Source organism: Phyllobates terribilis, unplaced genomic scaffold (assembly GCF_046119375.1).
Source record: "Phyllobates terribilis strain yellow unplaced genomic scaffold, ASM4611937v1 Scaffold_4__5_contigs__length_816908805, whole genome shotgun sequence".
NCBI lineage: Eukaryota > Metazoa > Chordata > Amphibia > Anura > Dendrobatidae > Phyllobates > Phyllobates terribilis.
The window spans coordinates 400,114,508-400,237,377 of NW_027362764.1; the positions used below are offsets into that span (position 1 = coordinate 400,114,508).

At 43.8% G+C, this 122,870-nt stretch overlaps 1 protein-coding gene across 1 annotated transcript; it reads right to left on the minus strand.

Annotated features, from left to right (window-relative positions):
• Window positions 1-8,765: 8,765 nt before the first annotated feature.
• Window positions 8,766-105,068, minus strand: LOC141264352 (polypeptide N-acetylgalactosaminyltransferase 12-like). Its single transcript, XM_073676636.1, has 10 exons — window positions 104,659-105,068; window positions 89,647-89,816; window positions 89,057-89,246; window positions 81,439-81,624; window positions 72,774-72,891; window positions 60,114-60,290; window positions 43,898-44,029; window positions 24,621-24,734; window positions 22,431-22,586; window positions 8,766-9,226 (listed from the first exon to the last, which is right to left on the minus strand). Exons 1-10 carry the CDS (start codon window positions 105,054-105,056, stop codon window positions 9,074-9,076), a joined length of 1,794 nt encoding a protein of 597 aa, XP_073532737.1. The 5' UTR covers window positions 105,057-105,068; the 3' UTR covers window positions 8,766-9,073.
• Window positions 105,069-122,870: the final 17,802 nt, after the last annotated feature.

Here is a 122,870-nt window from a genome sequence, read left to right on the forward strand (position 1 = left end):
AGCAAAAAGTGAGCATCCTGGTGGCCCAACTAACCGGGGCAGCCAAAAGGGAAGTAAAATCCTGGCCACCTGGGAGGAAGACTGTCGCAGGGATACTAACCCGGCTGAAGGACACCTTTGATACCCGCACCTCAGCCGAGATTAAGCTTAGATTCTACGGGTGCAAGCAGCGAGCGCATGAGAGTATAAGGGACTATGCACTAAACCTACAAGAGGCCCTGAGGGCCATAAAGCAGACCGACCCTGATGGGGTGGGAAACGAGGACAGGCTGTTGACTGAACAATTTATAGAGGGACTATATTGCAATGCCCACCGAACCCAGTTGCGGGCAATGGCCTTACAGGATCCCCATCTGGACTTTGCACAGTTCAAGGACAGAGCCATCCGGGTGCTCCGAGAACCGGCACCAGGTGGCGTTGTGACCCACAGACGCCCCACTACCACTTACTACCAGGAGGCGGCGCCCTTGTCAGCAGGGCCTGTGGGAGCTGATGCGCAGGCTTTGGACAATGACCCGGCTCCAGACCTACACCATCAGGTCCAAGAGCTAGCTAAGAGCGTTGCTGCGCTAACCCGAACTGTGCAGTCTTTACAGGTTTCCACCCCAGGGAAGATCCAGCTGGCATCCGGACCGGAGGACATCCCGTGGCGTCGACCAAGGAGGACCCCACCGGCCAGAGGAAGACCCAGTGACCGGTACAGCGAGGACGGACGACCCATCTGCCGCCGCTGCAATCAACCCGGACATATGGAAAGGTACTGTTCTTTAAACGGGCACAACCTGGGGTAGAGGGCCAACCCCCAGGAAAAAGATCACCAGGCCCATCGAACTGGCGCGACAGATATGTGGGAGGACGTCCAGTCTTGCCTGTGGTACTGGATGGCATTCCCATGAGTGCCCTACTGGATACCGGGTCACAGGTCACCACCATCCCGTACGTGCTCTTCAAGCAGTACTGGAATGACTCGGATATTACCCACTACCCTGACGACGACTTGAGTATCATCGCCAGCAATGGCCAGCCCGTGCCACAGATCGGATTTAAGGAGGTGGCCCTCAAAATCGGTAGAGTCGAACTGGCCGCACAGGGACTGATCATTGTAGATATTGATAAACATGAGAGTCACCCAAAAATAACTCTAGGAACTAACGTAATTGAAAATTGTCTTGCAGAGGTGATTTTCCTTTTACAGCAGGTTGCCAAGAACGCCAGCTCCGGCGAGCAGCGGGTGCTCCAGAAAGAGATCCGGGCACTGATGCAACGGCAACAAGTGGAACTCTCCGGCGGTGAGATTGGTAGCGTAAGAATGTGTGACCCTTTTCCTATTGCCATGCCCCCAAAAAGTGAAATGATGATTTGGTGCCGGGCAGCTATTGGTCTGAGAGGAAGAGATTACCAGGCAATGGTAGAACCAGTTTACTCAGACAGTAGGCCCACCATTTTGACAGCACGGGGGGTGGTCAATGTACGCCATGGGAGGGTGCCCATTCGCATAATAAATATCGGGGAGAGGGAAGTGTACCTGCCCCGGTATGCCACGCTAGCCAAATTATATACCACTAATCAAAATTCTATACAATCTGTGGAACCCTTGCCTCCATCTCACCCGGAGGAAGGTAACGGCTCTAAGAAAGACATGGAGGACTGGTGTCAGCAACTACATTTGGGTACTGATTCCACTCCCTCACATCAGAAACAAGGAGTCTATCGGGTGGTTCAAGAGTATGAGAGAGTGTTTAGTAAACACCCGTTAGACTTCGGGCGAGTCAAGGGGGTAGAACACCGCATCCCCACGGGAGATCATCCTCCCATAAAAGAGAGGTATCGACCCGTACCCCCTGCACATTACCAACACGCCAAGGGGATGCTTAGAGACATGAAGGAGGCTGGGGTAATCCGGGATAGCTGTAGCCCCTGGGCAGCCCCACTAGTTTTAGTCAAAAAGAAAGACAACACCATGAGGATGTGTGTAGATTACCGGAAAATCAACCGTATCACACACAAGGATGCGTACCCCTTACCAAGGATAGAGGAGTCATTGGCTGCTTTAAGATCTGCTAACTTCTTCTCTACCTTGGATCTCACTAGCGGGTACTGGCAGGTTCCTGTAGCAGAGGCGGACCGGGAGAAGACCGCATTCACCACCCCGATGGGACTTAGTGAGTTCACCTGCATGCCGTTCGGACTCTGCAACGCCCCAGGAACCTTCCAACGATTAATGGAGTGCTGTCTGGGCCACAGAAACTTCGAGACGGTCCTGTTGTACCTGGACGATGTCATCGTATACTCCAAAACTTATGAGGACCACCTGAAACACCTGGCGGAGGTGTTCGAAGCTCTGGCGAGTTACGGCCTAAAGGTGAAACCCTCCAAGTGTCACCTCCTGAAACCAAAGGTGCAATACCTGGGACACGTGGTGAGCGCTGACGGAGTGGCTCCCGACCCCGATAAGATCACCGCAATTAAGGGATGGCCAAGCCCCTCCAGCGTAAAAGAAGTGCGGCAGTTCCTAGGGTTGGTAGGCTACTACCGAAGGTTTATTCCCGGTTTCACCAAAAAGGCAGCGCCTATGCAGGACCTCCTGATAGGCCAGTCCCGGAAGGCCAAGAACCAGAAGCCGCCCTTCAAATGGGAAGAGCTAGAAGAAGAGTCCTTCCGCCAGCTGAAGATGGCCCTCACGGGGGATGAAATCTTGGCGTACCCAGACTATAGCCAGCCCTTCATCCTCTACACCGACGCCAGTAACATCGGGCTAGGAGCCGTACTATCCCAGATTCAGCAGGGGAGAGAACGAGTGATCTCCTATGCCAGCCGAAAACTGCGACCCACCGAAAGGAACCCCGAGAATTACAGCTCATTTAAGCTAGAGTTCCTGGCCGTGGTATGGGCAGTCACCGAGCGCTTTAGGCATTACCTCGCTTCTTCCCGGTTCACCGTATACACGGATAACAACCCGTTGATACACCTGGACACGGCAAGACTCGGTGCCCTGGAGCAGAGGTGGATGGCCCGTCTGTCCAACTACGAGTTCACAATCAAATATCGGGCAGGACGCTCCAATACTAACGCGGATGCCCTGTCCAGGATGCCCAACCTGCCGGACGAAGGAGAAGATCCGGAGGGACTGGAAGAAGTTGAACTCCCTGCGTTCCACCGTCATGGGACTATCCAGTATTCCCACCGGGTAAGGGGTAAACAGGCTGCTACGTTGAACCCCTTACCCCACTACAACTGGGCGGAAACGCAAGACAGCGACCCTGCCGTCCGACTGGTGAAGGAGATGCTGACTCGGCCGGAGGCTCGACTTGAACCAGACGCTCCGGAGGAGGCCAAACAACTATGGGCGGAGAAGAGTCGACTATTCCTTTACAAGGGGAAGTTGTGCCGCAGAATGGTCAACTCCCGGACGCATGAACTACTCTGGCAAGTAGTGGTGCCACGAAGAGACGCATCCATGGTGATGGAGGCATACCACGACGGAGCTGGACACTTCGGGTGGAAAAAGCTGGAGTTCCTGCTGCGCGAGCGGTTCCACTGGGTAGGCATGAGGGGAACCATCGAGAAGTGGTGCAGAGACTGTGGCCCGTGCAATCTGAGAAGGAAGGACCGGGCCAGCCAGAAGACTCCCCTGCAGTCCATCGTCACCCGGCAACCGTTGGAACTGGTAGCCTTGGATCATGTAAAACTGACCCCAAGCAGAAGTGGCTACGTCTACGCGTTAACCATCGTGGATCATTACTCCCGGTTCTTGGTTGTCGTCCCCGTCAAGGACTTAATGGCTCAAACAGCAGCTAGAGCCTTCCAGCAGCACTTCTGCCGTCCACACGGGTACCCGGACCAAGTGCTGACGGACCAGGGACCTGCCTTTGAAGCGGAGGTCTTCCAGGAATTCTGCAATCTGTATGGCTGCCGGAAGATAAGGACGACACCCTACCATCCGCAAACTAATGGACTTTGTGAAAAAATGAACCAGGTGGTAATGGATCTGCTAAAAACATTGCCCCTGGAAGAACGCAGTCTGTGGCCTGAGAAGTTGCCCGATCTGGTGGACCTATACAACCACATCCCGGTAGGTTCCACCAACTGTACCCCGGCTTACCTAATGAGGGCGAGACCTGGTAAGTTACCTGTTGACCTGGAAATGGGAGTCCTGACACCTGAGGACACTTCACCAGAAACAGACTGGGACACAGAGAGGCAGCAGCAGTACCGGAGAGTACAAGAGAGCGTGGAGCGAAGTCTCTGTCAGGCTAGGGAAAGACAAGAGAAGACTTACAACCAGTATGCTCCCGCTGTTCCCCTGGTACCCGGAGAGCAGGTCTTGAAGAGGAAAAGACGGCTCCACAAGTTGGATGACCAGTGGGAGGAGGACCCGTACACCGTACTGCCCTCAAGCCACGAGAACCCGAAGGTCTGTACCATCAGTAAAGACGGAGGGGAAACCACAGCCATTGTATCCCGGGACCACCTGAAGAAGTGTCCCGAACAACTGAGGAACCCTGAAGAGGAACAAGAAGACCATCGACCCGTGGAAGAAAGGGAAGATATGGTTAGTACCGTGCTCGGGGACTTCCCTCAGTCTTGGACTCAAGTCAATGGTGCAGTTGTGGTACCCGTACTCACCTTCCTCCAACCATCATCCCAAGAACCTACGGAGCAACGGGTAGAGCTGGAAGAACAGCCGGTCCAGGAGGCAGAAGACTCCACACAAGCAGAACAGGAGAATCAACCCTCTGCTTATAGTGAGCCTGCCGTACCCCTAGTGAGACAAAGAGCCGGTAGACAGTTGCCCAGTTTACCCTTGACAGCTCCTACACCCTGTAGTTCAGGGCCAGACAGTCAGCTCCGTAGGTCCACTCGGGCCACTAGAGGCCAGTTACCCGCACGCTGGAGAATTTAAAGTGTATAAATTGTTTTATTTATGTTTTTCTGTGTATTGTTGCTTGTGAATAATTTTGTGTTTCCAGTTGTTTTTAGGAAACCTTGGTGGATTTACCGGGAATCCTTGTATATAGTTGGAGCGTAACCCAGGATGGACTAGAGACTGTTAAGGACTCGGGGTAGGACAGACCCCTACCTGGTTACGTCTCCCTGTGTTGGTGAAATGGACACCTTTGCTTTTCTTCAAAGACTGCACCCGGTTGCGGACACGCCGCAACCATCTTATGTGTTTTTCTTATTGTGTTGTTATTGTTATACTTTGTTATGTTTTTCTAAATGTGTTTAGTCCCGGAGTACTAAATTTCACTAGGGGGGAATGTGGCACCCCAGGGGTCTGGTTTTCCACAGTAATGTAATGTTATGTCTGAGAGCAGGTGGGAGGTCCTTTGGTCAGGGATCCTGTGCATGCCACACCTCCTGCCCAGTCTTGGGAGGGGAAGAACTTCCCCTGTAAAAACCCGGGGCTGAGGCAGGGTGAGTCAGACAAGGAGAGTGGAGACAAGAAGCAGCATAGGAAACAGGAGAGTTCCAAGGAGTCAGGGGCTGGCAGCTGCAGCGCTCGCCCTGACTAAGAAGATTCTTTACCGGACCCGGAGTCCGAGGCTGTGGGGACTAACTTCTACCCAGCAGCAGAATCCGTCAGGCAGGGGATTTCAGGTCCTCTGTCCCAGAAGCCCGAAGGCACGGTCACACGCGTGGGACCAGTACCGCCATCGTGGAGCGGAAGCCATTAGAAGGCCCCGAGTCACCGGCCATACGGGTGAGCACCACACGGTACACTCAGGGACGTGGGCTACTTACATCAGCTTCTAGCAAGGTAGCCAGAAGAGTACAGTCAGTTTGTGAGGCCTACAACTACGCCTGGCCAGGGGAGATCCCATCTGCTCAAAGACTGACCAGGCCCCGTTTGCTAGCAAGTACTCCGGGAGGGTCTATCGTTGTTACCAGTAAAGACCCTGAACTACACCGTACCGTCTCTGAGTGGTTCCTGCTACCCCCATCATCCACGTCGGCTGCCCTGAGGCCATACCCCTCCCGTTGGGGGTTATACTATCACGCTGCACAATCCTACCACCGGCCTCAGCGGTCTGCCCTGCAGCAGCAGCTCCTTAGCTGTACTCAACGGGTGGCGTAGTCATCAACTATTTACTACTAATAGACTGCCGTCTAGTTTGACTCCCTGGGCACGGACCGGGTCACCGCCACGAGACTACAACCCTCCACTGATCCGGCTCCGGGTAGGCTCCCGCATGCGCAACGCAGCGCGACACAGGCCCAGGGGCGCGTCAGAAACACAGTTTGAGAGAATAGTCTGAAGAGGGGGCACAGTATGGAAAGGAGGGGCAGTGTGGGAGGCATGAACCATAAGAGGGACAGTGTGGCATCATATTTTGTGCTGGGAGCACAGTGAGAGGCAATTATTTATTCAGGGACACAGCGTAGGGTAGATATTTTTATTCAGGAGCATTATTATCACGCTGCTAATTTTAAGGGCAATGGGTTGAGATGTGCTGCAGAAAACCAGAGAAGATGGAAGTCTGCACAGACGAGCTGTGGATGTGAAAATCATCATGGCGTCTGGACAAGATGAAGAAAAAAAGAAAGAGAACATCTCCAATCAAAGACAACGTCGTCTATAAGGTACCTGGATGTAAATGTTTATTTGTGATACTGTCTGCATCTCATGAGTACTGTGGTTCCTGTATGGTCTGCAGTCTGATGGTTGTTAACAACAACTCCCTGTACCACCTTACCATTATTAAGGACATACTGGAAGTTATAGGTTCATGTGATACATTTGTTTAGGGGGCTGACCTGACTTTACAATTGATTGCTGTACCAAGCTAGGTGATGTATTCATGTACTAATGGTGGTTCTGTTGTTATATTTCTGTACTGATGGTGGTTCGGATGACATATTTCTGTACTGATGGTGCTTCTGTTGATGTATTTCTGTATTGATGGTGTTTCTGGTGATGTATTTCTGTACTGCTGGTGGTTCTGACGTGCTTATAACATTAAGCACTGCAGCATACCCAATCCTAACAGTGTATAATATACTATCAGGACTCAGTTCTGCTTCCTGGTTCCAGCGGTCATCACATGATCAATCATATGTGATTTTCATACGTACATTCACATGACAACTAGCTTCTCTGACTGCTTCCCCTGAAGCAGGGGCAGTAGCATTTCACTGAACATTAAGAGAATCAGGAAAAGCAGCTAGTCGGCATATAAGTGGTCACAGTGATAACTACTCAAACGGATTGAGCCGTAGGGGTCCCAAACTGAATTCTTGCCCCCGTGTAACATGCCAAATTAACCCATGTCCAGATTAAATATATAGGCCAGAGTATACCCGGGGAATAAACTGTCCTAGGCCAAACTATACCCGGGGTTGTAAAATAGCCTAGGCCAAACTACACCCCTCCAGTCTACAATATAACCCTCTATTTTATGAGCTCTTGTAAATGAGAAAGATTTTAGATGCCATTTTTTTAATAACTTAAAACTGACTTACACGTAAGGGGAAAGTATTTGCGTTGTTAATCACATGATGAAGATTGATTTTACAGTAGTAGTACAATTTAAGGCCATAATATACCCGGAGTATAATCAAGCCTAGACCGCTTTAACCCTAGGTATAGTCTGGACTCAGGGTATACTATGACCATTTACACCAGTGTCAGAAAACCTAGATACACCTCTGACACTGACAATTCTTTTATACTGGAAGTAGAAGCAGGATCCTCTTGTAACCCCATGCAAATGACGTATGGTGGTATTTACGTCACAATTTAAATCACAATTACTTTAGTAACAAATATTAAATATCAACAGTCAGCAATAATGTTATTGTTTATTGTTAATCTTTTCCTTCATTAACACTCTCCAACTATTATTACTGATCATTCAGAAATGATTTTTGAAAATAATTGATCACGGTAAGTGGCCTTTAATGGAGGTGTATTCAGGCTTCAAACCTGGGGCAGTGGGAGGCTCTTGTTTATAATAAAGCTTCGATAGTTTAATGGTATATGAAATGTAATGTATAATTCATGCTCCTGGTACAAACATTCACTGGCATACCTACTAAGTGACATAGCCAGCAGCCATGAAACCAAAATTATTGCAAACAAATAGAAACTATGTAGGGGAATTTATCAAGTCCGCTGAAAGCACCAAATTGATTGAGGGAAAGGGCACAAATTCAAATAATTTTGTCTCAAATACCCATTTGCTAAAAATTCTGTGAATTTTTGACACTAGAAAACTAATGTTGAGGAAGCATACCATAGAAGTATCATTTTACTCCCTATCATTCCAGCAGTATGAACTTGTAACTGCCTACTGGTCTTAAGTTTATATTGATTGCAGCGGTGATGTTTCAAATAACCCACGTGATGGCCGAGGTCAATGATTGGCTGCAGCACATTGGCTGCAGTACATGGGGTAAGCAGGACATGACATCTGCAACCACTGTAAACAGGGCAGCACTGGAAAGTGGTGCTGATGGAATGGCAAGGAGTAAAATGGTAAGTATTTATTATTTTTATTTATTTTATATGCATTGCCTCCCAAGTGCAGCTTTTTTATTTTCTCAGACTAACCCCTTTAAAGAGATTTTTTACATGAGTGTTTAGATTTCCAATAGTTGACCTTTAGTATCACTCTGTATAGCGAGCCAAACATAATTATGTATGATAAATAACTATCTGACATCTGTGCATGATTGCAACCTTGAAGTGTCACATAGCGTTTAGCAAAGTGCTTCTTCTTTCTAGATATTCTCTATATGAAGTAATTCTATTTTGAGGGATGACAAGCTCTTTCGATCTTTAGACTCACAGCCTGAACATTGGATTAGGTTGAAATATCGGACCCTGTATGAACTGCTTTATTTTGAACTGTTGCTAATTTCCAGAAAACACAGTATACAATAATGCCATTTACTAAAGGAAATATAACTGCTTTATAATATTTGAAATCAATGTAAAATGCACAGAAAAAATGGGAACTCCCCATTTTACATGGACTAGCAAAAGAATGTCAACTGCATAGACTTGTGTCAGGCGTTTTCTAGGAAGCTGATGAATGCAGGCAAGCAAATCAGAAATAGCTGTACCAGTCTACAATGGATTTAATAATCTGCTCTCCCGGAAAAACCATTTCTGAAGGTCGGAGTTTGAGCATGATCTTAATACAGGTGCAATGTTTCTCATACTAGTAGTTCTCTCGGCTTGAACACACTTTTGCGTTTGCTGGTGCAGCAGAGTACCGTCCTGTAAATAACAATAAAGTACATTAGTTACCATTAACTCTTGAGTCTGTGTTGATTTCCTAACCAATAATATTCAGAAGGATGAACCGTTACCTCATTATTAGAGACCTTTGTGTCACCTTTTATTTAGAAATATACACTGCTCAAAAAAAAGGGAACACTTAAACAACAGAATATGACTCCAAGTAAATCAAACTTCTGTGAAATAAAACTGTCCACTTAGAAAGCAACACTGTTGACAATTAATTTCACATGCCGTTGTGCAAATGGAATAGACAATAGATGGAAATTATTGGCAATTATCAAGACACCCTCAATAAAGGAGTGGTTCTGCAGGTGTGGACCACAGACCACATCTCAGTACCAATGCTTTCTGGCTGATGTTTTGGTCACTTTTGAATGTTGGTTGTGCTTTCACACTCGTGGTAGCATGAGACGGACTCTACAACCCACAGAAGTTGCTCAGGTAGTGCAGCTCATCCAGAATGGCATATCAATGCGAGCTGTGGCAAGAAGGTTTGCTGTGTCTGTCAGCGTAGTGTCCAGAGGCTGGAGACGCTACCAGGAGACAGGCCAGGAGACGTGGAGGGGGCCATAGGAGGGCAACAGCCCAGCAGCAAGACCGCTACCTCCGCCTTTGTGCAAGGAGGAACAGGAGGAGCACTGCCAGAGCCCTGCAAAATGACCTCCAGCAGGTCACAAATGTGCATGTGTCTGCACAAACGGTTAGAATCCAACTCCATGAGGGTGGTATGAGGGCCCGATGTCCACAGATGGGGGTTGTGCTCACAGCCCAACATCGTGCAGGATGCTTTGCATTTGCCGCAGAACACCAGGAGTGGCAAAGTCGCCACTGGCGCCCTGTGCTCTTCACAGATGAAAGCAGTTTCACACTGAGCACATGTGACAGACGTGACAGAGTCTGGAGACGCCGTGGAGAGTGATCTGCTGCCTGCAACATCCTTCAGCATGACCGGTTTGGCAGTGGGTCAGTAATGGTGTGGGGTGGCATTTCTTTGGAGGGCTGCACAGACCTCCATGTGCTCGTCAGAGGTAGCCTGACTGCCATTAGGTACAGAGATGAGATCCTCAGACCCCTTGTGAGACCATATGCTGGTGTGGTTGGCCCTGGGTTCCTCCTAATGCAGGACAATGCCAGACCTCATGTGGCTGGAGTGTGTCAGCAGTTCCTGCAAGATGAAGACATTGAAGCTATGGACTGGCACGCCCGTTTCCCAGACCTGAATCTGATTGAGCACATCTGAGACATCATGTCTCGCTCCATCCACCAACGTCATGTTGCACCACAGACTGTCCAGGAGTTGGCGGATGCTTTAGTCCACGTCTGGGAGGAGATCCTACAGAAGACCATTCGCAACCTCATCAGGAGCATGCCCAGGCATTGTAGGGAGGTTATACAGGCACGTGGAGGCCACACACAATACTGAGCCTCATTTTGACTTGTTTTAAGGACATTACATCAAAGTTGGATCAGCCTGTAGTGTGCTTTTCCACTTTAATTTTGGGGGTGACTCCATCCAAATCCAGGCCTCCATTGGTTAATAAATTTGATTTCCATTGATGATTTTTGTGTGATTTTGTTGTCGGCACATTCAACTTTGTACAGAACAAAGTATTCAATGAGAATATTTCATTCATTCAGATCTAGGATGTGTTATTTGAATGTTCCCTTTATTTTTTTTGAGCAGTGTATATTTTTCCTGTACCTTTTTTGTAGAAATATATATTTTTCCTGTACCTTTTATTTAAAAACTGTCTCACCTCAATACGCATCCCTGGATTGTGACACGTTAGCACAATATAAATATACATACAAATACAAAACTGTACAAAACTGTCAATAATCTGTGCAATATATATATTTTTTCCAAAATGTTGAATTTCTCAAGACTGTAATAACAAATGTTTTGAAGCAAGCACAACTACAGTGCATATAATGCCTATTTAGTGCAGTTGTAATACCTGCATAACAGGTTCTCTGTTTGGTTCTCACTCTGCTGAGCATACAATAGTCATCAGTTTTCTGTTTTCAGGGACTTCACTATTTTAACAAAACAAGCTATTATGAATAAATTTAAAATACAGTTTGATGAAGTTGTATGAGTGCTTAATCTCATTTTTTTGGATACCATTTTTGGGGTGCATATGACTGCTGTTTTTTTAAATCCTTTTTTTTGTGGGAGGTGGGATGACAGAAAAAAAAACTGAATTTTGATTTATTTTTTTTTATGGGGGATCATTTAAATGAACTTGTAGGTTTTTTACATTTATTTTTTTTTAGTTTTTATTTTTTTTATGTTCTTTTAGCCCCACGGAGATGGTATGAACTTTAGTATAATATTATGAAAATTGTTGCTTGAAAATTATCTCTGCTGTTATGGACAAATACATCAATAAAGAAAATGCTAGAATGCATTTTTTATCCATTTTACATTATACAGCTCCTGGCAAGCCAACACGTTCCTCTGCACTTGAATTAATATAGATATTAATAAAGAGGAGTGCGGTATAAGATGGTCAAAAAGCGTGAGATAAGCTCCCATTTTATACCTTTACTAGCCTGTGGATGACCTTCATGGGAGTACGAATGTGATAGCCATAGAATCCTTCAGAAGTCCTCCAGTAATTGCACCACCTTCTCCCTCTCAGATTCTTAGTGAGCTCCATACACACACTAGGCACATATGATGTATATGTACATTATATTGTCACAAAGGGGTTAAAGCGAGTTAGCCAGCTTCTTTATACCATTGAACCAATAGAAGTGCTGTGTATGGTGCTCAAACACAAGTCTAAACTAATTCTACTTCAAAATAACAATAGTGTTAGCATGATACAAAGACAACCGCAACGTGCTGATTTATAGTGAGATGGTAGGCTCCTCAAGGAGCCAAAAATTGTAACCAAATGTAAAAAAAGAAAAAACAGAAAGTGATTTTAATGTACATATAAAAGTTGTGTTTTTTGTTCTAAAGTACTATTTTTATTACTTCAAAAATATCCATAATATGCTTTCTTCATAATTATGGTTCCAAAGTGTAACCAATAGATTAGGGTAATAAGAAAAAAGGGACCCAAAAATTTGTGGTGCAATTTCTCCACTACACCATTTGTAGTAGAAAACTACTGTTTTGGCGTACAGCAGGTCTCGGAATGGAAGAAGCACCATTTGACTTTTGGAGCGCAAAATGGAATGGCTGGAATAGATAGCAGACATCTTGTCGCATTTCCAGAGTCACTGATGTGCCTAAATAGTGGAAACCCCCCATAAGTGGCCATATTTTGAAAACTACACCCCTCAAGGAATACATCTAGAGGTGTGGTGATCACCTTGAACCTACAGTTGCTTCACATAATTGTAAATGTTGATCCATGAAAATAAAATTCTAATTTGTTTCCACAAAAATGTTGCTTTAGTCCCAAATTTTTCATTTTTACAAGGATAACAAGAGAAAAAGGACCTTACAATTTGTTGTGCAATTTCTTCTGAGTACACAAATACCACATATATGGTGAAAAACTACTGTTTGGGCACACAGCACTATTTGGAAGGAACTTATGGTACGCAAATTTGGTTGGACTAGATAGCAGACTCCATGTTGCGTTTGCAGATCCCCTAATGTGCCTAAATAGTAGAAACCCCACACCATTGACCCCATATTACAAACTATACCCCTCAATGAATTAATCTAGGGGTGCAGTGAGCATATTAACACCAGAGGTGTGCCACATAATTTTATACAATTGGGCGGTGAATAAAGAATAATTACATTTTTACCTCTAAAATGTTAATTTAGTCCCAAGTTTTTAATTTTTATAAGGGCTAATTGGAAAAAAATGGACCACACAGTTTGTTGTGCAATTTCTCCTGAGTGTGCCAATACCCAAGATGAAATCAGAAACTACTTTTCAGGGACAGTGGAAAGCTAAGCTCAAAGAGGAGAGAGCTCCATATTATGGTCCAGATTTTGCTGGAATGGTTTGTGGGTGCCATATAACATTGGCTGAGACCCTGAGGTGTCCGGGTCCCGCCGCAGCCTAGCACCGCTGAACACCCCCACCTCCCAGTCTGAGGCCCGCAGCATCGCCCCACTCCTGCCACCTCCTCCAGCTTCCTGCAGCAGCAACCCTGCCTCCTGGGACCTTGCTCCACGGCAGCCACCCCTTACCCAGTAAGCTACCGTAAAAGCAGACTATAAGAAGCACCATCATTTTATTAAAAAACATAATTTCCTATTTTCCTCCCAAAAATTTGGGGTTCTGCTTTTACACAATAAAAACAATTTTATAAAAAAAAAAGTATTGCTTTTTTCCGCTTATTGAGCTGTATGGCATGTTTTTTGTGTGACAAGTTGATGTTTTGAGCTATATCATTTTTATTTCCATATGACTTTTTGATTGTGCTTTATTCCACTGTTTTTCAGCGGTATGATGAAAAATATTTTTTGGCATGTTTTTTATTTTATTTTTTTACAATTTTCACTGAAGGAGTGTTACAGTTTTAGAGATCAGGTCGTTCTTTTTTTGTTTATTTTTGTTTTTACATAAATATAAGTATTGTAAGGTGGCTGACGGACAGGTCGTGGACGGGAGGTATGTGTCCCCAAAGTGCCAAGCTTCGGTGATGTAGGACCTGGAGAAGCAGGCTCCAGCACACATAGTGCTGAGAGGAATTTTGTTGGTATATGCAACAGTTGTGGACTTCTTTGTTGGTGTGAAGGAGGACTTTATGTTGATCTGACAGTAGATAGTGATGTTGTGTAAAGTTTCCTTGTTTACTGTATTATAAAAAGAAAAAAAGTCTCTCTTGTATTTTTCTGTTTTTGTTCTTACTTCCTGGTGCAGTACTGTGTGGCTGTGCATTTTTTCCTTTACCTCATGTTCTGAGAAATAAAAGCTTGCTATCCCATGTAATCTGCTCTGTGAAGTTTCTACTGCAACTGTGGGGATCCAGAAGCTGTGCAACAAATTTAATGGGCCCGGATTACAAGGCCGGGTTTTACGAGCAGCTGAAAGAGCTGTGGGGGAACAGCTGCTCACTTACCTCCAGTCCAGGTCTTGGAAGGCTGATTTAAGACCGCTGCGCCTGTCTCAGTCTGTCTGTGTGAGTTGGGCAAGGTGAGCAGACCTTGCATGTGCTGCTTAGACTCTGCAGGAGGCAGAGGAAGGCACATTGTTTAAAAGGCTGAGGCCGTGCTGCATGGACTTGTTATTTTGAGCTTTGTTCTGTTATTCCTTTTTTGTGCCAGGAAAAGGCTGTTAGTTTTGTTTCCTCACTGGTGTATGGACACTAAATAAACCACCAGTTTGTTTGAACCCACGGACTGCATCACTGTGTGAACCTTTGTCTACCTCCAACGCGGCTCAGTGAGTATAAATCCCTACAGTGTATATTGGTATAATTTTTTTATATACTGTATATATTTAAAAAAAAATGTTTTACTTTTTTATTTAGTCCCTCTTGGGGACTTTAACTTTTATTACTCTGATCACTGGTATAATGCATTGCGATGCACATTATAAGGATTCACGCTCTAAAGTAGGCATTAGGTAGCGTTCACATTGGCAATGACATTTGGTCCACACGTGCAGTTTTATTACTTTCATAAAACTCCAAAGGATTCAATACTAAAACAGCCTCTTCTGGTCACAAAAGAAAGATAGAGAGACAAGGGGCGCTCTGGGTGAAACCTGGGGATTAAGAACAGGGATGGGGCGAGAAAACTGCTCACCTGACGGGGTTTTGCACCCCTGCACAACCCCGGGAATAGCCTGGAGAGCAGAGGTCCACAGTGCCGTGGTGCTGCTGCAGCCTGGACGGTCACGTGACCAGCAAAGATGTCACGGCATGTCCTCCTGAGCCACAGGTCCTCAAGCAAAATCGACTCCCAAGGGAAAGGCAGAGCAAATAATAAAAACCACCTTTTATTAGGTCAATAAAACATTTTATTGACCTAATAAATGTGGTTTTATTATTTCCTCTTCACCATCCATTCTTTGGCGCTCCATAGACCGCGGCTTTGTCCTTCATCTGCTCTTCTGGTCACAAAGGTATAGCAAAAAATAAACAATTCATTCACCAGGCACATATATGTCAGTGAGGGCTCACCTGAACAGATTACAGGTTTTTTTCTCTTATTAAATGTTATACACAGAAGAGGTACGGTGCTACCAGTCTTGGCTTCCTCTTCAGCCTGAGATCCAGCAGCTTACAGCACCAGAAGTGTTCATATTCATGCACAGTTCATGGTGAACAGACTGCAACTACCACACATTACTCTGCAGCTCCAACACACAGACTGCTCAGCCTTCCTGTCTGACCCATGCAGTCTCTATTCAGAGAGAGACCCTGGCTTGTCTCTCTCCTAGCTACATCTCCCATTTTGCTGGTTACTCACCAGCTTCAACACACTCGACTCTGCTCAACATCCAGCAGACTTACACAAGGTGAACGTCTTTCCTGGTTCTTAGTCAAAGCTAGCTATGTGCATCTAATTAAGACCTGCAGGACTAGGATTTAACCCAGTCCTATCTGGCTTTGCTACAGCGTGCATTGCAAGGCATTACATGTCAGTGTTACACTGACAAAACACTTTTTAGACCATTCTACTGGCATGGTCTAACAGGCCACATTATCTGGCAGACCAGGAGGTCATTATTTAACTTCCTGCTGCCATGGCAACCATTGGACCTCCATGATCATGTCGTGGAGGTGCCGATTTGATAGGAGAGGGAGTTCTAAATCCTGTTATTGATTGCGGCATTTAGAGCGTTAAACAGCCAGGGTCAGTGTGGGCACCGCCCCTGGCTGTACAGTTGAACACACCTGTCGAAAAATGTAATAAGAGGTGATCAAAAAATTGTATGGCACCATTAAAAATCACAGCTTGGAACACAAAATAAAACCCACATGCAGGTCCATTGATGGAAAAATTATTAAAATTATTTATTTTTTTTACAAAGTTCTAAAAAATTGTAAGCCACTAAAATAATGATGATAATTATAATATAGAAAAAAATATATATATAAGTTTGATATCATCATGCTGAGCTGGAGAATTAGGTTGGTTGGTGATATTTACCTTACAATGAATGCTTTAAAAGCAAAATGTAAAAGACAATTACATTAAAATATTTTTCCTGATTTTAAGTACGTTATATAGTAAAATATTTATTAATTAATTAATAATTAATTTTATGCCACCCTTGTCCATGTATTATGGCTGGTATTGCAAGTTAGCCCCATTAAAGTGCATAGAGATGGGCAGCAGTACCATGTCTAACACATGGTCAGGCATGACATTGTTTCTGAAAGAAAGCTGCCATGTTTTTCTAATTTAGAACAACTTTTTTAAGGGTCTTTTTAGTGACTAAGGTCTCTGTTAAATAACAGGTGATAACAGACCTTTGGTATCTAAATATAGCCATTGTAGAAAAAAAAGTTCAGAGCGGAAACTATCATTTTGGTCTAACCTCAGGGAGATGGGATAGTTTTCCTATACCTAAAAGGCATATATCTTCAAATCCCTATTGCAACAGCTCATCAAAAGTTTCTGAGGATAGCAGTCTTTCTACAGGGTTGCGTAAAACCCCTCCAATTTGCAGCCCTCCCATTTGGGATTATCTTCACTTCATTTTTTTAACAATGGTAGAATCCTCAGTCTTCGCTGCGTTAAGAGAAAGCGGTATTTCCATTATTTCATATTGGAGTGATTGGCTCCTCCTAGCGGAGTCAGATGTCATTTTTCAAGACAGTCTTCATCAGACTTTCTCTATTCTGCAAATTAGGATGGATGATCAACTAGGAAAGGTCAGATTACTCCCTAGACAGAAAGAACTTAGAATCTCCCTTCTGCAGATGCGTCTGGCTTCAGGTAGCCACGTTTCTGTTGACAATAAAATGTCCTCTCGGATCAATGTGCCACAATTTAGTTTTTAGGAGTTCTTTAGTCGAGGCCAGATATTGGGACAGAAGTCATTTAAGAACTCTTGCACTGGACTTCTTAACTGATAAGGGCCTCAACAACATCAAAACTGTTTGTATTGTCTATCTTGGTTCGCAAAATGAGTACAATGGAACTAGGAAAAAATATCTGTAACTAGATTAATAACTGGCTTAGCGATAGGAAACAGAGGGTGAACACACTCTGGCTCACAGTTAACAGTGGAATAATACAGGGGGTCGGTATTGGGCCCTCTTTTAAAATATTTATTATTGAATTAATTGAGGGCATACTGAATGTAACTTTACAGATTATTCTAAAATCTGCAAGGTAATAAACACAGACAAGGATAGTTTAATACAAGAGATTAATTTGGGGAAGTTGGGAACCTTAGCTGAGAAATGGCAATTGAGGTTTACCTTGGGTAAAATGTTAAGGTCATATATTTTGGCACAAAAAAATAAAATGCACAATTATGCACTAAATGGTAAAATGCTGGGTAAATCAGTCACTGAAAGAGAATTTGATGTATTGGTGGATAGCAAACTCAAATTTGGTGACCAGTTTCAGGCAGCTGCTGCCAAGGCAAATAAACTCATGTGACGTATCTGGAGAGGCATAGTTGTTCATGACAAGAATATAGTTCTAAACCTGTTCTAAGCTATTTTGGGAGCATTTTATTTTTACGACCTAATGAAAAATATCTGATAATGTTCCCTTGGATCTTAACACATAAACCTAAACTTTACAAATTAATATCTCCGCAATGGAGAGGTGAAGCTAAAAAGTACAAAGTATGGTTTACTCAGCTCTGCAGCCTTTATTCCATTATGTGGTCAGTTTACCATGCTCAAACTGGTGAAAGGTCCTCTTCAAGGAAATGTGTGAACTGTAGTACAAAGACAGGTTATCAAATATGGGGTTATTCAATTTGGAAAAACTAAGGATTAGGGACGACCTTATTACAATGTACAGATATATCAATGGACAGTACAAATCTTTCAAATGATCTTTTTGTAACTAGACCTGAATGATAACAAGGGGTATAATATGTAAAGGGAGGAAAAAAGGATAACCTATCATCACAGATGGTAATTCTTTAACTTAAAAACAGTGAGACTATGGAACTCTCATCCACATGATGATGTAATAGCTGATTCACTAAAAAAAGTTCAAAAGGGGCCTGGATGCCTTTCTTGAAAAATATGATAAGAAGGACATGGGTACTGGAGTTTAAAGTGTAACGTCCCTGGCATGGCTTACCATCTCCCACCATGCAAGACCGCCAACTTACCTATCAGTCCAGGCTGCACACTTTGCTCCATTACTTGCTGTGTGCATGTCTCTTGTCTGATTGCTTAGGGCGGCGGCACTGTTACTTCCTGATTCTTAAAGTTACAGTGTGCGCAGTCCTAATGCATCCCCAGCCTATTGCTGTGGGTCACTGGATACTTAAACCCCCTCCACCCAGTAGGAGGTGCCTGAGCAACACTTTCTTTCAGCGTGTTCTGCACAACTGAGTTGCCAGGTCCTGTCCCGTATCTAGTCTGTTTCCGTCACCCTGGGGGCTGTATACCCAGGCCAGTTACCTGTATCTGTGACTTCTAGTCTGTTCCGCCACCCTGGGGGCTGTATACCCAGGACCATTACCTGTATCTGTGACTTCTAGTCTGTTTCCGCCACCCTGGTGGCTGAGTACCGAGGCTCGTTCCTGTATCTTGTTCCAAGTTCAGCTCCAGTCTGAACTGTGTCCTAGCCTGTTACCTGTTTGTCTCTATGTCCGATCCTTTCCTTTTCCTGCAGTGTCTAAACCTGCACCTAACTCCAACTCGTTGTCTCTGTACTTCTGTTTGTGACTTTTGTGTCCACTCGCTACTTCATTGTAAGTACCTTGTGTGTATCTGGTTCTGCTTGTCCCGTTTCCCTGCCCCCGTATCTACCTCCTGTGTTCTAGCTATCATCCTGTGTTTCCCAGTCTGTTCCATGTGAACAGAGCCCTGTCCTGTCTGCCTGCACCTGCTGCTCTGCTCCGCTCTGCTCTGCTCCTCTTTGCCCTCTGCACCTGCAGCTTAACTCTGCTCTGCTTGTCCTCCGCACCTGCGGTTCCACTCTGCTCTGCTCCGCTTTTCCTCTGCGCCTGCGGTTCTGCTCTGCTCTGCTCTGCTCCACTTGTTCTCTGCACCTGCAGCTCTGCTCCGCTCTGCTCTGCTCTTCTTGCCCTCTGCACCTGCAGGTTAACTCTGCTCTGCTCCACTTGTTCTCCGCAGCTGCTGTTCCGCTCTGCTCCGCTTGTTCTCCGTGCCTGCGGTTCCGCTCTGCTCTGCTTGTCCTGCGCGTCTGCGGTTCTGCTCTGCTTGTCCTCCGCGTCTGCGGTTCTGCTCTGCTCTGCTCCGCTTGTCCTCCGCATCTGCGGTTCTGCTCTGCTCCTCTTGTCCTCTGCAGTTCTGCTGTGCTCTGCTCCGCTTGTCCTCCACGTCTGCAGTTCTGCTCTGCTCTGCTCCGCTTGTCATCCGCGTCTGTGGTTCTGCTCTGCTCTGCTCCGCTTGTCATCCGCGCCTGCGGTTCTGCTCTCCTCCGCTTGTCCTCCGCGCCTGCGGCTCTGCTCTGCTTGTCCACTGCACCTGCCAGTAACCGCCTGTCTGCATTATCAGCCTGTCTGCATACCAGTCATGCCTGCCAGTACCCGCCTGCCTGCATACCAGCCGTGCCTGCCGGTACCAGCCTGCCTGCATACCAGCCGTGGCTGCCGGTACCCGCCTGCCTGCATACCAGCCGTGCCTGCCAGTACCCACCTGCCTGAATACCAGTCGTGCCTGCCAGCACCCGCCTGTCTGCATACCAGCCAAACCTGCCCGTTCCTGCACTTCCCGGTGTGGGTCAACAGCTGTGACCGGGGTCTGACCTGGAGTAGCCCCTGGGCCACCTCCCATGTCCCTCCGCAAAGTATTCTTGGACTGAACAGGATTCTATAGCTTATGTTGTGTGACGTCACATGACCTTTCTTAGGTTTTAAACACATGGTTACTGTCACGCTGGTGGGTGTGGACCCACTGCGCCAAAAACCAGGCTTACCTCACAGGGGCATAATTGTCATGCTAGGTATGGAAAGGACAAGGGGAAAAGGAGGGGAAGCGCAGTAACTGTGGAAAGGGAGAGTGGAGACCCCTAGGTAGATCTTACAATACCCTGTCTCCTCTATCATCCCTAAATAGGTTCCTAACCGATTGCCGAGCAGGATACCTTAGCCCTGGCTGACCCTGGAGCTAGGACCTAGGTTAGGAGGGGGAGGGGTGAGCACTATTTAGCCCCACTGCAACTAAAGACAAGCAAGGTAAATAGACAAGGGGATACACTTAGCTTTGCGAAGACACCAGAGTGATCGCAACAACGATCACAAAGGAACTCCAAGAAGAACTCCAGGCCTGAACAGAGGAATATACATCTATTACTAGCAATTCTCTGGAGAGACTGGCTGTTATTTAAAGGTCCAGCAAGGGTGTGTTAATAAGCAGCAGAAAGTGGAGCTCACTACCGGGTCCTAGAGAGGGAAGGAGGCTGAAAGGATCAAGGACAAGCTCAGCGACCTTCTACAGCCGGATCCAGAATGACTGTCTGTCACATCTGACACACCCGTGACAATAACCACTTCACTAGAGCCTCTGATGGTGAGGTTAGGCTTGAGCTGCAGGTAGCCACAGGTACAGCTCCAGGGAAGGCCCCGGTACTGCAGCAGCAGATCCTAAGGGTCAGGAATGCAGGTACGGACTCAGAGAAGCAGGCAGGACAGGATCCGGATCACAGGCAGAATGTATAGCGAAGCGGATTCAGATGGGAGAGGCTTAGGATCAGGTTTCAAGATCGGACAGAACAGCTCATTCAGACAAGGTGGTTACAGGGACACAAGACACATTCTGGTACAGGGTAGCAAGACGAGTACAGAGTAGCAGGATAGGTACAGGAACACAGGACAGACTCTGATACAGGGTCACAGAACGGTTTAAGTAACAGGGACCCAACAACGGACTAGTAGGCTAACACTCAGTGAACAATAAAGTTGCTCACGCACCACCCTACATGGGAGGGTGCCTTAAATACCTAATGCCTCCCAGTTATAGGCTGGGGGCATTTCTGGAGTGCATTCTGCCCCTTTAAGAAGCAGGGAGCACGAGCACCCCAAGCGTGTTTCCAGGATACCTCGGCGAGCCCTGAAACCGGAAAGCTGCAGTGGAAGTCGGGGCAGGAGACGTTGCCAAGCGGCCGTGGCGGTGAGCATGTTGGCTTCTTTGCTGGGAGGAGTGAGAGGGACTATGCAGGGATGCCGGCGTTAGTTACTACGGGCTGGGCTGCATCACAACATGTTAAGAGGGCTCTATACTTGCATATACACCTACGTTCACTCCACATTGTGAGTGACCATTACTGAATATGCTCATTCAGTACAGGCACACAATATCACATCAATTATTATGTGACATTATTTTATTTATATGATTTACACATACTGTAGGTATTTTGTTTAGTTATGTGATTTTCCAGATACAATTCTCATTAGCGCATGTGAGTGCTTTGCTATTTTTCATATATATCTATATCTTGAGGGGATTAATATGAGTCATTAGTAATCCAGTGGAGAGGGTAATATCAATGTTATTAATGCATCACAGTGGTTGTTATTTAATTATTATATTTATTTAATAGTACACGTTGATGGGTTATGTGTTTTAACTATCTGCAGCAGAAATGACTTTGAGTTGGCTCGAATGAATGCATTTATAGTGTGAGCGTAAGTTCTTTTAGGGTATGTTCACATTAGGTCTTTTTCCAGTGGTCAATCACATGTTTCAAGTAGAAGATGCTTCGGGAATCACTCCTTCTCTCTGGACTTTTGTAAGCCTGAAGTGTCTTTTTTACCATTGTCTGCTAATTTCCTGAGCGCTTTTTCAATGTTATTTTTCCGCCAATTTTTTTATTGAACATTTTTTTTCATTATATTTTTTGTTCAATCCATTAAACAATGTATACAAAAAGATATTGTTTTTTAAGCAAAACACTCAGAAAGATGCCTGGGTATATATTTTTTTTCTTATGATATTATCTTTTTTTAGCATTTTTTATTACATATTTTAACCTAAATTATTAGCTTGTTGTTAAACTGCTATTTATCTATTATCTAACTGCTAAACTGTTCCTGAAGTTTTCTTAAAATATAAGTATCTTTATCATAAATATTAGGTACGATACCTCTCTCAAAAGAAACTTTTGGTTTTCAGGCACATTGTGCCCATTTTCTTGACATAAGGATATTGTGAGGATTTCAGAGGTCTGATCTGCTGCTACACAGCCATCAGGCTGACGTGTATTGTATCTGATCTCATTATCAGAGGTATATTCAAAGAACTGAAAACATATAAAATATATTGTTTCTTTACACAACAAAAAATTTTTTACTACAAGTAAATGGGAAGTTTATCTCTTTATGCTTTTACCATATGGTCAGAAGTAAGCTTTCTCATCTTGATACATGTAGGTATGATTACTTTCTACACAGGGAATATAATTAAAACGCCTACACATCATTGCATTCCTTGTGTCACAATGCAATTAAGAAAAGTAGTGGTATCCAAGATAAACCAGGTAATTTACCTTTAGACATAGGTAAAGAACATCTAAGGCTGAAATTTTACCTTAATTATAGGAGACCGATACACAATAATTAACAAATACAGTAATGATGTAAAAGTGTTGGCACCCTTGTAATTGTTCCAGAAAATTAACTATTTTTCCAAGAAAATTATTGCAATTACACACGTTTATTTCCTTTGTGTGTATTGGAACAACACAAAAAAACAGAGAAAGAAAGGAAAATTGGAAATAATTTCACACAAAATCCCAAAAATGGGCCAGACAAAATTGTTGGCACCTTTCCAAAATTGTGTGTAAACAACTTTCTTTCAAGCATGTGATGCTCATTCAAACTCACCTGTGGCAAGTAACAGGTGTTGGCAATATCAAAAGCACACCTGAAACCAGATGAAAAGGGGAGGAATTGACTCAATCTTTGCATTGTGTGTCTGTGTGTGCCACACTAAGCATGGAGAACAGAAAGAGGAAAAGGAAACTGAGGAATTGAGAGCCAAAATTGTTGATCAATATCAACAATCTCAAAGTTACACGTCCATCTCCAGAGATCTTGATGTTCCTTTGTCTATGGTGTGCAAGATAATCAAGAAGTTTACAACCCATGGCATTGTAGCTAATCTCCTTGGACAGCAGAGAAAAGTTGATGAAAAGTTGGAACACAGGATAGTCTGTATGGTGGATAAGCAAAACCAATCAAGTTCCAAAGAAATGCAAGCTGTCCTGCAGGCTCAGGGTGCACCAGTGTCAGTGCGAACTGTCCGTCAACATTTGAATTAAATTAAACGCTATGGTAGGAGATCCAAGAGGACCCCACTGCTGATACAGAGACATAAAAAATCTAGACTGCAGTTTGTCAAAATGTACGTGAGTAAGCCAAAATCCTTCTGGAAAAGCATCTTGTGGACAGATGAGATCAAGATACAGCTTTTTCATAAAACACAAAGAAAAGAACACAGTACCTACAATCAAATATGGTGGAGGTTCAAAGATGTTTTGGGGTCATTTTGCTATCTCTGGCACTGGGTGCCTTGACTGTGTTCAAGGTATCATGAAATCTGAAGATCACCAAAGGATTTTTGGGCCGTAATTAAGTGCCCAGTGTCAGAAATCTGGGTTTGCACCCTAGGTCTTCAAGCAGGACAATGATCACAAACATACTTCAAGAAGCAACCATAAGTGGATGGAAACAAAGCGCTGGAGAGTTCTGAAGGGGACCTAATTTTGGCTGTATGTGTGTAACCCCTTGATTTATGCTGCTTTCAATAAAATGTTTGATACCTTCTTTGGCATTCCCTTATTACTGAAATGTATCATCCAGCACTTGAATTATGAATTTTGGTTATTGATACATATAGCCAGACACTTTAGAGCATTTCCCATTTTTTATGTATGTGTTGTGTTTGTCTTTAGCACATGAGCACTGGGCACTTTAGCTATTTTTATTGATATTTATTAAAGGTTACATTTTAATTTAATCTGTGCTGTGGCAAAAAAAAACAATGAAATATTAAGTTGAGGGTGTCAACAATTTTGTCTGGTCCATTTTGGGGGTTTTGTGTGAAGTTATGTCCAATTTGCTTTTTTTTTCTCTGTAATAAACATGTAGAACAAAACATGTGTAATTGGAAAAATGTTCTGGGAGAAATATTTCAGTTTCTGGAACAATTTCAAGGGTGCCAACACTTTCGGCCATGATTGTAACTATGCAATGATAAACTATGAAATTAAGCATGAAAATAAACCAAAAAATAACAGTAATAAGATTACCACAATCTAATATTCTTGTTATACCTGACTTCGTCCCAGTCCATGGCAGTGGTACAAAATAATATTTTTTCCGGTTATTAGTAAATCACTTGAATGATTATAGTCAAAGCAGTAGTTGACCATTCCTTTATTTTGTAGCTGCAGAATGAAAAATGTAGCATTTTCATCATGATGGAGTATAAGAGTTTAAGCAGATACTAGAAAAGATCCATGTCAGTCCTCGTTCAGATCTAGAAGGGGTTAACAATTTTTTTTACATTTAACAGCTTATCTTTTAAGACAGAAGTGGAGAACCTATGGTCCTCATCCTGCATCATATAGTCCTGTCCTCGGGTAACTTTCTGATAGACCGTAGTGCTTGGGCCGCCGGCCCTTTAATTTTTCCCTAGAGTGTTGGCACCAGGGTTGCCAACCGTCCAGAAATTCCAGGACAGCCATATAAATAAGGCATCCATACAAAAAAAATTAAGTGTTATGTGAATTTTTTTGAAGCACAAGAAATTTATACAAATTATTTTGACTGTAATTATCATTATTTTTGTTTCCAGTGAATGCAGCTAATGTCTTCATATCAGACTTATGGGCTGTAAACATGGATCACCTATAATCATAATTTATTATTGTTTTCCAATGTATACATAAAAAATATTGTCTCTCCGTGATTTTTTGATAAGCTGTCCAGAAAACGTAAAAAGTTAAGTTTGCAACCCTGATGGGCATGCACACGTAGTATTCCCTCATGAACAGCGCGGTGAACGCAATGCTAGATTATGTCTTAACGCTGGATAGTTCCAGCATCACAGCATTTTTTGTAAGCAGAGTTAGCGCACTCTGCACACCTGTCCTTCTTCTGTGGATGTATGTATACCAGCCTCAGTATCTCCTATGATGTATTTACACCAGCCCTAGTGTTTCCTATGTGATACATGTATTCACCAGCCCCAGTTTCTCTAATGTGGTGAATACACATGAGCAACCCCAGCATCTGCTATGTGATGAATACCACCCCTAGAGTCTCGTATGTGATGTATGTATACTAGCCCCAGTGTCTCCCATGGGATGTATGTACCTCAGCCTCAGTGTCTCCTATGTGATGCATACACCAGCCCCAGTGTCTCCTATGTGATGTGTATACACCAGCCCCATGTATCCTATGTTATGTATGTATACCAGCTCCAGTGTCTCCTATATGAAGTATTCACCAACCCCAGTGTCTCCTATGCGATGTACACACCAGTCCCCATGTATCCTATGTTATATATGTATACCAGCCCCAGTGTCTCCTATGTGGTGTATATACACCAGCCTCAGCATCTCCTATGTGATGTATATACACCTGCATCAGTGTATCCTATGTGATGTGTATCCAAGAGTCTCAGTGCCTCAATGTGTGATGTACTGTATATACATCAGTCCCAGTGTCTCCTATGTGATATATGTACATCAGCCACAGTGTAGAGTCGACTGCACTCCAGACTGACCATAGCAAACCTGGAAAAGTAGTTGTTAGTAAAATCACCAATACCACCTAACATCACACATCTCACCAAAAAGAAGCAGTTCCAGCCTTCACATTAGAGGCAAGTTAATTAAATCTTTGACCAAAAGTAGCAGGCTAGTTTTTAAGCTGATGATTTTGTATGGCCAGCAAATGATGGTAGGGGGAAGAAAAAGGATTTCTTACCCCTGTTTTAGGGGGATGTTAAATTGTAATAAATCCTATGGTTTCAAACAGTGAAAGGTTAAAAAATTAGGACAAACCAAAAGCAACATTAAAAAATAGCACCTTAACCTACCAACAGCATGAATTTCAGTTCAGCAATATTATCACTGCATCCATCATTTTATACAGTAGTATGTCAGTCACTTGTTACCCAACCACTCCACTGAACATTCACTCTTTAAAACGGTTTACATCTGTCTACATTTCTGTCTTTAGTGAAGGAAGAAATTAACCCTATAGCCTATAAAATTCTATGGTGGGGGGGAGCTAAAGGAGACAGAAGCAGAGAGAAAAGGGAAAATGGTGAAGCTTCTAGTACAGAGTGATAACTGCTAAAAATGCAGTATGTAAATTGTAAAATGACCATAAATTACTGTTTTTTGTGCAAATCAGTAGTAAAATGAAATTGAAAATGAAAGTCTAACCTTAGTTTGCATATACATACCTCAACATTGAAATGGCAACAACAAGAAGGACATTTGGATGATTAATGAAATCAAAGGATAGATAGAGAAGTAAATGATATGCAAATGCTGAAAAAATTGAAAACTAAATTTTCAAAGCATCTTGATTTATTCAGTATTGAGTGTTAGCTCCCTTTGCAATTGCTTACTAGTAACATTCCAGTGGGACACCTATCATTCATTATTTGGATGATGTTTTGTGTTTTGACCCAAACGATTCCCCGTTGTGTGAATCCACATTGCGTAACATGGAATGGGTTGCAGAGCTTTCAGAGTTATGCTGGCTTCTGAAAATACGGAGGGCCCAGCCTCCTGTATTTGTTTTTTGGGTATTGTCATTGATTCTAAAAATTGGGAGTTTTGGCTACCTGAAGAAGTTTTGGCTTTGAAGGCGGAGGTTGCTAGGGTGTTGAGTGATGCCTATGGTGCGTGTTTTCTTTCGTAGGTTGGCCAGTTCAACAGCTGGGGTGAAGGCCCCTCATCATTATGTTCAATTAACAAACGAACATAAAGAGGATTTGGCAGTATGGGCAAGTTTTTTGGAATGTCACAAGGTTGTTCTCTGTTGATGGATGAGGTTGTGGATAATTTTGATTTAGAATAGTTTACAGATGCGGCTGGTAGTACAAGAATTGGCTCTTATTTTCAGGGGGGGTGGTGTGCTAGTAGATGGTCTGATAGTTGGCGATTTGCAGGGCTGGTAAAAAATGTTCCCAATACTGGTGGCTGTGATGTTGTGGGGATGACATTTTCTCAAAAAATGAATTTGTTTTCATTGTAACAATATGAGCGTTGTATTAGCAATCAATAGTGTAACTGCATCTTCACCATCGGTGATTTGTGTGTCACGGCGTCTTGTTTTGGAATGTTTAATGCTGAACGCTTGTGTTACAGCATCACATGTGCCTGATGTTCAGAATTCGGTCGCTGATGCCGTCTCTCGTTTCCAGTGGGATCGCTTCCGGTCACTGCTTTCAGACGCAGTGGAGAAAGGGCTGGATTTCCCTCACCATTTATGGAACTTGGTTTTCGAGCAGCCCAACCCTTGATTAAGTCATCGCTGTTGGTCAGCACGTGGATGGCATATCAAGCAGTGTGGGAGTTGTGGGAAAACCGTTTAGGCGTTATCGAGCAAGTTTTGTCTGAAGATGGTCAGGTAGGATTGTTTTTGAGGTTAAGCGAGAAAGTTTTAGAACACTGGTCGGTGTCTAAGGTAAATTGTTTAATTTCAGGCTTGGGTTTCAGTTTTAAATCAAGGGGTTATGAGGATTTAACAAAAAAAAAATTGTCACGGCAAGCCATTAAGGGTTTTCGTAGGGGCAAAGCTTGGAGGGATGGCTGGTGCCCGGTTTAGTTTGATTTGTTAGAATGCTTGTTTAGGGAATTAAAGGAAGTTTGTCGCTCTGAATACAAGGTGGGCTGTTTCAGTTGGCTTTTTCCTAGGCATTCTTTGGGGCATTAAGGGATAGCGAGTTAGTGGCTCCCTCTAAGAAAAAAATTGGGGTGCTTTTAGCTAGAGATGTATTTGCTACATGAAGAGGTTTGGAATTTTGGTTAAAATATTCAAAGATTGATCAGATGGGTAAGGGTAAAAGGGTATGGTTGGGGGCATTTCAATAAAGACCAGATCACAAGATTCTTTGTAGCTTCAAGGACCTTAGCACGTTTTAAAAGCATTGTTAAACATTGTAATGTTATAATAAAAGGCCAATATTATCCAGTCTATCTTGTTTGTCGTTTTTTTATAGGTATAATAAGATTTGGGCTGGGTAGGTGGATAATTTAATAAGGGGTATAATGGTGATGACAACCACCGGGGAATCGACAATACCAACATCAAGGAGAGGCTGGAGGACTGGACTAGGACAGTGGGCGGAAGCCGGGATGACGGGGGTTTGGAGTAGGTGGGGACATGGGCTATTGGGGAGGGTTAAAGGGGATGGGTCATTTATAAGGGGACTCTTATGAGGGGTTCTGGTCACTTTCCTGCTCCCAGGGCACAGAGCGAGTCCCACATGCCCTCCCTTTATGGGGGTATGTTTATATATATGTATATATATATTTTTGTATATATGCTTAGATATATATATTTATTATAGGGATAAAAAAATTTGGTAGGGATGCACGAAATTTGGGAAAATTACATTCCAGATCATAGTGGCTTGGGACGTGTATCAGGGCCATAGTGCACCATTATGGGGGGGGGGGGTCTGCTGCTGACTCTGTTATGGGGGTAATGTCCTGCAATTCTGTACTAATGTCCCCCATTCTGGGTCCCTTCCTGGTATATATGTCCCCCATCCTGATATATATGTGGCCCCCTGGCCCATCCTGGTGTATGTGTCCTCCATCGTAGTATATGTCCATCACCCTGGTATGTATGTTCCCCATCCTGGTATATATGTCCCCCATTCTGGTATATATCATCAAAAAGTTAATTTATTTCAGTTCTTCCAATACAAAAAGTGAAACTCATATATTATATAGAGTCATTACAAACAGTGTGATCTATTTCAAGTGTTTATTTCTGTTAATGTTGATGATTATCGATTACATCAAAGGAAAACACAAAAGTCATTATCTCAGAAAATTAAAATAATTAACAAAAACACCTGCAAAGGCTTCCTGAGCGTTTAAAAAGGTCCCTTAGTCTGTTTCAGTAGCCTCCACAATCATGGGGAAGACTGCTGACTTGTCATATGTCCAGAAGGCAGTCATTGACACACTCCACAAGGTCCCAGAGTTCCAATTTTCATTTGGAAATCAAGGTCTCAGAGTCTAGAGGAAGAGTGGAGAGGCACACAATCCAAGCTGCTTGAGGTCTAGTGTGAAGTTCCACAATCAGTGATGTTTGGGGAGCCATGTCATCTGCTGGTGAAGGTCCACTCTGTTTTATCAAGACCAAAGTCAGCACAGCCATCTACCAGTAAATTTAAGAGCATTTCATGCTTCCCTTTGCTGATAAGCTTTTTGGAGATGGGAATTTCATTCTCCAGCAGGACTTGGCACCTGTCCACACTGCCAAAAGTACCAGTACCTGGTTTAAAAACAACAGTATCACTGTGCTTGTGACGCACCCCCAGGGCAGTGGGGTACTCGGTGTCCGGGCCTATGGATGCTGGGGGGGAATATGTCACAGTGGCTGGCCCGGTCTGTGGCCCAGGGCGGTCAACAAAAAGGGGATAGTTTATATGGGATTTGTAGTTTGATCGTGACGCCACCTGTGGTTTCTGGTAATTTGTACCAGCGCTGCTGCAGACCTCTGAGGCAGTTGATAGGCAGCTAGGATGGAACAGCTCCCCACAGTTGGAGTGGGCCTCTTGGCAGTGTAGAGTTTGACGGTGGGTGGTGATGCTGGGGCTTGTAGTGCAGTCGGGATGGCGCAGTAGGAGTAACTGACAGAGAAAGGGGATTCGCTTCAATACCTTTACTGGTGCGAATGTCAGGTACGGTCCAGGGTACTTGGTAGGAAGGGTGCACTTCAGGACTTCTCCCCAGTGAGCGGGTATAGGGCCTCCTGGTCGGTGTCTCCCTCTCTCTAAGCTCCTGGCCAGCCTGCAACTGGGCCTGGCTTCTGTGTTGTGCTGTTCCTTCACCTGTCGCTTGGTAGTAGGACCTTCCGCTGGCAACCACTATGCCTGGGCACCGGGGCCTTCGTGGTTCCTGATCCTGTAATGGGTTTAGCTTCAGGTCAACTTGTAGTCCTCCTGGTATGCCGATGATCCCTACTGGGTATAAAGGGACCCTGTAGGCGCGGACCCGGTGTCCGGTTTGTATACTCGGGGGTGAGCCTATGATGCTCCTCTGCCCCCTCAACTCCTCTTTCCTCTCCTCTTTGCCTTCGGCCACACTTGGGGCCCTCAATTCAGCAGCAGACGTGCTGCGTCTTTGCTGCTCTCAGCGTCAGCACGCTCTCAGGCTCTCAGACTCTCTGACTCTGTCTGACTGACTGAACTGCCTGACTCCACCCTCCATATATATCCCTAACGGGCTCCCTCTGGTGGTATGAGGTGGAAGGGTGGAGGTGTTTGTTTGTAATGAGGGCCTATTGTGGAGAAGTCCATCCATGCACCCTTTTGGGTCCTATGGTACCTGTGAACAGCAGGGTGCCACACTTGATTGGACAGCAAATTCGCCTGACCTTAACACCATAGAGAATCTATGGGGTATTGTCAAGAGGAAGATGAGAGACACCAGACCCAACAATGCCGATGAGCTAAAGGCTGCTATGAAAGCAACCTGGGCTTCAATAACACCTCAGCCGTGCCACAGGCTGATCGCCTTCATGCCACGCTGTATTGATGCAGTAATTGATGCAAAATGAGCCCCGACCAAGTATTGAGTGTATTTACTGAACATACATTCCAGTAGGCCAACATTTTGGATTTTAAAAACATTTTTCAAGCTGTTGTTATAAAGTATTCTAATTTACTGAGATAATGACTTTCGTGTTTTCATTGGCTGTAAGCCATAATCATCAACATTAACAGAAATAAACAATTGAAATAGATCACTCTGTTTGCAATGACTCTATATAATATGAGTTTCACTTTTTTCACTGAATTTATTTCAGTTTTTCAATAAACATTTTGATGATATTCTAATTTAGTGAGATGACTGAGATGTACCTGTATGTCCCTCATCCTGGTATATACGTTCCCCATCATAGGCTCATCCTGGTATATATGTCCCTCATCCTGGTATATTTATTCCCCATCCAGGGCCCCTGACTGGTATATATGTCCCTCATCCTGGTATATACAGTGCCTACAAGTAGTATTCAACCCCCTGCAGATTTAGCTGGTTGACACATGCGGAATTAACTTGGCATTGTGACATTTGTACTGTAGATCAGCCTGGAAGTGGGAAATGCACTGCAGCAAATTTTGTTTTTGTGTTTTTTTTTTTTTTTTTTTTAAAACGTTAAAAGTTAATTCAGAGTGTCATTTATTATTCAACCCCTCAAACCACAAGAATTCTGTTTGGTCCCCCTAAAGTATTAAGAAGTAGTTCAGGCACCAAGAATAATGAGCTTCACATGTGTGGATTAAAGATCTCTTTTGACAGCCTTTTCTGACTATTTAAGACCCTCCCCAAACTTGTGAACAGCACTCAGACATGGTCAACATGGGAAAGACAAAGGAGCATTCCAAGGCCATCAGAGACAAGATCGTGGAGGGTCACAAGGCTGGCAAGGGGTACAAAACCCTTTCCAAGGAGTTGGGCCTACCTGTCTCCACTGTTGGGAGCATCATCCGTAAGTGGAAGGCTTATGGAACTACTGTTAGCCTTCCACGGCCTGGACAGCCTTTGAAAGTGTCCTCCCGTGCCGAGGCCAGGCTTGTCCGAAGAGTCAAGGCTAACCCAAGGACAACAAGGAAGGAGCTCCGGGAAGATCTCATGGCAGTGGGGACATTGGTTTCAGTCAATACCATAAGTAACGTACTCCACCGCAATGGTCTCCGTTCCAGACGAGCCCGTAAGGTTCCTTTACTTTCAAAGCGTCATGTCAAGGCTCGTCTACAGTTTGCTCATGATCACTTGGAGGACTCTGAGACAGACTGGTTCAAGGTTCTATGGTCTGATGAGACCAAGATCGAGATCTTTGGTGCCAACCACACACGTGACGTTTGGAGACTGGATGGCACTGCATACGACCCCAAGAATACCATCCCTACAGTCAAGCATGGTGGTGGCAGCATCATGCTGTGGGGCTGTTTCTCAGCCAAGGGGCCTGGCCATCTGGTCCGCATCCATGGGAAGATGGATAGCACGGCCTACCTGGAGATTTTGGCCAAGAACCGCCGCTCCTCCATCAAGGATCTTAAGATGGGTCGTAATTTCATCTTCCAACAAGACAACGACCCAAAGCACACAGCCAAGAAAACCAAGGCCTGGTTCAAGAGGGAAAAAGTCAAGGTGTTGGAGTGGCTTAGTCAGTCTCCTGACCTTAATCCAATTGAAAACTTGTGGAAGGAGCTCAAGAATAAAGTCCACATGAGACACCCAAAGAACCTAGATAACTTGGAGAAGATCTGCATGGAGGAGTGGGCCAAGATAACTCCACAGACCTGTGCCGGCCTGATCAGGTCTTATAAAAGACGATTATTAGCTGTAATTGCAAACAAGGGTTATTCCACAAAATATTAAACATAGGGGTTGAATAATAATTGACCCACACTTTTATGTTTAAAATTTAATAAAATTCAACTGAGCAACATAACTTTTTGGTTTGTAAGATTTATGCTTCTGTTCATAAAACCTACTCTCGTTTGCAGTTTGAAGGCTCTAACTTATTTGCATCTTATCAAACCAGCTAAATCTGCAGGGGGTTGAATACTACTTGTAGGCACTGTATGTTCCCCATCATTTGCCCTTCACCATATACACTGCTCAAATAAATAAAGGGAACACTCAAATAACACATCCTAGATCTGAATGAAATATTCTCATTAAATACTTTGTTCTGTACAAAGTTGAATGTGCTGACAACAAAATCAGACAAAAATCATCAATGGAAATCAAATTTATTAACCAATGGAGGCCTGGATTTGGAGTCACCCCCAAAATGAAAGTGGAAAAACATACACTACAGGCTGATCCAACTTTGATGTAATGTCCTTAAAACCGGTCAAAATGAGGCTCAGTATTGTGTGTGGCCTCCACGTGCCTGTATGACCTCCCTATAACGCCTGGGCATGCTCCTGATGAGGTTGCGGATGGTCTCCTGTGGGATCTCATCCCAGACCTGGACTAAAGCATCCGCCAACTCCTGGACAGTCTGTGGTACAACTTGAAGTTGGTGGATGGAGCGAGACATGATGTCCCAGATGTGCTCAATCGGATTCAGGTCTGGGGAACGGGCGGGCCAGTCCATAGCTTCAATGCCTTCATCTTGCAGGAACTGCTGACACACTCCAGCCACATGAGGTCTGGCATTGTCCTGCATTGGGAGGAACCCAGGGCCAACCGCACCAGCATATGGTCTCACAAGGGGTCTGAGGATCTCACCTCTGTACCTAATGGCAGTCAGGCTACCTCCGGCGAGCACATGGAGGTCTGTGCGGACCTCCAAAGAAATGCCAACCTACACCATTACTGACCCACTGCCAAACCGGTCATGTTGAAGGATGTTGCAGGCAGCAGATCGCACTCCACGGCTTCTCCAGACTCTGTTACGTCTGTCACATGTGCTCAGTGTGAACCTGATTTCATCTGTGAAGAGCCAATCCTGGTGTTCTGTGGCAAATGCCAAGCGTCCTGCACGGTGTTGGGCTGTGAGCACAACCCCCATCTGTGGACGTCGGGCTGTGCACATTTGTGGCCTGCTGGAGGTCCTTTTGCAGGGCTCTGGCAGTGCTCCTCCTGTTCCTCCTTGCACAAAGGCGGAGGTAGCGGTCCTGCTGCTGGGTTGTTGCCCTCCTACGGCCCCCTCCACGTCTCCTGGTGTACTGGCCTGTCTCCTGGTAGCGCCTCCAGCCTCTGGACACTACGCTGACAGACACAGAAAACTTTCTTGCTACAGCTCGTATTGATGTGCCATCCTGGATGAGCTGCACTACTTGAGCAACTTCTGTGGGTTGTAGAGTTCGTCTCATGCCACCACGAGGGTGAAAGCACAACCAACATTCAAAAGTGACCAAAACATCAGCCAGAAAGCATTGGTACTGAGATGTAGTCTGTGGTCCCCACCTGCAGAACCACTCCTTTATTGAGGGTGTCTTGATAATTGCCAATAATTTCCATCTATTGTCTATTCCATTTGCACAACAGCATGTGAAATTGATTGTCAATCAGTGCTGCTTCCTAAGTGGACAGTTTGATTTCACAGAAGTTTGATTTACTTGGAGTTATATTCTGTTGTTTAAGTGTTCCCTTTATTTTTTTGAGCAGTGTATATATGTCCCCCATCACGTGCCCATCCTGGTATATATGCCTCCCATTATGCCATAAACATTAAAAAAATAAACAATTCTACTCACCTTTTCTCCACACCCCAGGTGCACATCATCGTCTTCTAATGCCGGCAACTTACAGCAGGAAGACAGGAGCAGAGTCGTTGCTGCAGGAAGCTGGCGGCAGGAGCAATTAATATTAATTTCACCATTAAAGGGAAATTAATATTCACTGCTCCCCTCACCCATAATCGCACCCAATTCTAGGCACCGAAGTCAGTGATAGTAAAAATCTTCACAGTCATTTACTATCTCTGACTTCGGTGCCTAGAATTGGGTGGGATTATGGGTGAGGGGAGCAGTGAATATACATTTTCTTTAATAGCAGACACACATGATCACCCCAGCGGCTGGCTTTTTGAAGCGACGACCCTGCTCCTGCCTCCTGTGACCCTGACCCCTCTACAGTGAGTCATTTATATTCGGACTATAAGACGCATCCCCATTTTCTACCCAAATCTGGGAGGGGGGGGGAGTGCATTTTATACTCCAAAAAATATAGCATTTATTCCAAAGGGTGTGCAACCAAATATTAAGTTAAGCGTGCCAACAATTTTGTGCGGCACATTTTTGGGGTTGTGTGTGAAATTATGTCCAATTTGCCGTTTTTTTCATATTGTTCAAGTATACACAAAGAAAATAGACGTGTATAACAAAACATGTATAATTGCAATAATTTTCTGGAAAAAGTACTTCATTTTCTGGAACAATTTCAAGGCTGCCAGCACTTTCTGCCATGACTGTATGTGTTACCCACCCATCCCTATTATGTAGTAATGTCTCCTATCCTGGGCCCATCCCAGTATATATGTCTGATATCCTGGGTCCCTTCATGTTAAAATCTCCCCCATCCTGGTATATATGTCCCCCATCCTGGGCCCCTTCCTGGTATAAGTGTCCCCAATGCTGGTACAGTATATATGTTCCCCATCCTGGTCTATATGTTCCTCATCCTGGGCCCATCCTGGTATATATGACACCTATCCTTGTACATATGTCCCTCATCCTGGTATATATGTTCCCCATCCTGGTATATACAGTGCTGCTCACCCTTATTTGCACCCCTTTATTTTTTTTATAGACTGTAGAGTATCAGAAATAAATGGAAATGTACCAAAGTAATATCCTCAGGATTTTTTAATTAGTGGTCCAAAGTAATACAACAATAAAACATTGTTTTTCAACTTTCATCTTGCAATTTCAAAGAAAAAACAGAATAAACAACATGTGCAGCAATAAAGGCACCCCTAATTAATACTTGGTTGCACACCCTTTGGTATTGATGGCAGCCTCCAAACATTTCTTGTAGCCATCTATAAGCTTCTTGCACTTCTCAGCTGTAATTTTCTCCAACTCTTCCTTTGCAGCTTGTTCAAGCTCTTGAATGTTTTCAAGGTTCTTTTTCCCAATGGCAGATTTCAGGTCACCCCAAAGATTTTCAATGGGATTGAGATCAGAACTCATTCCTGACCATTTTAAAACAGTCCATTCTTTCTTTTTCAACTATTCCTTTGTACTTTTGGATGTGTGCTTTGGCTCATTGTCTTGCTGGAGGAACCATGATTTTCGACTCAAACCAAGTTTTCTTACACTGGGTAGGACATTTCGCTCTAAAATCTCTTGATAATTCTCTGATTTCATGATTCCTGTGATACGGTCAAGGCCTCTAGTACCAGATGCAGCCAGATTCTCCACCATGCTTAACTGTTGGTAAGGTGTTCTTTTCCTTATAAGCTTAATTGCTCCGTCTGTAAACAAACTGTTGCTTTGCATTGCCAAAAAAACTCTATTTTTGTTTCATCTGTCCACAGAACATTTTCTCAGAAGGATTGTGGTTTGTCAAGGTACTCTTTGGCAAAAATCAGTTGTTCCTTTTTATGTGTTATCTTCAACAATGGTTTCTTCCTTGGCCTTCACCCATAAAGCTCTGCTTGGTTTAGTGTGCGACATATGGTACATATTGAAGCCATGACTCCAAACTGTTCCAGGTTGGCCTTCAGGTCTTTGGATGTTTGACATGGTGTTTTTTCCACCATTCGCACCAACCTTGAAAGACATCTCTTGTCAATTTTCCTCTTTCCCCCATGTCCAGTGAGGTTCTTGACGGTTCTATGCTTCGCAAACTTTTTAATAACATTGCGCACTGTTGAAACTAGGATACCAAGGTCTTTGGAGATGGCCTTATACCCTTTGTAAGTCTTGTATTTGCTAATAATAGCAGTTCTGATGTTGTCAGACAGTTCCTTTGTCTTCACCATTGTGACAAAGGAACAGGGCCTACCATGTGGCTTTTTAAAACACTGAAGTCATCATTCATTGGCTAATTCATGTCACATGGGCACCGACAATTAATCACAGGTGAATCTCTTTTGTGATTTACCACAGGTGAGTCAAAATGTGTTTCCATAATAAATTAATGTAAAGGGTGCCAATATCAGTGTCACAGCAAGCTTTAGGTTTTTCTATTTTTCCTTCCCAATGTTTTTTGTTTTAAATTTTTGTTTATCATTTGCTCTTTTGTATATAACACAAGTGCTCTATACAAAAAAACAATTTCACTTCATTCATTTTTTTCAGGAGATATTCCACATTATGTACTTAAACTTCATGGGTGCCAATAACGATGAGCAGGACTGTATGTTCCTCATCCTGGGCCCATCCTGGTATTTATGACCCCCATCCTGGTATATATGATGCCCATCCTGGTACATATGTCCCTCATCCTGGTATATATGTTCCCCATCCTGGTAAGTATGACCCCCATCCTGGTATATATGTTCCCCATCCTGGTAAGTATGACCCCCATCCTGGTATATATGTTCCTCATCCTGGGGCCATCCTGGCAAATATGACCCCCATGCTAGTACGTATGTTCCCCATCCTGGACTCATCATGGTATATATGTTCCTCATACTTGGCTCATCCTGGTATATACCGTATTTTTCGGACCATAAGACGCACTTTTTTCCCCAAAATTTGGAAGGAAAATGGGGGGTGAGTCTTATGGTCCAAACGTTACTTTACCGGTGGTGGTGGAGCGGGGATCGCAGGGTCCTCCGGCGGCGGCAGAGGTGAGATGTGGCTGGAGCCGGGGCCTGTACCTGTGCTGGAGTGGCTGGTGTCGGGTGGTGAACCAAAGGAGCCGGGGCCTGCGCGGGGCTGTGAGTGGTGTCCGGCGGTGAAGCAGAGAAGCCGGGGCCTCTGCCGGGCTGTGAGCGGTGTTCGGCGGTGCGGCAGAGCAGCTTCCTGAGGCCATGATCCACAGGAAAATGGCCGCCTGAGCCGGCACATGCGCCGACCGGGAGCTCCAGTGGCCATTTTCCTGTAGATCACGGCCTCAGGAAGATGGCCACAGCAACCGGAAGCCGCACACACTGCTTTGCCACATCGTCGGACGCCGCTCACAGCCCGGCACAGGCCCCGGCTCCTCTGCTTCACTGCCGGACCCTGCTCACAGGTCCAGGCCCCAGCAAGTGCACAGGCCCTAGGCAGGTGCACAGGTCCCAGGCCCCAGCAGGTCCGCAGACCTCAGGCCCCAACAGGTCCACAGGCCCCAGGCAGACCCCAGGCTCCAGCAAGTCCACAGGCCCCAGGCAGACCCCAGGCCCCAGCAAGTCCACAGGTCCCAGGATCCAGCAAGTCCCCAGGCCCCAGCCGATCCACAGGCCCCAGCCACACACCGGCATCTCACCTCTTCTGCTGCCGCCGGGTTCCTGAGGCAGGGAACGGAGGGACCTGCGACCCTACTCCACCATCACTGCAACTCACAGCTGCTGGAGCACCGGCATCATGTATCCAGGGTGCGCAGCATTCCTCCACTTCCGCTGGTTTCCTGAAGGACCCTGCCTCCTGCTCCACCACCCCCCAGGTAAGATACCTAATCAGACTATAAGACGGACCCCATCTTATAAAAAAAATTTTTTTTCCTATTTTCCACCCCAAAATTTGGGGTGCGTCTTATTGTCCTGTGCGTCTTATAGTCCGAAAAATACGGTATGTCCCCCATCCTGATATATATGTCCCTCATCTTGGTACATATGTCACCCATCCTGGTATATATGTCTCCATCCTGGTATCACTGTTCCTCATCCTGGACCCATCCTTGTATATATGACCCCCATCCTGGAATATATGTCCCCCAATCTGTTATATATGTTCCCGATCCTGGGCACATCCTAATATATATGTCCCCTATCCTGGGCCCATCTTGGTATATGTGTCCTTCATCCTGGGTCCCTTCATGGTAAAATGTCCCCCATCCTGGGCCCCTTCCTGGTATAAATGTCCCCCATGCTGGTATATATGAACCCCATGCTGGTATATATGTTCCCCATCCTGGTATCAATGCTCCTCATCCTGGACCTATCCCTGTATATATGACCCCCATCCTGCAATATATGTCTCCCAATCTGTTATATATGTTCTCGATCCTGGGCACATCCTAATATATATGTCCCCTATCCTGGGCCCATCTTGGTATATGTGTCCTTCATCCTGGTATATACAGTATGTCTCCCATCCTGGAATATATGTTCCCCATTCTGGGCATATCCTGGTATATATTTTCTTCATCCTGGGCCCATCCTGGTATATATGTCCCCCATCCTGGTACAGTATATATGTATATGTATCGTCTACCGAGCCCGGTCGCACTCTCTGCGACCGCTAAAGTTACGTCCCTGGATGTAGGAAAATGTTTCTTCTCTTACATTTTAAGAATACAGCCAAAATGTTAGGAGTGTATCCAAAAACCACTGATGTGATTGTTTCTACTAATAACCAACAAAACTGTAAATGCAACCTGAAAATATAATACAGAATATGCTGTGTGCACAATTATTAGGCAATTTGTATTTTTGATGATTAATTTTTATTATTGATTGACTGTAGTTGTTCAATCTAGAAGGTTAATAAAACTGAACCCTGAATATTTAAGAAAGTAAAAATTAGATATTCCCCTATGACAAAACTTATGTGTGCATAATTATTGGGCAACTATTAGTGTGCAGAATTATTATATGACTACATGAAAACTTAAATTTTCCCATCTCAATTGATTATTTTCATCTATTAAAGTGAGAATAATAATCAAACAACTCTAAAATGTACAAAAATAAATTTCTGAAATTGAAAAAATATATATAAGTGGCCAATGTAGCCACCATTCTTTTCAATAACATCCTTGGCATCTGTCAGTTTCTTAATCTAGCAAAAAAGAAGCAAGACAAAAATATATCTCATACCCTACCATAATTATATATAAATGTAAAGCAAAATTGCATAATAAATATAGGGTACTTAGTGAACTATTTTTGATCAAAAAAAGTATACAAGCCGTCCCACCAGCGGCAAGGTGACCCTAAATTGGGACGGTACCTATACTGCCTATATTAAAAACCTTACTGTATATCAAAGTTGAAGTAATGCATATAAAAGGGTAGACAAATAGGACCGGGTCCCAACTCCAGACCACCTAGGCCCGTGGTAAGCTACATATATACCAATCAGCTCAACAAAGGGCATGCCACACCCTTAAATTGCACAGAATGCAAACAAGTCAAAAAACCAGACAATGTGAACTGAGGTCTAAGATGGCAGACATACTAGAAACAGAGGCATGTTCACACTAGCAAAAAAGAAGCAAGACAAAAATATATCTCATACCCTACCATAATTATATATAAATGTAAAGCAAAATTGCATAATAAATATAGGGTACTTAGTGAACTATTTTTGATCAAAAAAAGTATACAAGCCGTCCCACCAGCGGCAAGGTGACCCTAAATTGGGACGGTACCTATACTGCCTATATTAAAAACCTTACTGTATATCAAAGTTGAAGTAATGCATATAAAAGGGTAGACAAATAGGACCGGGTCCCAACTCCAGACCACCTAGGCCCGTGGTAAGCTACATATATACCAATCAGCTCAACAAAGGGCATGCCACACCCTTAAATTGCACAGAATGCAAACAAGTCAAAAAACCAGACAATGTGAACTGAGGTCTAAGATGGCAGACATACTAGAAACAGAGGCATGTTCACACTAGCAAAAAAGAAGCAAGACAAAAATATATCTCATACCCTACCATAATTATATATAAATGTAAAGCAAAATTGCATAATAAATATAGGGTACTTAGTGAACTATTTTTGATCAAAAAAAGTATACAAGCCGTCCCACCAGCGGCAAGGTGACCCTAAATTGGGACGGTACCTATACTGCCTATATTAAAAACCTTACTGTATATCAAAGTTGAAGTAATGCATATAAAAGGGTAGACAAATAGGACCGGGTCCCAACTCCAGACCACCTAGGCCCGTGGTAAGCTACATATATACCAATCAGCTCAACAAAGGGCATGCCACACCCTTAAATTGCACAGAATGCAAACAAGTCAAAAAACCAGACAATGTGAACTGAGGTCTAAGATGGCAGACATACTAGAAACAGAGGCATGTTCACACTAGCAAAAAAGAAGCAAGACAAAAATATATCTCATACCCTACCATAATTATATATAAATGTAAAGCAAAATTGCATAATAAATATAGGGTACTTAGTGAACTATTTTTGATCAAAAAAAGTATACAAGCCGTCCCACCAGCGGCAAGGTGACCCTAAATTGGGACGGTACCTATACTGCCTATATTAAAAACCTTACTGTATATCAAAGTTGAAGTAATGCATATAAAAGGGTAGACAAATAGGACCGGGTCCCAACTCCAGACCACCTAGGCCCGTGGTAAGCTACATATATACCAATCAGCTCAACAAAGGGCATGCCACACCCTTAAATTGCACAGAATGCAAACAAGTCAAAAAAACAGACAATGTGAACTGAGGTCTAAGATGGCAGACATACTAGAAACAGAGGCATGTTCACACTAGCAAAAAAGAAGCAAGACAAAAATATATCTCATACCCTACCATAATTATATATAAATGTAAAGCAAAATTGCATAATAAATATAAAAACCTTACTGTATATCAAAGTTGAAGTAATGCATATAAAAGGGTAGACAAATAGGACCGGGTCCCAGAGTATGTCTGCCATCTTAGACCTCAGTTCACATTGTCTGGTTTTTTGACTTGTTTGCATTCTGTGCAATTTAAGGGTGTGGCATGCCCTTTGTTGAGCTGATTGGTATATATGTAGCTTACCACGGGCCTAGGTGGTCTGGAGTTGGGACCCGGTCCTATTTGTCTACCCTTTTATATGCATTACTTCAACTTTGATATACAGTAAGGTTTTTAATATAGGCAGTATAGGTACCGTCCCAATTTAGGGTCACCTTGCCGCTGGTGGGACGGCTTGTATACTTTTTTTGATCAAAAATAGTTCACTAAGTAACCTATATTTATTATGCAATTTTGCTTTACATTTATATATAATTATGGTAGGGTATGAGATATATTTTTGTCTTGCTTCTTTTTTGCTAGTGTGAACATGCCTCTGTTTCTAGTATGTCTGCCATCTTAGACCTCAGTTCACATTGTCTGGTTTTTTGACTTGTTTGCATTCTGTGCAATTTAAGGGTGTGGCATGCCCTTTGTTGAGCTGATTGGTATATATGTAGCTTACCACGGGCCTAGGTGGTCTGGAGTTGGGACCCGGTCCTATTTGTCTACCCTTTTATATGCATTACTTCAACTTTGATATACAGTAAGGTTTTTAATATAGGCAGTATAGGTACCGTCCCAATTTAGGGTCACCTTGCCGCTGGTGGGACGGCTTGTATACTTTTTTTGATCAAAAATAGTTCACTAAGTACCCTATATTTATTATGCAATTTTGCTTTACATTTATATATAATTATGGTAGGGTATGAGATATATTTTTGTCTTGCTTCTTTTTTGCTAGTGTGAACATGCCTCTGTTTCTAGTATGTCTGCCATCTTAGACCTCAGTTCACATTGTCCAGTTTCTTAATCTGTTGATGATCAACTTTTTGAGCACTACCAACCACAGCCTCCCAGACACTATTCAGAGAGGTGTACGATTTTACTTCACCGTAAATCTCCCATTTAAGAAGGGCTAACAAGTTCTATAGGATTTAGGTCAGGTGAGGAAAGGGGCCATGTCATTATTCTTTCATGTTTAAGGCTTTTACTGGCTAGCCAAACAGTGGAGTACATTGATGCATGTGATGAAGCCTTGTCCTGCATAAAAATCATGATTTTCTTGAATGATGCAGACCTTTTCCCATATCACTGCTTGAAGAAAGTGTGTTCCAAAAACTGACGGTAGGTTTGGAAGTTGATTTTGAGTCCATCTTCATCATGAAAAGGTCCAACTAGCTCATCTTTAATAATACCAGCCCATAGCAGTATCCCACATCCATCTTGCTGGTGTCTGAGTGAAAGTGAAGGCCTGTGTCTGTCACTATTCCAGCAAAGGGCCCATCCATTTGGTCCGTCAAGAGTCACTCTCATCTCATCAGTCCATAAAACTTTTGAAAAATCTGCCTTCAAATATTTCTTGGCCCAGTCTTGCCATTTTAACTTCTGTGTCTTGTTCAGTGGTGGTCGTGTTTGAGCCTCCGTTACCTTGACCATGTCTCTGAGCACTGAACACCTTGTACTTCTGGAGGTTGTAGTTCTGGAATATGACAGCACTGGAGGATAATGGGTTCCCGGTGACTTCATGTTTGATTCTTTTCAAATCTTTGGCAGTTAATGTGTGTCTTTTTTTCTCAACACGTTTTTTTACGACCCTGTTGATTATTTCCAACAAAATTTCTGATGATTCTGTGATCACACCACAATATTTTAGTAATTTGTAGAGTGCTGCATCCCTCTGTAAGACTTAACAATTTTTTACTTTTCAGAGTCAGTTAATTCCCTTTTTGGACCATTTTGCCTGAAGAAAATAAGTTGCCGAATAATTCTGCACACCTTGATTTTTTGATTGGCCTCACCCACCCCCATTACACAAATACACATCACCTGATCCTTTCCATCCAGTAAGCGATCAAGGTTGAACACATCTTGGAGCATAAAAATGATGATATGGGCAAAATGCTCACTTGTCTAATAATTGTGCACACAGTGTAGAAAGGATAAATAAAGTAATTCAGCATTTATTGAAGAATATGCCTTTAAATAAGCCGTGAAGTGGTTGAAAGATGGTCCTAGAAAATGTCTATGAACCTACCATCCCAAAATTGCCAGCATTGTCTTCAGGAACATGGAGCTCGGGGTAAACATTCTGCAAATACCACTTGAAAGATTTACACTGCAGTTTCTCTCTTAGCTGCTTTCTCTCTGTCACATCTCCATAAGGCTCCTGAAAAAGACACCTAAAAATGTTTAGATTTTACTTTAAGGATAGATTTCCTAAATACCTCAAAATAATAGAGCATTTCTCAGAATCAGCATATTAATGTGGTTTTACATGATTTTAGAAAATTTGCCCTAGGGTGAGAAGTAGTAGAAGGCCATGTTCACACCTTCAGTATTTGGTCAGTATTTTCCATCAGTATTTGTAAGTCAAAACCAGGAGTGGAACCATCAAAGGAAAAGTATAATAGAAACACGTAACCATTTCTGCATTTTTCACCCACTCCTGGTTTTCGGCTTATAAATACTGATGGAAAATACTGACCTAATACTGAACATATGAACCTGGCTTAAAAAGAGAAACATTACTTATTAAATTCCCAAACGCTTCAATGTCACTGTTTTGGTCATCCCCAGCAGTACTGGAAGTGAAGACATTCCCTTTCCCTTCGACAGTCACCTGACTGTCCAGCCAGTCTCCTTGGAGGTTATGTGCACATGCATAGCACTTGACCCCTCAGGACAGTTAATGCTCAGATGACTGATGGATGGGATATGATCACTTCCAGTGCCAGCAGAGATGACTAGAGATGTGGGAGATTACAGAGGCAATGTTTGCTGTGGTTTTTTTATTAAAAAATTGTAACCTATTTTCTACCTCAGTGCAGATTTTCTAAAATCATGTTAACCCCTTTAATGCCAAAATATTCTATTTAGGAGTCTGAACAATGACAAAATACATTGGAAGGTCCTATTGTAAAATGACACTGATTTTGCTTCATTTATTTTTAACCACTTAATTACCACAATATATATATTTACATTCTAGTTCAATATCCATTTGTTATGACGAGGGTATGTTGGATTTATACTTTAAATTCAAAAGGTCTGAATTTAGACAATTTCAGTGTTTTTTATAACATCTTGATGCCTTGAATGAAGTATTGGAGATGACCATTAATTGGCTTTTAATATATTTAAATTTGAGGAACCAGGAATATATAAACTAATGAATACCTAATAAATATAGATTTAAGAAATTCGCCAAATAGAGAGTAAAGTTGCATGTAAAAGTTTGGGCATTCCTGGTCAAAATTACTGTTATTGTGAACAGTCAGACAAGTTGAAGATAAAACTATCTCTAAAAGGCCTAACGTTAAAGATGACACATTTCCTTTGGATTTTAGGCAAAAAAAACCCTATATACAGTACAGACCAAAAGTTTGGACACACCTTCTCATTTAAAGATTTTTCTGTATTTTACTGACTTTGAAAATTGTACATTCACACTGAAGGCATCAGAACTATGAATTAACACATGTGGAATTATATACTTAACAAAAAAGTGTGAAACAACTGAAAATATGTCTTATATTCTAGATTCTTCAAAGTAGCCACCTTTTGCTTTGATGACTGCTTTGCACACTCTTGGCATTCTCTTGATGAGCTTCAAGAGGTAGTGACCGGAAATAGTCTTCCAACAATCTTGAAGGAGTTCCCAGAGATGCTTAGCACTTGTTGGCCCTTTTGCCTTCACTCTGCGGTCCAGCTCACCACAAACCATCTCGATTGGGTTCAGGTCTGGTGAATGTGGAGGCCAGGTCATCTGGCGTAGCACCCCATCACTCTCCTTGGTCAAATAGCCCTTACACAGCCTGGAGGTGTGTTTGGGGTCATTGTCCTGTTGAAAAATAAATGATGGTCCAACTAACCGGATGGAATAGCATGCTGCTGCAAGATGCTGTGGTAGCCATGCTGGTTCAGTATGCCTTCAATTTTGAATAAATCCCCAACAGTGTCACCAGCAAAGCACCCCCACACCATCACACATCCTCCTCCATGCTTCACGGTGGGAACCAGGCATGTAGAGTCCATCCGTTCAACTTTTCTGCGTCGCACAAAGACACAGTGGTTGGAACCAAAAATCTAAAATTTGGACTTATCAGACCAAAGCACAGATTTCCACTGGTCTAATGTCCATTCCTTGTGTTCTTTAGCCCAAACAAGTCTCTTCTGCTTGTAGCCTGTCCTTAGCAGTGGTTTCCTAGCAGCTATTTTACCATGAAGGCCTGCTGCACAAAGTCTCCTCTTAACAGTTGTTGAAGAGATGTGTCTGCTGCTAGAACTCTGTGTGGCATTGACCTGGTCTCTAATCTGAGCTGCTGTTAACCTGCGATTTCTGAGGCTGGTGACTCGGATAAACTTATCCTCAGAAGCAGAGGTGACTCTTGGTCTTCCTTTCCTGGGGCGATCCTCATGTGAGCCAGTTTCTTTGTAGCGCTTGATGGTTTTTGCAACTGCATTTGGGGACACTTTCAAAGTTTTCCCAATTTTTCGCACTGACTGACCTTCATTTCTTAAAGTAATGTTGGCCACTCGTTTTTCTTTACTTAGCTGCTTTTTTTTTGCCATAATACAAACTCTAACAGTCTATTCAGTAGGACTATCAGCTGTGTATCCACCAGACTTCTGCACAACACAACTGATGGTCCCAACCCCATTTATAAGGCAAGAAATCCCACTTATTAAACCTGACAGGGCACACCTGTGAAGTGAAAACCATTTCCGGTGACTACCTCTTGAAGCTCATCAAGAGAATGCCAAGAGTGTGCAAAGCAGTCATCAAAGCAAAAGTTGGCTACTTTGAAGAACCTAGAATATAAGACATATTTTCAGTTGTTTCACACTTTTTTGTTAAGTTTATAATTCCACATGTGTTAATTCATAGTTTTGATGCCTTCAGTGTGAATGTACAATTTTCATAGTCAAGAAAATACAGAAAAATCTTTAAATGAGAAGGTATGTCCAAACTTTTGGTCTGTACTGTATAAAAACTATTTATATACATTTTGTAATTTTTAAAATGTATAATATATAGTTATATTTTACATTTTAAAAATTACAAAAAGGAAAATGGGCTGATGCAAAAGTTTGTGCACCCTTGGAGATTTGTGTGCTCAGATAAGTTTGCCCAAGGTTTCAGACCTTAATTAGCTTGTTAGGGTTATAGGCTTACTATCATCATTAGGAAAGGCCAGGTGATGCAAATTTCCCAGCATTATAAAAACCCAGACTCCTCTAAACTTGTGCAAAAAAAACAGCAGCCATGGGTTCTTATAAACAGCTGCCTAGCACTTTGAAACTTGAAAACGCAAAGCGTTTTCAAGTTGCCCTTTCCTCAGTTCAAAATGTAATTTAAAAATGGCAGCTAAAAGGAACAGTTGAGATCAAGATAAGATCTGGAAGACCAAACAAAATTTCAATGAGAGATGCTCGTAGCATTGCTAGAGAGGCAAATCAGAACCCCCGCTTGACTGCAAAACACCTTCAGAAAGATTTAGCAAACTCAGGAGTTGTGGTACATTGTTCTACTGTTCAGAGACACCTGCACAAATATGGCCTTAATGCAAGAGTCATCAGAAGAAAACCTCTCCTACGTCTTCACCATAAAGCTTAGCGTCAGAAGTATGCAAAAGAACATCTAAACAAGCCTGATGCATTATGGAAACAAGTCCTGTGGACCAATATGGTTAAAATAGAAGTCTTAGGCTATGTGCCCACGATGCAGAAATTAAGCAGAAAATTTCTGCAGCATTTCTGCATCTCCCTGGCAGAAAAAACACATGCAGATTGTGCATGCGTTTTTCCTGCCAAATACATGCGGATTTGAAGCGTTATTCACATGCGTTTCCGCATGCGGATTGACAAGCGCTTTCCAGGCGATTTTAGCATCACTTGTAAAGTGCTTGACAACTAGGTCACACTATATAAATCCATGTTGTTTGCATGGATTTATATAGTGTGACCGAAAGATTGTTTAAAAATAAAAAAATAAACCTATACTTACCTTCCGATGGCCCGGGGTGTGCTGCTGCGCTCCTTCCTGGCTGCCGGGATATCGCGGGACACTGCACTGAAAGACCTGCCGTCACATGACTGTGATGTCACCGAAGGTCCTTCAGTCCTGCCCGCAAGCACAGAAGAAGAGACCCGGGGCCGTCGGAAGGTGAATATAATCCTCTCCTCCAGAACTGGGTACCATCCGCACATTGAAACGCATATAATCCGTGAGTACAAATGTACTGACACGGATTATATGCGTCTCAATTCAAGTCAATGGCGGCGATTACGCTGCGCTTCCACAAAATTAATGGACATGCTGCGGATTTTTGAGCCCAGCATAAACGCTGTGGAAAAATCTGCAGCATGGGCATTGACAGTGCGGCTTGTCATTTAGGACCATGGGGGGCGGATTACCAAGCGTTTTTGAAGCGTTTACACTGCGGAAATTCCGCAGCATAAACGCTTGAAAAACGCTACGTGGGCACATACCCTTTGGCTACAATGATCAAAGGTATGTGTGGAGAAAAAAGGGCACAGAATTTCAGGAAAAGAACATCTCCCCAACCATTAAGCATGGGGGTGGATCAATCATACTTTGGGGTTGTGTTGCAGCCAATGGCACAGGGAACATTTCAAGGGTAGAGGAAAGAGTGGATTCAATGAAATTTCAACAAATTCTTGATGCATTGCAAGCCTAACACCATCTGTAAAAAAGCTGAAGTTGAAAAGAGGATGGCTTCTACAAGTGGATAATAATCGTAAACACAAGTCAAACTCTACAATAGACTACCTGAAAAGGTGCAAGCTGAAGGTTTTATAATGGCCCGCACTGTCCCCTGATCTGAACATCACTGAAAATTTGTGGTTAGACGTCAAAATATTAGTGCATGCAAGACGACACAGGAATCTTACAGAACTGGAAGAATTTTCCAAGGAAGAATGGATGAAAATCCCTCAAAAAAGAACTGACAGACACTTGTCTGGCTACCAAAAGCATTTACAAGCTGTGATACTTTCAAAAGAAGGTACTACTAGGTACTAACCATGCAGGGTGCCCAAACTTTTGCATCGGCCCATATTCCTTTTAGTAATTTTTAGAATGAAAGAAAAAGAAAAAAAAAAATATATATATATATATATATATATATATTGTGTGCCAAAAATACAAAGGAAATGTGTAATCTTTAACTATAGGCCTTTTAGAGATCATTTCATCTTCAACTTACTTAACTGTTCACAATAACAGTAATTTTGACCAGGGGTGCCCAAACTTTCACATGCCACTGTATGTCCGTCTGTGTGGGTGGCTGTGGAGGACCACTGAGTAAGACCAAAGGATGAAAGAGCGACAGGCGTTTGGAGGCTGCAGACTGGCAGCTGTCAATAGGGATGTTGAAGTCACCATGATGATGGTAGGAATGTCAACAGAGGAAAAGTATAGAAGCCAGGTGGAGAAGTGTTCAATAAAGGCAGAGGCCTAGCCCAGAGGTCGGTCTATGACCTATCACCATAACACAACGAAGCAGGTGAGGCCGTGTCAGAAGGTGTCAGCCATCTATCGGTGAGGGCCAGGAAGAATAGATTGTGAGAGGTAAAGAGGTTGTGGATGATGTGGAGTTTATTGCGGACAGTATGGGAATTCCAAAGTGCTCCAGAAAAAGGGAGTAGTGGAGCGGGGGTCAAAAGAACGGGTTTTATGTTGCAGATATTACGGTAGTTTCTACTAGGTCGGGAGCGATAGGAGGGAGAATTAATGAGGGATATCAGCTGTGTAGGTCCAGATTTGGGAGATATATCACCAGTAGTGAGGAGAAGCAGAGAGAGGGAGAGGAAGTGAGAAAAGGAGAGTATCTGGCTAGTTTTCTGTTTTAGTAGGAGGGATGTGAGATTGAGAAGCAGGTCTGCAGATATGATTAGGTCGGAAGGTAAGAGGTAAGGTGATATAATGATTTGTTTGGAGAGCGCTTAAGTTTGGGGGTAGCAAAGGAGAGTAAGGATTGGTGGAGCAAAAACTGTGAGGGTATATGTACGCATGGTGAAAGAGTAAGAGTGGCAAAATAAGAAAGTAATCACATTTAATAAACAGAGGTAGCTCTTACCTTCTGGTCACTTCAGGCAGGGCAGGGCAGAACATACAACATAAGGCCGTGTCGTCGCATGTGCAGCTATGTTTTATGCCTGCAGTAGCGCATAGCAAAGTATGGTTACACGAGCCGACGATGTCCCTGAGCAGGTGCAATATTTCGTTCGGCTATGTGGATGATGCAGGATATGTCATCCACATCAAAGTCGGAGTATGTCTATTGGCAAAGGAGAGGAGGGACAGACACTACAGCAATGATGCCCATAGGACCAGATTGTCTGGATTTGTATACAGAACTGCAGCAATTTAAAAGTTTTTTTTGGAGGGTATACAGGGGGTGTCAGGGGATAAAATAAAACTTTGTGAAATGCAGCACAGGCACTGATGAAGGTGATGGTATTTGTTCATATACGAAAAAACTTGTGACAGGTTTACTATAATACCCTCCATAACCTCTATAAACCGCATAATGCCCCATATACATAGTATAATTCTCCTATGTATACAGTACAATGCCCCCTATACACAGTATAATGCCCACACAGCCCTGCTATGAATAGTATTATGCCCCCAAAGCTCCTTTTTTTCTGTCGCCCATGACGGCACAACGAGAGAGGGGATCCGCCCTTCACGAAAGGAAACCTTCAAGATAAAAAGGGCAGCACCTCTCTCCGCATCAGTGGTTTCCTGTCCTTGATGGGGGACCTTCCTTCTCGTTGGCGGTGACAGCAGTAAGTTCATCTTACCTGGGCCGGGGCCGGTCGGTGGTGGTCGGGCACAATCTCTGCTGCGGCCGGTCCCGTGGTTCCTGGAAGCGCCATGGGTTGGTGCTGACATGTGGTCTCCCCGCGTGCGGGCGGGGATTTGCGGCACCTACACAGCATGGTAGCCGGCAAACCCCGCATCCCGGATGTGACGTCACGGGGCGCGACCGGAAGTGACGAAACCGGAAGTCGCGCCCCGATGACGCACGCCGGGACCTCTGACCCCAGATGTAATTTTCGGGGGAGATACCGGAAGCTGCGGGGACGACAGCTGGTGATCTCCCTGGCACAATAAGGGTACTTAAGGGTAGATCACTGGCCAGGCAGGGGCACAGTGCACCGTAATGGCCTCACAGCAGCCCTCCCCACTGCATCAGCAGCAAGAGCAGCAGTCCATGCTGCAGCTGCAGCAGCCCGAGGAGATGGATCAGCCGCGGCAGCCTCGGCGCCGGAAGCGCACCCAGGAGCAGCGTCCACCGCAGAGCAAGAGCAGTGGGCGTTCTGCGACTTTCAGCACCAGGGATTCAAGATCCAGCCGGCATAGCTCCTGCAGGATCGATGATTCCGTGGTCTCCCGAGGAGAAGTATCGGATACCGTCCTGCCTCCCGTTCCGGTACCCTGTTTTTATCTACTGGTTGATGAGTGAGCTACGTGAAAGTCGACGTATTAATGTAGACTTTTTTCTGTTTTGTTTCTCTCTCTCCCTCTCCTTCCTCCCTTATATGGTCAGGATGTCCCTAAAAGATGTACGGAGAAATCCAAGTACAGAGTATGTGCCCTGTGTGAACGGGGTCTGACTAAAGACTGGCCCAAAAGATCATGCCAGCCATGTATTGAGGAAACAATTTCGGAGGGAACCCCGGATTTTTCTTCAAACCTAAAAACCCTTATTAGGTCTGAGGTAGAAAATCATTTAAGTCGTTTTCCAAAGCATACCAGGCCCATAGGGCAAAAACCCCACCCACCCTTTCAGACTCTGAATACGACAAGGGAATGCTGGATGACTCCACTGACTCTTCCTCTTCGGATAGCGAGGCAGGCACAGGTCATTGTTTTCCCCTGGAAAGTGTGGATAGCTTAGTAAAAGCCGTCAGTTCCACAATGGGGTTGGTTGACCAGAAGTCAAAAAAATCGGTACAGGATATTCTGTTCGGCACCTTGGATCGGAAAAAACATAGCGTTTTCCCGATTAATGATAAGGTGCAGGGACTTATCAAGAAGGAGTGGGAGAGGCCGGAGAAAAAGGGTCCCCTTCCATCCTCCTTCAAGAGGAAATATCCCTTTAATGAGGAAGATACCGCTTCCTGGAATAAAGCCCCGAAGCTGGATGTTGCGGTATCCAAAGCTTCTAGATCTTCTCTCCCTTTTGAAGACACAGGGATTCTGAAGGACCCACTGGACCGAAAGGTAGATACCTTCCTTAAGGGTACTTGGGAGTCATCAGCAGGGGCATTGAAACCAGCCATAGCAGCAACCTGTACCGCAAGATCCCTTCTGGTTTGGTTAGACAGGTTAGAAGACCAGGTTAAGAACAACAAGTCACAGGACTCCATTCTGGCCTCTCTACCTGTATTGAAAGGAGCAGCGGCCTTCTTATCAGATGCCTCTGCGGATTCTGCCAGATTAGCAGCAAGATCTGCGGCCCTGTCTAATGCTGGCCGTAGAGCAGTCTGGCTGAAATGTTGCCCAGGGGACATACAAACGAAGGGAAAGCTATGTTCTCTTCCGTGTGAAGGAGATTTTCTTTTCGGTGCCTCTCTTGACACAATTCTGGAGAAGCAGTCCTTTCGGAGGAAGAAATTTGGCCGCAGAAGGACGTCCACAGAACAATCTAGATGGGAGGATCATTCTAGGAAAGGGAAAGGGTTTTTGTTCAGCGGGCCCTCCCAGGATAGTCGCAAACTGCCAAAATGACACTCTATCCCAGGTGGGAGGGAGGCTCTCTCTCTTCCTTCCAGCCTGGGAAAAGATCTCTTCCAGCAAATGGATCCTCAATTTAGTAAAATCAGGTTTAAAACTGGAATTTCTGAGGAACCCACCAGAGAAATTTATCCCGACTGCCTTAAGATCCTCTCTACCAGAACAGCGGGCACTGGAGGAAGAGATTTCAGGTCTCCTGCAAAAGAATGTCTTGCTGGAGGTATCACCACAAGAAGAAAGAAGAGGGTTCTATTCGCCCTTGTTCCTTATAAAGAAGCCAGACAATTCATACAGAGTCATCCTCAACTTGAAAGGCCTAAACAAATTCTTGAACATTCCATCATTCAAGATGGAAACGATAAAATCAAGGATAAGCCTTCTATTCCCTGGCTGCTACATGGCACTTTCAAAAATACCTCAGAGTAGCCGTAACTGTACAGAGAGTCGTCAAGCACTTCCAGTACAGAGCTCTTCTCTTCGGCCTAGCAGTAGCGCCCCGCATATTCACAAAACTTATAGCGGAGGTTACGGCTCATCTCAGGGAGGAGAACAGATTGATCATTCCGTACCTGGACGACTTCCTAATAGTGGGCAAAACTTACGATCACTGCCTGGCCAAGTGGATCAGGTGTGCACCATCTTAAAAAACTTAGGATGGTGTTTAAACCTAGAAAAATGAAAACTGATCCCGCATACAACTCAGATCTTTTTAGGCCTTACTGTGGATTCGGTTCGACAGGAATGCCGTCTGCCCGAGCAGAAAAGAGAGAAAATAAAAAATGTAGTCTCGACAGCCATAACAGACCTAGTAATGACTCTCAGGGGGGCCATGTCTCTGTTGGGGTCCCTCACCTCCTGCATCCCAGCGGCATGCTGGGCCCAATTTCATTCAAGAGAATTGCAATGGGACGTCCTAAAGAACGAAATCATCCTCAGGGGACTTCTGGAGGGCAGGTTAACACTCCCACAAATAATTCAGTCTCTGTATTGGTGGTTAGAGAGAAACACATTCCAGACAGGCGTCCCCTGGGTTCCCCAATGTACCAGAGTGATTACTACGGACGCCAGCCCCAGAGGGTGGGGGGCGCACCTAGACAACTGCCCGATACAGGGGACTTGGTCAGAGGAGGAGAGTCTGGAGTCTTCCAACATGTGGGAGCTACGAGCAGTAGAGAAGGCACTAATCAGCTTCTTACCCCTTCTACGAGGGCATCACATAAAAATTCTGTCCGACAACCAGGTCATGGTGGCATATGTAAACCACCAGGGGGGAACTCGCTCAAAATCACTAATGCAGATTGAGGGGAGGATATTTTCTCTAGTGGAAGGAAAAGTTCTCTTTAAAGGCCCTTCATGTCAGAGGAGAGGACAACACGAAGGCAGACTTTCTAAGTCGCAGGCCATTATTGCAGGGAAAATGGACTCTAAATTACTCAGTCTTCCGCCAGATAGTGGTTATGTGGGGGTCTCCAGAGGTTGATCTGTTTGCAACCCGTCAGAACAGCAAGTTAAAAAAGTTCTGCCCCCTGAATCCCACGGAAAACCCTTTAGTAGTAGATGCCCTCCAGTGCAGATGGGATTTCAGTCTGGCCTATGCCTTTCCCCCAACGTGCTTAATTCCAGCAGTGTTGAGGAAGATCCAGGAGGATCAGGCTCGAATGGTCCTCATAGCCTCCTTCTGGCCCAAGAGACCATGGTTCTTTTGGCTAAAGAGCATGTCAGTCACGAACCCCTGGATTCTTCCAGAGATTCCCGACCTTCTTGCTCAAGGTCCTATATTCCATCCTCAGGTGAAAGGATTGCACTTAGCGGCCTGGAACTTGAGAGGTCGTTGCTAGAGGGTCGGGGTTTCTCATCGAATCTAGTTACTACTCTTCTAGGTAGTAGGAAACCAATCACTACTAAAATTTACAGTAGAGTCTGGAAGAAGTTCTTGTCATCTCAGGGATTCTCCCTGGGGGGGGGGGGGTTCCCATAATGGCCATTTTGGAATTTCTTCAAAAAGGGCTGGAGAAAGGCCTAGCGGTTAGCACCTTAAAAGTCCAAATCTCTGCCTTAGGGGCCTTGTATAATTATAATCTGGCCAGTAACAAATGGGTTTCCAGGTTCATGAGGGCATGCAGTAGAGCCAATCCAGCCCCTATAATAAGGGTCCCTTCTTGGGATTTAAACTTAGTGCTAAACGCGTTAACAGGTTCTCCCTTTGAGCCCCTTAGCTCAGGGTCCATAAAATTACTCACCCTAAAAACAATACTTCTGGTGGCCTTAACATCAGCATGGAGGGTTAGTGAGTTACCGGCTTTGTCTGCAGATCCACCTTTTACCTTAGTGCTAGACGATAGGGTAGTTTTGAGACGAGACCCTGCTTTCCTTCCTAAAATTGTTTCTAAATTTTATATGTCTCAGGAGATAGCCCTACCTTCCTTCTGTCCTGAACCAAAAAATAGCAAGGAGGAAAGATTTCATACCTTGGATGTCAGGAGATGCCTTATACATTATTTAGCATCCACAAGCTCATGGAGGAAGGATAGGGCTCTATTTGTCTCCTTTCAGGGCTCCCGAAAGGGATCAAAGGTCTCAAAAGGCACCGTATCAAGGTGGATCCGGGAAGCCATCACGATGGCCTATACGGGATCAGGCAGAGATCCTCCTAACAATCTGAAGGCCCACTCTACACGGGGCATGGCTGCTTCCTGGGCAGAAAGAGCGGACGTGCCCATTGAGCAAATATGTAAGGTGGCCACGTGGTCATCTCCGTCCACTTTCTATAATCACCATAGATTTGACCTTTCTGCCTCCTCTGATCTCACATTTGGGAGAAGGGTTCTGCAGGCTGTGGTCCCACCCTTACATACCTAGTTCTCCGTAATTCTCTCGTTGTGCCATCATGGGTGACAGAAAAAACACAATACCGGTAAGTAATATACATGTATACTGTACATAGTATAATGCTCCCTATAGTTTCCTATACACAATATAATGCCCTCAATAGCTTTCCTATAAACAGTAGTATGGCTCTCATAGCTCTCCCATACACCATATTATGCCCCCTATAGTCTCTGTATACACAGTATTATGCTTCCATCTTCCTTTATACAGAGTATAATGCCCCCCATAACCAGCCACACAGCACTTACCACCTCTGTTGCTCGACTCCTGTCCAGCCTCGATCTTTGGAGCTCCTCCCCGGCAGGTACAGGCAGCACAAGATACGCTGTGTGATTTCATTTAGCAATTCTGGCCACGCACAGCTTGCTGCTTAGCCACATCTACTATTTTGTGAAGAGGCGATGCCAGCATGCCAAAACATTAAAAGACTCAGTGCTGGCCCAGCTGCTAAGCTGCTAAGTGGCTGGGCAGTTCTAAATAGTTGTTACATGGCTTGTCATCCCAGTATATACAGTGGGGAAAATAGGTATTTGATACACTGACGATTTTGCAAGTTTTCTCACTTACAAACAATGGTGAGGTATGTAATTTTTATCGTAGGCACACTTCATCTGTGAGAGACAGAATCTTAAAAAAAAATCCAGAAAATCACATGATATAATTTTTACATAATTAATTTGCATTTTATTGCATGAAATAAGTATTTGATACAATAGAAAAACAGAACTTAACATTTGGTACAGAATCCTTTGTTTGCAATTACAGAGGTCAGACGTTTCCTGTAGTTCTTGACCAAGTTTGCACACTCTACAGCAGGGATTTTGGCCCATTCCTCTATACAGATCTTCTATAGATCTTTCAGGTTTTGGGGCTGTCGCTGGGCAACATTGAGTTTCAGCTCCCTCCAAAGATTTTCTATTGGGTTCAGGACTGGAGACTGGCTAGGCCACTCCAGGACCTTGAAATGCTTACAGAGCCACTCCTTAGTTGCCCTGGCTGAGTGTTTTGGGTCATTGTCATGCTGAAAGACCCAGCAACAACCCATCTTCAATGCTCTTACTGAGGGAAGGAGGTTGTTGGACAAAATCTCACTATACATGACCCCATCCATCCTCCCTTCAATACGGTGCAGTTGTCCTATCCGCTTTGCAGAAAACCACCCCCCAAAGTATGATGTTTCCCCCACCATGCTTCATGGTTTGGATGGTGTTCTTGGGGTTGTAAGCAGGAGGACCTTGCGTGTCCTGCAGGATTTTTACCATGATGGCGTAGTGTGTTACTAACGGTAATGTTTGAGACTGTGGTCCCAGCTCTCTTCTGGTCATTGACCAGGTCCTCCCATGTAGTTCGAGGCTGATTCCTGACCTTTCTCAAAATCATCCTTACCCCACTAGGCGAGATCTTGCATGGAGCCCCAGACCGAGGAAGATTGACAGTCATCTTGTGTTGCTTCCATTTTCTAATAATTGTGCTAACAACAGTTGTTGCCTTCTCACAAGGCTGCTTGCCTATTGTCCTGTAGCCCATCCCAGCCTTGTGAAGGTCTACAATTTTGTCCCTGGTGTCCTTAGATAGCTCTTTGGTCGTGGCCATGGTGGAGAGGTTGGAATGTGATTGATTGAGTATGTGGACAGGTGTCTTTTACAGATAACGAGTTCAAACAGGTGCAATTAATACAGGCAATGGGTGCAGAGTAGGAGGGCTTCTTAAAGAAAAACTAACAGGTGTGTGAGAGCCAGAATTCTTCCTGGTTGGTAGGTGATCAAATACTTATTTCATTCAATTAAATGCAATTTAATTATTTAAAAATAATACAAAGTGATTTTCTGTTTTTTTTTTTCTTTTTAGATTCGGAAGTGGAAGTATACCTAAGATAAAAATGATAGACCTCTCCATTATTTGTAGGTGAGAAAACTTGCAAAATCGGCAGTGTATCAAATACTTATTTTCCCCACTGTAAATACAGGTGCATCTCACTAAATTAGAATATCATCAAAAAGTTAATTTATTTCAGTTCTTCAATGCAAAAAGTGAAACTCATATATTATATAGAGTCATTACAAACAGAGTGATCTATTTCAAGTGTTTATTTCTGTTAATGTTGATGATTATGGCTTACAGCCAATGAAAACACTAAAGTCATTATCTCAATAAATTAGAATACTTTATAACAACAGCTTGAAAAATGTTTTTAAAATCCGAAATGTTGTCCTACTGAAATGTCTGTTCAGTAAATGCACTCAATACTTAGTCGGGGCTCCTTTTGCATCAATTACTGCATCAACGCGGCATGGCATGGAGACGATCAGCCTGTGGCACTGCTGAGGTGTTATGGAAGCCCAGGTTGCTTTGATAGCAGCCTTCAGCTTGTCTGCATTGTTGGGTCTGGTGTCTCTCATCTTACTCTTGACAATACTGTGAGGAGCTGCCCATTTTCTAAAGACTATGATACTTTTCCAAGCAACGGACCACCATTTTTGTTAATATTATTATTGTGTTTTATTAGTGATTTACTTGTCATGTTTTATATAGTTCTGCTAACTTGTCAGTGTGTACACTAGATTCACTTGTAAATTGTCCAGCATTCCACTAATCTGTATCTCAGGACATCTTTATCTCAGGAGTCCATTGTTTCGACAGCCAATGGTCTCATTAGGTGAGTTTGGATTGAGACACAGTGGAGCCGTCATCACAGGGGGTCTTACATCCTTTCTCAAATGAAGGCTTCTAGAATATTCTTCATTGTTTTTGGCTTACAGTGAATGCTTGAGTGGGAGGGTGATCACTTCTGTGCTGGGAGGGGGCTGACCCCAGAGATGTAGAGGAAAGACATGTTTTAGTGGGGGAAGTTGATGGAAGGACACTGGAGAGATAGGACCTATGGCTGTGGGAGAAGAGATGATGGATGGATGGCTTATGGAGTGTTGGAGCTCAGTTATCAACTGATCCCAGGTTGAGAACTTAAGGACTGAGAGAACTGTATTTTGGCCATTTACTTGGAATTGCTGCATTACCATGGATGTGATTAATAAAATATTGTTGCATCGATAACCTGCCTAGGTGATTACTTACAACCCACAACCGCACATCTTTACAAATACCCCATAGATTCTCTATGGGGTTAAGGTCAGGCGAGTTTGCTGACCAATCAAGCACAATGATAGTGTTGTTATTAAACCAGGTATTGGTACTTTTGGCAGTGTGGACAGGTGCAAAGTCCTGTTGGAGAATGAAATTCCCATCTCCAAAAAGCTTGTCGGCACAGGGAAGCATGAAATGCTCTAAAATTTCCTGGTAGACGACTGCGCTGACTTTGGTCTTGATAAAACACAGTGGACCTATACCAGCAGATGACATGGCTCCCCAAACCATCACTGATTGCGGAAACTTCTCACTAGAACTCAAGCAGCTTGGATTGTGTGCCTCTCCACTCTTCCTCCAGACTCTGGGACCTTGATCTCCAAATGAAAATTGGAACTCTGGGACCTCCTGGAGTGTGTTAATGACTGCCTTCTGGACATCTGACAAGTCACCAGTCTTCCCCATGATTGTGGAGCCTACTGAAACAGACTAAGGGACCTTTTTAAAAGCTCAGGAAGCCTTTGCAGGTGTTTTTTGTTAATTATTTTAATTTACTGAGATAATAACTTTTGTGTTTTCATTGGGTATAAGCCATAATCATCAACATTAACAGAAATAAACACTTGAAATAGATCACTCTGTTTGTAATTACTCTATGAGTTTCACTTTTTGGATTGAAGAACTGAAATAAATTAACTTTTTGATGATATTCTAATTTTGTGAGAAGCACCTGTATATTCAGCTTTAGAAATTTTTAAACATTAAAATGAAAAAATACTCTAGGGATTTTTCCAACTTTCTATCTCTTTCTAATATAACACTTATGGCCCAATTCATTCATATTTTGTGTTTTTTTAAGTCACTTTTCTTTTTTTTACCTTGTGGTATTTGTTGACCAAATTCTTCAAATGAAACACCTTGTTCATGAATTTTTCACAAAATAAAAAAAAAATGTTTTTGTTTTTTTCTGTGCCTTTTTAGAACAAAGAGTCACATGTTTCAACAAAATGTTAGTAAAATTACAGGCAGACATAACCATACTCCAGGGAAGGAGGACTGTAGGAAATCTGTGCAAAAATTTTGTGACATTTAAAAAATTTGGAATTGATTAATGGGCTGCATGCATTTGTAAAACAAGAACACATACACATTAGCGAACATAAAGGCGAATACATATAAAATGGTATTTGCACTCTGATGGTAATAATATGCAAAAATAAGATTTATAGAGTGTTTATGATGTCTAATATTCATTCTGTCAATATGGGTGCTCTAGTAATAAATAATTTTAAGATTAAATATAGCAGAAAAGAAATACAGGTCTGACTTTTCACTTTCAATTACAACAAGTTAACTAAAAACTATGTAAAGAAGAAGATTTCTCTATAGTCAAGATAATTAAGGAGAGAATATTGTGACTCCTCATATCATAAAGGATATATGTCAAAATTCACACTATCGTGCCCTTTACAGAAATTATATATCACCTCCATAAAAAATGGAATTTTACCATTAGGGCCTGTGGATTTCGGTGATAATAAAGATCTTTAAATTCATCCATCCAAACTTCTGCCACTCGCACACAGTTGGCCACTGCTTTACTACGAGAGTATGGCGGTAATCGAGGATAGACATGTCCTACATGGGAACATGGATGGACTTCCAGTGTCCCACCACACTGCCAGACCTATAACAAAGTATAACTGTTACACTAGGAGACGGGTTCCACTTCTTTTTCTTGTTATTAAACAGTTAAATGTTTTTTCATATTATGCATCATTTTCTAGTTCCCTAATTAGAGGCCAGCAATATTTACAAAAGGCATTTTCCATTCATTTGTATGGAGAGAGTCGGAGATGCACAGACTATGTCACTACAATGAACAGTTGTTTTTTCCCTGGCTTTCTTCAGAGCAGTGCACAATGGAGAAAAAGGTTTCATTACAAAGGGACTTTGTTTAATCATTCCAAGACACGCATTCAATAACAGAGCCCCAATCTATAAATGCAGTATTGTTTTCTATTTTAAATTAAATAAAATATATATTTCCTGACAATGTTAACTATTTCAGTACCAGAGAATTTACTCCCCCAAGCCAATTTTGGAGGATAGTCTTTGTTTTTGCAATGGCGCATTAGGAGAATCAGGAGGAGCTTTAGGCAGGTGAGAAAAAAACTGATGGAAAGTAAAAATACTTTCAAAAATAGTATTAATAATTTAAATTTATCAATTAATAAACTGCAAAGTGAATGAACAGAAGAAAAATCTAAATCAAATCAATATTTGGTGTGGACACTGGATTTGAGCTGATTGTTTGAAATTTGGATTTACAGAATTTTCCAAATAAATTTACCAAGAATCGGAATACTGCAAAGCCTCCAATTGCCCAGAAAATATGTGGATAACACTTTAAGGTCTTATGTGTGTGTATTGAACCTGTTTTGAGTTCTGTAATGAAAACACAGCCTTATTAAAATCCAATACCTCAAACTATCGGGCTAGGAGAGGTGGGGAGCTGGGATAACTAGCAGCCTATTAACCACACACTGCAGTTTCAGACATTGTAGGCTACTTAAATTGTATAAAAGGTGCAAAAATGTATTTTGGGGGCAGATGCCTGCTTTGCTGGTGTTTATACAAAGGTGGTGCAAACAGAAAAAGCTATTGCTTTTTCACACAGGGAGTGCAAAAATGATCTCTTTGGAGAGTTTCAAGAACTTTGTTCTTAGCTAAATTAAGTAGAGTTAGCTTTTTCACAAGCTGTCCAAAAATTATCCCTTTATTAAGGCAGACTAAACAAGCTTAGAATGTGAAGAAGTAATAGCATCTTAACTAGGAATGAAAAAAGTATTTATTTTTTTAGATCGGCCACAGGTTTGCAATTCACAAATTGATTAAATAATTACAAAGGCTTTTAATCAAGACGTCCTAAAATTATCTCTTTTTTTAGGGAGCAGGAACAGGCTAGCTGTTTTCAGAGTGAAAAATCAATGACTTATCACCAAATCATTTAAAAAAGTAGCCCTATTTTGGAAGCTTTATCATGTTTGCTTACTCTCCAGAGAATATGTTGCGCATCAGCAGTATGGTCTAATACTATAAAAACAGTGCGCAGGTAACCAGTAGATGTGTGACTGGCATGGTTGTGCAATGGCAGAGGCTGTGACAGAATTCACATGGTAGAGAATTAGGATGGGGCAGGCAAGGAGATTTCTGTCAGTCTAGGGTCAGCAATGGTGGGAACATAGTCTAGCATTATAAAATACAGTGGGAAGCCAGGAGATATGTGGCTGACAAGACTGTGCAGTGGCAGTTGCAAAAGCATGGAAAATATAGATGCGATTTGCATCACTGTGGTCACAAGTCGACTAAACGGCAAGTGCATTGAGCAAGGCCGGATACAGTCTAATCAGAATGTACCGGAAGTATGCAAATTGCATACTTGCGGTCACATGACTGTCCGCTTCAGGTACCGGAGAATCCTGAATGTGCACACTGTGAGGATTCGCAAGTCTGCAGTCACATAGAGTGAGCGCAAGCTTGTACCTCAAAGCTGGACAACTCCTTTAATCTGAGAGAGCATCAGTCTCCCCCGATGAAGCAGTAGCCATGTCTATTAATGAGAACCTGTCAGCTGATTCATGCTGCCCATGCCACAGCGGAGGACGGCGCTGGGCTAGTCTCGTGTTTCCCTAATGTCTCCTGCGGGATCTTCTAACTATACTAACAGATAAGATATACCTGGCTGCAATCGCGGCTATGACAAGTTTTTTTGGTTATCCCCTACCCATAGTGTAGAGGATAATTTCCAGATGGGGCCCCCGGTGATCCCAAGAATGAAGGGAGTGGAGGTTGAGCATGAACATCTCTCCTGTGTTCATTATCAACGGGAGTGATGGAAATAGCAAAGCCCTTCATCTAATTAATCTTTTTTTTCTTTAAGTTATCTATTGCTGAGTAATTACCAAATAAATCAGTATTTACCCCAACGAGCATAGTACAGGAGGAAATTGTATGTGAACTGTTGTGGGTTTGTATGCCAGGGCTGCTTTATAGTCCCAGTCTGGCCCTGAACTGTATAGATACGTATATGTGTGTCTGTGTGTGTATGTAAGGCATCCACTCAGATGTCCGTGTTTGTTCTGTGTTTTTTAAGAGGTACACCTGTACTCATTATAGTCTATGGGGCTGTTTACATGGCTATTTTTTTTCATGAGCTTTGTGTCCATGCACTACTCATAGAAATATGTGTGTTTTTCCAGCAGCATAGATAGAAAGTGGCAATACAAGTCAATAGGTCCTTGAAAAAAACATTCAACACATGGATGGAATCAGTGTACAGTACGTGTGCTGCCCTTGTTTAAAGAAGAAGTCCCTGCAGCCAATCAGCGCTGGCTTGACTCTCCACTCCTTTGGACAAATCCAGATACACATAAGGGAGGGCTAGCGCCAGTGGTGTAACTAGAGTCTGATGGGCTCCAGTGCAAGATTTGGACCAGGCCCCCCCCGATTCTGAATAGATTGTATCTACACTGCTCAAAAAAATAAAGGGAACACTTAAACAACAGAATATAACTCCAAGTAAATCAAACTTCTGTGAAATCAAACTGTCCACTTAGGAAGCAACACTGATTGACAATCAATTTCACATGCTGTTGTGCAAATGGAATAGACAATAGATGAAAATTATTGGCAATTATCAAGACACACTCAATAAAGGAGTGGTTCTGCAGATGGGAACCACAGACCACATCTCAGTACCAATGCTTTCTGGCTGATGTTTGGTCACTTTTGAATGTTGGTTGTGCTTTAACACTCGTGGTAGCATGAGACGGACTCTACAACCCACAGAAGTTGCTCAGGTAGTGCAGCTCATCCAGGATGGTACATCAATGCGAGCAGTGGCAAGAATGTTTGCTGTGTCTGTCAGCGTAGTGTCCAAAGGCTGGAGGCGCTACCAGGAGACAGGCCAGTACACCAGGAGACGTAGAGGGGGCCGAAGGAGGGCAACAACCCAGCAGCAGGACTGTTACCTCCGCCTTTGTGCAAGGAGGAACAGGAGGAGCACTGTCAGAGCCCTGCAAAATGACCTCCAGCAGGCCACAAATGTGCATGTGTCTGCACAAACGGTTAGAAACCGACTCCATGAGGGTGGTATGAGGGCCCGACGTCCACAGATGGGGGTTGTGCTCACAGCCCAACAACGTGCAGGACGCTTGGCATTTGAAACAGAACGCTAGGATTGTCAAAGTCGCCACTGGCGCCCTGTGCTCTTCACAGAAGAAAGCATGTTCACACTGAGCACATGTGAAAGACGTGACAGAGTCTGGAGACGCCGTGGAGAGCCATCTGCTGCTTGCAACATCCTTCAGCAAGACCGGCTAGGCAGTGGGTCAGTAATGGTGTGGGTTGGCATTTCTTTGGAGGGCCGCACAGCCCTCCATGTGCTCGCCAGAGGTAGCCTGACTGCCATTAGGTACCGAGAAGAGATCCTCAGACCCCTTGTGAGACCATATGCTGGTGTGGTTGGCCCTGGGTTCCTCCCAATGCAGGACAATGCCAGACCTCATGTGGCTGGAGTGTGTCAGCAGTTCCTGCAAGATGAAGGCATTGAAGCTATGGACTGGCCCGCCCGTTCCCCAGACCTGAATCTGATAGAGCGAGACATGATGTCCCAGATGTGCTCAATCTACCAACGTCACCTTGCACCACAGACTGCCCAGGAGTTGGCAGATGCTTTAGTCCAGGTCTGGGAGGAGATCCCACAGGAGACCATTTGCAGCCTCATCAGAAGCATGCCCAGGCGTTGTAGGGAGGTCATACAGGCACGTGGAGGCCACACATAATACTGAACCTCATTTTGACTTGTTTTAAGGACATAACATCAAAGTTGGATCAGCCTGTAGTGTGTCTTTCCACTTTAATTTTGGGGGTGACTCCAAATCCAGGCCTCCATTGGTTAATAAATTTTATTTCCAGTGATGATTTTTGTGTGATTTTGTTGTCAGCACATTCAACTTTGTACAGAACAAAGTATTCAATGAGAATATTTCATTCATTCAGATCTAGGATGTGTTATTTGAGTGTTCCCTTTATTTTTTCGAGCAGTGTATATATATATATATACAGTACAGACCAAAAGTTTGGACACACCTTCTCATTTAAAGATTTTTCTGTATTTTCATGACTATGAAAATTGTACATTCACACTGAAGGCATCAAGACTATGAATTAACACATGTGGAATTATATACTTAACAAAAAAGTGTGAAACAACTGAAAATATGTCTCATATTCTAGGTTCTTCAAAGTAGCCACCTTTTGCTTTGAGGACTGCTTTGCACACTCTTGGTATTCTCTTGATGAGCTTCAAGAGGTAGTCACCGGAAATGGTCTTCCAACAATCTTGAAGGAGTTCCCAGAGATGCTTAGCACTTGTTGGCCCTTTTGCCTTCACTCTGCGGTCCAGCTCACCCCAAACCATCTCGATTGGGTTCAGGTCTGGTGACTGTGGAGGCCAGGTCATCTGGCATAGCACCCCATCACTCTCCTTCTTGGTCAAATAGCCGTTACACAGCCTGGAGGTGTGTTTGGGGTCATTGTCCTGTTGAAAAATAAATGATGGTCCAACTAAACGCAAACCGGATGGAATAGCATGCCACTGCAAGATGCTGTGGTAGCCATGCTGGTTCAGTATGCCTTCAATTTTGAATAAATCCCCAACAGTGTCACCAACAAAGCACCCCCACACCATCACACCTCCTCCACCATGCTTCACGGTGGGAACCAGGCATATAGAGTCCATCCGTTCACCTTTTCTGCGTCGCACAAAGACATGGTGGCTGGAACCAAAGACCTCAAATTTGGACTCATCAGACCAAAGCACAAATTTCCACTGGTCTAATGTCCATTCCTTGTGTTCTTTAGCCCAAACAAGTCTCTTCTGCTTGTTGCCTGTCCTTAGCAGTGGTTTCCTAGCAGATATTTTACCATGAAGGCCTGCTGCACAAAGTCTCCTCTTAACAGTTGTTGAAAAGATGTGTCTGCTGCTAGAACTCTGTGTGGCATTGACCTGGTCTCTAATCTGAGCTGCCGTTAACCTGCGGTTTCTGAGGCTGGTGACTCGGATAAACTTATCCTCAGAAGCAGAGGTGATTCTTGGTCTTCCTTTCCTGGGGCGGTCCTCATGTGAGCCAGTTTCTTTGTAGCGCTTGATGTTTTTTGCAGCTGCACTTGGGGACACTTTCAAAGTTTGCCCAATTTTTCGGACGGACTGACTTCATTTCTTAAAGTAATGATGGCCACTCGTTTTTCTTTACTTAGCTGCTTTTTTCTTGCCATAATACAAATTCTAACAATCTATTCAGTTGGATTATCAGCTCTGTATCCACCTGACTTCTGCACAACACAACTGATGGTCCCAACCCCATTTATAAGGCAAGAAATCCCACTTATTAAACCTGACAGGGCACACCTCTGAAGTGAAAACCATTTCCGGTGACTACCTCTTGAAGCTCATCAAGAGAACGCTAAGAGTGTGCAAAGCAGTCATCAAAGCAAAAGGTGGCTACTTTGAAGAACCTAGAATGTAAGTCATTTTTTCAGTTGTTTCACACTTTTTTGTTAAGCATATAATTCCACATGTGTTAATTCATAGTTTTGATGCCTTCAGTGTGAATGTACAATTTTCATAGTCATGACAATACAGAAAAATCTTTAAATGAGAAGGTGTGTCCAAACTTTTGGTCTGTACTGTACATACAGTGGCTTGCGAGAGTATTCACCACCCTCCCTGGCTTTTTCTCTAATCCTATTTGTGTGTGTAGCATCAGCACTAGTGATGAGCGAGCATGCTCGCTACTGCTCGGTACCCGCCTGAGCATCTCACTGCTCGAAATGCTCGGCGAGTACTTCCGGGATGCTCAGGCGAGAGCTAGAATCCCAGCCCCGCATGTGTGGCGCTGTTTAGACAATGAATAAACATGCAGGGATTCCTGCCACTAACTGTAATGCCGCAGCCATGTTGGTTGTGGCATCTCGTCACAGTCTACCCTTCAGACAGGCAGAGTAGGGAGAGGTGCTGCTGAGCTAGGGAGAGAATTGGCAGTTTATTAGGTATTCAAGAGCAATATACATCTGACCTAACTCCTTCTAGGGATTAATCCAGCTGCATATATTATTCCTGGTGATAGCAGGAGTTAGGCAGGCAGAGTTTGTGGAGAGTGTATAGAGCAGAATAGGGTCCAGTTGATGTTCTGTCTGCTGCTATTACTGATATCCATAGCCCTAGATATCAGGGCTAATTTTTTTTTTGCTCTTAATACTGATTATTTGCTTAAAAAGCAATATAATACACAATTTTTACTGCTCCATTTGCTTGTTAACAGTTTACAGCCAGATTTGATTGATGTATTGTATTGTGGAAGCAGAGAAACTCCATCATCACACGCGATCCGATATTACTGCGGTAATAATCGTGACATTTTTTGGAGCATGCCAAATATCACACTCCAGTTAAAGTCTGCCAGTTGTGTGTTGTTCAACCTATTGACACTTGGTCGCTGACCAATACCATATCCATAAGGCCACTGCCTAAAACCGTAGTCATCAGATGTAATCCGATATTACTGCTGTAATAATTGTGACATTTTTTGGAGCATGCCAAATATTACTCTCCAGTTAAAGTCTGCAAGTTGTGTGTTGTTCAACCTATTCACAATTGGCCGCTGACCAATACCATATATATAAAGGTCACTGCCCAAAACCGTGGTCATCAGACGTGATCCGATATTACTGCGGTAATAATCGTCACATTTTTTGGAGTGTGCCAAATATTACACTTCAATTAAAGTCTGCCAGTTGTGTGTTGTTCAACCTATTCACACTTGGTCGCTGACCAATACCATATCTATAAGGCCACTGCCTTAAACCATGGTCATTAGATGTAATCCGATATTACTACTGTAATAATCGTGACATTTTTTGGAGCATGCCAAATATTACACTCCATTTAAACTGGGCAAGGCACGTTGCAAAGGACGGGCAAGTGGACATGATGCTGATGGTGCACGCAGAGGCCAAGGCCATGGGCAAGATGAAACTGCCTGCTAAGGGACCACAACCAACACCCACATGATGTTGTACTACCTTCCTGTCCCAATTTCTAGAGGGTCTGTGGGGTGGCCACAGACACAAGGCGGGCAATTGCTCCCCGGAACACCAACACGAGGGAAGTTGCCAGTCCAACTTTTAGGTCTTCCAGAGTCTGGCTATTTTTTAAAGACTGTACAGATAACCCTAAAAAGGCCATTTGCAAAACCTGCTATGCCAGCATCAGCAGGGGCAGCAAAAGTACCAGCCTGACCACTACCAGCATGCTCAGGCACATGACAGCAAAGCACCCAACTAGTTGGTTCGAATGTCAGGGTCCAGAAACAGAGTCTGCGGGTGACACCACTGCCTGCTCCGCTGCTGCGCGTGCACCCCAATCCCCTGTCCATGGCGAAGGCGAAGATGCCTTCCACCCCGCACCTGTCGTTGCACACTTGCAACCACCACCATCAGCAACCTCGTCCACATCATTGTCCCAGCGAAGCGTTCAGTTATCCCAACCCCAGTCCTTTGAACGTAAGCACAAATACGCAGCCAACGCCCCACCGGCAACAGCACTAAACTGCCACATTTCTCGACTGCTTGCACTTGAAATGTTGACTTTTATGCTCGTGGAATCTTTCCACAACTTCATGGCTGCAGCTGTTCCTCGGTATTCGGTCCCCAGCTGCCACTATTTCTCCCGGTGTGCAGTACCCACCTTACACAAGCAGGTGTCCCAGAACAATACCCGTGCCCTCAACAATGAAGTTACTGAGAAGGTCCACCTAACCACGGACACATGTACAAGTGCTCGTGGCCAAGGACGGTACATCTCGCTGATGGCACACTAGGTTAATATAGTGGAAGCCGGGACCCAGTCGGGCCCTGGGATGGAACACGTCCTCCTGATGCCGAGGATTGCAGGAACTGGATCAATCAGGGCTGATTTCACATTCTACAGGTCCTGCACATCCTCCTCCTCCTCCTCCTCTTCAGCCTCCATTTCCGAAATTACCACATCAATCGGAAGCTGGAAGCACTGCAGCACTGCCTTGGCGAAGCGGCAACAGGCTGTGCTGAAGCTAATATGCTTAGGGGACAAACCACACACTGCTGCAGAGTTGTTGACAGCTGTAACAGAGCAGACAAATCTGTGGCTGTCACCACTGAACCTACAGCCAGGCATGGTCATATGTAACAATAGCCGGAACCTGGTGGCGGCTCTGAAGCTAGGCAAGCTTGCACATGTACCATACTTGGCCCATGTGCTCAACCTAGTGGTTAAGCGGTTTCTCAAAACCTACCCGCATCTACCGGATCTATTTGTGGAAGTACCCCACTGTGTCCTAATTTCCGAAAGTCACCTACAGCTTCCACCGCCCTCGTCAACTCACGACTGGTGTGGGATGTCACCACATGTTGGAACTCAATGTTGCATATGTTGAGAAGGATTTGTGAGCAGCAGAGGGCCATTGTTGAGTACCAGCTTCAACACGCCTGTCGGTATTCAAGTCAGCATCCGCACATAAGAGCTGATGAGTGTGCATAGATGTCTGACATCTGTGCTGTCCTCCAAAACTTTGAGGACTCCACCAAGTTGGTGAACGGCGATGATGCCATAATTAGCGTCACCATCCCGCTTCTCTGTCTACTTAAACGCTTGCTGCTCAGATTTAAAGAGGAGGCATTGCAGGCGGAGCACGATGAGATGGGGCAAGGAACCATACAGGGTGATGCCACACAGCCCAGCCTCCTCTCATCTCAATGCAGATTGGGTGATAATGAGGAGGAGGAGGAACAGGAGCTGTTTTCCTGCACTACAGACTGTACTACCCACGCAACAGCCATACCATCTGTTCAGCGTGGATGGCCTGAGAAGAGGGAGAATGAATAGGAGGACCAGGAGGAGGATGAAGAGGAGGAAAGCATGGAGAGTTGTCCTCTTGGTCAGGACAGGGAAGTCTTGGCTGTTGGCAGTCTGGCACACATGGCTGACTTTATGCTCTGCTGCCTTTCCCGTGACCCTCGCGTTGTATACATTTTGGACGACAGTAATTACTGGTTGGTCACACTTCTACACCCATGCTACGAGAACTTTCTAGCTCTCCTTCCCGTGGCAGAGATCTAATAAAATGTTGCAGTACCAGAAGGAGCTTGTTGTAGAATTATTTAAAAAATTCCCACCTGAAAACACTGGTGGCAGAGGTCACAGTTCCTTGGACAACAAAGGAGTACAGGTGAGGGAGACACAAATACAATGCAGCAGAGGCAGGGGAAGACTGTTAAAGGTCTGGGAAAGTTTTCTCTGCCCCTCCCTGGCCCTGATGCGCTGGGTAAATTGACAAGGAGGGAAAAGTTTTGGAAGATCTGAAGGAGTACCTTGCCGACCGTACCAACGTACTCCGTGATTCATCTGTGTCTTATAACTATTGAGTATCCAAGCTGGAAACGTGGCATGAACGGGCTCTCTTCACCTTGGAGGTCCTGCCCTGCTGCTAGCATTTTGCCAGAGGGGGTTTTTACTGCTGTCGGGGGTATTATAACTGATAGGCACATCCGCCTGTCAACTGAAAATGCTGACAGGCTGACTCTTATCAAAACGAACAAGGGATGGTTTGGGCTAAACTTCTCAACACCACACGATGATAAAAGCGGAAGATAGTCAAATCCAGTGGGGTTTTTTTTGGGGGGGGTCTATTCCCATGCACCTCTTCACACCCAGACATGGGTATACACTTCCTGATTTTGTCTATTTTCTGTTTTCCTCCTTCTCCTCATCCTCCACCATCATATCACCAGGGTGACCGTGATGCAACACCCACATAATTTTTTTTAGAGGCCTACCTCTAACATTCTGTATGTTATACAGTATGTTCGTGTATAACCGCCCAGGGGTAAATGTTTTTCAGCCCACTTAGAGCATGGGCATTACCAGTATAGGAGACCCACTCCTTAATAATGAAAAAAAAATTTTAATGAGGCCCTCCTCTACGTCTCTTCAAAGGGGTTTTGTAGTGCATCCTAATTTTTGACAGCCACTCCTTAATAATTGGAACAACAAAGCATAGCCGGCTGATGGCCCTCTAACAATAGTGAGGGACGACTGTTGGCCCTCTAAAAATAGTAAGGGCCGCCTGATGGCCTTGTAAAAATGGGCTTTGTGACTTTCAGAGTCCCTCCTTCATAAATGAAGAAGAATGTGTCTGATCATGTTTCACACAACACATGGGCAGATAAGGCAATAAAATGTCTCTTGGCTGTCTTAGTCTGCGGGCTGGACTTGATTAGCCAGAGGACCGGATGTGGCCCGTGGACCGCACTTTGCTCAGGTCTGCTCCAAGGTGTTTGGGACAACCTCCCTGCTGAGTTCCTTCAAATACTGTGTACAATTGTACCTAGAAGAATTTATGCTTTGATGCTCTTCTGAAGGCAAAAGGTGGTCACACCAAATACTAATTTTATTTAGAATTCTCTTTTGTTCATTCACTTTGTATTTTGTTAATTGATAAAAATAAATTATTAAAGGGCAGCTGTCATGTCCCCAATTGCTATTAACCTGCAGATATGGAGATACTCTGCAGGTTAATAGCATTCTAAAGCCGTTTCCTGATATGCTGCAAAGATGACTTTCAATCAATGTGTCAATGTATGCTTACAGACGCCACTCACTGTATACTAGCAGCAACTGAAGTGGCATCTCCAGGCTTCTTTGACTGGAGACTGACTGGCAGATGTAAATCCGTGCGGCGGCCGGACAGCTTTAGAACGCTAGTAACCTGTAGATTAACCACATATCTGTAGGTTAATAGCATTTGCAGACATGACAGGTTCCCTTTAACACTTCTATTTTTAAAACATTCTAAGACCTCATCCAGACGTCTATTTTTCTCATGTATGAGAAGAACAGACTGATTTTCGTAAGACTTTCATTAGAGTGTCGTCCGAGTGTCATCAGTTTTTTCCGTATGTGGAAAAAAAAAAGTTTCTCCACCTTCTCCTTTCTGACAGTCCATGAAAATAAGAGTGTGGTCCAATTCTTTCACAGACCTATAGACTTGCATTGCCAACTTTGATCCAACTCCCAGATCAAAGTCGGTCATGTCTCTCAGATTTTCCGGGGACCGCTCTGTCTGTGAAAAAACACAGACATGTGAATGGCCCCATAGACTATCACAGTGAAAACCATGGATAACACTCATACACGAAAAACACATCTGAATGAGTCCTTACACTGCAGCGTTTTTTCTGCAGCAGCCTAAAACTTTTTGCACAATACATTTTTACTGCAAAAAAATATTGCATTTTTAATGTGTATTATGTACACCTTTATTCACTTTAATTTTAGTCTCAATAGGCAACTTCATAATGCAATTTTGTAATCATACATTTGATATTTTGGTATACTTCGTTTACTAAAATATTATTGCTGGTCGGCGTAAAATTAACAGGTGCCTTTGTTAGACCCCAGGTGGCCTTGACAACCACTCCAAGCGAATAAACTGATAAACTGAAGAGATAACAGGTCAAAACCAACTAAACAATCAATTATCCTCTTCCTGCACCTCACTGTACATTAGAGTAGATGTACCAAAGATTGGGTCTAATTTTTTTTTTTTCAATATAGCACTGACAGGTAAGATACATTGAAATTTAGGCGTATGGCAATTTTTTAAGTGATTTAAAGAAAAATAATCACCCTCTTCCCCAAAGAAGAGCCTTTTAGACTTTTGGCACTTTAACACAGGTTTTTCCCTGATCCACCAAAATGGGCAGAGCCGGGGTGGGACGCCACAGATTGTCTAATTTATGTTGAGCTATGGTATTCCTTATATGGCATTACTTACTCCAGTCATGGGCTGGAATAAGATTTCTGGCATTGTACGCCACTCGTTATATGCCTCTTAATGAACTAGGAACGTCTGATTCCAACAATCCCCCTGATGAAGACTGGTGAGAAAATCGCCAGTCTTGATGAATCAGGGCCATAGGATGTTGCTGAAATGTAATGTTAACTGTTATATTTAAAAAAAAAATCCACTAAAAACACAATATTTCAGCTGTTGAGAAACTTACGCACTTTAAATGAGATTTCCAGGTTTTCTCCTCCCCACACATCCATTCCTTGATCATAAGTTCCTAAGTATTCAAAATATTTCTTACTCATAGAGAAGAGTCCACCTGCCATGACTGGAGTCCTAGAAGTCATGAAATTTTAAAAACAAGTTATCCGAAAGATCTAAACACATAGGGCCAGAAATGTTTATTTATTTTTAAATATTTTTTTCTTCCTCAACATATTAATACATTACTTGCTTTAACCACTTACAGAGATTTTGTGACCATTATAAATGCTCGATTAAAATGTTTTAGCCCTCAAAGTAGACCAATATTTAAAATTCAATGAAATTCAACACCCCTTCAAAAAACTATACAAAACCCTTCAAAGGGCACTTAACATATCAAATAAATGTTTGTAATATAACACTATCGTACATTTATATAACAACTAATGGCTTTGTACTACATCGGGCACTGTGTAAGAGCCCTAAAGCCAATTTCTGCTGCATCTAAAGCCAATCTAGTATGAGAAGTGGAAGCTGTTGCAAGTATGTAGTAACCAGTCCTGATATATAAAGAAAACCACCAGCACCCTAAGGGGAAGCACACATGGAATACTGTCTCATGGGAAATCATTGGTGCAATTAAGCTGCACATTTCACCCATTGCATCACAGCATAAATCATCATGCTGAATCAATTTTATTTTCTTTAACCGCTTCCCATCATTATATCTCCTTTTCACATCCTAATAGAACGTGTTACTTTCAACTAGGACATGACAACGCAGTGAATCCTAACCTTGGGATTGTGATCCCATGGGTCCCTCTAACAGCTTTCAATCCCCGCTGCTAGCACAGACACAGCAGCAGGGAATGAGTGCTGTCAATGTTTGTATAAACTCCTTCAACCCCTTACATGCCACGCAATCAAGAGAGACCATGATCACGATCACTCCATTGACTACCTGCAATGCAATGGCAGGTAGCCAATGGTTGATATGGCAACAGAAAGCCTAACAATGATGTCAGGATCTACCATAGAGTAAAGTAATCTATTAGGCTGCCTTTCAGTATAAGGCCGGGTTAACACGAGCATATAAAGAAATTTCCAGATTTTCACCCAGAAAACAATTTTTTTCTCTCTTGTTATCCATGTGCAATCTTTATGTAATTTATTTTTTATAGCAGCACCTATTAATCATTTACAAGACCATTCATAGTTTCCTATGTTAAAGAATTGCAATGTATCCATAACAAATGGATGCTATACTGATGTTCGGTATGAAATCCATTTTTTTTCTGCACAATCATAGACTTGAATGGCTGAGTCTGACCTGACATACTGAAGAGATTAGTGGATGCTATTATTTTTTTAACATGTAGATTCAGTTAGTGAAAAAAACACTCATCTGAACAGCCCAGTTGAATTGCATTGGTCCTAGTGCTGTCCGTGTGTTGCCTATATTTTCACGGACTGTGGACAGCAAAGATAGAAAATATGCTTGTGTGAACCTACCCTAACACTGACAGGCTGGATAATGCACTGCAGTAGAGTTAGTAGGCCAGTATAATATCTATGCAATTAAAGGATTGCATGTCCAAGTCCCTTTGTGGGTCTAATAAGTATTGTAAAAAAAATAATATATTTAACAATATTTCTAAGTATCAAAAAATGTTATTTAAATAATCCTATTATAAGTGAACAAAAAGACATTTGACTAATAAATAACAAAAGCCCCCCAAAGAAGAAATATATCTGGTATTACTATAACAATAACGACTAGTACAATGAAACTGTATAATTACAGTGGGGAAAAAAAGTATTTAGTCAGCCACCAATTGTGCAAGTTCTCCCACTTAAAAAGATGAGAGAGGCCTGTAATTGACATCATAGTTAGACCTCAACTATGAGATACAAAATGAGAAAACAAATCCTGAAAATCACATTGTCTGATTTGGAAAGAACTTGTTTTCAAATTTTGGTGAAAAATAAGTATTTGGTCAATTACAAAAGTTCATCTCAATACTTTGTTATATATCCTTTGGCAATGACAGAGGTCAAACGTTTTCTGTAAGTCTTCACAAGGTTGGCACACACTGCTGCCTGGGAAGTTACATGGGAACGTGGATGCCCTCTCTAGAATTCCCTGCCTGGTATTGGAAGGTGCCCAAACCCCCGGCTTTGGGCAGAGGGGGGGGAATATATGACAGAGTCACTGGCGTGATATACGAGGGGAGGTATGTGTCACTCAGGTTGCTCTCCTGTGTGAACCGAAACCTACTAAATTTCTGCCAGCATGTTATATGCTGGGGGTTAACTCTCTTAAAGGTTGTGGTTTTATGGGAATGGCAAAGAGGGTGGGAAGCCATTCCCTACCTCCCCTCAGGGTGTGGCGGAGCAAGGTTGAAATGCTCAGTCATTTTTATTTCCTGGCTGTAGTGTGTGATCTGGAGAGGGAAGTCTTCGGGCTGTGTTGGGCTGAAGCCAGAGAGCAACACCGGAGGACTGGTGTTGCTGAGACTTCACTGGGCTACCTGTAGCGGGCAGAGCCTCGCTGGCTAAAGGACTTTGTTATACTTTATCTTTTGTTTTCCCGTCAACCCCGAGAGGGACTGTTTATTTTTATGGGACACTGTTGGAGTTTATGCCGCACAATAAACCCGCAGGAAGTTTACCCAAATGGTGTGTCCTGTGTCTGCCTCTAGAGAGCCGAGCAAGTCACTTTACCACAATATATGTATGTTTTTTATATGTGTATTTAGTGTAGTGTGAGTGTTTTAATATACTAACTTACCACTGCCCTCTCCAGTATCCAGCGCTGTTCTTCTTCCATTCTCAGTGGCATCACCGCACTTCAAACTCTCAGGGTCACACTGCGCTCTCGGTAACCCAGAAGTGGCTTTAACAATGTAAGCCTACAGAGTGTCAGAACGAGGTTCTATAGACTTATATTGTAAAAGAAAATTACGACTTATGCATAGAGCAAAGAGTGAGCCAGCTAGTCTAAAGAGTGATGATGTCACTGAGAAGAGAAGAACGGCGCTGGATACCGAAGGAGGAAGTAGGTGAGTATATGAACACACACACACTACACTACATGCACATATGCAGAGATGTAGTTAAAAAAAATATTAATGGCCGTGCTACTTTAATGAAAGTTTGTTATTAGTTGTGGTTGTAAGCACTCCAAAATGGTGTCACTGAGATGTACATCTTTTCCCACTAAAAAACAAGGCCTCAGGTAGCTACACTCCTTCTCAGGTGTCCTCCGAGTTGCAACAGTTTTTTTTCTTGTCCCTTTTTTTTCACTGAATTTTTTTTATCCATTGACTCTGAACAACTTATCAATTAAAAATGGATGAAACTAGGATGGAATTCTGAAGTACAAAGAATGTCTTCCTAGTGTCATCCATCTCTCACATATCTACATAGTCTGATCCGCAAAACTGATGCAAATGGGACATGGTCTGAGTCTAACGGACCGGAGACATGAACCTGTTTTTAAAACTGATGTGTGTATGAATCAATGAAAATCTATTGGTCAGAAATCTATGTCCGAGAAAATAACAGAGAGCACTAGGACATGTCACATGGGTGTGTAGGCTAATTCATGCCCTTTAAACCTATGGGCCAATTCAACAAGACTGGCATTTTTTGTACGACAGTCTGGATGAAGTGTGCGCTAGAGTTAGGTGTGGCAAATTCATCAGGAGAGATGCGCCTCTTAATGAAATTGGAGCATTTTCAGCTGTTGTGTGCCCCAGTAAGAAATATGCTCCAGTCCCGAGTGGAGTATATTTATGTCAGAATTTACACCACTCAACAACGCCCGCTCACAACTGGCTTTACAAGCGTTTTAAAAATTTGTCTTGGAATGGCATAAAAATGCCAAACGTTGCAACATTTTTATGTAACCATGAGTTTTGCAAAAATTTTGCAACAATTCAATCAGTTTTGCACCAGAATACTGGCATAAACTGCTTGTTGAATCAGCCCCTTGTTTCTTCTTAAAATGTACCTTACTATTACATAAAATGCACTACTGTATATCCAAAGTAAAACATATCTTTTTCTTAAACTGTGCATTTTTTACTAGAGTTACATAATGGATAAATGTTTTACATTTGCATAGAAATTAGCGTTTCTATTACCCAGCTGTCAGGGGTGTATAAAAGGGAGCAGATTAACAATTTAAACCACCCTCTTTGTAGAGGGCAACCAGAGAGCAGTGAACACCGTTATTTACTTAAAGGGACTTTGTCAGGTGTGTCATGTTGCCCAAACCTCTGCAGCATGAATCAGAGCCTGGCTGCATGTTTGGAGCCAGGTATTATTCTCTGAATTGCTCTGGCTTACACCAATGAAATTGGAGCCAGATATGGTTTTCTCTCAGATGCTGAAACATTTACAGATCCGACCAGGGATCATAGATAGAGATGAGACTAGTCCAGATCTGACCTCCCCGCGCCCCCTTCCACCTTTTGCCCACAGTGGTCCGGATAATTGACAGGTCCCACTCATGTGTACGTATGGAGAGACCTGTCAATCACCTGCAGCAGGGCAGTGAGATGCCTACTGGGGGTGTTGTCAGACTAGTCAGGTCTCTCCCTATGGTTCTTAGATGGATCTTTAAACTATGTTTGCTCTGAAATAACACAGAGATAAACATACCTGTCAGCAATTGTGCAGCCAGACTCTGATTCATACCGCCCATAGTTTGGGCAGCATGAATCAACTGCAAGGTTCCCTTTAAAAAGGTTTCTTATATAATTCCATCAGGAGAAGTTACAACTCTTAGCAGGTTTTGAAGATCAACAGCTGTCAGGGCATGCTGAGAGTTGTAATTCTCCATGGAGGTTAAATGAGTTAAATGGATGACAGGAATGTGAAAATGAGGGAACCGCTTTGGATCTGTAATCTATGATCCCACAGCAATGCTGACTTCCAGGATGGCCACATGCAATAGCAAGAAGCTGTAAGATGATCAATGGGGTCCCAAGGCAGGAGGATAATGGCCAGCCTACCGCTGCACCTTGACATCAGCTCAGCCTGCATAGGCATCTGTATAATTAATTAGCTTGCTAAATAAACTAATGAATGTATTAATGGATGAATAGACTGGCAGAGATGCTGTAAGCTACATATGTAAGTGAAATGCAAGGCTGCCATCAAAAATCCCCTGGACCATTCTCAAGTATCCCTGTGATTCTTAACCCGATCACATGTTCCAAGCATAATATTATAGAGCCCATTTGGGTGGAAGATGGTTGTTGCTCTCTTATGTATGTTCTCTTCTACATTCCCACTATGTACTAACTATGGAAGTCTGGGAGTCCAATCTCTATTTCTTCATGTCACACAATGCAGCACAGGAAATGGAAAGTCTAGGCTTATGGAATATACAGAGAAAATGTAGAAATTGTGGATATTAATGAGCTCTGCATTCATTTCTTACTAAAGAGGATGGTAGAAATTATATGTTCTTATGTGAGGATAAACCTCATATACATTATTCAACATTTGGCCACCCCCTCCCTCAATATAAACCCAAGGTATAGTACCCAGTATGTGTACATACCCAGTATGTGGGCACCAACAGAGAGAAATCTATGAACAGGTAAGGAGAAATCCAGCTTTGTTTAGTTAAAACTTCCAAGTCTTTATTAGATCCATTAAAATGTAACAGTGGTGTAGACCAGCTGTAGCGTGCACTGGGTGAAAAAGGGAGTGCGGTAAGGAACAACTGAATGCGTTTTGAACGGTATTCCCGTTCTTAGACTCAGTTTGAACTGACGGAAAAGGATAGGGAGGGTTATATATATGCACATAAATATGCACAATTACGAGAAACATTTAAATCCATAATTGCGTCTGTAACAGCAGTAGAATGGTACACAAAATTAAATGCAATAAGGGTATGTGCACACGATGCAGAAATGAAGCAGAAAATTTCTGCATCATTTCTGCATCTCCCTGGCAGAAAAAACGCATGCAGATTGTGCATGCGTTTTTCCTGCAGAATACATGCGGATCCACATGCAGATTGACATGCGTTTCCGCATGCAGATTGACAAGCGCTTTCCAGGCGATTTTAGCATCACTTGGAAAGTGCTAGACAACTAGGTCACACTATATAAATCCATGCAAACAGCATGGATTTATATAGTGTGACCCGAGAGAGTGTATATACTTACCTCTGATGGCCCGCGCTGTCCTGCTTTACAAAGTTCCCGGCTGCCGGCAACTTTGAATTAAAAGACCTGCCGACGTCAGCGTCACGTGACCCGTCACATGACTCTGACGTCACCGCAGGTCCTACAACTCACTGCAAGTGCCGGGAACCAAGCGGGAGCGCTGCGCGGGCCGACAGATGGTAAGAATACATTTATTTTTTATTTTATTCTTTTTTTACAGCTTTTTTAATGGTACCTGGGTGTGGATGAGACTCTCCTCTCCTCCACACCCGGGTACCATCCGCATATTAGAACGCGCCAATAACGCAAGTACAAATGCAGTCTTGCGGAATTGGCGCGTTCTAATGCAAGTCAATGGCGGCGAAATCGCCGCGTTTCCGCAAAATTAATTGACATGCTGCGGATTTTTGACCGCAGCGTTAACGCTGCGGAAAAATCCGCATCATGGGCACAGCACATGCGGATTTCCATTGGGGAACATTGCTTCCCTTCTACCATGCGTTTTTCATGCGTTTCCGCAACTGCAAAAACGCCGCGGAAACGCATGAAATACGCATCGTGTGAACTCAGCCTAAAAGAGTAGTAGTATTTATGACAGCAGGAAAAAAGGTACACAAATAGAATATGTAGCAATGATGAATAACACAAGATATAAAATCAACAAAATAACCCCTAAAAAAAAATATATGCTAAGAAAAAAGGATGATATGATAATAAATGGCGCCAAAACCGGAATATATATAATAGAATTCTAGAAACTGATGTTAATAGTGGAACATTATTTCTTTTTTTAAATTTAACCCTAAAGGAACACGTGTATTTAAAGAAGTTGTCCGGTACTTTTTTTTTTTAATTGCCCAATGTATTCAGCATGTGGGCATAAGTATATTTGTAATTACCTTGTGTTGCAGATAATGCCTGTGAGCAGAGCTATCGGTGGCCGCTCACAGGCACCACGTGACCCCGCGCTGACGTCACGACAAGTGAGGCGTCTCAGCGCTGGGGTCCCCGCGGTGGCTGCTGGGTTGTGGGCGGGGTTATTCCACCGCGTGGTTTCCCAATGAATGGGGAGAGGGAGAGCGCGCATTGGATGCCAGGTGTGACGCAGGGGAATAACCCCGCCCACAACCCAGCAGCCACCGGTGGTACGCGGAAGAGGGACCCTCAGCTGCAGCCTGGACTTGTCGTGACGTCAGCGGATGTCAGCGCCGGCTGCAGCCGGGGTTCACGTGATGCCTGTGAGCGGCCAGTGATAGCACCGCTCACAGGCATTATCTGCAACACAAGGTATTTACAGAGATACTTATGCCCACATGCTGAATACATTGGGCAACTTAAAAAAGTACCGGACAATCCCTTTAATACATAAAGCCAATAGGCTTCTCTATCTCGTAGAAGTTTTTCCCTATTGCCACCTCTGATGTTTTTAGGAATGTGTTCTATTGCATATACTTTGCAATGAGTGGTTTGTCGTTCATGTACATTAATAAAGTGTTTAGAGAGATTAGAAATATTTTGATTGCAGGGTTGAATTATATCATGTAGATGCTCCCTAATACGAGTTTTTAACTTTCTAATTGTGGAGCCAACATATTTGAGATGGCACATATTACTTTCGATGATATAAACCACCGTATCTGAGTTGCAATTTAAGAAATTCTGGATTTCATATGTATTGGTTCCATCAGAAGAGGAAAACGCAGCAGTTTTGAGTGAGTGTATACAAGTTGTACAATGAGACTGACCACATTTAAAAGAAAAACTGACAGTGATAACCAGTGTTGGGGCGCTGTTTTTGGAATTGTAAAATTATGTCAACTCGGAGATAATGAATTACCAATTGCAGGCGCTCGTCTGGAAACAATTCTAATACCTTCACTAAGAATCTCATCCATGGTGGCATCGTTTCTAAGAATATGAATATTGCGATGTATAATATTAGAAATTTGTTTGTAATATGAACTATATGTAAGGAGAAGCATGGGTTTTGAAGATGACTCAGACTGGTGTGTTGGATGATATTGACTCAAAAGGTCATCCCTAGATTTAGAATTTATTATATGGGATGCAAGTCCAATCCGGATAACCTCTATTCTTAAGGCAATGTTTAATGATATGTTTTTCTTGGTTAAATGCTGCGACATCACTAGAGTTTCGTTTAGCTCTGGTAAGTTCTCCTACCGGTATGGACTTGAAATCTATACCTCGGCAATATTGTGGATCCATGACAGCATGCACATTGCATGATGTCATGATTCAACAGTCTCCAGTCACATAGAGTAACTGCAGACTTTTATTCCTAACCTGGACAAAACCCCTTTCACTCCTTGCCTCTGTGGCCAAGTTTTGTTTTCATGGTTTGCATTTTTCTTCCAAAAGCCATAACGCCTTGTAGCATTGAATGGCACAATCTATTTTTGTGTATATTTTGCATTTTGAAAATCATCAAATACCCTATGTATGATATCCATTTATATAATAGTCAGACCTGATAACATCAATGGGAGAATGTCTGAGTTGTTGCTCTCTTTTTGGAATTATAAACCAAGTAAAGAGGAGAAGCCAGTCAAAACCTCCAATCTGCGGATCTTCAGCATGGCCCAAATACTCAAATGTATACCAATCAATTCCATCGATAACAGGGCAAACCACTGCAGTTTCCTTTTCTTGAATCCTACAGAAAAACATTAAGTTAATTATAAAGCCATACACAATCCTTATAGGATTGGCATTAATCCTATCTCCTAAATCTATAAAACCAAAGCACATTATGAGTTCAATATGAGTTACTAAGCAGAAAATCTACAGGATAACTCTACTATAACTTTTTCATCTGTATTATGTTATGAACACCTTTCTGGATCAACAGCACTCAAAAACCTATTCTTGAAGCTAAATATAAGCACCAGTAGAAGTGGTCAGTAGAGTTATTAGAGTTATAGCATTGATAGGATTCGATTTTTAGATTGTAAAATGGTTGGTGTCCTTTGTGTGATTTTAAAGGTGTAGCGGTTGTTTTGATATCTATTAGCAGTGTGAATACAATAACCCATGGTGACAATATTTCTGCACTCAGGGATGATATAAGAAATACAGGGACACGACAAGCTTGCAGGTCCTCCATAAGCTTCTTGGGGCAACAGGTTTTAACAGAAGTAAAAATTTGTTATATGCACTTATGCAACATGAAAGATGGATGAATGAGGGTGCACAACCCAAGAGAGGACAACACACCCAATACAGACTCCCCCCCCCAAAAAAAACAATAAAAATGGCCCACACACCTTTAGTATTAAATTAATATGCAGGTGCACAAATACGCTATGCGCAGGGGCAGACATATCGCCGGTGCGGCTGCACTGGGCTCCGGAGGTGGAGGGGACCCTTGCAGGGCGGTTAATACTAAGAGCAATCTGGCCTGTTTCTCGGAGCCCGAGGCTCCGGGGGGGGAACATGGCTAGATTGCCCTCATCAATGCGGCGGGCAGGGAGCGATCCCTACAGCTCCTCTGCCTACAGGAGAAAATGGAAGCGGAGTTGCAGGAATCCGTTCTCTGCTTCCTCCCTGGCGCTTTTCTGGCGCGCATGGCTTGATGACGTCAGAATGCAGCTCCTGTGACAGAGAGAAAATTGCCGGCGACGACGATGTTGCGGGGGAACGGATGGAGAAGTGAGGGTTTTGGGATTTTTTAACCAATACACTGCGGAGAGGATATTGAGGGGTGATGGGGGAGAACAATGATGGTGGTGGTGGAGAGGATACTGAGGTGTGGTGGGAGAGAGCAATGATGGTGATGGTGGAGAGGACACTGAGGTGTGTTGTGGGGAGAAGAATGATGGGGGTGGGGGAGAGGACAATGATATGTGGTGGGGGAGAACAATGATGAGGGTGGTGGAGATTATACTGAGGTGTGGTGGGAGAGAGCAATGATGGGGTGGTGCAGAGGACACTGAGGTGTGGGGAGAACAATGATGGGGGTGGTGGAGAGGACACTGAGGTGTAGTGGGGGAGAGGGCAATGATATGTGGTGGGGGAGAACAATGATGAGTGGTGGAGATGACACTGAGGTGTGGTGGGCGAGAACATTGGTGGGGTGGTGGAGAGGACAATGATGGATGTGGGGAGAGGACAAGGATGAATGTGGGGGAGAGGACAAGGATGAATGTCGGGGAGAGGACAAGGATGAAGATGGGTGAGAGGACAATGAGGGGGATGTGGGAGAGGGCAATAATGGGGTGGGAGAGAGGACAATGATTGATGTGGGTGGAGGACAAAAATGGGGTTGGGGGAGATGACAATGAGAGGGTGGGGGAAAGGAAAAGGATGGAGGTGGGGGAGGGGACAATGAAGGGGATGTGGGGGAAAGGACAATGGGACGGGAGTAAGGGGGACTTATAATGGACTTATGAACAGGAGGAGGAGGATGCTAAGCCCCTGATAGTGTCATAATGAATTATAAGATGGGGGAGGACACTATCAGGGACTTAAAATTTATTGGGAAGTAGGAGAGTAAGGGGTAAGGTGCATAGGACATTTTATAATGAATTAAAAGGTGGGAGAAGATGCTGTCAGGGACTTGTAATGAATTGGGATGTGGCGGAGGATATTAAGTACCTGATAATGTCTTCTCCCACCCCCAAATTCATTATGATGCTATCAAGTACTTATAATGAATGGTGGGGGGGACAAACAGGACAGGGACTAAGGCTACAGTTATGCTCAAAAGTTTACATACCCCAGCAGAATTTTTCCTTTCTTGGCCTTGTTTCAGAGAATATGAATGATAACAAAAAAACTTTTTCTCAACTCATGGCTATTGGTTGGGTGAAGCCATTTATTGTCAAACTACTGTGTTTTCTCTTTTTAATTCTTAATGCCAACCAAAAACATCCAAATGACCCTGATCAAAAGTTCACATACCCCAGTTCTTAATACCGTGTATTGCCCCCTCTAACATCAATGACAGCTTGAAGTCTTTTGTGGTAGTTGTGGATGAGGTTCTTTAATTTCTCAGATGGTAAAGCTGCCCATTCTTCTTGGCAAAAAGCCTCCAGTTCCTGTGAATTCCTGGGCTGTCTAGCATGAACTGCGCGCTTGAGATCTCCCCAGAGTGGCTCAATGATATTGAGTTCAGGAGACGGAGATGGTCACTCCAGAACCTTCACTTTGTTCTGCTGTAGCCAATGACAGGTCGACTTGGCCTTGTGTTTTGGATCGTTGTCATGTTGGAACATCCAAGTATGTCCCATGCACAGTTTCCGGGCTGATGAGTACAAATTTGCCTCCAGTATTTGCTGATAACGTGCTGCATTCATCTTTCCTTCAACTTCTGCCAAGTTTCCTGTGCCTTTGTAGCTAACACATCCCCAAATCATCAGCGATCCACCTCCGTGCTTTACTGTAGAAATGGTGTTCCTTTCATCATAGGCCTTGTTGACCTCTCTCCAAATGTAACGTTTATGGTTGTGGCCAAAAAGTTAAATTTTGGTCTCATCACACCAAATTACCTTGTTACAGAAGTTTTGAGGCTTGTCTCTGTGCTGTTTGGTGTATTGTAAGAGAGATACTTTGTGCCATTTGCGCAGTAATGGCTTTCTTCTGGCGACTCAACCATGCAGCCCATTTTTCTTCAAGTGCCTCCTTATTGTGCATCTTGAAACAGCCACACTGCTAGTTTTCAGAGAGTCCTGAATTTCAGTTCATGTTATTTGTGGGTTTTTCTTTGCATCCCGAACAATTTTCCTGGCAGTTGTGGCCGAAATTTTTGTTGGTCTACCTGACCGTGGTTTGGTTTTAACAGAGCCCCTTATTTTCCATTTCTTAATCACAGTTTGAACGCTGCTGACTGGCATTATCAATTCCTTGGATATTTTTTTGTATCCCTTTCCTGTGTTATACAGCTCAACTATTTTTTCCTGTAGATCCATTGACAATTCTTTTGCTTTCCCCAAGACTCACAATCCAGAAACGTCAGTGGCTGGATGAAAGATGCTCGAGTCTGTCTGGATCCCTGAAACTCGCTCAGCTTTTGCGCACACACACACACAATTACAAGCAAACAGGTCACAGGTGAGGATGTTACCTTTAGTAGCCATTCAAACCCATTTGTGTCAAATTCTGTGCATGTTATCAGGCCAAAATCACCAGGATATGTGAACTTTTGATCAGGGTCATTTGGATGGTTTTGGTTATCATTAAGATTTAAAAAGAGAAAACACAGTAGTTTGACAATAAATGGCTTCACCCAACCAATAACCATGAGTGGAGAAAAAGTTTTTTGTTAGTATTCATATTCTCTGAAACAATGCCAAGAAAGGAAAAATTCTGTCAGGGTATGAAAACTTTTGAGAACAACTGTATGTGCACACGTTCAGGATTTGCAGAAGAAAATTCTGCTGCATGTCCTAATGTGTTGGCAGGAAGAACGCTGCATAAAATACATTTTTTGCCATATTTTTGACATGCTTTTGTTGCGTATTTTCCCCACTCATTAGTACGGGTGAAATACGCTGCAAGAATTTACATTATGTAGATTTTAATCTGCTGCAAACCTGCAAGGAAAAAATAAGCAACATGTGCATGAGATTTCAGGGATCTCATTCACTTTGTTTGTACTGTGTGGCTTGATGACATCAGCATGCAGCGCGTGCCTGTTTCAGAGAGAAAGTTGCCTGAGACGACGATGCTGTGGGGAAACGGACGGAGAGGTGAGTGTTTTGGTTTTTTTTAACCAATACACCGGGGAGAGGACACTGAGGAGTGATGGGGGAGAACAATGATGGGGGTGTTGGAGAGGACACTGAAGTGTGGTGGGGAGAACAATGATGAGGGTGGTGGAGAGGACAATGATAGGTGTGGGGGAGAGGACAGTGATGGATTTGAGGGAGAGGACAAGGATGAATGTGGGGGAGAGGACAATGAGGGGTGTGTGGAAGAGGGCAATGATGGGGTGGGGGAGGGGACAATGATTGATGTGGGGGAGAGAACAATGATGGGGTGGAGGAGAGGACAATGATGGGGGTGGGGGAAAGGAAAAGGATGGGGGTGGGGGAGAAAACAATGAGGGGGATGTGGGGGAGAGGACAATGAGGGGGGTGGGGGATTTGGACGGGAGTAAGGGGACTTATAATGGACTTATGAACAGGGGGAGGAGGACATAAGGTATGGATGTAAAATGAATTAGGTGGTGGAGGAGGGTGCTAAGCCCCTGATAGTGTCATAATGAATTGTAAGATGAAGGAAGACGGTATCAGGGACTTAAAATTTATTGCGGAGTGGGAGAGGAGGGGGTAAGGTGCATAGGACACTTTATAATGGACTAAAAGGTGGGAGAAGATTATGTCAGGGACTTGTAATGAATTGGGAGGTGGCAGAGGATATTAAGTACCTGATAATGTCTTCTCCCACCTCCCAATTCATTATGATGCTATTAAATACTTATAATGAATGGTGGGGGGGGACACACAGGACAGAGACTAAGGCTATGTGCACATGTTCAGGATTTGCAGAAGAAAATTCTGCTGCATGTCCTAATGGCAGGAAGAACGCAGTGTAAAATTCATTTTTTTTCCATATTTTTTACATACTTTTGTTGCGTATTCTCCCCACTCATTAGTACGGGTGAAATATGCTGCAAGGATTGATATTATGCAGATTTTAATCTGCTGCAAATCTGCAAGAAAAAAATAAGCAACATGTGAATGAGACTTCAAGGGGTTTTCCCACGAATGAAAGTTCATTTTAGTCAATAGATTTTGGAATAGTAATAACTTATACAATTGGATGTGTTTAAATAAAATGTTCCTGTGCTGAGATAATCTTATAAATGTTCCCTTGTCGAATGGCAGTGTCTAACCGTGCAGGAACATGGTCTGATCATACCACATCTCCTGGGCAGGGGAGAAAGGAAAAGAGTATACAGATATTACATCATGGGATCACAGCTGATTATTTTTGTGAGGTAAAATATTTCCCTGTCTGTTCTTAAACAATGTTTTACTTCAAAGAAAGAATCAGCTGCGATCCCCTCCTGTCCTGTCTGCATACTCTTTTGTGTCCTTCCCTGCCCAGGAGCTGTGGTATGATCAGATCATGTTCCTGCACGGTCAGACACAGCCATTACACAGCACACAGCAGGGGCACATTTATAAGATTATCTCAGCACAGGAACATTTTATTTAAACACATCCAACTGTGGAAGTTATTCTCATTACAAGATCTATTGATTAAAATGAACTTTTATTCGTGGGAAACCCCCTTTAAGGTATCTCATTCCCTTTTGTTTGTACTGTAAAACCTTGCATATTTTCTGTGTGCACATAGCCTTACAGTTAAATGGGAAAAATCACAAGACTGAATAATTTATGTTTATTGGGCAGCGGAGATTATAGTTAATGGGAAGAACAGTGCCACTTATCACTTTAGCAGTCATCAAAGCAAAAGGTGGCTACTTTGAAGAACCTAGAATATAAGACATATTTTCAGTTGTTTCACACTTTTTTGATAAGTATATAATTCCACATGTGTTAATTCATAGTTTTGATGCCTTCAGTGTGAATGTACAATTTTCATAGTCATGAAAATACAGAAAAATCTTTAAATGAGAAGGTGTGTCCAAACTTTTGGTCTGTACTGTATATATATTTGTTGCTTTGTCGCCATAAAAAGAGGGGGGCCCAGACACATTTCTTGCATAGGGGGCCCAAGCTGACAGTGTCTGCCCCTGGCTGTGGTCAATATACACGCATAAACTATGCATCAGCACAGTGCAGTTGATTGATACATCTATAGGAGATACACCTCATTGTGGCTGGATAGTTTTTAATTTTTTTTTCCCACTATGTAATAGTGGAATTAATGTATTCATTAATCGTTGTGTACCGACACACACTGTATGTATATGACGCGCCCCTGGGCCTGTGTCGCGCTGCGTTGCGCACGCGGGAGCTTACCCGGAGCCGGATCTCTTGAGGGTTGTAGTCTCGTGGCGGTGATCCGGTCCGTGCCCAGGGAGTCAGACTAAGTGGCGCTGTATCAGTGGTAGATGATGGACGACTACGCCACCCGTTGAATGCAGCTATGGAGCCGCCGCTGCAGGGCAGACCGCCGAGGCCGGTGGAAGGATGGTGCAGCGTGGATGGTATAACCCCCAACGGGAGGGGTTTGGCCTCAGGGCAGCCGACGTGGATGATGGGGGTAGCAGGAACCACTCAGAGACGATGCGGTGTAGTTCAGGGTCTTTACTGGTGACAAAGATAGACCCTCCCGGAGTACTGGCTAGCGGTTGGGGCCTGGTCAGTCCTTGAGCAGATGGGATCTCCCCTGGCCAGGCGGAGTTGTAGGCCTCCCAAACTAACGATACTCTTCTGGCTACCTTGCTAGAAGCGAGTATAAGTAGCCCACGTCCCTGAGTGTACCGTGTGGTGCTCACCCGTATGGCCGGTGACTCGGGGCCTTCTAGTAGCTTCCGCTCCACGACGGCGGTGCTGGTCCCATGCGTGTGACCGTGCCTTCGGGTTTCTTGGCCAGAGGACCTGAAATCCCCTGCCTGACGGATTCTGCTGCTGGGTAGGAGTTAGTCCCCACAGCCTCGGACTCCGGGTCCGGTAAGAAATCTTCTCAGTCAGGGCGAGCTCTGCAGCTGCCAGCCCCTGACTCTTTGTAACACTGCTCCCACAGAGCTCCTGTTGTTTCTTCCTATGCTGCTTCTCTTCTCTACTTCTGGCATGGCCCAGGAGCTGGGCCCAGCCGGAGCCACAGCTCCCTGTCAGCCCTCCTGGCTGAACTCTCCCTCTCAACTCTCTAACCCTGCCTCAGCCCCAGGTTTATACAGGGGAAGTTCTTCCCCTCCCAGGACTGGGCAGGAGGTGTGGCATGCATAGGATTCCTGACCAAGAGACCTCCCACCTGCTCTCAGACATAACATTGCCGTTACTGTGGAAACCAGACCCCTGGGGTGCCACATATATGTTTGTATAATGGCCACATAGAGTATTTGTTCACTTGCATATTAATTTTATACTGCAGATATGCGGGCCCTATTTTTTTTTAAAAAATAGCTTTGTTATGTAAAAAAAATCTGAAGATAACTCATAGCATTAACATACCTTTGCAATAATGGCTCCAACCATCCATCATGACATTCACAGTGACCATCAAGAAAGGTCAGAACTTCTCCATTTGCTTGTGATGCTCCAATGAGACGTGCCCGTATTAGACCTTCTCTTTTCTTTGCACGGATTAGCCGCACTTTCTTCAGTGCAGAAATATGGTTTGCCAATGGTTCCTTTAGGTGTTCTACAAATACATTGCAAGTACAATGGTATACCTGTCTACATCATGTGACCACTGAAACCAATCACTCAGCTCAGAAGTTACACTAAAGTAGAGGGTACGAGACCACTGTCCAGTGACTGGCTGCAGCAGTTACATGCTGTATATATGACTTCACCGCTGCAGCAGTGTCAAGGCCAGAGTGGAGCTGTGACGTGGGAGCGGCATGGGTAAGTATTGATGATTTTGTTATTTTCAAACAGATCAAGCCTTTGAGGTATTTCAGTTTGAAAGAGTTAACATCTTTTAAAAAACTGAGCAGCAGATTTAGGGCCAATACAACTTTTTTTTATAACTTTTTATCATAAGTTTGGTAAAAAAATTTATATCTGAATTTCGATTTCAGTAGCAATTTGTTACTTACCTTTGTCACTGTAGTCATCAACAAGAATAATTTCCTCAAGGAGGGTGTCTGGAGTAGTTTCCAGGACACTGTGCACTGTCCGTAGAAGTATTGACCATGCTTCATTGTAAAAGACAATGATGACAGATGTTCTGGGTAACTTACTGTAGTTGTATTTCATAGTTCTACACCTGTAATTGGAAAATACGTTTAGAGGATTGTTGTTAGACTTCGTGATGATTGAAGCAGCTTTGTGAATTTTCATAATGAATTGTCAAAGCTATGGAAATGCGTCATTGACAGTGAGGGTGACTTCTGCTGTCCTTCAACTAGAACTGGGCAATAAATACTATCCTAACTGTGAAACAGTGAGGGGAATCATATGCGAGGGCCGTTATGTGCCCCCCAGGATGCGCATAGAGGCATATTGAACCAGCTGGAGCACATTGTGATTATAGAAACACCTGTGGTTGCAGTTCAAAATAAAAGTGTGGACTTGATTTAAGAAAACCTGACATGGGCTTTTATTTTTGGAGAGGTCTATAGGATTGATAGTGGGATGGACCTCTCCCTCCACTCCGGGTTTTGGGAGTAACCCATGTCCACGAAACCCATTTAAACCTTTAGTTGAGCTTTGGGTGTGTTGGTTTGCAAGCTTGAGCGCAGGAGCTCTCTGCAGTACCGGTCTGTGTGAGGCTGAACACATGCCAGTAGAAGCAAAGCCACTGACGCACCCTTGAGTCTTACGGTGGTGCAGTCGCCCATGGCAACATAGTGTTAAGGACTGTTTGGACAATCCAGCTGCGATCCGGAGGATAACATTTGCCTTTTTGTTGTGAGGTACCAAAATAAAGACTTAAAGGGATCTCCAAAATCTTATCCCAATATGTAGTAGGTGTAATAATAATAACATTAGCATATACCTCCAATTAGAGATGTAGTATAGTATTTTTGATTTGCTATGTCTCTTTCCTCATATGCTGGCACTGCAGGACCTTAGGTATCCATGGTTATGACCACAAGCAGCTAGCTAACTGTCAGTGGATGTAACCATGGATACCTAAGGTCCTGCAATGCCTGCACATGAGGAAAGAGACATATCGAATCAAAAATACTATACTACATTTCTAATTATAGATATTTGCCATTATTATTATTACACCTACTACACATTGGGATAGGATCTTGGAGATCGGAATACCCCTTTAAGTTGTACTTAGCTGAGTCACTGCCTCTTACCGCACTGAACACCGCTGCATTACATTACATACTCTTAAATAAAACTCAAAATGTGCTTTAAGCCAAATTCAGATACCCACGTAGCATGGACCGAGTTCAGGCTGGTCATGGTCCTGAGCTGATCTTGACAGTCTCATATATGCATATGTAGCTGTCAACTTCAGATCAAAAGACCCAGTGCCAGTCTGTGCATCATGGCCCTTACTTCGACTATGATACACTGATGTCTGAATTCAGCCCTAGAGGCATTATGCGGACCTAAAGAAGTTGTCCGACCAAAAAATCCCAACATTTTTTTTAAACTAATCTGTGCTGTATTGTAATACACAACACCCCTATATATTTAGTTTTTTTGTTTCTGCCTTTCGCTTCTCCTGAATTTCACTTCATTCACTGCACCCACTTTGTTTAGCTGTGGCACTACCAAACTTGACAACTCCCTGTGCGGTACTATCTAACCTCCCAGCCAGAGTTGGCACCGCCCAGCATCAGTGTTCAGCACCGCCCTCTGCCCATCCACTGCACACTCATTGGCTGTCAAGTAATCTGCCCTAGCACTAACCTCTGTCATCACTCCAGTACTGAAAATAACAGAGCAGTGTCCACATCTAGGGAAAATAGCACAATCACTGCACTCCACACGACAGTGGTGATAGAGCATCACATGTCTCCACATCACATCCACAGTGGTGATAGAGCATTCATAGCTCTCAACAGTCCCGTTTTTGGCCGGACTGTCCCTCTTTGAGGGCTCATTCCCATGACCCATCACTTCTCAGCTGTTCTCCCGGCTGTGGAGGGTGGTGGGGCAGGCTGCGGCAGTGGAGCAGCGGGTACAGGTAGTAGCCGGCTGCCGCAGCTACCATGTGTGCCCGCTGCTAAAGAAAACTAATATTCACTCTTCTCCATGCCTATGGGAGTGGAGAGGAGTGAATATTCATTCTCCTTAATAGTGCACACTGTCAATGGCAGCCGCCCGCTATTAGAGATAATGAATATTCTCTCTTCTCCACTCCCATTGGCGTGGAGAAGAGTGAATATTCCCTCTCTTTAGTAGAAGGCACAGAGGAGCGCTGAGCCACAGCAGGAAAGAGGCCGCTGCTGTGTGTGCTATTAAGGAGAATGACTATTCACTCCTCTCCACGCCCATAGTCCCGGCATGGAGAGGAGTGAATATCCCCGCAGCTCACCTCGGCATCTGAGGGTGCATGGCAGTGATGTCATGCGCTGCTCAGATGCTGACATGAGCTATTGGCAGACAGAACACAGCGCTCGAGCAGAAGGGAGGAAGGTGAGTAGAAGTGTTTATTTTTTTCATGTGTGCAGTGATGGGGGCCATGCATACCAGGATTGGGTCTGAGGGGGTCATGCATACCAGAATTGGGTCTGAGGGGGCCATGCATACCAGGATTGGGTCTGAGGGGGCCATGCATACCAGGAATTGGGATGAGGGGGCCATGCATACCAGGAATGGGGATGAGGGGGCCAAGCATACCAGAAATGTGGATGAGGGAGCCATGCATACCAGGAACGGGGATGAGGAGGCCCTGCATACCAGGATTGTGGATGAGGGGGCCCTGCATACCAGGATTGTGGATGAGGGGGTCATGCATACCAGGAATGGGGATGAGGGCCTGTCTGCTGAATGCCCCTCATTACCAGTGCTTCTCTGACAAGTCCTCCTGCCTGGGGAGAAAAACTGTAAATGGGCATGGATTGGGGTGTGGCCAGGGGTGTTGCCAAAATTTGTCGTGGCGCACTAAGCGCGCCACATGATCTATCCCTCTTTCTCTTCACAGTGGTGATAGAGCGTCACATCTCCGAATCACGTCCACAGTGGTGATAGAGCATCACATGTCTCCACATCAAATCCACAGTTTTGATAGAGCGTTACATGTTTCCACACCACATCCACAGTGGTGATAGAGCATTACGTGTCTCCACATCACATCCACAGTGGTGATAGAGCTTCACATATCTGCACACCACATCCACAGTGGTGATAGAGCGTTACATGTCCCCACATCACATCCACAGTGGTGATAGAGGATCACATGTCCCCACATCACATCCAGAGTGCTGATAGAGCATCACATGTCCCCACATCAAATCCATACCTCCCAACTTTCAAAGAACAAAAAGAGGAACAAATAATGTGGTGCGCGTAGCGCGCCATGGCAAATTTTTGCCACGGCCCTGGCCACACCCCAATCCACGCCTATTTACCATTATCTTTTCCCCCTGCAGGAAGAGTTGTCAGAGGGGCGCTGGGAGTGATTAAAATTCAGCAGACGCTTGAGACTGCAGGGTGTAGACCCAAATCCAGGACTGTCCACTGTATCCGGGACAGTTGGGACTAGAGATAAGCAGATGGATTCCTGGGTCTCTGGTCCAGCATCCAGGTCAGTGCCACCTGGTGGGTGGATGAGAGGCCATGAATCTTTTATCTTCCAGGGCAGTGCGACGTCATCTATGTGTCCTGCAGACGTCCGCACCAAACTACACAAGAACAATTTTCTTCCCCTTATTTGATGCGTTTTGGTGCAGATGTGAAGCTGCGTTTTTAAGGTGCTTTCTATAGGACAGAAAAGCTTTGATTTTGCACTTAATGAAGTATCTGCATTTTTTAGGCTCCACATAGAAGCGTCTGAAGAGTGAGATGAGCGAGCGTGTATTGTTAATCCTTTCGGCAAGCACGCTCGGCATTTATGTTAGTGCCGCCACACACATGCAGCCGCTGCGGCTCAAACGAAGATGCCAAACACGCTGAAAATACTCGGCGAGCACCAGAGCATGCTCGTCGAAAGGGTTAACAATACACGCTCGCTCATCACTACTCTGCGGTTTTGGAGCATTTCTCTCTATAGGCTTCCTATGAAAAGAACGAATGAAGAAAAAAAACTCCGCTGCATTTTTAAGCGCAGAATCAAAGTTTTTCTGTACTGTTAAAAAGCGTTAAAAACTCTGCTTCATATCTGCCCCAAAATCGCATCAAATAAGCGCATAAAAGAAATGCAGCAAACACACAATAGACAGAGAAGATTGTTATTGCGCCGTGTGGTGCGAATGTGTCACCCTGGCCTGGATGCCATAAATATAATAAAGCTGTGTCTGAGAGCAAGGGGGAAGTTCTCTGGTCAGGGGAACATTAGCATGCAATACCTCCTGTCACAGGCCAGTCGGGCGAGAAGGCTGCCCCTATAAAAGCTGGAACTGGGGGCAGGGTTAGAGAGAACTGGACGACCTGTCTCTGGATTGAGAGGTGTCCCAGAGCAGTGAGGGACAGTTGTATTGTGCCCTAAGAGGACGTGTGGCGGTGAGAGAGCCACAAGCCAGGGACAAGAGGTGAAGTACGCCTGTCCTGGCAGATAAAGAACCAAATTTACCAGACTTTGGTGTCTGGAGCTGTGAGGATTCCACGTCCTACAGCAGATAACCAGTCCGCAGGGGACTGTACGTTCCTTGGCCTAAGAAGCCCGGAGGCTCCGCCACAGCAGAAGGGACCAGCAGAGCCGTACCAGGCCGGGAGTAGAAAGGAACTCACGTTGCAAACCATACGGGCGAGAAGACACGGTGAGCTCGGGACCGTGGGCTGTTACCCTACCAGGAGGAGATAGCCAGAAGGAGCGCAGAGAGCACGGTAGGCCTACACCCTCACCCTGACCAGGGCCAATTTCCCAATTGCTCTCAGACATCTAGGTCCCCCCCAGCCGGGACTGTTTGTGGGTCAGTTCACCTGTTCTAGTAAAGACCCTGGACTGCAACCTGTTGTCTGTGTGCTCCTTGCTCCTCCAACGCTAACGGTACTGGGACGCCCTACACCAACACCCCCCATCTTCCATTATACTGCCCTGGGGCCGCACTCTTCCCGTGGGGAGTCACACTATCCCAGCTGCATACATCATCAGCCCCAGCGGTCTACCTGGCAGCGGCGGTCTGCACTGACCGCAATCCACGGGTGGCGTAGTCGGACACACCAACAGCGCGACGCAGACTACCACTGGTCTGACCACCCTGAGCCATGGAACCGGGTAGCCACTACTACCCCCATCGTTCCCCTATTGCCCGGATCCGAGTGCCCCACGGCCCAGGGGGCGAGTCACGAACACCTGCAGAAAAAAAAGCAGCAAAAAGAACGCAGCATTTACGCTACATGTGAACATGGCCTCAGCATTACAGTTTTATTACATTTTTTATGGGTTTAATATAGAAAAAATATAAATTACGGCATTTTTTTTACGCCATTTGCCGATCCCCATAAATAATCTGATCGCTGTGTTCTGCAGGTCATTACGATTACAGGGGCACCAAATATGCCAATGTTATGTACTGATTTGTGATGTTCATTATTTTTTACAAAACTCTTTAAAAATACAATATTTATTTCATTATTAAGTGTTTTTCTTTATTATTTTTTAGCAATTTTATAGGATGAAAAAAAATCTCTTATTCTGCTGTGTACAATGTATGTATAAAAATACATTCATGATACACAGTAGTGTATTTCTAGGCAGATTCTGCAGTACAGATGAATGAGACAAAATTCTATCACTAATCTCAGAAATGCTGGTGGCTCAGCAGGATAAGTGTCTGTGTCAGTAACGTTTTGAAGTTGTGGATTCAAGACCAGGGATGAAAAGATAAAAATATTTTTATAATTGCTCATAAATTTACTACTTTTATTTATAGGACCAAAAATAATCATTTTCTTCTGCTCAGTATACAGGCACCATAGAAATACATTGTTATACACAATGTATTTCTATGGACTTGTATGAGCTGCTTCTGGATGCATTGACTGCATTGTAGAGTCAAGTTAACTAAATCCTCCTATGTTCGCCATTGAGAGCTGTAGTTCAATGATTAGCGCTTCAGCCTCCAGATGCTGAGTTCCTGGTTCGTGTCCCGGGCAGGTGCGATCACAGGAGAACGAAGAGGTGAGCAATATAATTTAATTTATTCACTGACCAGTGAGTGGCCCCGCCCCCGAGGAGGAGGAGCTACACCCCAACAACAGAGAGCTTCTATAAATACACAGGATGGTTGGGAGCTATGTCAAATCCACAGTGGTGACAGAACATCACCCCTGATACATACATACCTCCCAACTTTTTAAGAACAGAAAGAGGGACACATCATGCTACGAGTGCCGGGGCAAATTTTGGCCACGCGCCTGGCCACACCCCAATCCACACCCATTTACCATTTCTTTATCAGAGGGGCGCTGGTAATAAGGGGCATTCAGCAGACACCTGAGTATGCAGGGCGTAGACCCAAATCCATGACTATCGGTTGTATCCGAGACAGTTAGGACTAGGCATGAGCGGATGGATTCCCGGGTCTCTGGTCCAGCGTCCAGGGCAGCGGTACCTGGCAGATGGATAGGAGACCATAAATCTATAACCATCCGGTGTCTCCAGCAACTTTTGATCATCCAGGGCAGCGGTACCTGGCGGATGGATAGGAGACCATAAATCTATAACCATCTGGTGTCTCCGGCAACTTTTGATCATCCAGGGCAGCGCAACGTCATCTATGCATCCTGCTCATCTCTAGTTGTGGATTATTTTTTGTTCCCTCATTCACAGTTGGAGCCACCAGAACTTTCTCATCTTTATGTAGCTTCACTATACGACATCCGGCTTTCTTGTATCTGTAAGGCCGTGTTCACACGTTGCAGAAATACTATGTTTTTTGTTTTCTGCAGGATCCGCACCAAACTCCACAATAAGAATCAAAGCTTTTCTGTACTGTTAACAAGAGTTAAAAACTCTACTTCTTATCTTCCCCAAAATCGCCTCAAACAAAGAGGAAAACGCATAAAAGAAATGCAGCAAAGACGCCATAATCAGAAGATTGTTACTGTGTCGTGTGGTGCGGACACCTGCAGAAAAAAACAACAGAAAGAACGCAGCATTTACCCTACGTGTGAACACGGCCTCAGCATTACTGTTTTATTACATTTTTATGGATTTAATCAAGAAAAATATAAATGATGCCATTTTTTTTACATCCTTTACCGATCCCCGTAAATAATCTGATCGCTGCGTTGCGCAGGTCATTACGATTACAGGAACACCAAATATGTCCTCGTTTTTTGCTGATTTGTGATGTTTATTATTTAAAAATAAATGCATTAAAAATAACTTTTTTTTTCATTATAAAGTGTATTTCATTATTATTTTTATAGTAATTTTATATGATGAAAAATCTATTAGGGTATGTGAACACGATTCGGAGCTGCTGCGGGTTTGATGCTGCGTGTTTATGCACCATCAAACCCGCAGCGGCCAGATGTTACAGCATAGTGGATTTCTAGAAATCCCATGCCCACTATGCGTCTCCGTGCACCCGTGGAAATTGACATGTGGCGTGTCTTTCCAAACCACAGCATGTCAATGTCTTTTACGGATCCGCATGCGGGCTTTCTCCATAGACCTAACATCTATGACTAAAGTCCGCAGGTGAAAAAAAAAAGACGGGCCGGAGGTGCAGTTACAGATGCTGCTCTCTAAACTCAGAGCGATGACTGAACCCAGAACGCTGCGGGGAAAATAAAGTAAATTTTCTACCCACAGTGTTCGGCTATGGTCAGGCGCCGGGCAGCATAATAATGATGTTAACCTGCAGATTAGCCGCATATCTGCAGGTTAATAGGAGATAGGCTCCTTTTAAAAGATGTGCAAATTTAATAATAGATAGATAGATAGATTGATAGATAGATAGTGCCTCGCATGTGGAGCTTATTGTCCAGCTTTTTATTAACCAAATAAATAAGTAGAAAAAATGGCATAGGATCCCCCCTATTTCTGATGACCAGCCAAGGTAAAGCAGACAGCTGTGAGCTGATATTATCTGGCTGGGAAGGTCCCTGGTTATTGGACCCTCCCCAGCCTACAAATACCAGCACGCAGCCACCCCAGAATTGGCACATCATAGAATCATAGAATCATAGAATCATAGAATCATAGAATGGTAGAGTTGGAAGGGACCTCCTGGGTCATCTGGTCCAACCCCCTGCTCAAAGCAGGATTCACTAAATCATCTCAGACAGATGTCTGTCCAGCCTCTGTTTGAAGACGTCCATTGAAGGGGAACTCACCACCTCTCGTGGCAGCCTGTTCCACTCATTAATCACCCTAACTGTCAAAAAGTTTTTTCTAATATCTAATCTGTGTCTCCTCCCATTTAGTTTCATCCCATTGCGTCTAGTCTTTCCTTGTGCAAATGAGAATAAAGATGATCCTTCTACAATGTGACAGCCCTTGACATATTTGTAGACAGCTATTAAGTCTCCTCTCAGTCTTCTTTTTTGCAAGCTAAACATTCCCAAATCCTGCAACCGTTCCTCATAGGACATAGTTTGCAGACCAGTCACCATTCTGGTCGCTCTTCTCTGAACTTGCTCCAGTTTGTCTATGTCTTTTTTAAAATGTGGTGCCCAAAACTGTACACAGTATTCCAGATGAGGTCTGACCAAAGAGGAGTAAAGACCGATAATGACTTCACGTGATCTAGACTGTATGCTTCTGTTAATACATCCCAGAATTGTATTTGCCTTTTTTGCTGCTGCATCACACTGTTGACTCATGTTCAGTCTATGATCTATTAGTATACCTAAGTCTTTTTCACATGTACTGTTGCTTAGCTCTATTCCTCCCATTCTGTATATGCTTTTTTCATTTTTATTGCCCAGATGTAGTACTTTGCATTTTTCCCTGTTAAAAATCATTCTGTTGTTTGCTGCCCACTGCTCCAGTTTATTTAGGTCTTTTTGAATCCTCTCTCTCTCTTCTCTAGTATTAGCTATCCCTCCTAGCTTTGTGTCATCAGCAAATTTAATCAGTTTACCCTCAATTCCTTCATCTAAATCATTGATAAAGATGTTGAACAATACAGGTCCCAGGACGGAGCCCTGTGGTACCCCACTTGAGACATTCATCCAGCTGGATGTGAAGCCATTTACAACCACCCTTTGAGTCCGATCACTAAGCCAGTTATGAATCCACCTAACAGTTGCCTGGTCCATTGCATACTTGGTCATTTTTTCAATAAGGATGGTGTGAGATACTTTGTCAAATGCTTTGCTGAAGTCAAGATATACTATATCTACAGCATTTCCCTGATCCACCCAGTCAGTGATTCTGTCATAGAAGGAAATTAAGTTAGTCTGACATGACTTGTTAGTTACAAACCCATGCTGACTCTGGTTAATCACTTCATTCTTATCCATGTACTTACATACATGTTGTTTAATAATTTGTTCAAAGATCTTTCCTGGTATAGAAGTCAGACTCACCGGCCTATAGTTCCCTGGGTCCACCTTCTTCCCCTTTTTGAAGATAGGAACAACATTTGCTCTTCTCCAGTCTTCGGGGACTTCTCCTGTTCTCCAAGAATTTTCAAAGATTATGGAGAGTGGTTCTAAAATTTCTTCTACGATCTCCTTCAGTACTCTGGGGTGTAATTCATCTGGACCTGGAGACTTGAACTCATTTATGTTAGCTAAATATTCCCTCACAATCTTTCTGTTTACAGATAACTTGGATTCTTCTATTCCTTTGAAAGGACAGTGAGGATCAGTTGATGTTACATTTTCTTTCTGAGAGAAAACAGCTGCAAAATAGGAATTAAAAAGTTCGGCCTTCTCAACATCCTCTCTTACCATTTCTCCATTTTCATCCTGTAAAAATCCTATAGCATCTTTGACTTTTCTTTTACTTTTGACATACCCCCAAAATTCTTTTTTATTGCTTTTGACATCTCTTGCAAGCCTTAATTCATTGTCAGCTTTAGCTAACCTGATACGTGGCCTGCAGGATCTGCAGACTGCATTATAATCTTCTTTAGATATGCCTCCCTCTTTCCATTTAATAAACATTTCCTTCTTTCTTTTTAGCATGTGTTTAAGTTCTGTGTTCATCCATCCTGGTTTCCTTAAATGCTTCCCATTCTTCCTACTTTTCGGGATTGTTGACGATTGTGCTTTGAGAATCTCATTTTTAAAAATTTCCCATCCTTCCTGGACATTTTTGTCCTTAAGGACATCCAGCCATTGGATCCCTCCTATTCTCTTTCTGAGTCTCTTAAAATCTGCCTTTCTAAAATCTAACCTTGAAGTTTGAGTCTTTACATGTCTTCCTCCTCTAGTTATCCAAAATTCTATAATAGCATGATCGCTGCCTCCTAGGGTCCCAGCCACCTTTACCTCCTCAACCATTTCCTCCCTGTTTATAAGGATTAGATCCAAAGTAGCAGATCCCCTTGTTTTCTCCCCTACCTTTTGGAAGATAAAGTTGTCAGCAAGAGAGGATAAGAATTTTCTTGACCTGTTAGTTTTACTTGAGAGAGATTCCCAACAAATGTCTGGATAGTTGAAATCTCCCATGACCACTACGTCATATTTTTTGGAGAACTTGGTCATTTGATACATAAAGAGTTCATCCATATCTTCAGCTTGCCCAGGTGGCCTGTAGTAAATGCCTACAATGGTGTCCTTTCCGTTGTTCTCTCCTTGTATTCTTACCCAAACAGTTTCCACAGAACTCCCAGTCTCTGAAGCTTCAATCTCTGTGCAGATATACGCTTTTCTAACATACAATGCGACACCTCCTCCTCGTTTATCAAGTCTGTTTCTTGCAAATAAGTTGTATCCTTTTAGCCTTTTATTCCAATCATGTGTATCGTCCCGCCAAGTTTCAGTGATTCCAATGACATCATATTTCTTTTCCTGCATTAGTATTTCCAATTCTCCTTGTTTGTTGCCCATGCTTTGTGCATTTGTATAAAAACATTTTAGTTTGTGATTGGTTTCTCTTCCTCCCATATTTTTATTCTTTAAATTGTTTTGTCTTTGTTCTTCCTTTCCACTTCCAGTAGCAGAGATCTCAATAGTATTTGTCAGCTGTATGGCTTTTTCTGGCCTTTTGCTTCCCTTCCCACATTGTTCTAGTTTAAAGCTCTTCTGATGAGTGTAGCAAGGCGACTTCCAAATACATGTTTTCCAGTCTTCGTAAGGTGCACCCCATCTCTAGCAAGTAGTCCTTCGTATAGGTAATTCAATCCGTGATCCAGAAATCCAAATCCTTGTTGACGGCACCATCGACGTAGCCAGTTGTTCACCTCTAGAATCTTATTCCACCTCATTGTTCCATGGCCATCCACTGGGAGGATGGATAAGAAGACCACCTGCGCTCCCAATTCTTTCACTTTCTTGCCTAAGTCTTCAAAGTCACTGCAGATGGTTTCCAGGTCCTTTCTTGCGGTGTCATTTGTCCCCACATGTATTAGCAGGAATGGGTAGTGATCTGTAGGTCTGAAGAGTCTTGATATCCTGTCAGACACATCTTTAATTTTTGCTCCTGGAAGACATGAGATGCACCAACTCTGGAGATTTAACCGGCTCTTCCCACTTGCCCTGGTGCTTTGGCAATCGGGGTAATACTTTTTGGGGTTAATGTCAGCTGTGTAATGTCAGCTGGCATCAAGCCCTGGGGTTTGTAATGGAGAAGTGTCTATCAGACACCTCCATTACTAACCCCGTAATAAAAAGGAAAAGGAAAACCACACACAAAAATACTTTATTGAAATAAACACTTCCCCACACTATCACTTGTTCACTACTTTATTTAAAAAAAAGAAAAAATTCCACGTAGGTTAGATGTAGCCCACCTAATATGACGTAGTCTAGCGAATCTGCCAAAAAGTCTATGGAGCCTCATTCTGACACTCCACAGGCTTTGCCAACAGCCACTTCAGGGGCACGCTGCTCTGCGCATGACTAGGCAACTCTACACTAGATAGATAGATAATAGATGGATAAATAAATAAATAGATGGATAGATAGATAATAGATAGATGGGTGGATAGCGCGTGAGTGACTATAGACTTGTACTTTAAAATAGGACAAACCCTTTAAGGGGCTTTTCTAGTTTTCTCAAAAAGTAATGGTTGACTAAAATTATTTTGTAATATACTGAGTACATTTTTTAAAGTTTTCATTCAAACTGACAGATAATTGCTTATTCAATAGTACTTGAAAGGGACTGTTATGAGGGGAGGTCTGCTGCTGACACTGTTATAGGGGTAATGTCCCCCAATTCTATACTAATATCCTCCATCCTGGTATATATATACAGTATATATATATCCATCCTGGTATATATGCCCCCCCATCCTGATATATACATGTCCCCGTCCAGGTATACATGTCCCCCAATCCAAGTATATATGGCCCCAATCCTACTCCTGGTATGCATGGCCCCCTCATTCCCATCCTGGTATACATGGCCCCCATCCTAAACCTGGTATGCATAGCCCCCATCCCTATCCTGGTATATATGGCTCCCTCATCCACATTCTGGTATGCATAGTCCCCTCATCCCCATCCTGGTATGCATGGTTTTCTCCTCCCAATCCTGATATATAAGGCTCCCATTCATCCCCATCCTGGAATGCATGACCCCTTCACCTCCATCCTGGTATATATGGCCCCCTCCTCCCCATCCTAGTATGCATGGCCCACTCATCCCCATCCTGGGATCCATGGCCCCCATCCTGGTAAGCATTTTCCCCAATCCCCATCCAGAACGCACCCCCTACTCTCCTCCAAAATTTTGGAGGAAAAAGTGCGCCTTATAGTCCGAAAAATACGGTACATATCCCATGTATAAAGATAATTATAACATACAGGGGAACACAACGTAAAACGTATTTTAGTGGCACAGTTATTCTAAAAAAAAAACACTTGAAAACAGATATGTATGTAATAGTTGTTTTTTTATCAATTAAAAAAATGAAGTGAATAAACAAAAGAAAAATATAAATTAAATCAGTATTTGGTGTGACCACTCTGATTATAGTTAGGTGTATGAGTAACCAATTATACCAAATAGGTGATATGAAGGTTGAAACACAGTTATTGACTGAAACAGAAACCGCTGTGAATGCAGATTAAAACTGGGTGAGGAACAGCCAAACACTGCTACAAAGGTGAGGTTGTGGAAGACACTAGAGTTCCTGTTTTTTTTCCTTTCTGAAGAGGCTAATTGCAACTTTAAATTCCCAGGGAAAAAATTGCATGGCCTATAAGTTTCCTTATGTCATCTTGTCCCCCTCTGCAAGGAGAAACTTACCCCTGACACCCTCTGTCAGAGGCACAGGAAATTCTGGTTTATAGACTCACAGTGAGTCGTGTGGCAGGTCCCTTTAAAAGATTGATATGAACTTTTAGGATTATCACATGAGACGTTCCTGCCCTCTTCCTTTCTGAAGAGGCTATTTGCACAATTAAATTATAAGGGGAGCATTGCATGGACTATACCTCTCCCTATGCTATATTGGTGCTGTCCAAAATGAAAAACATTAGCACCTAGACTCTATTAGCAAGACACAACATGTTACAAATGAATAACTGTACAAACAAATGAGATGAGGAACATTCATGAGCAATGGAAAAAACTACAATTTGGGAATTGAGATATGCTTTAAAGACCTCTACATTTCATTTAGTGACAGGGAATCTATCACCAGTTTTTTTCTCCATAATCTGAGATCCACATAATGCAGAGGCACAGACCTGGTTCTAGCGAGGTACCACTTACCGGGACCACTTGCTGTAGTTTTGATAAAATCATTAGAGGACAAGTAAACTTGCTTCCATATAGTCCTCAATATTCATGAGTTCTGTATAACCTCACCACCACCACTACTGATTGGCAGCTTTCTGCCTATGCACTGTGTACAGAGAAAGTTGCGAATCAGTGGTGTGGTAGAGGTTATTTAGAGCTCAGTATTCAGAGATCTGTAGATCTGCAGCAGGTGAACTAGTGATTTTATCAAAGCTACAACACGCAGGCCAATAAGTGATACAGTGCATCACTAGAATCAGGGTCTCTGACCCTGCTGCTCTGAGGAGGGGAAGAAAAACCTGATAGCAGATTTACATTAATGCTTGTATTCCCTGAGGAATGCTGGATCACATTTCCTTAGAACTCTGCATTATGCCATTCCTCTGTATGAATAAATTGACACAAGGATGTCCCCATGTCTTTTCTGTGCTCATAGTGCCAGACTATGGAGGAAAACATTTCTTTGATAAGGAGAATGGAAATGCTCAGTTATTATTTCGTTAATAAATGTCTAACATAATAATAGTACAGTGCAGAGTAATAAAGGGGTTGTCTGACATATACATTTTCATCCTTAATCCCTATCTATTTAATGCCATAATCTAAACTATTTTCTAATATGATTGCATTTACTATCCTCTCTAATTACACTATCTAGCTGCTTTTTTTCCTACTTCCTTTTTGATGATGCTTCTTATGAGAATCTCCGTGCACACTGGGATATTCAAACAAAGCGCCATCAGGGGGCAATGGCTGCGGTCACTGCTGCGACCTCTTACCTCTCTCTGAAACTAAGCGTCATCAGTGACCTTCGCTTCTGGGGTTGGGCTAGTCTCTGTGCAATATGCACTGTGCACAATGACGGCGCAATCTCTTACCGGCTCACATTAGAAGTAATGAATCAGTTAAAGAGCGCATTGTCCAGTGCGCGTTGTCAGAATACCTAGCGTGCAGAGATTAATGTGTATGAATGTCGGACCAACCCTTTAAGATCAGATGCCCAAAATTGTTAATTTATGGTGAATACAATCATGTACTTTCATGTGTCTTCTAATATTAATTTAGTAGCTGTTCTGCCTACTGCATAGTTGGAGAAATTATTATTCATTTACCTAATAAGCCTGAGTGTTACCTACTAACATTTCGGAGGTTAATCTGGACTTACATTGGATTCCATCTCTCCTCTAGACGACGGTGTAGTGAGATCTTGTCACTCAGGTAGATGTTTATCTGATGTTTGTTGATGCTTTCCTCTTCCAGCTTCTTTTCTTCACCTCTAAGTTTGAGTCTCACCGGACGACCAAACTCTCCCAAAGCGTGTGGGTCTAATGGTGGCCGTTCATACACCGGCCTCTTCAGCTGCTCATAGTCTAGGTCATTTTGATTGACAGGTTTATGTTGCTCCTCAGCTTTTAGTTCTCTATGATTCTGGATATTATTGTCTTCAGCATCTTTACTTGCTAACAACAGGAAACCAAAGAAGGAAAAGCAGGAAATAATAGCGATCAGTAGGCAAAGTCTCTTATTTCTCCTCAGTTTTGCCAACCTGTTATCAGTCCACATCTCAATGAATTCATCAGTTGAATCTCAGTCTGGCTTATGGATCTAGTGAAAAACAAGCAAAAACTTTATTAGTGACTCATTCTAGAAGAAGTGTCTTAAAGCAAATACCAGTTTAACATAAATTTGCCTAAAGTGAATGATTACAGGTTAGTGGATTTCTGAGCTTGATAACCTAAACATATTCAACAAAGCAATGGATTCAAGTGCATTAGAAATTACTCACTATTTTATACTGGCAGAGTACAGGTTATACCTTCAAGCTCTGATTATGCACCAGAAGTTGACATTGAGGGAATATTACAAAACCTATTACAATAATCCAGGTATGACTATGTTCAAAGAGAAATAAAGACCAACATAAACATCAATAAATAGTATTGCTGAATTTTTCATTAATTGAATGTGCAACCTACCTTCACAATATCATTGAAATCTCCTTAACTCACAGGTCTTGTCTGAATATTGTAGTTTTGGAATGAGAACTACTCAACTTTCTCCTATTGTCTTCCATACTGATCCCACCTACTCCAGTAATCCTTAACTTTTCTGCTTTGTTGCAAGTGCAACATGCCAGCACAGAACCTTGTTTACCCAAGGAGTTGACATTGAAGGATAGTCGATTGCCATCATACACAATCTGTCATCAGCAGAAGCTACACTCTATGACACTGTTCCTAAAGTAGTATGAACATAGCCTTGGACTTTAACGCCTTCAAAATCTGTTTTAGCTTTAGGAACCAAGACAGATTTTGGAAATCTGGTTTGTGTGAATATACTGTATGGGGATCTTTAAGGGCAGTATCCTTAAGCATTTATACTTAATTGTTACAGAAAACAAAATATTTCTCCTACAAGTTTATTGCAATTGCATATGTTTTGCTATGCACATGTTTATTTCCTTTGTGTGTTTGGGAACAAACACAAAAAAACTGAAAAAAATGGCAAACTGGACATAATTTCACACAAAACTCCCCAAAAATCCAGAGAAAATTGTCGCCACCCTCAACTTAATATTTGATTGCACACCCTTTGGAATAAATAACTGCAATCAATCGCTTCCTATAACCATCAACAAGCTTCTTACTCCTCTCAACTGGAATTTTGGGCCACTCTTCTTTTGCAAACTGCTCCAGGTCTCTTATATTTGAAGGGTGCCTTCTCCCAACGGCAATTTTAAGATCCCTCTACAAGTGTTCAATGGGATTTAGATCCAGACTCATTGCTGATTACTTCGCAACTCTCCAACGCTTTGTTTCCATCCATTTCTGGGTGCTTCTTGAAGTATGTTTGGGGTCATTGTCTTGCTGGAAGACTCATGACCTAGGACACAAACCCAGCTTTCTAAAACTGGGCACTACATTGCCACTCAAAATCCTTTGGTAATCTTCAGATTTCATGATGCCTTTCACTCAGTCAAGGCACATAGTGCCAGAGGCAGAAAAACAACCCCCAAGCATATTTAATCTTCCACCATATTTGACTGTAGGTACTGTGTTCTTTTCTTTGTAGGCCTCATTCCATTTTCGGAAAACAGTAGAATGATGTGCTTTAACAAAAAGCTCTATCTAGGTCTCATCTGTCCACAAGATGCTTTCCCAGAGGGATTTTGGCTTACTCACATATTTTGGCAAACTGCAGTCTTGCTTTTTTATGTCTCTGTGTCAGCAGTAGGGTCCTCCTGGGCTTCTTGCCACAGTGTTTCATTGCATTCAAATGTCAACAGATAGTTTGAGCTGACACTGATGCACCCTGAGCATGCAGTACAGCTTCAATTTCTTTTAAACTTACTTGATTGGGGCTGCATATTCACCATCCGGTCCATCCTGCGTTGCAATCTTTCATCAATTTTTCTCTGACATCCACGTCAAGGGAGATTAGCCACAGTGCCATGTTTTGTAAACGCCTTGATTATGTTGTGCACTGTGGACAAAGGAACATCAAGATCACTGGAGATGGACTTATAACCTTGAGATTGTTGATATTTTTCAACAATTTTGGTTCTCAAGTCCTCAAACAGTTCTCTTCTCCTCTTTCGGTTCTTCGTGCTAGGTGTGGCACACACAGACACATAATGCAAAGATTGAGTCAACTTTTCCCCTTTTTATCTGGTTTCAGGTGTGATTTTAATATTGCCCACACCTATTTCTTGCCACAGGTGAGTTTGAACGAGAATCACATGCTTGAAACAAAGTTGTTTAACCACAATTTTAGAAAGGTGACAACAATTTTGTCCGGCCCCTTTTGGGGATATTGTGTGAAATTATGACCAATTTGCCTGTTTTTCTTTTTTTTTGTGTTGTTCCAATACACAAAAAGGAAATAAATGTGTATAACAAAACATGTGTAATTGCAATAATTTTCTGGGAGAAATACTTAATTTTCTGGAACAATTTCAAGGGTGCCAATACTTTTGGCTATGACTGTACAGATACAAGGAGTGCTGTGTCTGCAAGGAGAGCTGTGTTTGTAGCAGCATGCACACAAGCAATGTGAGCTCTACTGAATGGAGCCCCACCAAAATTCAGAGTCAGGAATTTAGGGAGGTTTTGACATGTCATCACAGGAAGTCAGGAGATTCTCAGCCACAAATTATGTGGCCAGGGAAGCAGTTCAGGTTACAGAAGGATTGGGGAAAGCAAGGTATTTACAAAAGAGCCCATTTATGGCAGCTTGTTCACATGAAAGGGGCTTATAAAATAGTGTTCTACCCCTTTATGAATTTTAAAATTGTATATTTTTCCATTCATAGTTGCTTTATGATGTTTATGTACTGTAAGTATAGACACTAATCTGTACATATTTTAATACTAATTATCTCAATACATTTTGAGTGTATTTTAATGTTCATATGTCGCAGTATATTTTATATTTATGCTTAAAGCAGATTGCTACCAGATTTCACAATACAAACTGCATACATTATTAAATATATCTGTAAGACCTGTTCTAGATGTATTTACTTTTGAAATCGACAATGGCAACCAAAAGTTTTGCATTTTTTTAAAGTGTGATTACATCTGTCTGGTTGTTGTGATGCCATTTTCCTGGTGATGAATTGAAAGTGCATGAAGTTGTCATCATACAACACCTTAATTTTAACCAAAATACTTTTGAATATAGGTATGGTCAATTAATTAAAGAAAACTGACTGCTAAAAGTTTTGCATACACTATTTATTGATCTCAACATAGAGAGTAATTCATTGCTTACAATGCCATAACTTAGTATTTTGTAGAATAACCTCTTGCTTTAATCACTGTACCACACTGACGGGGCATTGAAGCCACTAGGGTATTGAAGACATCTTGAGGGATCTTGCTCCATTCCATTTGCAAATCTTCAAACAATTCATCTTTATTGCTATGGGTACAGGCCCCAAGTCGTCGCCCTAACTCATCCCAAAGGTGCTCTATAGGGGGTTAATCAGGTGATAGGCTTCACCATTGCAACAGGTGAACATTTTTCTTTGCTAACCAATTTTTTGCTAAATTGGATGTGTGCTTAGGATCATTGTCTTGCTGGAATTTCCATCCCCTGCCTACTTTGGTTTTACCATGTCATTCACCATCAGCATTCTCCAGTATATCCTTGTACATGGTAGCATTCATATTTCCATCAATTCTATGCAGAGGGCCAATGACAGATGCAGAAAAGCAGCCCTAAACCATGACATTGCCACCACCATGTTTCACTGTAGGTGTTTGGTACCTTACTTCATTACGTTTTCAAATTGGGGGTATATATAGTGCTTGCCATCACTGCCAAACAGATTTATCTGACCACAACACCTTAGACCAGGGGTGAGGAACCTTCTTTCTGCCAAGGGCCATTTGGATATGTAAGCAATCCTTCGGGAGCCATACAAAATGTGCGCTAACACCGCCCAGAAAGTTCGTCCTGGCTCTGGCACTGGTGTCAGGATATAAATCTTTCATTGCACACGACTCAGCATTGAGTAGTAACAGATGCATGCGCGTGCTCACAGAGCAATAACAAATTAAAAGGCCGGTGGCCATCAAAACACAGCTGCCGGCCCAAACACTGTGTTCCCCAGGAATCTGCCCGGGGACCGGAGGAAAGGTCATCGAGGGCCGTAAATGGCCCTGGGGCCTGAGATTCCCCAACCCTGCCTTAGACTAATCTGTCTCTTTCCATTAGCTGTGTTCTTTGGCAAACTGAAGTCGGACCTTCTGGTTCTTTGCAGAGATGAAAGACTTCTTGACAGGAACTGGTGCATTCAACCCAACTGCTCTTAGCCATCGCACCACAGTTTGGAGACTCAATTTGAACCTATATTCTTCCTTCTTTTCATGTGAAATCTCTACACCACTTTTATAGACATCAGATAGTGATTTTTCTCAATAATGTGATCAACTTTGGAGGAAGTTTTCCATGGTTGTCCACTTCTAGGTTTGTCAGCTGTTTCATAACCTTCTTTTTCTTTCTTTAATATACATGACACTTGACTCTGAGAACAGTTGAATTCCATAGCTACCTCTTTTTGGCTTTTGCCTGACTTCACTCTCAGAATAATAAGATCCTGACATCTGGTGATAAATTTGGCTTGGTCTTTGTCATGTTTTAACCTAAAAAAACACACACAAAAAAAAAAAAATTAGGCAAAATTCGACTATCCATGACAAAATATGCAAAACATTTGGCCCCGCAAATATTGAAAACTAACACATAAGGGGATAAAACAACGTCAAACACAATTTTCATCCTTATAGCTGACAACCATTTGCTTCTGATTTACTACAATCATCAGGAAAATGGCATCACAACAACCGGACAGAAGTAATCACACTAAAAAACAATGCAAAACTTTTGGTCACCACTGTATGTTAGTATTACTTTTTAATCCTATATGAGAGTTTAACTCCGTCTCATCCACTGAATGACAGCTCCTCAGTGTCCCTCCTATTGCTAATATCTCACACTGCTTGGTACAAGCCGCAGCTGTCAGTTAGACTGGGTGTGCACAGACTGAATACACTTTGACTCATGAGCCTTTTCTGGACTCATAAAATGCTCATTTTAATATCAAGATTATACAGCTTTTCTGACATGGATTTTCAAAGTAAATATATCAGCCTCTTTAGATCTAAGAGATTTATTTAGTAATCATAAGAAGGACCTTAAGCAAAATTGTGAGTCCTCACTTTTGGATGAAAAGCCACCCCACACAGGTTTCTGAATGCTTTACTGTTGGTGTGAAAATTTCACAAGATAATCATCCTTCCAGATGTCACAAACAGTCATAGAAAATAATTAGCAGGAAGTACAGGGATTGGACTGCAGAGGGTAGGGGAAAAGTTATTTTCTTTGATGAAACCCCTTGATTGTCCAGAGACGAAAAAGTGAGTGCTACCATGAGTCCTATGCCATGTGAACAGTAAAGAATCCTGAGATCATTCATGTGTGGAGTTGCTTTTCATTCAAGTGAGTGGGCTCATTAACAATTTTGCCAAAAAACACTGCCCTAAATAAAGAATGGTATCTAAACATCCTCCAAGAGTAACTTCTTACAATGATTCAGGAGCAATTTGGTGATGAACAATGCTTTTTCCAGCATGATGGAGCACCAAATCATAAGGCAAAAATATACATGTTGGGTCCAGGGCCAGGAAATGGCTCAGTTCTAAATCCCATTGGTAAGAATGGGTTGCCGTCAGTCAGGATTTGGCCCAGAAGCAGATAACCAGCATGCCAGGGACAATTGCAGAAGTCTTGAAAAATAAGGCTCAACACTGTAAATATTGAGTTTTTGCATGTATTTGATGTATTAGTCAATTAAAGATTAAAAACGTATTAAATACTTAAATTGTACTCCAGCAACCATAGAAACATCTGTCTAAAAGTTTTAAAAACACAAACCGCAAGCTTTGAGGAAAAAATAAATTGTGTCTGTCTCAAAACTTTTGGTCACAACTATGAGTCTAAATCAAGTGTGAAAATAATAGATTTTTATTTTGTTCACAGATGGGATACTTTTATGTTTTTTTTGTAAAAAGCTAAATAAATGCTGCTTACTAGACACATAGCTGGGCCTAAAATGGATGGGAAACCCTATTGGATGAAACATTTTATGTTTGAAGAGGCTTTGTGATGTCAAAGGAAAAAAAAAAAAACAACCCTCAAGATATTTATCTAAGGGTATAAATTAAATTTGTATTTTGTTGCAGTTGTGCTGAAATCCAAATGATTAAGTACAAAATATGCTAATGAATTACATATGGGTAATCATAAATGAAATAATACATCTGAAAATAAAGCAATGGCAATTAAAGAAAAACAATTGTGTAAAAAATAAGTAAAATAATTCGGAATGATAAACACAGGAACACTTATAACTTATCTTTCCTGTCTCCAGGCTTTGTTCCTTCTTTTCCCTAGAACTGGCTCCATCGGTCCTCGCTGTTCCACGTGTAGTCCAGCAAGTCCAGCTCCGCTGCATCAACACCTCCAGTCCGTGCTGCTCACCCTGACCTCCAGCTTAGCGAATTTATCTTTCTGAGCTCATAATCTGTGGCAGCCCCTGTCAGGAAAACTTGGTCAGACCTTGCAGCCCTCTGGTGCCCCCTTAGCCTGCTGGTTAAACACGGTATTGACCGAGGATAAGCAACAAGGGCGCAGCTGCTCTCATTTATGTCGACTATTGTGGCACCTGATGTGACAGGACGTATATATACCACAAGTTCCTTCCAGGAACGTATATATACCTCAATCCAGCCACCTTCAACCACAATATCACAAAAATACACCATATGCTGCCACCACCGATCTCTTAACAGGTGGATCGGGTACCCGTTAGGTAACGTGAATTAGCGGGTGAGGAACGTGTTTGCTCGACATAGGACAAGAAGAACGAAGCTGGTAAATAATACTAATTTACTCCCGAAAGTTGGCAGTGTTTACAAAAGATATACAAGATATTATAAAGGAGACAATTTACATATATGCATAAAACAGTTATTAAAATAAAAGGGGTAAATAATAGCAAAACGTGCGCCACGAAGTGATGGTCTCAGATTCTGTGGGGGGGACGGCTCCCCGGAAATTAGGTGCGATTCCTCCACGCAGCGAGGAGTGCTTGCGTCTGACGTCCCTGGGTTGGAATACGCCAAAATGGAAGTTCTGGTTTTTAGTAAGGAGGCAAAACACTAGGACACACCCATGTTGTTTACCTCACACGGGGGCTCGGTTTTGTGAACCCACCCAGCTGCACAAGACATAAAAATCCTTCATCTTTCATATCTTGGTATGGGGGGGGGGCCCACATCCAAGATGGATACATCATGTTTTCCGTCACCAATATTCACGGAGATTGATATCAAATATGATATTTCTATGACATTCAGAAGCTCAGAACCCATTTCCTAGGTTTCTGGTGGTTTCCCAGTTATGAAAGATACACCATCATAACTGGAAAAAGGTGAGCATCCCAAAAATGTGGTCCATGTGTTTGTGACAGTCATGTACATTATTAAACTTGACATTAAAAGTTTGTACAGTTACACAATAGGACTTTGAAGGAGAAATCCAGTGTAGACCAGTATGCTTGCTCTTGGCTGAGGTTTATGGCGGTTATAAAAATTCCTTGTTTGGGGGAAGACAGAGTAGAGTTCTATTGAGGTCCCTTCCAAGTGAACAGGGGGAGGAGATTTAAGACATCTCTGGCTGTCCTTTCAACATTTTTAAAACTAGAACAAAAATACATTTTGCCTGACACCTCCCCCTTTTTAGACTGCGCTATGGAGGTAGGACCTTCTGGTACTCCTCCAGGCATTTCTTGGGAGGCACCCCTCGCCGGGACAACCCACCAGCATTGCCATGCTCGCTGCCTTTGCGGTGTTGAATGGTAAAGTCGTACTGCTGGAGGGTAAAGCTCCAGCGTAACAACCTTCCGCTGGCACCGGACATGGTGTGCAGCCAACTCAGGGGGTTGTGGTCAGTCACGACAGTGAAGGGGTGCCCATACAAGTAAGGCTGTAAGCGGAGAAGGGCCCATACAATGGCCAGGCACTCCTTCTCTATGGTGGAATAGGCCACTTCCCTCAGCAGCAGTTTCCGGCTTAGGTACAACACGGGGTGTCCTTGGTTCCCTGAGTCGACCTGGTTGAGCACAGCACCAAGGCCAAACTCACTGGCGTTGGTCTGTACGAAGAATGGCCGTGTGCCATCGACCGCCTTTAGCACAGGGGAGCTGCTCAGGGCAGTCTTCAAAGCCCGAAAGGCCACCTCGCATTCATCTGTCCATTTGACTGGATGGGGTAGGCTCCTCTTGGTGAGGTCTGTCAAGGGCTTCACAAGGCTACTATAGTCTTGTACAAAGCATCTATAGTACCCTGCGGTGCCCAAGAAGGACTGCACCTGCTTCTTGGTCCTGGGGGTGGGCCAGGACATGATAGAGTCCACCTTCCCAGGCTCTGGCTTCAGAGTACCCCCACCTACCCGGTGCTCCAGGTAGCGGACCTCGTTCATGCCCATCTGGCACTTTCCTGGCTTGATGGTCAAGCCCACCTGGCGAATGCGCCCAAGCACCTGCCGCAGATGCTCGAGGTGATCCTCCCAGGTGGGACTGAAGATGGCAATGTCATCCAGGTATGCCACTGAGTACCTCTCCAGTCCCTGGAGCAGGTGGTTGACCATTCGCTGGAAAGTGGCAAGGGCATTTTTCATGCCAAAAGGCATGACCGTGGATTCATACAATCCGAAGGGAGTGATAAAGGCGGACTTCTCCTGGGCCTTGGGGCTCAAGCGAATCTGCCAATATCCCTGACTCAGATCCATAATGGAGAGATAGCTCGCGCTGGCTAACCGCTCAAGCAGCTACTCAATGCGTGGCATTGGTTGTGCTCCAGAGGCTGTGATAGCGTTGAGCCCCCTGTAGTCCACACAGAACCGGGTCTTCCAGTCCTTCTTTGGCACCAGGACTACAGGTGAGGCCCACGCGCTCTTGGACCACTTAATCACCCCCAACTTCAGCATCTCCTCGACCTCCTGGCGCATGACATGCTGCACCTCATCTGAGATTCGATAGGCTGTCCGCCTGAGTGGGGCATGATTCCCAGTGTCCACTTCATGGACCGCCACCTCAGTCTTGCCAGGCATGTTGGTGAACACTGCTTGGAAGGGTTTCAGCACTGCTCGCATCTGAGACCTCTGGGGTGCGGATAGCAAGGCGCTTATCTCTACATCCTCTAGGTACCCACTGGCCTTCGCTTGGGCCAGCATGTCCAAGAGGGGGTCGTCCTCCCCATCCTCGAGCAGGCTGCAGACCAGTAGGATGCAGGCTTCACGTTCTTGATGAGCCTTCATCATATTAACGTGAAAAACCTTCCGCCTACTCTGCGCGTGGTCAAGAGTGATCACGTAGGTGACCGGGTTGAGTTGTTGGTGAATGACGTACGGGCCTTCCCAGGCCGCCTGAAGCTTGTCCTTTGGTACAGGAACCAGCACCCACACCTTCTGACCCACCTGGTAGGTCCGCCCTCGGGCGTTTTGGTCGTACCAATGCTTCTGGTCAGCCTGGGCTTGCGCCATGTCGTCATGCACCAACTGCGTCAAGGTCTGCATCTTGTCACGGAAGTGCATAACATACTCCATGATGGACACTCCTGGGGAGCTTGGCTCTTCTTCCCAGGATCCCCTTATCAGCCCAAGGGGTCCTCGGACACGCCTGCCATACAGGAGCTCAAAGGGGGAGAACCCCGTCGAGGCCTGTGGAACCTCTCTGTAAGCAAATAGCAGGTGTGGGAGGTAACGCTCCCAGTCGCGCCCCTGGGTCTCAGCCAGCATTTTTAACATCTGTTTGAGGGTACCATTGAATTGCTCACACAAACCATTGGTTTGGGGATGATACGTGCTCGATACCAGATGCTGCACCTGCATTTTCTTACAGAGGGCCTCCATTAAGCGAGACATGAACTGGGTCCCCTGGTCGGTAAGCATCTCACTGGGGAAGCCTACTCACGAAAAGATGGCCAAGAGGGTGTCCGCCACCTTATCCGCCCTAATTGAGGACAGGGCTACTGCCTCCGGATACCAGGTAGCATAGTCTACCACAGTAAGGATGAAACATTTTCCAGAGCTGCTGGGTATGGACAGTGGTCCCACAATGTCCACAGCAATCCTCTGGAAAGGCTCCTCTATCACTGGCAAAGAGATCAGGGGGGCTTTGGGAGCTGGCCCTGACTTTCCCACTGTCAGGCAAAATGTATTTTTGTCCGAGTTTTAAAAAATGAGAAATGTCCTAAATTTCCACCCCCTGTCCATTTGTAAGACATAGAACTCAGTGCTTTCCCCAACATCAGGAATTTTTATAACCGCCATAAAAAATCTCAGCCCAAGAGAACAAGTATTCTGGCGTAAACTGGATTTTCCCACCAAGATCCTATTGTCTAATTGTACAAACGTTTAATGTCGATTTTAATAATGCACATGACGGTCACAAACACAGGGACCACATTTTTGGAATGCTCACCTTTTTCCAATTATAATAGTATATCTGGCATAACTGAGAAACCACTGGAAGCCCGGGAAATGGGTTCTGAGCTTCTGAGCGTCATAGAGATATCATATTTAATATCCATCTTCATGAATATTGGTGACGGCAAACATGATGTCTCCATCTTGGATGTGGGACCCCCCCCCCACACCAAGATATGAAATCTGAAGGATTTCTATGTCTTATGCAGCTGGGTGGGTTCACAAAACCGAGCCCCCGTGTGAGGTAAACACCATGGGTGTCTCCTAAGGTTTTGGCCCCTTACTGAAAACCAGAACGGCCATAAACCAGCAGATTCTTGCCAGGGACGTCAGACGCACGCACACCTCGCTGCGTGGAAGAATCACATCTAATTTCCGTGGAGCCGTCCCCCCCACAGAATCTGAGACCATCACCTTGTGGCGCAGGCTTTGCTATTACTTATCCCTTTTATTTTAATAACTGTTTTATGCATATATGTAAATTGTCTCTTTTATAATATCTTGTATATCTTTTGTAAACACTGCCCACTTTCGGGAGTAAATCATTATTATTTACCAGCTTCGTTCTTCTTGTCCTATGTCGAGAAAATACGTTCCTCACCCGCTAATTCACGTTACCTAACAGGTACCCGATTCACCTGTTAAGCGATCGGTGGTGGCAGTATACCAGTATTTATGTGATATTGTGGTTTGAGGTTGGCTGGTCGGAGGTATATATACGTTCCTAGAAGGAACTGGTGGTATATATACGTCTTGTCACATCACGGACCACAATAGTCTACATAAATTAGAGCTGCTGCGCCTGTGCTTATCCTCGGTCAATACCGTGTTTGACCAGCAGGATAAGCAGGCGCCAGAGGGCTGCAAGGTCTGACCAAGTGTCGTTTTCCTGACACCCACTCTTTGACACGTGGTACAGGAGCGACAGTAGTTCACCACATCCGTCCCCATTTTGGGCCAATAAAAGTGGAGAGACAGCCGGGCCTTGGTTTTGCTGACCCCCAAGTGTCCAGCAAGTGGAATCTCATGGATGATCCGCACCAACTCATCCCTGAATTGGAAGGGGACGACCAGCTGTCTTTCCCTCAGCCACTCCTGTTGGGGTGTACAGGGAACTGTCTCCCGATACAACCTCCCTTGGTCCCAGAATACCCTCTCCTTATCCGACTCGGTGGTGGGTTTCTCAGCGAGGCTCCTTAACGTCTCTAGGCTAGCATCGGAGTGCAGAGCTGCCTGAAACTTCTGGCTGGAGGAAGCCAGAAGTGAGGTTAAGGCCACGTCCTCACTGGGACCATAACTGATTCCGTTATTCCTCTGTCCAAAGAGGGTCCAGAAGGCAGGGCGTTACTTGCGTTCTGGGCACTCTGACTGCGGGTAACAGCGGCTATATAGGCGGTCTCCCTGGGGAATAACACCGCCCCATCAGCCTGCGCAGCTATGAGTACTACTTCCCCATCCTCCCCCATTACCTCAGGCGCAGTGCTACTTATGGGGCAGCTACCATCAGCCAGATCACCGTCTGTTGTGACACTGGTCGCTGGCACAGCACTACCTGCTTCATGGTCCTCGTGCCTCTCCCCATTACCCTTAGCACTGACACTTGCTCCTGCTAGGGGATCCTCAGCAATATCACCCCGCAGCGTGACGTGCTGAGTTCTCCTGTACCTTCAAATACATCATCATCATCATCATCATCAGGTAAAGCTTTGATGACGCGCCCCCTGGGCCGCGTGTGTGTGTGTGGATACCCGGAACCGGACCCGTTGCGGATGCTGGGGGTTGTAGTCCTTGCGTGGCGGGGACCCGGTCCCGTGGCTCAGGGCGTTCAACCCAAATGGCAGTCTATTTATAGGGTTTTGTGATTAAATGTCCGACTACGCCACCCGTGGATTGCGGTCAGAGTGAATCACCGCTGCGGGGCAGACCGCTGAGGCTGGTGTTGAGGGTGCAGCAGTGGGTAGTATAACTCCCCACGGGAGGAGTATAGCCTCAGGGCAGCACAAGTGTGGAAGTTGGGGGTGATGGTGCGTGGGAGCAGCAGTAACGACACAGAGTCCTGTAATGCAGTCCAGGGTATTTACTCACAGTTCTTTATCCACTTTACTACAGCTGGTCATAACGTCCCACGTCGCACTGTGTTCACCAGGTGAGGGGCTCGGCCTACTCCCGGATAACTTTGGAGCGTTTCACAGGACCCCCTTTGTGTGTCCTTTCTCTGGCCTGTCATACCCCGCCAGTGACCTCGCTTCTGTCCGGCTGCCTCGGGCCTTCTCTGGAAAAACTTGGCGCCAGTTTCCCTGACTCTATGTGGTGCCTTCCTAGCGGGTGTAGCGAGGGGCTGCGCCACATGAAATGTCACAGCCTCCGGTTTCTAGCTGAGGGTAGTTCCCCGCCTCTACTAGTTTTGGGGACCGGTCTCCCCCTTTGGCCTGACCCTTCTACGCAGGTAGATTCGGGCGTGCGGTGGCGACTCGCCGGTCCACACCCCTGGGGTCCCTTCGTTCCTTGTTCCTGGAGCCTCCTCCGCTCCTCTTCCTTCCTTCTCCTTCCTCCAGGCTCCGGCCGCCCTCTCCGGCCTGCCTGCGGAGCAGAGCCCATGCAGAGCCTCTGCTCCCAGCCTCCTCCTCTCCCAACTACTGAACTGACTGACTTCACTCTCCCTGAACTAAGATAGTGCCCACCTTTTATACCTCCCTCTAGGTGCACCCAGGAACTGCCCTCTCCCTCCTATGCACTACAGGGTCCCCCCTTCCTCGGTGTTCCCTCCCCCCACTCCAGGCAGGGACAGGGACTGTCTTGCTCTACTTGGAGCATATTGGTCGCCCTGCCCCCCGGAAATGTGGTGTAATGCATTCAGGTGTCAGGGTCCTGATCCACACTCCATCCTTACCCGGAAGTGAGATATCGCACATCTGGTTGAGATGCAATACCTCTGTAGCGGCCAAACCCTTGGGGCGCCACATTGACATTCACATTATCAGCATTAACCTTACCAACCATATCATATCGGGGAGGGGTGTCAGGGACATAATAAGTAATCATCCTCCCCAAATCAGTTCCCAACAAAACATTTGCAGGTAGGTTTTCAGATACTCCCACTTCTTTCACCCCAATCAATAAAAACCCAGGCCATGGGCAAGGGGCATCGGACACCCCCAATCCCAGTGACAGTCAGGGTCTTTCCTGGAATAAGCTCTTCAGCGGGGACCAGTTCGGGTCGGATGAGGGTTTGTTCGGCCCCAGTGTCCTTGAGGCCTACAGTGACAGTGTCCCCCACAGTGACAGACTGCAAGTTTTCACAGGCCCTCCCAACCGGCCCACCCACCAAAAGAACTGATGCACTAGGCCCTGGAACCTTGGATGGGGGGTTCTTCCTCTCTTCTCTGGGCAAGTGGCGCTGAGATGACCAGTCTGTTTGCAGAAATAACACTTGTGGGCATCAGATGCAGGCCAGGCGTTGGTAACGGGGACAAGGCCTCCGGAAGGTCGGATGGCAGGGGCAGGGATGGTGGTTGATGGCTTACCCCCTTTCCAGCGGGCGACGACCGGCTTCCGCACCTCCGGTCTCCGGTTGGCCTCGTAGGTGTCTGCGATCTGCGCTGCTTTATTGGCATCTGGTGGCTCCCAATCCATCACGAACTGCCGTACCTCAGTCGGACACAGATGCAGGAACTGGTCTTTCACCATCAGGTCCTTTAGCTGCTCAAAGGTGGTCGCTGACAGTCCTTGGATCCACTGCTCAAAGTTGGTTCTGAGCACATGCACCACATCGCTGTAACTGTCGTGAGGTCCACGTTGGAGGTTCTGGAACTTTTTACGGTACACCTCAGGAGTCAGTTGGAACCTCTGGATTAGGGCCTGTTTAATGGCATCATAGTTCCCATCTAGGCCCTGAGGAAGAGCCACAAACACATCCAGAGCTTTGCCTCGCAGCCTTTCAGTTAAGTACCGGGCCCACTGGTCTACAGGCAGCTGGTACTGTCTGCAAGTCTTTTCAAAACCCCTCAGAAAGGTGTCGAGGTCGCCGTCCTTTTCCATCACAGGAAAATGCTCTGGACGGGGTTTAAACAGGGTCGCATTGTTGGTCTCACCGTTCCGTGAGGTGGATGGTGAGATCCCGAGTTGGGCCATCTGCAGTTCATGGGCCCTCTGAGCTTGGGCCTGCCGCTCGGCCTCTCGCTGGGCCTCCGCTCGCCGCTCGGCAGCCTCCTGGTGCTGCTGAATTACTTTCAGCCGTCCTTCACGATCCTCTGCAGGAAGTTGCTGTAGAGCCATCTGCAGATAGGGGTCCACGCTGCCCTGGTCGCTGACGCGGCGTGCGTCTACAGGTGGGATCCCTGCAGCAGTACTGTCCATATCTCGGCTGACCCCTGGCCCTGCTGAGGTCTGGAGATGGGCTTGCTTGGCCTCCAGTTGCAGCAGCGCAGCAGCCATTTGTTCTTTGTTTTTGCTGAGGGGGTCAATGCCTTTGGTTATACATATTCCAATAAGAGTGTCCTTTTTCTGCTGGCTATACCAGAACTCCCCAACTATGACCATGATCACCAAAATACAAATAGAAAAGAAAAAACTAAGAAGGGTAGGGGTAACTGCTACACATACAGTATTGTCTCAAATCTAATAAACACTGAGTTCGATCTTCAAAACTTTTTGTGCAGGGTCCAGGTAAGAACCGTGCAAGTTTTTAGTGAGAGGAATGATTGCTCAAACCAGATCACTAATGTCCTATGATCCCACCGCTGCCACCAATTGTCAGGAAAACTTGGTCAGACCTTGCAGCCCTCTGGCGCCCTCTTATCCTGCTGGTCAAACACGGTATTGACTGAGGATAAGCAACAGGGCGCAGCTGCTTGGCACGTGATGTGACAGGACGTATATATACCACCAGTTCCTTCCAGAAACGTATACATACCTCAATCCAGCCACCCTCAAACACAATATCACATAAATACACCGTATGCTGCCACCACCGATCTCTTAACAGGTGGATCGGGTACCCTTTAGGTAACGTGAATTAGCGGGTGAGGAACGTGTTTGCTCGACACAGGACAAGAAGAACGAAGCTGGTAAATAATACTAATTTACTCCCGAAAGTTGGCAGTGTTTACAAAAGATATACAAGATATTATAAAAGAGACAATTTACGGATATGCATAAAACGGTTATTAAAATAAAAGGGGTAAATAATAGTAAAACCTGTGCCACGAGGTGATGGTCTCAGATTCTGGGGGGGGGGGGCGGCTCCCCGGAAATTAGGTGCGATTCCTCCACGCGGCGAGGACTGCTTGCGTCTGACGTCCCTGGGTTGGAATACGCCAAAATGGACGTTCTGGTTTTCAGTAAGGAGGCAAAACACTAGGACACACCCATGTTGTTTACCTCACACGGGGGCTCGGTTTTGTGAACCCACCCAGCTGCACAAGACATAAAAATCCTTCATCTTTCATATCTTGGTATGGGGGGGGTCCACATCCAAGATGTATACATCATGTTTGCCGTCACCAATATTCACGAAGATTGATATCAAATATGATATTTCTATGATGTTCAGAAGCTCAGAACCCATTTCCTAGGTTTCTGGTGGTTTCCCAGTTATGAAAGATACACCATCATAGCTGAAAAAAGGTGAGCATCCCAAAAAATGTGGTCCATGTGTTTGTGACAGTAATGTGCATTATTAAACTCGACATTAAAAGTTTGTACAGTTACACAATAGGACTTTGAAGGGGAAATCCAGTGTAGACCAGTATGCTTGCTCTTGGCTGAGGTTTATGGCGATTATAAAAATTCCTTGTTTGGGGGAAGCAAGAGTAGAGTTCTATGGAGGTCCCTTCCAAGTGAACAGGGGGCGGAGATTTAAGACATCTCTGGCTGTCCTTTCAACATTTTTAAAACTAGGACAAAAATACATTTTGCCTGACAGCCCCAATAACAAAAAATGTAGTGGTTTGTGCACATGTGTGACCATCACTCCATTCAAATGGCGCACTGCAGATCTCTGCTTTTGGATGGGAGACATAGAAGTGGTGTCCCCAAAATACTTATAAAGCTATATTTAAGTGTAGCACCAATTTTTTTTTATCTATGTGGGTGAGATATGTAAGCAAACAGCATGGAATCGAGCAATTATGAAAATATTTTTAAGTTGCTAAATGCACTTTAATATCACAACAATTATTTTTGTAATTAATTAAATAATATCCAGGTGTACCCCTAGCCTTAAGGCTCGTTCAGACGAGCACAGAATTGTCCTTGTTCGGTCCATATGCAAAACAGGAAGAATTTGGACAGCACACTGACCAATTCAAGTCAATGGTCTGCGTGTAAAAAAAAAAAATATCACGGCATGCATTACAGGACTTATTAATTATAAGTCAATATGTGTGCAATTATTGACATTGATAAATATTAAAAGTCAAATAGTTTTCTAAGGCTGCGTGCACACGATGCGTTATTCATGCGTTTCCGCTGCGGAAAATCCGCAGCGGAAACGCATCAAAAACTCATGGTAATCCGCACCCCATGGTCCACAATGGCATTCCGCAATGTCAATGCACATGCTGCGGATTTTTCCGCAGCGTTTCTGCAGCGCTCATAAATCCGCAGCATGTTCATTAATTTTGCGGAAGCGCCGCCATTGACTTGCATTGAGACGCATAATATCCGCGTCTGTACATTTGTACAAGCGGATATCATGAGTCTCAATGTGCGGATGGTACCTAAGTCTGGAGGAGAGAAGACTCTCATCCAGACCTGGGTACCATTGTACCTGTAAAAAAAAGAATAAAATAAAAAATAAAGTTATATTCACCTGTTCGGTGGCTTCTCTCTGCATGCCGGCAGCGCTCCTCCTTCCAGGACCTGAGAAGACGTCGCGGTCATGTGATCGCAGGCTGTCTCGCGATAGCCCGGCAACCCGGAAGAAGCCAGGACGAGCGCTGCAGCACACGCCGGTGCATCGGGGGTGAGTATAGCTTTATTTTTTTTTATTTTTACGGTCACACTATATAAATCCATGCCGTTTGCATGGATTTATACAGTGTGACCTAGTTGTCAACCACTTTCCAAGTGATGCTATCGCCTGGAAAGCGCTTGTCAGTCCGCATACGGAAACACATGCGTTAACGCATGTGGATACGCATGTGAATCCGCATGTATTCTGCAGGAAAAACACATGCACAATCTGCATGTGTTTTTTCTGCCAGGGAGATGCAGAAATTTTCTGCTTCATTTCTGCATCGTGGGCACATAGCCTAACTGTTGAAGTAAAAATCGGATATCATATGGGTGTAACAATTATACAGATTAAAAAGATGGCCATAC

Coding starts and splice junctions, on each gene's coding strand:
- LOC141264352 (XM_073676636.1), bottom strand. CDS start 105,056: ATGTGGACTGATAACAGGTTGGCAAAACTGAGGAGAAATAAGAGACTT. Junction 81,625..89,056: donor TTGGAGCCATTATTGCAAAG/GTATGTTAATGC, acceptor GTTTTTCTGTAG/GATTCAAGAAAAGGAAACTG. Junction 60,291..72,773: donor ACCTGGAAATCTCATTTAAA/GTGCGTAAGTTT, acceptor ACTTTGTTATAG/GTCTGGCAGTGTGGTGGGAC.